This window comes from Moschus berezovskii, chromosome 12 (assembly GCF_049115385.1).
Source record: "Moschus berezovskii isolate FMDL1 chromosome 12, NW_MosBer_1.0, whole genome shotgun sequence".
NCBI lineage: Eukaryota > Metazoa > Chordata > Mammalia > Artiodactyla > Moschidae > Moschus > Moschus berezovskii.
Window position 1 is genome coordinate 1,491,610 of NC_142471.1, and position 143,479 is coordinate 1,635,088.

The following is a 143,479-nucleotide window of genomic DNA, read 5'->3' on the forward strand; positions in this document are numbered from 1 at the left end:
GCAATTTGATCTCTGTTTCCTCTGCCTTTTCTAAAACCAGCTTGAACATCTGGAATTTCATGGTTCATGTATTATTGAAGCCTGGTTATGAGAATTTTGAGCAGTACTTTACTAGTGTGTGAGATGAGTGCAATTGTGTGCTAGTTTGAGCATTCCTTGGCATTGCCTTCCTTTGGGATTGGAATGAAAACTGACCTTTTCCAGTCCTGTGGCCACTACTGAGTTTTCCAAATTTGCTGGCATATTGAGTGCAGCACTTTCACAGCATCATCTTTCAGGATTTGAAATAGCTCAACAGGAATTCCCTCACCTCCACTAGCTTTGTTCGTAGTGATGCTTCCTAAGGCCCACTTGACTGCACATTCCAATATGTCTGCTCTAGGTGAGTGATCATACCATTTTGATCAGCTTGGTAGTGAAGATCTTTCTCGTACAGTTCTTCTGTTCATTCTTGCCACTTCTTCTTAGTGTCTTCTGCTTCTGTTAGGTCCATACCATTTCTGTCCCTTATCGAGCCCATCTTTGCATGAAATGTTCCCTTGGTGTCTCTAGTTTTCTTGAAGAGATCTCTAGTCTTTCCATTCTGTTGTTTTCCTCTATTTCTTTGCACTGATCGCTGAGGAAGGCTTTCTTCTCTCTCCTTGCTATTCTTTGGAACTCTGCATTCAGATGCCTATATCTTTCCTTTTCTCCTTTGGTTTTCACTTTTCTTCTTTTCACAGCTATTTTGTAAGACCTCCTCAGACAGCCATTTTGCTTTTTTGCATTTCTTTTCCATAGGGATGGTCTTGATCCCTGTCTCCTGTACAATGTCATGAACCTTCGTCCAGAGTTCATCAGGCACTCTATCAGATCTAATCCCTTAAATCTATTTCTCACTTCCACTGTATAATAATAAGGGATTTGATTTAAGTCATACCTGAATGGTCTAGTGGTTTTCCCTACTTTCTTCAATTTAAGTCTGAATTTGGCAATAAGGAGTTCATGATCTGAGCCACAGTCAACTCCTGGTCTTATTTTTGCTAACTGTATAGAGCTTCTCCTTCTTTGGCTGCAAAGAATATAATCAATCTGATTTCGGTGTTAACCATCTGGTGATGTCCATGTGTAGAGTCTTCTCTTGTGTTGTCAGTGTAATAAAGTTCAGTTTCTTTAATGAATGACTTTCTTTTGGAAAGGAAGAGAAAAAAATGTATGACCTTTGATTTCAGCCACTTATAATACCAAATTTCCTCCTCTTCCTTTTTTTTTCTCTGTACTACCAAATCTTCAAAGAACAGTTTTCCTTTCCTTTTAAATTTCTTCCCCTCTTCTCCTTTTCCCTTTTTGAGGCAATTACCTTGGTCCAGCTCACTTTTAGTTTCTTGCCTTTTAGTCAGTGTTTGATCCACTAGAACACTGTCTTGAGTTGGTGATGTACAGGGAGGCCTGACGTGCTGTGATTCATGGGGTCGCAGAGTCGGACATGACTGAACGACTGAACTGAACTGAGTTTCTTCCTTAGGTTCTCCTTTCTCTTCTGATCTTAGATTGACTTTTTTTAAAAAAGATAGTTGGTGATCAGAATTTTTTCTACTTGTTTACTTCCATTTTTGGTTGTTCTGGATCACTGTTGCCATGCATGGGTTCAGTTGCCCTGTGGCACGTGTGGTCTTAGTTCCCCAACCAGGGATTGAACCCCAGTTCCCTGCACTGGAAGGTCGACTCAACCACGGGATCTGGTACTCATCAAGAGACTAATTACAGTATAATCATATCGTCATTCAGTCTTCACTTCAGGAAAAGTTTTATTTCCCTATTTCATTTGCATCTTCTTGTTTTCCCCTCAGTAAAATTTTATCATCTTCACAATTATCTTACCTGTTGCTTTTGACTCCTAGGTGTTTAATATTTTTATTGCAATTCTTAATGCTATTTTTTTTGCAGTGTATTTTTTACGTTCATAAAGGAACACTATTGTTTTTGTCCATTTTGGATTCAACTACCTTGTAGAATTCTCTTACTGTTTTTTCACTTGACTCCCTTAGTTTTTGAAGGAGACACAACTATCATTTGCATGTAATGATATTTCATCTTTTTCTTGCTGATAATGACACCTCATTGATTGTTGTTTCTTCCAGTGGCTGGGACCTCCAGCACACATGTATCAGTAGCAGGAATGACTAGCATCTTCATCTTACTCCTGTTTTAGATAAGAAGTGCCTCTAGTAGTTCACTCCTAAGCATAACTGAAGCTGACGGTTTGATATGTTGTTGTTTAGTCACTATGTTCAACTCTTTGAGACCCTGTGAACTGCAGCACACCAGGCTTCCCTGTCCTTTACTCTCTCCCTGAGTTTGCTCAAACTCATGTCCATTGAGTCAGTGATGTCATCTAACCATCTCATCCTCTGTTGCCCCCTTCTCTTTTTGCCCTTAATCCTTCCCAGCATCAGGGTCTTTTCCAATGAGTTGGCTCTTTGTATCAGGTGGCCAAAGTATTGGAGCTTCAGCTTTAGCATCAGTCCTTCCAATGAATATTCAGGACTGATTTCCTTTAGGACTGACTGGTTTGATCTCCTTGTAGTCCAAGGGACTCTCAAGAGTCTTCTCAAACACCACAGTTTGAAAGTATCATTTTATCAGTGCTTTACCTTCTTTATGGTCCAACTCTCACATCCATCACTACTGGAAAAACCATAGCTTTGACTATATGGACCTTTGTTGGCAAAGTGATGTCTCTGATTTTTAATAAACTGTCTAGGTTGGTGATAGCTTTTCTTCTAAGCAGCAAGCATCTTTTAATTTCATGGCTGCAATCACCATCTGCAGTGATTTTGGAACCTAAGAAAATGAAATCTGACACTATTTCCACTTTTTCCCCATCTATTTGCCATGAAGTGATAGGACAGGATGCCATGACCTTTGTTTTTTGAATGTTCAATAGATTTCCAAACTAGATCCATTGAATGACGAGTGCCTAAAGAACTATAGACAAAGGTTTGTAACATTGTACAAGAGGTGGTGACCAAAACCATCCCCAAGAAAAACAAATGCAAGAAGACAAAGTGGTTGTCTGAGGAGGCCTTACAAATAGCTGAGAAAAAAAGAGAAGCAAAAGGCAAAGGAGAAAGGGAACGATATACCCAACTGAAAGCAGAGTTCCAGAGAACAGCAAGGAGAGATAAGAAAGCCTTCTTAAGTGAATAATGCAAAGAACTAGAGGAAAACAATAGAACAGAGATCTACTTAAGAAAAGACTAGCAATCTCTTTAAGAAAATTGGAGATACCAAGGGAAAGATAGACATGATAAAAGACAAAAATGACAAGAACCTAACAGAAGTAGAAGATATTGAGAAAAGGTGGCAAGAATACACAGAAGAACTGTACAAAAAAGCTCTAATGACCCAGATAACCACAATGGTGTGATCACTCACCTAGAGCCAGACATCCTTGGAGTGTGAAGTAAAGTGGGCCTTAGGAAGCATTACCATGAACAAAGCTAGTGGAGGTGACGGAATTCCAGCTGAGTTATTTCAAATCCTAAAAGATGATGCTATTAAAGTGCTGCACTCATGCCAGCAAATTTGGAAAACTCAGTAGTGGCCACAGCACTGGAAAAGGTCAGTTTTCATTCCAATCCCAAAGAAAGGCAATGCCAAAGAATGTTCAAATTACCATAGAATTGCACTCACTTCAGATGCTAACAAGATTATGCTCAAAATCCTTTAAGCTAGGCTTCATTAGTATGTGAATCGAGAATTTCCAGATGTACAAGCTGGATTTAGAAAAGGCAGAGGAACCAGAGGTTAAACTACCAACATAAGCCGGTTTGATACAGTATTTTTAAAATTGGGTGTGCATTGTACAAAGTGGCAGTTCTATTTTTATTGTGTTAGTTTAATACTAATAATATTTTCTTAAGTCTTTTAACATTATACTGGATTTGATTTGCTGTTAAGAAATTTTCCATTATATACTGATATTTGTCTGTGTTTTGATTTTGTGGATATCTTTAACAGCAATTATGAATAAAGCTGCTATTCATAATGGCTAATTTATTCCATAAATTGAAGAAACCTATCTTTTTCTATGATTTGATACAATGAGAATTAATTACTCTTTAAAAATTTGGAAACAACCTGCCACATTTTCTTTTCTTTTGTTCTTTTTTTATTTTGCCATGCTGCCCAGCTTTCAGAACCTGTTTCCCAACCAGGGATTAAACCTGGGCCACAGCAATGAAAGCCCTGAATCCTAACCAGTAGACCTCCAGGAACTCCTCCACATTTTTCTTTTAGGTAATCCTTAGTATCTTAAAAAATGTCTTCTTCCTTTGTCTGTACATAGAGAGAGATTGTTTTCTTTGATTTTTGAATAATGGCAAAAAGTCCAAAAATTACAGAAGGACACTTACCTTATATACCATTCACTTATCCCCAGAAGCAATCACTGTTTGTGTATCCTTCCTAACATATTCTGTGAATGTGAGTATAAGTACCTGTTAGTGTGTTTATATTTTTATTTTTTACACAAATATACTATACTACACATGCAGTTCTGCACCTTGCTGTTTGCATCGTACATATTAGGGTATGGGTCCAAACTGGTCCAAGTAGAGCTGTCTCTACATGGTCTTCCATTGCCTGAATGTACCTCAGTTTACTTCATTTAACTAATGTCCTGACGCTGGACTGAAATTTACAGTCTTGCTATTGTAAATAATACTGTAATAAATGTTTTTATACACATTATTATTCTAAGTGACACACCTATTAGAATGGCTGAAATCCAAAACACTGACAACAGCAAATGCTGACGAGGATGTGGAGCAACAGGAACTCTCATTCATTGCTGGTGGGAATGCAAAATGTATAAACACTTTGGCAGGCAGTTTGACGGTTTCTTACAAAACTAAACATACTCTTATGATACGACCCAACAATTGTTCTCCTTTATGTTTACTCCAAGAAGTAGAAAACTACGTGCATACAAAAACCTGCCCACAGATGTCTACAGCAGCTTTATTTATAATTGCCAAAATTGGGAGGCAACCAAGATATCTTTTACTAGGTGACTGGATAGATAAACTGTGGTACAACCAGGCAATGGAGTATTAGTCAATAATAAATAGAAATGAACTATCAAGCCATGAAAAGACATGAATGAAACTTAAATGCATGTAATAAGTGAAAGAAGCTAATCTGAAAGGCTAGATACAACATGATTTCAGCTATATTGTATTCTGGAAAAGGCAAAACTATGAAGACAGTAGAAAGATCAGTGGTTGTTGGAAGCTACAGAGAGGGAGGGATGAATAGGCAAAGAGGAGAGGATTTTTAGGGCAATGAAAACACTCTCTATGATACTGTAACAGTGGACACATGTCACTATACATTTGTCAAACTCACAGGATGTACCACACCAAGAATGAACTCTAATGTAAACCATGGGCTTTGGATTAGAATGATGTGTCAGTGCAGAGTCATCCTTTGCAACAAATGTCCCATCTGGCGGGAATGTGGTGGTGGGGGAGGTTGCAAACGCATGTGGACAAAGGTGGTGTATGGGAAACATCTGTACTTGCCACTCAATTTTGCTGCAAACCTAAAACTGCTCTAGAAAAAGAAAGTCCCCTTTTAAAGTCACAGGGGTGATATTTCAGGGTTAAAGGATACATACATTTAAGTTTTCAATATATATAATGAGTTTTCCATAAATAGTGCAACAGTTTACATCGCCACTGCCTATATTTCCACTCACCCTCATCAATACAATGTAACTAAACTTTTTGATCTTTGCTAAATTGGTAATGGACTAGGGTAACTGCTTATCATTTTAATTTTCATGTTTCATGTTAGAACATCTTTTTTTTCCTGTATTATGTCTGAGTCACTTGAATTTCCTTTGGGAATGAGTGTCTGTTCATTTTCTTTCCATATTTTTCAATTAGGTCTGCATATAATTTTAGAGTTAGAAATCCACAAATTGGAATGGGAGTAATGGTATTGAGATCTTATATTTTGGATCAAAAAACTATAGTCATCATATACCCCACAGTCAACTTTGCATCTTTAAGCATGAGATGAAATTAGAACAGAATGAAAACAGTCATAGGGTATGGGTACTTTTTCTATATATCTGGATACAATATCAGCCTTTTAACATAAGAAAAAATACTGTACCTAAATGTGACAAAAAGCACAGAATCAAGTGCACTGTCTACAGTCCTGACGTTTCCTTAGATCATGCAAGGTTCTTTGTGTAGCCTGAAATCTGGAGAGCTGCTGAACATACTTTTAGTAAAACAAAGTTAAGCATTGTAGCATATGGGATCTGCAAGATGACTGTTTAAAGTAGCCAGTTGGATGTGGGGAAGGCCAAAAATGAGGAAACTGACAAATAGTGAGCATCTATTGCAGTATTAAAAAGCAGACACATTACTTTGCCAACAAAGGTCCGTCTAGTCAAGGCTATGATTTTTCCAGTGGTCATGTATGGATGTGAGAGTTGGACTGTAAAGAAAGCTGATAGCCGAAGAATTGATGTTTTTGAACTGTGGTGCTGGAGAAGACTTTTGAGAGTCCCTTGGACTGCAAGGAGATCCAACCAGTCCATTCTAAAGGAGATCAGTCCTGGGTGTTCATTGGAAGGACTGATGCTAAAGCTGAAACTCCAATACTTTGGCCACCTCATGCGACAAGGTGACTCACTGGAAAAGACTCTGATGCTGGGAGGGATTGGGGCGGGAGGAGTAGGGGACGACAGAGAATGAGATGGCTGGATGGCATCACTGACTTGATGGACATGAGTTTGAGTGAACTCTGGGAGTTGGTGATGGACAGGGAGGCCTGGCGTGCTGTGATTCGTGGGGTCGCGGAGAGTCGGACACGACTGAGTGACTGAACTGAACTGAACTGAACTGATGGCAGTATCAAATGAGACACTGACTTTTGTATTAATTTCCTAGAGCTACCTTAACACAATAAAAACAAACTGGATAGCTTAACACAGATTTACTGTCTCATGGTTCTGGAGGTTAGAAGTCTGAAATCAGGTTTTTGAAGAGCTATGCTCCCTCTGAAATTTGTGGAAGAGTCCCTCCTTGCCTCTTGGCAGCTTCGAGTGACTTGCTGGCCATCTCTGGCATTCCCTGGCGTGCCGCCATGTAACTGCCGTATCTGCTTTGTCATCACAGGGCAACTTCCCTGTGGGTCTCTGTCTTTGCAGGGCCATCTTCTTATAAGGATACATCACTCCTAATCCAATATGACCTCATCTTTATGTCCGCAGTAACTCCATTTCCAAGTAAGATCCCATTCTGAAGTCCTGGGGTTTAGGATTTCAACATACCTTTTATGAAGGGACACAATTTAATCCATAACAAACTTTCACTAGATTATTTTTGGAGAAGGTGAGGGAAGGTGAAAGTCAAAGATTCTAACACCTTCTACATCCACAGCACTCAGCCTACCTGAGCCATATGGGCATTGACTGTAAGCACACAATGCGGAGCAGTTACCAAAAGTGCAGATTTCAGAGGAACTTACAAAGCATTTCTGCCCCTGGTGGATCTTACCGCTTTCCTCGTTTGTGATTCACCGAACTGCATGCTCCGCCTTCAGCCATCACCCTGCCACCCTGTCCCTGACAGGATGAGCTGCAAACTGAAGAAAAAAAGAAATGAACTAAGAAAGGCGAAATGACCACCCACACCCCCCACCCCGCAATCAGATTACAGATCAGACTGTAGGCCGGGGAGACTTTTGTCCACCTCCTGGACTATTGTGCCTTGCGGGGGCCCCCTCCTGCTGTCCACCTTGCCGCTTTTTAAAAGGAAAGAACCCACAGGTGGAGCTGTCCCTGATGTAATCTCAACTGATCTCAAGTTTCGACCAAAAGACGTCCTTTTTGAATTTGACACCTGTTGGCCACCTATTAAGAGTCTATTCATCAAAGGCCAGATTTGCTACTTGGTTCAGTTACCGCTCCAACAAGAGTCCTCCGTCTCACTGTGGGTGGACTTTTTGCTTGTTTTCTCAGAATTAATGTGCAGCCTTTCCTCGTTTTCCTGAGGAATTTTGTACTATAATCCACTCACATCTAAGTGGTTTGTTTTCTTTTTTCCCAAACACATGTTAGAGCATTTCCTGCCCTTTTCAGTGGCCAAGGGATTTTATGCTAATTTCTAAGAAGGTAATGGAAAGTTACTGTTATTTTTAATTTGTTGTGGCTGCACTAGGCCTTTGTTGCTCTGGTTGGGCTTTCTCGAGTTGTGGTTGTCGGCTTCTTACCATGCTGGCTTCTCCTGTTGTGGCTCGTGGGCTCCAGAGTGCACAGGCTCAGTAGTTGCAGCACAAGTGCTCAGTAATCGTGGTGCCTCGGACTGGTTGCTCTGAGGCATGTGGATTCTTCCAAAACCAAGGCTCAAAACCACGTCCCCAGCACTTGCAGGCAGATTCTTAACCACTAGACCACCAGGGAAGCCCTATCCCAATTTTAAAATGAGAAATGCATATATATATATATATATATGAGAAATGCCTATATATATATATATATTATTGCCAATATATTGGCCAAAACATCTGTTCAGGTTTCCTGTAATATCTTACTGAAAAACCCAAACCAATATATTGGATGTGTGTGTGTGTGTGTGTGTATTTGTGTGTGTGTGTGTCTATTTAGAGTTAGCAAATCACTAGACCATTCAGGTATGACCTAAATCAAATCCCTTATGATTATACAGTGGACGTGAGAAATAGATTCAAGGGACTAGATCTGATAGATAGAGCGCCTGATGAACTCTGGACGGAGGTTCGTGACATTGTACAGAAGGCACTGATCAAGACTATCCACAAGAAAAAGAAATGCAAAAAGGCAAAATGGCTGTCTGAGGAGGCCTTACAAATAGCTGTGAAAAGAAGAGAAGCTAAAGGCAAAGGAGAAAGGGGAAGATATACCCATCTGAATGCAGAATTCCAAAGAATAGCAAGGAGAGATAAGAAAGCCTTCCTCAGTGATCAGTGCAAAGAAATAGAGGAAAACAATAGAATGGGAAAGACTAGAGATCTCTTCAAGAAAATTAGAGATACCAAGGGAACATTTCGTGCAAAGATGGGCTTAATAAAGGACAGAAATGGTATAGACCTAACAGAAGCAGAAGATATTAAGAAGAGGTGGCAAGAATACACAGAACTATACAAAAAGGATCTTCCTGAACAGTGTCAGACTTTATTTTTTGGGGCTCCAAAATCACTGCAGATGCTGACGGCAGCCATGAAATTAAAAGACACTTACTCCTTGGAAGGAAAGTTATGACCAACCTAGAGAGTATATTAAAAAGCAGAGACATTACTTTGCCAACAAAGGTCTGTCTAGTCAAGGCTATGGTTTTTCCCATGGTCATGTATGGATGTGAGAGTTGGACTGTGAAGAAAGCTGAGCGCCAAAGAATTGATGCTTTTGAACTGTGGTGCTGGAGAAGACTCTTGAGAGTCCCTTGGACTGCAAGGACATCCAACCAGTCCATTCTAAAGGAGATCAATCCTGGGTGTTCATTGGAAGGACTGATGCTAAAGCTGAAACTGCAATACTTTGGCCACCTCATGCGACGAGTTGACTCACTGGAAAAGACTCTGATGCTGGGAAAGGTTGGGGGCGTGAGGAGAAGGGGACGACAGAGAATGACATGGCTGGATGGCATCACCGACTCGATGGACATGAGTTTGAGTGAACTCCGGGAGTTGGTGATGACAGGGAGGCCTGGTGTGCTGTGATTCATGGGGTCTCAAAGAGTCCCCGTCTCCTCCTGCCCCCAACCCAATCCCTCCCAACATCAGATCCTTTTCCAGTGAGTCCATCTTCGCATGAGGTGGCCAAAGTATTGGAGTTTCAGCTTTAGCATCAGTCCTTCCAATGAACACCCAGGACTGATCTCCTTTAGAATGGACTGGTTGGATCTCCTTGCAGTCCAAGGGATTCTCAAGAGTCTTCTCCAACACCACAGTTCAAGAGCATCAATTCTTCGGGAATCAGCTTTCTTCACAGTCCAACTCTCACATCCATACATGACCACTGGGAAACCATAGCCATGACTAGACGGACCTTTGTTGGCGAAGTAATGTCTCCGCTTTTAAATATAGTATCTAGGTTGGTTATAACTTTCCTTCCAAGGACTAAGTGTCTTTTAATTTCATGGCTGCAAACAGCATATGCAGTGATTTTGGAGCTGTTTCCACTGTTTCCCCATCTATTTCCCATTAAGTGATGGGACCAGATGCCATGATCTTAGTTTTCTGAATGTTGAGCTTTAAGCCAACTTTTTCACTCTCCTCTTTGACTTTCATCAAGAGGCTTTTTAGTTCCTCTTCACTTTCTGCCATAAGGGTGGTGTCATCTGCATATCTGAGGTTATTGATATTTCTCCCAGCAATCTTGATTCCATCTTGTGCTTCTTCCAGCCCAGCGTTCCTCATGATGTACTCTGGTTATAAATAAGCAGGCTGACAATATACAGCCTTGACATACTCCTCTTCCTATCTGGAACCAGTCCGTTGTTACATGTCGTAACCTTTTTTCCCCGAATCCATAAATATTGCAACTGAGGCCATATTTCACTTTCACTGGCCTCATTCGAGTCCCAGCCTTTAAAATATTGACAGGTCAACAAAAAGCTATCCACTTTTCCTAAAACACTATTCTTAGATACGGACCAGGCCCTAGAGTACGGATGCCAGGCCGTGAAGTCCCCGCGTCCCGGTGGGTTTTGACCCTAATCTGGGCTTTCCGCACTCGGGTATCACACAGCGCGTCCTGCCTGGCCTTACCGGGAGCAGTCAGCCGGCGCACCCCGGCCACCTCCGCTCAACGCGTCTGTCCAGCTTATGAGATGACCCCCTCCTGTCAGAGCTACCCGGGTTTCACCCTCCACCAAGCCCGCGAACTAGCCCGCTGCGGTCCCAAGCCCGGCACGTGTGCTCGCTCCTGCGCTCTCCGGCGCGCCGGCGTGAGCAGAGAGGGCCCGCGCCGCCCGCCGCTTCTTCCGAGCGGTCCACTAGCGCGAAGTGCGCCCCGCGGGGCAGTGCGCAAGCGCGGCGGCCCAGGGCGCTTTCTTCCGCCGCCTCCAGCGCGGGTCCGGCGGCGCACTGGGCTCCGGGCCGCCCGGTGGGGGGCGCTGCCGACGGGCGCCGAGGCGGGCGGGGGCCCCCGGGGTGGTCCGGGCGGGACTCGGCGCCCCGGGGCGGGGCCGCGCGGGCGGGGATGGGGCGGGCGCGGGGGCGGCTAACCGGGTGGGAGCGCGGCGGCGGCGAACGGCGGGGGCGGCGGACCGAGGCGCGCGGTCGGACGCGGCGCCATGCACGGCCCCCCGGCTTGGCCGCTGCGACTGCTCCGGAGGCGCGGCTCCCCCGAGACCCGGACGCTGTCGACGTACCCGGCGTTTGCGAGGCCTGGGGACGCGGGGCCGGCGCTGCTGGCGGGTGGCCGGGCCGCGCGAGCCCCGCGGCGGTGGGTGGGCGGGGGTCCCGGCGGCCCCGCGGGCGGCGCGGGCCTGGCGCGGCTCCTGGCGCTCTGGGCGCGGCCCCCGGGGCTGTCTAGATGCTGGGCGCTCGCCGGCCCCGTCGCGTCCGGGCTCCCGCGCTCCGCGCTTCCTGGCTGCTCGACCTTGGTCGCGCGGGCCGCGGGAGAGGCTTGGCGGCGCGGGCCGGCCTTGCCTGCGGCCGCGGCGACTCCCGGTCACGACCCGCTGCTGCGGCCCGCGGCGGCCAGGCGCTCGGAGGCGCAGAAGCTCCTGAGCCTGGCGCTGCTCGAGCGCCGGAGGCTGGCAGGTAGGGCCCTCCTCTCGGCCACCGGCGACCTTAACCCGTGCGAGGGCCGGGGCCGGCGAGAGGGGCGCTGAGGGGGCGGCAGGGGGCCTGGGGCCATTGGAATCGGTGAAGAGGACAGGGTGCTTTTAGCTGGGCGTCCTCCCTGGGGGTACGGACGGAGCGCGCCTGCTGTAGCGGTGTGGATCCGCAGGTGCGCGGACAAACTAGCATATTATGCAAGTGGAGAGGTATCTCCGTATTTCAGTCGTCAAGTCTGTTTCGCTTTTATTTTGCCAGCGTTCTCAAGTGACCTGGGTTGTTTGTTTTTATCCTGTCTCTGTAAAATTAATCGTAGACTCTAGTAAACCTATTTTGTTATATGCACTTGCACTAAAAAAAACACATATACATTATTTGTTTCAGGTTAATTTCTTAAGCATTCACCATTATTTTTACTCCGTGAAGCAAAACGATGTAAACCTTTCAGGTTTGTCCCGTTTTGCCTCACTGAGTGGCAGGCAGGAAGTTATTAAGCTCTTCAGAAGAGTCAACACTGGCCATGGTCAGTGATCAGTAAACTCTAGAAGGGTTGAGAAACTCCAGATTATAACACAGCTAAATCTTAACTGAGTAATTTTTAAAAGTAAAAATGAATATTTTTAGAAACAAAATTCAGATTTTGTATAGTCTCATTTTTAGCCATAAATGGAGAAATGTTTAAATGTAAAGTCCTTGTAAGATCTAAACGGTTTTGAGGTTTCTCGAAATCTTCATTTCTTTTAATAAATATTGAGTCTTGTGTGCTAGGCCCTTGGGTTCCATTGATGAGCAGAAGGAAACCTGGTTCCTGCTCCTGCTGGGGCTTGCAGTTTAGTGGGGAGAGGCATGAATGAAAAGATCACGTGACTAGAGATGAAACTGCAGGTTTGGTGAGGGTTAGGAAAGAGAGCTTGTGATGTTCTTAGACTTTTGAAGCTGGTGAGAATCCCACGGTTTTTGTTACAAATCTGTTGCTTTAGGAAGGGTAGTCCTAGAGAGCGATTTGTGATATAGGGCAGGCTGGTGTGTAGAGGAGGGCAACAGAGTGGGAACATGTTACCTCTCACTGACTTTTACAGCTTAGTAGGTTCTTGTATTATAAAGAGAATAATCTTGTCACTTGGTTGTGCGTGTATTTTTGATGGAAACTTTTTTTCCTTGTTTCTCTTTTGAAAGAAAAACTTGAGACTAGGAGTTCTCATTGGACTATGAGCTTCCTGGGAGAAGAGCTATGCGTGCTTCATCTTTCTGTGTCTAGTCCTTAGCGTGTGTGTGGCACAGAATAGGGCACAGTGTGCCTTCAAAGAAGGAATAAGTGATGGTCCAATCAGGCCCAGATGGAAACCTGAGTTTAGAAACCCTGAGCGCTGCAGGGTGTGTCCATCATCTTCATATGTAATTAAAAATTAGTGTAGGAAATCCAGTTTTGTTTCTGAAATTTTAGATGTCAAAAAGTTTTTAGGTATCAGGCTCTGTGGCGCCCAGGCATTCTGGCCATGATAGGTGGCCCAACCCTGCCTCTCCACATGGTCATTCTCCCTGTACCTTTGTACCTGTTCCCACATGTCCTGTCTGTTAGCCTGCTCAGAAGACAGCCTTTAAGGAAGCAAGAGCTGTACCTCTCTTTATTTTAAGAAGGGGAGCTAGTTAGATTTGCTGCCTTGAATAAGTGTGAATGCATAATTTGAGGGAGTAAGTCTGGGATTGGTACACTAATTTTTTCCTACCTTTCAAACTAATAATCTGCCTGCAATGCAGGAGACCCCAGTTTGATCCCTGGGATGGGAAGATCCCCTGGAGAAGGGAAAGGCTACCCACTCCAGTATCCTGGTCTGGAGAATTCCATGGACTGTAGAATCACAAAGAGTCACAAAGAGTCAGATACGACTGAGTGACTTTCACTTTTCAAACAAACAATATAAATATATATTGTATTTATAAAAACATATTGTATTTAATATGATGAAAGCTCCTTATTAGGACATAGGGTTGCCTCAGAAGTTATTAGGACATAGGGTTGCCTCAAAAGATATTCTATATATTATGTTGCAGTCACTCTGAATGTTGACATTTGTAAGATTAAGAGAACGTTGAGGGGGGATCACCATTAATTTGTAACTTATCCTTATAGGAGCAGCCTTAGATGTTGGCCCATCTCTTTGCAATGCTGGAAATAACAAGCACGTGTGTGTGTGTGTGTGTGTGTTGTGTGTGTGTGTGTGTGCACGCGTGTGTACTTTAAATCAAGAGGCTGAAAAAAAGCTGAATTGAAGAGAAGGAATTCCAATGTTTGTTAATTTTTAGAGAAAGGAATGCAAAAATTCTTCAGAAATTTAACTATATGATTGAATACCAGTGTTTTCATCTGTATTCAGCAGTTTGCAGAACATGCTGCATGAACTGTGTGACCAGAAAGCTTTGATCTTAAGTGATTTGTATCAGAAACTTTAAAAATAGGGTCTGCCGTCCAAGACACCTGTAGGTATCTGCTGAAGACTGTCATGTCCATCTCTCTTCTGAAGGAACCATAGTCCTTGGTGTGCCTCTTGGCCCTTCCTCCCTGTGTCCCACTTTGTGTTGGAATTTGTAGATATCTTCCAACAGCTGTGGCCTACAAGGTTTCTCTGCAGTCATTTTTCACTGATAATTCGTCTTATCATCTTGGTCACAGGACTCTTAAAAGATGAAGGAGCTCACTGAGGAGTCCCTGTGGCTGATGGGATAAGAGGTAACTGGTCTGAGCTCTGCTCCCGGTCTGGCAGATAGAAGAGCCTGCTGGAGCGTCCAGTGAGTGAGAGGATAGGAGCACCATGCGTGGAGTTGGGAGCTAGGAGTGAGCCCAGGGCCTGAGGGGACTGTGGGATGACAGTGATGGAGGGTCTTGGTGTGATGGGCACCACGGAGATTGTCTTGCTTATAATTCCCAGGTGGAAAGAAAGTGAAAGTCACTCAGTTGTGTCTGACTCTTTGTGACCCCATGGACTGTCCATGGAGTTCTTTAGGCCAGAATACTGGAGTGGGTAGCCTTTCCCTTCTCCAGGGTATCTTCCCAACCCAGGGATCGAACCCAGGTCTCCCAGATTGCAGGCAGACTCTTTACCAGCTGAGCCACAAGGGAAGCCCAAGAATACTGGAGTGGGTAGCCTATCCCTTCACCAGCGGATCTTCCTGACCCAGGAATAGGACCAGGGTCTCCTGCATTGCAGGCAGATTCTTTACCAACTGAGCTATCAGGGAATATCAATATTCCCAGGTGGGTCACTGGTGAAATGTGGAAGTTACATGCCCAGCCCTCCACCCCCAAGCTATTTACTTAACACTGATAAGGACTTGTGTGGTTTGAAATGAGGACAGTTCTTAGAACCTCGTGCCCACCAGGAGCTTTTGCTACATTCGTAGTTGAATATTAAAGAGCAAGACCGTTAAGTGACCAGAATGAAGAGACTGATGAAACCAGTGGGTGTGGTAAGCAAGGAGAGGGCGAGGCATGCTTAGAACGGCTACATCCTGCAGCACAGGTCAGGACTGAACAGTGCTGACAAGGATAGTGCTGGTGGAGCAGTAAGGCTGAACCTCGGAAATTGTTCCAGAAAGGCTGCAATGTGTCTTTGCTTCAGAAATACCACATTTCAGAGAAAACCTGAACATCCTGTAGCTGTGCTGTGAAACATGCTAGTCGGAGTTGATTCACGAGTGAAATACCAGATATTGAAGGGACTTAATATGGGGAAAAATGTGAATTTTCTTTATGTTTATGTTCACTGATGACTAATACTTTGGATACATTGGATCAAATAAAATATGTTATTAAATTAGTATTACCTGTTTCTTTTTAATGTGGCAACTAGAAGATTTTATGTTTTGTAGGCAGGTCGCATGGCATATGTGCTGGACAGAAGTGCCAGTCTTGGGCAGGCCCATTGAGGTTACTGCGGCATAGATGCCAACTCTGTCACTCGCACTGTAGCCTTGCCCAGAGCTTTGTCTCCAGGTCACTCCACAGCCTCAGAGGCTTCCTCAGCGCTCCACTTCCTGCTGACTGTCGGCCCTTTCTGCCTCTTGCCTTGTCCTGCTTAGCTGCTTGCCAGCCTTCTTCACGTCAGCCTCTCACCTGCCTGGGCCCTCTACGCCTGTGTTCTCTGTGGACACTGAAAACTCCTTTCCTCCTCTGTCGCTCCTCTCAGAGAGTGGGACACAGCTGGCAGGGGCACAGGTCAGTCCTGACCACTTGCGGTGCCAACTGTGATATAGATACTGTGTGTGTGTGCTCAGTCGTGTCTGACTCTTCGCAACCCTGAGGACTCTAGCCCACCAGGCTCTTCTGTCCATGGGATTTTCCAGGCAAGAATATTGCAGTGGGTTGCCATTTCCTTTGCCAGGGGATCTTCCAACCCAGGGATCTCCCAGTGGCAGGTGAATTCTTTACCACTAGCGCCAGCTACGAAGCCCAGTATGTTAATAGATAATAGTGGATACTTATCATTGACTTAGCTTCCCTTGTGGCTCAGATGGTAAAACACCTGTCTGCAATGTGGAAGACCTGGGTTCGATCCCTGGGTCATCAATATCCCCTGGAGAAGGAAATGGCAACCCATTCCAGTATTCTTGCCTGGAAAATTCCATGGACTGAGGAGCCTAGTAGGCTACAGTCCATGGGGTTGCAAAGAGCTGGACACGACTGAGCAACTTCACTTCATCGTTGACTGGATACTGACACTGGGCTGGAGACGTCATGTGTGTGTGTCATTTCTCACATTTCCTTGAGGGAGAGGTTATTTTTATTGCCACCTTCTAGATGAATAAACTGAGGTGCAGATTTGAATGACTCGGTTGAGGTCAGACAGCTAGATGACAGAGTTTGGGCACTGATCCTGTCAGTCCCAACTTCAGAACTCCCCAAGTCTCCCCAAATCTCAGGTCCTGTGGAGTCCAGCTCTTAAAAATGCCTGCATTCCTTGTCACCATCCTATTCCCACTGCCCCTCCTCCCCTCCTCACCTTAGTTCCCCTCTTGCCTGGAGCAGGGCAGCCTCAGGTCCTTTCATTTCACTCTGCAGGAGTGAATCATTTAAAATACAAACCTGACCGCCTCACTCCCCAGCCTGTTAGACCTGCCTTGCTGCAGCGGCCTGTTCTCTTTGAGACCCTGGAGCCTCCTACGTTTTCTCTGCACCACAGTCCCTACTCAGGCGTTATCTGGCAGCCTTTCTGCTCCCTGGCTGGCCTCACCCTCCCCAGCAGAGGTCCCTGGTGTTTCCTCAGCTTGGTTGTGGGAAGATGAAGAAGACAGATTTTTGTCTCGGGATGTGGTTCTGCAGTAGATGAACTGGGTGACCTTGTGCAAGCTCCCTCTCAGTGCTTGAGTTTCCTCTCTGGAAAATGAGGATGGTGAGAGCATTGTTAGAGGAGACAGTGCATAGCAAATGCTTCAGATAGTGGTGGGTAGTTAGTACCTTAGTCCGTGAGCGACATGGGGCTTGCTGCACCTGCCTAGCTCAGTGGACAGATGAGTCCTTAAAAGCTCTGTCCTGTGTCTAGCGGTAGTAGACAGGCTGTACAGCCTTTGCCACCCCCAGACCTGCCGGTCCAGGACCTGGGTACTGGCCACAGCCCTTCTCCCAGCAGCCTGCCTTTCAGGTTTTCCTTCTTTCTTTTCAAGGAGATTGCTCTCATTCTTTGAATGCCATGACTAGGTAGACGGTGGTCATGTATAGATGTGAGAGTTGGACTCTGAAGAAAGCTGAGCGCCAAAGAATTGATGCTTTTGAACTGTGATGTTGGAAAAGACTCTTGAGAGTCCCTTGTACTGCAAGGAGATCCAACCAGTCCATTCTAAAGGAGATCAGTCCTGGGTGTTCATTGGAAGGACTGATGCTAAAGCTGAAATTCCATTACCTTGGCCACCTCATGCGACGAGTTGACTCACTGGAAAAGACTCTGATGCTGGGAAAGGTTGGGGGCAGGAGGAGAAGGGGACGACAGAGAATGAGATGGCTAGATGGCATCACCGACTCTGTGGACATGAGTTTGAGTGAACTCCGGGAGTTGGTGATGGACAGGGAGGCCTGGCGTGCTGCGATTCATGGGGTCGCGGAGAGTCGGACACGACTGAGCGACTGAACTGAACAGAAAAATGCTTGAAAATACCTGTCAAGAGACAGTAGCAGTCAGGCAGGGAAGAGCAGTAAGCAGATGCTGAACCCTGGGAGAAGAGGGAGAACGCCCAGGAGGACTGTGGTTTGCTTGGCTCATCAGGTTTGGGGAGAAACCAGAGGTGATAGTTGTGGTGCAGACCTCCGTGGCTCATGAGTGTCACAGATGGTGCTGTGCAGTAAAACCTCAACAGAAATCCAGCTAACCCAAAGCAGAGTTGTTTTTTTTTTTTACTTTGTATACATTTAACTTGTAGAAGATCCAACAAGTCCATCCTAAAGGAAATCAGTCCTGAATATTCATTAGAAGGACTGATACTGAAGCTGAAACTCCAATACTTTGGCCACCTGATATGAAGAACTGACTCACTGGAAAAGACCCTGATGCTGGGAAAGATTGAAGGCAGGAGGAGAAGGAGATGACAGAGGATGAGATGGCTGGATGGCATCACCGACTCGATGGACATGAGTTTGAGTGAACTCCGGGAGTTGGTGATGGACAGGGAGGCCTGGCGTGCTGCAGTCCATGGGGTTGCAAAGAGTCGGACACGATTGAGCAATTGAACTAAACTGAACTTGTAGAAGAAAGAGGCAAATGGCAGTTATAATTTTTTTAAAGGGGAGATCCTGAAATGATTTTAAGATTGATTATTTTGACTCTGCTGGCTCTTTGTTACTGCGTGTGGGCTTTCTGTAGTTTCAGCAAGTGGGGATACTCTCCCGTTGTGGTGCAGAGACTTCTCATCACAGTGGCTTCTTGTTGTGGAACACAGACTCTAGGCTTCAGTAGTTGTGGCACGTGGATTTAGTTGCCTTGCTGCATGTGGAATTAGTTTCCCGACCAGGGGTCAAACCCATGTCACCTGCATTGGCAGGTGGATTCTTAACCACTGGAGCACCAGGAAGTCCCTGGAATGAATTTTAATTCAGCCAGATTCCTTTCTCTTTGTAATCATTATCATTACTACGTAAGAACTAGTGTGTGTTCATGCTGTACAGGTTCTTATTTTGGAATCATAACTGAAAACTAGAGGTGGGAGGGAGAGGTGAACCTTGGTAGCACTTTGCATACGTTACACTTATGGAAGTATTTGCCAAAGGGAAGAAACAGACGAGAGAAACTACCTGCTAATGACAGATGAAACAGGTCTTCCGGGTTAATTCGTGGGTCGCCAGGACACTGGTTTCTGTGGCCGTGCCCTGCAGAACCTGAGCTACACATGCTCCCAGGACCCTTAAGCTTTCAGTCCTTCTGAGCACAGTCATCAGGAACAGAGTTTGAAACAAGATCCTGAGTCTTACAGCAGAATAAACTGGCACTTGGCCAGGTTTATATTATGCAGTCAGGCTGTGAGGAAGGGGTTTTAAGCCAGGCACGTGGGTTTCCTGGCTCCTGTAAAGGAGTCATTTCCACACGGACTTTCTGAGCTACCAGATCTTATATTTCTCTTTAGGCTGTTGTTGAACTTTGACATGCTTTTCTCCCTCCTTTGCCAAAGTTCAGTTTGTTCATCATCCAGCTGGTATTATTGAGCCTATACTATGTGCCTGTCCCTTCAGGCAGTCAGGATACAACAGTGAACAAAAGAGATAGAAATCTTTTCTCCTAATGGAGAGATACAGCAGATATGTGAAGCTTCCCCAAGGCTGGGAAATGCCGGAAAGAGAATGAAAGGTGTGTTGGGGTTTGTACTATAGATGGGGTTGCAGAGCAGGCCTCCTTTGAGGGGAGGTGTTAGAAGACCCCCAGGAGGGTAAGAGTATGGGTAGTATTCCTGACTTAACAAGCTCATATTTCTCCTAGAGCTGTTTGCCAGCTGAACTACCAGTTGGCAGAGTTTGCTCTTAACTCCTTGTATTAAGGTTTTGTAAAAGTGAAGGCTTTCACTGAAGTGTTAGCTTTAGGCAAGACACAGAGAAGCTATTTGCAGGGTGTTGGGAGCACCCATCCCCCACACCACGTCCACTTAGGGTCCTCGCCACTTACTGTTCAGTGATGGTGCTAGCGGTGGGGGTTCAGGAGGGACAGAGGGAGCCCCAGGAGGACTGAACCCAGAAGGTTCACAGTAGCATACATATGCACCCTTCCCCTGTCACCTGGTGCCACTCTGCAGAAGGAATCTGTCACTCATTTGTTACTTCCCTGGAGATGTTTTGTGCATGTGTGCATGCTAAGTCACTTCAGTCATGTCTGACTCTTTGCGACCCTGTGGACTGTAGCCCACTAGGCTCTTCTGCCCATGGGATTCTCCAGGCAAGAATACTAGAGTGGGTTGCCATGCCCTCCACCAGGGGATTTTTCTGATCCAGGGATCGAACCTGCGTCTCTTATGTCTCCTGCATTGGCAGGTGGATTCTTTGCCACTAGCCCCGCCGGGGAAGTTCTTTGACCATGGCCCACCTGTAAAGGTAAACGTGGATGGATGTGTTTATTTTTGAAAGATCATTGGGTGTGTCAGTTTAGGGCCTCCAACAAGCAGATGTCAAAACAGAATTAGATGTGCAAGAGATCTACTGGGGTGAAGACTTGTGAGAGGTAAGGCCAAAGGAAGTAGGAGTAGGTGGGCAGAGCCATGGTTGCAGGTCTGAAACCATGATCCTCATTGAAAGCTTCTACTTACTTTCTTAAACTGTGGATGCCAGTGGAGAGGTACCAGGTGTACATTCCAGACACTTAGATAACATATACAAACTGAGCCATTTGCCCGTTGGGTACGCCGCATTGGGCTGAAGAATTTCTGGGGTTGTTTTGTGCCTACATGAACTTAAGAACCAACCAGAGTTTTAGGAGACATTTAGAAGCCATTTTATCCAATTCCCAAATAAATATCATGAATCCTGTTTACAATGAAAAAAATAAAAAGAAAAAGAACCAACCAGCAAAAAAGCCCCACAAACATTTGTGTCCTCGGCTATGCTTGATAACCATGTGTCTTAGTGGATTGTCTCATGTTGCTTTCCGTAGAGTCACCTCATTGTTTTTAATGACTGTGTAATATGGATAAAATACATGTTCCATAGTTGATATAGCTTTACTTCACTAAGGAATGTTTAGAGTGTTTTGAATCTTCTGCTGGTATGAGCAGTGCCTGAATGGACACCCTTGAGTGTACCTTTGTTACACACACACATGGGAGTGTATCTATACGTTAGAGATAGAACTGGTGGATGAAAGGGAGTGTGCAGCTACATTTTGACCGGTAGGATCTCATCACCTTCCACTGCAACTGTACCAGTTTGCATAGCCACTAACAGTGTAAACGCTGCTTCCTTGAAGCTTCACTAACAGGGTGCTGTCAAACTCTGAGCTTTGCCAATCCAGTAGATGAAAAATGATACATCTTTGAGGTTAAATTTGCATTCCTTATTATGAATGTAGTTATCTGTGACACATGCTGTTCCTAATTGGATTTCCTCAATATTTTCTTTGCTGAAAAGATTCTGTGCCTTCGTCTTTTTTTAAGGAGTATGAACAGTTATGTTCTTGCATATTTTTATAATCGTGGTGATACTCTGGTACTTTATTTCCCAAAGCAGTCATATTAAGAAGGAAGGTATCCCATATATAGTCGATACCCATCCCTGCTTTCCATAGCCTACAGTCTCGTGAAATATTAGACATAATCAAGAGCTTTACCTGCATAGTTTGATCTTCAAGCTAAGATACAGTTATATGCCAAGGAGTAACTACATATAGCATGAATGTAGGAAAAGCGTCATCTGAGTTGAATCCCTAGATCAAGAGGCAGGAGGGAGACCAGAGTGGATTTTTGTGGTTAGCTCTCAGTCACTCCTGGGGAAGAAGGGAGCAGCAGACCAGGGTGAAGCCACGTCGTCTGGTCTGGATATTTGGGCAGGATCAGTGCCCTGCCTGATGTGACCCCAGAACCAGATCTGGCTCTCCTCTTTAGTCAGGGGTCCAGGAGCTAAAGGGAGGAGACTCCCAACCTCTGAGCATCACATGCTCTGAAAAGTTCATTCGGGAAAGAAGCTGATGAACTCAGCGCCCAAAGCACTGATGAACCGGAGAGTTGCTTGTGTTTTCCAGCTGCAGTTGGGTTTCTGGCGGTGTCCAGTGTCATCACCATGTCCGCCCCCTTCTTCCTGGGGAAGATCATTGACGTCATCTACACAAACCCCTCTGCAGACTACAGCTCCAGCCTGACCCGCCTCTGCCTGGTGCTCGGAGGCGTGTTCCTGTGCGGTGCCGCGGCCAATGCCGTCCGTGTCTACCTCATGCAGACGTCAGGTGCCGGGACCCTGTTCCTGGGCGGCCTGGGTGGGGCGGGTCTCGTGGACTCCCTGTGCTCTGGCCCCCCCAGGCTGGCGATCATGGTAGACAAGGGACTCTGTGCTCACCCCTCCTCTCCCGGCATTAGAGCTCAGTTGCCTGTGTGTCTCCAAGGGGCTGGGTGGTGGTGCACAGCCCCTGAGCTGCCCGCGCGGGCAGCCCCTGCACATGGCGTCGGGTGATGCTGCTCAGTGTCGCTGTGAGGCCTGCTTGTTGATAGGCAGTGACACCACCATGGTGACGGAGCCTGGGACACCCGACTCCACGTCAGTTGCTGGCCGTTTAGCTGATAAAATGCTCTGTAGATAATTAACCAGTTCTTGCCATTTGAAAGTTCAGTCCAGGAAAGGATTGTGAAAGAGAAGCAGAATTAGCTTGTGAGAAGTTACTGTGATAAAACTGCAGACTGCACTGTTGATCACTGTACTCTGTCCTCAGCCCCACGGGCTGTGGTCTCTATGGAGAGCTCTGTGCCGGCCAGCAGCACATGCGCGTGGCTGTGTCTGTCTCCACCAGGCCGTGACCTGGGCAGCTGCGGGTGTGCATCTGAGCCCCCTCTGATGCTGCTCCTTTCACCTTGCAGGCCAGCGCATCGTGAATAGGTTGAGGGCTTCGCTCTTCTCCTCAGTGCTGAAGCAGGAGGTGGCTTTCTTTGACAAGACACGCACGGGAGAGCTGATCAACCGCCTGTCCGCAGATGCAGCCCTCCTGGGGCGCTCAGTGACCGAGAACCTCTCAGACGGGCTCAGGGCTGGAGCGCAGGCCTCTGTGGGCATCGGCATGATGGTACGTCCCTCAGCTGCTCCGTCTCGGCCATGCACCCTGGCAGGGTGAGGCGCACTCCAGCGAGCTGTGCTCAGTACCGTGCAGAGGCCTTGGGGACCCGGGGCAGTTGTCTTGTTGTTGGCACCTGAACCTTCACTTGTTTTCTGGAGAACAGACTGTGGCTTTTACAAAAGCCTTGTTGCCTGGGTTCTAAGAACGTGTGAGGGTTGGAATGAGCCCAGGTAGGAAGAGCCTTGGGTGCCGAGTGCTGGACCGAGGAGGAGCACTTATCTGTCAGTCTGTCCAGCCATCTGTCCTCAGAGGCAGGAAACTGCTACTGTCAGTCATCTTTACAGGACCTGAGGGTTGTTCCCTGTCTTCCTCCTGTCAGGAGCAGGATGGGCTCCCTCTGCACAGACAGGCAGCTCTGCAGTCATTTACCCTCTCCACCCATCACATCTGTTCCTCCTTAGCTGGGGACTGGGGTGCCTCACATCTGCTGGCCTCTGTTCAGACCAGGTGTTTGAAGACACACCTTCTCCTGTGCTGCTGGCTGGGAGAAAAGCAGTGCAGGCCAAGTGCGCAATTTAAATTTTCTGAGTATTGTTGTTGTTCAGTCGCCAAGCAGTGTCTGATTCTCTGAGACCCCAGTACATGGACTGCAGTACACCAGGCTTCCCTGTCCCTCATCATCTCCCGAAGTTTGCCCAAGTTCATATCCATTGAATCAGTGATGCCATCCAACCATCTCATCCTCTGTCGCCCCCTTTTCCTCCTGCCTTCAATCTTTCCCAGCACCAGGGTCTTTTCCAGTGAGTTGGCTCTTCACATCAGGTGGCCAAAGTATTGGAGCATCAGCTTCAGCATCAGTTCTTCCAATGAATACTCAGAGTTGATTCCTTTAGGATGGACTGGTTGGATCTCCTTGCAGTCCACAGGACTCTCAAGAGTCTTCTCCAACACCACAGTTTGAAAGCATCAATTCTTCAGTGTTCTACCTTCTTTATAGTCCAGCTTTCACATCCATATATGACTACTGGGAAGACCATACATACCCTTGACTATATGGACCTTTCTATATAAAGTGATATCTATGCTTTTTAATATACTATCTAGGTTTGTCATAACTTTCCTGCCAAGAAGCAATTGTCTTCTAATTTCATGGCTGCAGTCACCATCCTCAGTGATTTTAGAGCCCAAGAAGAGGAAATATGTCACTGCTTCCACCTTTCCCCCTTCTGCTGCTGCTGCTGCTGCTAAGTCACTTCAGTCGTGTCCGACTCTGTGTGACCCCATAGGCGGAAGCCCACCAGGCTCCCCCGTCCCTGGGATTCTCCAGGCAAGAACACTGGAGTGGGTTGCCATTTCCTTCTCCAATGTGTGAAAGTGAAAAGTGAAAGTGAAGTCGCTCAGTCGTGTCCGACCCTTAGCGACCCCACGGACTGCAGCCTACCAGGCTCCTCCATCCATGGGATTTTCTAGGCAAGAGTACTGGAGTGGCTTGCCATTGCCTTCTCCGTTCCCCCTTCTATTGGCCATGAAATGATGGGACCGGATGCCATGATCTTAGGTTTTTTTTTTAACGTTGAATTTTAAGCCTGCTTTTTCACTCTCTTCTTTCACCCTCATCAAGAGGCTCCTTTAATTCCTCGCTTTCTGCCATTAAAGTGATACCATCTGCTCATCTGAAGTTGTTGATATTTCTCTAGTAACCACATTTCAAAATGAAAAATGAGGAAAGTCAATAGCAGTCTAGTGGTTAGGACTGTACCGTTTCATTGCTGAGGGCCTAAGTGCAATCCTGCAAGCTTAGGCCCTGTGGAATAGCCAAAACAATTTTTAATAAGACAGAAAGAAAGGTGAAATGAGATTAATTTTGATAATAATTTTACTTAACTCAATATAAGCAAAGTATTATCAATTCAACATGTATTTAATATAAAAATTATTAATCAGATATTTTTCATGCTGCTGCTGCTAAGTCGCTTCAGTCGTGTCCAACCCTGTGCTACCCCATCGATGGCAGCCCACCAGGCTCCACCGTCCCTGGGATTCTCCAGGCAAGAATACTCGAGTGAGTTGCCATTTCCTTCTCCAGTGCGTGAAAGTGAAGGCGCTCAGTCGTGTCCGACTAGTAGCGACCCCATGGACTGCAGTCCACCAGGCTCCTCCGTCCATGGGATTCTCCAGGCAAGAGTACTGGAGTGGGGTGCCATTGCCTTCTCCGATATTTTTCATGTTAGGATTCTAAAATATGCTGTATATTTTATACTTACAGAACATCTAAGTCTGGAGTCTTTCACTGGAAGCTATCAATATTTAGATTTTGTAAAATTTGTGGCTGAAAAAGCACACACCAAAATCTCCAGACATACTTAAAACTTTGCTAGTAATTGAATAGAAATGGAATATCAGCTTTTAAAATTTAATTTTAATTAAAGCTAAAATTTAAAATGTAGTTCCCTAGCACACTGGCCACCTCTCAGATGACCAGTAGCCATCAATGCTGTCATCTTGGTGCAGTTCTAGAATGAGGACTGTCGCTGATTTTTCCTCATAGGTGGAAAAGCTGAAGTTTCTGACTAGTGTCCCAGAGAGCATTCAGTCCAGAGCAGAAGGCTGTGTTGCCAGAGTGAGCCTGTAAGGTCTACCATACAGAATGGAAGACAGCTTTGAAATCTTGTGCACACTCAAGGGAGAAGCAAAACTCTGGGAGAAGGCCCTCCTGTACTAAATAAAGCACCGTTTCCAGATATAATAGTCTGGGGCTCAGGAAGAGTAGCAGTTGAAGGGCAAGGGCATCAGAGGGGGCCTGTCTCAGTACTTTGAGCTGCATAACAGTACCATGAGTGGGGGCTCAAACAGCAGAAGTGTATTTCCCGCAGATCTGGGCTCTGGGAGTCCAAGGTCGAGGTGCTGACAAAGTAGGTTCGTTCTGAGGCCTCTTCCCTTGGCTTGCGTGCAGCCACCCTCTCGCTGTGAGCTCTGTTCACGTGGCCTTTCGCCTGTGCTTGTGTGGAGAAAGCTCTTATAAAGACAGGATCCGGGCCCTCACCCTTGTAACTGCATTTTACCTTAATTCCTTCCTTAGAGGCTCTATTCACATCCAGCCCCATGGCGGTGTAAGGTCTGTGAGTTGTGGGGGGACACAGATGCTCAGCTTATAGCAGGGCCTCATGCGGAGGCATGCCCTGGGATCTGGCCTTTAGTTCTGGAGGGACTGACATATTCATTCTTTCTCACGGGTCCCTGGACCCGACTATGGTAAGCCTGCTTCCGAGAACCTAATGATGTCTGTAGCATACTGTCAGTTTAGCTGTTTACATGTGGGGTCTTCCTCCCACCATTGAGATGTGTGCTCCTGATTCTCCAGCACTGCTTTCCGTGGCAGCACCTGCCTCATCCTTCAGAAGGTTATCTCTAAACATGGAGCTGGAGCACAGGGAGGGAGGGTCCTGAGACCATCCCCAGGCTCAGGGACAGCAAGGGGTGTTCCTGCCCTGCCATGCAGACAGCTCGCCTGGGCTGTGTTGTCTTCAGACCCGCTCGATTGCCTCGCTGCTCCGCCTGTGTCCTGCAGGCCACTGACACCCCAGTGCTGCTTGTCTGTTCAGGGTGGCCCGTCCCCAACCTCAGGGCCTCTGTGTGCGTTCTCTTCCAAGACCACAGGGCACTCTGGACTCTCTCTCTCTGTCTCACCTGTCTTCTCTCTGACTCCCACCTCACCTCTCCCCTTAGATGGAGCTCCCCGTGGGTCAGTTGCCTCCCGGGTGCCTAGGGTAGTGTCTGCTGCCTGTAGGCCTTAGGTACTCAGTTGTTGAATGAGTAAATAAGTGAATGAATGCATTTCAGTCTGCAGCTTTCCCCCAGCGTTTTAGGAGAGTCTTACACTGATGATACTATTTTATAATTAATAATGATGCTAATACCATTTAAAATACGATCACCTAATTGCAGGGTTGGCTATAGGAAAACCCTATTGTGTTACTTCCTCTTTGGGCAATTCCAGTTGTTAGGAGACTCCTCCTTTTGTTGAGTCCAGATCTGTTTGCCTGAGATTCCGGTGCTGTGAGCCATGGAAACACTGTAACTTGGTTGTCACACCTCTGCAAGTCCTTCAACTTTGTCACATGACGTAGGGGTTTTCGGTCTTGCTGCCATCTGAGTCATTTCAGGGAGACATTGCTCTGGTTGTTCAGAACCCTTGATGCCGACTTGAATACAGAACTCCTGGTGTGGTCTGGCCAGTGTGGAGCAGAAGGGGTCTCCTTCCTCCATCCCCAGCCCGTCCCCACCACTCTATTGAGTAGTGTGGTCTGATTTCCATTGCATTGGCCCAGCGTTGCGCCGGTAGTGGTGCAGCATTGCAGGCAAAGGGGCTCCACAGCCTCAGAGGCTATCTGTCACATTCCTCCCGTGTGGCGGCCGAATATTCGTGGGGCCTCGTGAAGACCGAGAATGTCTGAAAAGTTCTACCAAACAGTAACGTTAGGCCTACCTATTAATTTAAACATACACATGTTTACAGTGGGCAATGAGAGTATCTTTCTACTCTGTGTAACACATGTGTTTTGGGGTTTTTTTGACAGTTTTTTGTCTCCCCTAAACTGGCCACTTTTGTTTTGAGTGTGGTGCCTCCGGTATCCATCATCGCTGTGCTTTATGGCCGATACCTTCGGAAACTGACCAAAGTCACTCAGGACTCCCTGGCACAAGCCACTCAGGTAAAGGCACCTCACTGGTGTGGTCTCCACTTGGATGAACTCAGAGCCAGGTTATCGGTGGGTGGACCCTAAGGAATGTGTTTAATCTTTCCAAAAAGTACGTCCTTTTCCTCGTGTTAGCCCTGCAGATTCTAGAACCCAAAGTACTCTGCCTTCTAGACTCGATTTCTACCCACCCCTCAGCACTGATCCCAGTTGACTACATCATATGAACTTATATCACTGTTTTTTATAGGATGAAAAGGCTAATCGTATTCTGAAAATAGTTGTTCTGGAAGATACGCTAGCCTTTATTAACTAATGGAAGTAGCTTTGTAGTGCTGTCCTTGTAATGCTGTCCAGTTTTGTCTTTTTTAAAAATTAAAAATAATCATTATATTTTCATTACAAAAACCATGCATATTTATGAAAGTAAAATTTTGAGAAATATAAGGAGAAAAAAATGCATAATCCCAGCTCTGAATGAATGTTATTGACATTTTGGAGTCTATCCTTTTTTATCTTATCTTTATCACTGCATAAAAATATATTTATTTATCTACCAACCTTCTCACATATTTTTCTATCTACCTATATATGTGATGTGTTTATGTATAGATACATATTTGTTTCCAAAAGCAGGATTCTTCATATACTCTGCTTTGTAGTCTGTTTTTTTACTTAGTTGCATATGACAAGCAGCTTTCTGTTGACAGTACCTTAAATGTGAGAACCACATTTTAACTTTGTCTCCCCTGAAATGTTTGTATTATTCTCCCAGCTAGCTGAAGAACGTATTGGAAACATAAGAACTGTTCGAGCTTTTGGGAAAGAAATGACTGAAATAGAGAAATACACCAGCAAAGTGGACCATGTGATGCAGTTAGCAAGGAAAGAGGCATTTGCTCGGGCTGGCTTCTTTGGAGCAGTAAGTTGATCATTTTGAAAAGAATGAAAAGTGTAGACGTCATGATCAGAAGAGATTTTTATTCTGTGGCTCTTGCCATACATAGAAAATACTTCCCTTCTCCCTCAAGACTAAGAATTACCATTCTTAAAAATATTTTTGTGAAGGAGGGGGAAAACAAGTAAATGTAATTAAAGGAAAGGTGGTGAGACCAAAACTGTGGGATCAGGCCCTGATTCTCAGAGTATAGTCCAGACCGGGCACATCAGCTTCACCTGGAAACCGGTTAGACACACAGATCCTCAGCTCCACAAAACTCTGTCCTTTAGCTCCAGGTCATTCTGGTGTAGGCAGTTTTAAACCCACTGAGGATTAGCCAAAATAACTTCAGTGTGGTCAAGAAGCAGGTATAAGAAAGTTGACCACATTGATCACAAGGAACTCAGGTAGGACACCGAGCTAGAAATTCACCATGATGGCAGAGTCACATGCCATCATGCCAATGCTTTCACAGTGGAAAGACAGTAGAGGTGATTCAGTAATGGCCGTAACTGAACAGACAGGAAGCCCTGAGGGGGCACACTTACAGAGACTATGTCCCTAATGCCATCAGAGCAGATAAGCCCGGTGTCTCATCTGGCTTCTCAGTGCAGCCTGCCCAGCCCACCATGGTAGAATACATCAATTTCTTCCACCTAGGGGAGGCATCCTTAATATCATTTTCTTTCCTTTGCAAATTGATTAGATTGAGTAAAATAGGAATCTGATGGGTACCTTAGTATCTAGGTTTCCATGTTTATGAGATTATTTCCTTCAATATTATGATATTTCAAAAATATTTTTGAGGGACTTAACCTGACTTTCAGCAGTTAAGATTCTATGCTTCCATTGCAGGAGGCAGAGGTTTGATCTCTGGTCAGAGAACTAAAATCCCGTGTGCTGTGCAGTACAGCCAAAAAAAAGAGAAAGAATTTTAAAATTCAGATTAAAATGTGTTTTGGAAAATCTTGCTTGATGTTTAGATGCATAAAGGAGATTCTGCACAGTGCGAGTGCTTTTTCCTTTAGGGGTGTTTGGCTTTCACCTGACTTCTGTGTTTTCTTCCCTTAACAGACGGGGCTCTCTGGGAACCTGATCGTGCTTTCTGTCCTGTACAAAGGAGGGCTACTGATGGGCACTGCCCACATGACAGTGGGCGAACTCTCCTCCTTCCTAATGTATGCTTTCTGGGTTGGAGTAAGCATCGGAGGTATATAATTTAAATAGGCTTGGGGAATTGATGAAAAATCAGGTTATAGTTTCTGAAATGAAAACTTAACTTTCCCATTACTCCACCACTCATCAACTAACTAACTGCAAAAACATTTCCTAGAATGTTACTCCAGCCTGACTTTGAAGGGCAGAATAGACATGAGTGTGATCCTCCCTGGGTTGGGAAGTGTCAGATTTTGTCAGGCCCCCTGCCCCCCCATAGCTCACAGAGCACAGGGTCTCGCTGGGTCTGTTCCCAGCCAGCATGCAGGGCAACTGTTCCCTTTCATTTTGCATGGATGCTGGGGAGGAAGGATGGCACGAACAGGCATGTGCAGGAACCCTTATCCGCTGATGGTGATGCTTTCATGACAGTCAGGCTGCTGTGGGGAGAAGTCAGCCATGCTCAAAACTAGTGAGCAATCCAAAATGAAGTGATAAAGTACACGAGGCACAGTTGCTTGCTTTTGTAAAGAGTCTCTCAGAGCCCAGCTTTCCTTGTGAAGGGAAGCAAGCTCCTTGGAGGCAGAACTGTGTGGAGTCTGCAAAGCCCCAACCAACCTGAAGGAAGTGATTTCCTGCTTTTTGTTTTCCTTCCTTTCTTTGAAAACCAAGATGGAAAGGTTAGATCAACAGCCTCAAGTCTGGTTAAAGGAGCTCAGGTATCCCACAGGGTCACCTCAACTTTTTGTTTTCAGGTTTCCAGAGTTTTCTCCTGGTTAAAGGAGACGCTTTTCCTTAGACATCCACAGGCAAGTAAGGGTATTTTCTGGACTGAGAGTTCCAGAGATTCATTTAAAATAGCATTTTAGTTCTACTGGCTGGTCTTGAAGAAAGATGTAATCCAAGATGTTTTTGGGTGTTGAGTGACTTGCGAGACAAGACCAGTTCAGGATGCTGGAGCTATGTTAGTATTGCTCCTTTCTTTCCATCCCTGGGGTTTGGTCTGACTGGCTGTAGGGTCGCACACCGTGTGGTCATGTTCCCCGCTCCGAACAGATCTGCTGGCCACCACCTGCCCTCTCTGCGACCTTTCTGTGCCCGTTTCACACTTAGCCATCGTCAGCTTTCCTCCTGGCCCCCGGTCTTGTGCTTTCTGCCACATTTGACTTGATCTTAGAGTTTTTTCATTTTAATGAACTTTAACTTAAAATATATTCTTTAGTGGAGTGTGCTTTTAATATACTTAAAAAGTCATCTCTGAACCCAAGGTCATGTAAGTTTTTCTCTTATGTTGTCTTCTAGGAGCTTTATAATTTTGCATTTTATGTTTAGGTCATTTTGAGTTGATTTGTGAAAGGTGTAATAAGGCCTGTGTCCCGGTTTGTTATTTGCACATGGAAGCCTAGTTGTTGCAGCACCATTTGTTGAAAAGTCTACCCTTTCTCCATTGAATTGTGTTTGCTCAACTATTGAAGGTTGATTGACTTTATTTATGTGGCTGTTTCTGCCCGATGCATCCTTAATTTAACCTGAAGGTTTTAGTCCACTCTATCTTACACAAATATCAATGTACCCTAGGATATTTGAATTGCATTTTTTCAGCACCCTTACTGAGGGAAAGTGTTACAAAGTATATGTTCTGGCAGTTGAGATGGACCAGTGGAGTTGGGGTTTTAAATCATAGTTCAAAGGTGACTTTTAAGCAGAGGTTGTTCAGTTCAGTTCAGTTGCTCAGTCATGTCCGACTCTGCGACCCCATGAATCACAGCACGCCAGGCCTCCCTGTCCATCACCAACTCCCGGAGTTCACTCAAACTCATGTCCATCGAGTCGGTGATGCCATCCAGCCATCTCATTCTCTGTCATCCCCTTCTCCTCCCGCCCCCAATCCTTCCCAGCATCAGAGTCTTTTCCAGTGAGTCAACTCGTCACATGAGGTGGCCAAAGTATTGGAGTTTCAGCTTTAGCATCAGTCCTTCCAATGAACACCCAGGATTGATCTCCTTTAGAATGAACTGGTTGGATCTCCTTGCAGTCCAAGGGACTCTCAAGAGTCTTCTCCAACACCACAGTTCAAAAGCATCAATTCTTCGGCAATCATCCTTCTTCACAGTCCAACTCTCACATCCATACATGACCACTGGAAAAACCATAGCCTTGACTAGACGGACCTTTGTTGGCGAAGTAATATCTCTGCTTTTTAATATACTATCTAGGTTGGTCATAACTTTCCTTCCAAGGAGTAAGCGGAATTTCATGGCTGCAATCAGCATCCGCAGTGATTTTGGAGCCCAAAAAAATAAAGTCAGCCACTGTTTCCACTGTTTCCCCATCTATTTCCCATGAAGTGATGGGACCAGATGCCATGATCTTTGTTTTCTGAATGTTGAGCTTTACGCCAACCTTTTCACTCTCCTCTTTCACTTTCATCAAGAGGCTTTTTAGTTCCTCTTCACTTTCTGCCATAAGGGTTGTTAGTGTATCTAAAATTGCCAAATTTCTTTTCAGTTTTTAGCCTAGTAAATGTTGTATTTGTTGAGTCTGAAAGATGGGTTGATTTTGTGGATGTGTCTTTTAAATGAATGTTGTGGTACCTTGTGTTCCTTTTTAATATGAGATAGCATTGTATTTCAGAGAAGGCAATGGCAAGCCACTCCAGTACTCTTGCCTAGAAAATCGCATAGACAGAGGAGCCTGGTGGGCTGCAGTCCATGGGGTCGCTACTAGTCGGACACGACTGAGCGACTTCACTTTCACTTTTCACTTTCACACATTGGAGAAGGAAATGGCAACCCACTCCAGTGTTCTTGCCTGGAGAATCCCAGGGACGGTGGAGCCTGGTTGGCTGCCGTCTATGGGGTCGCACAGAGTCGGACACGAATGAAGCAACTTAGCAGCAGCAGCAGCATTATATTTTATTTTTACTGCTATGCTTTTGACTAAGCAGACTTTTCTGTATCCTTGTGATTTTAATTCAGTGGTTGACTAGTATGACTATATATATTTGTAAATCCCCTGATCAGACCAAAGCCTTATGAGAGATAATGAAATTGAGGAGGAGAAGCTGAAGGAAAACAAGGGTATGAGACAGAAGGAATTCTGACGGATTCCCAGGAAGCTGCTTCAAACCCTTGTTTGAAAGTAACAGCTGCTGCTGCTAAGTTGCTTCAGTCGTGTCCGACTCTGTGCGACCCCATAGACGGCAGCCCACCAGGCTCCTCCGTCCATGGGATTTTCCAGGGAAGGGTACTGGAGTGGGTCGCCATTGCCTTCTCCTGAAAGTAACAGATTTTATGTTAAAAACAGGCTATTGCCACTGTCCCCAGAGGGCTCGGGGTAGCAGAGGGCCATTTACTGGCCGATGATGGATGTGTGCCTTTGCTTCTCATCCTCAGGTCTCAGCTCCTTCTACTCAGAGCTAATGAAGGGACTGGGTGCCGGAAGCCGCCTCTGGGAGCTCCTCGAGAGAGAACCTGAGCTTCCTTTCAATGGTGGGTCTGAACTGGGTTTGCTTTTCTTTGCTGGGATTAAACATGTGTGGTTTAGGACTGTGAGACCAGCTTCCTTCCCTACCTGGGAAGGATGATCATGAACACTGTCTTTACCACGACAGGGATGGACGGGGCCATCGGAGGGTGGGCCGTGAGGACAGATTGCTGTTGGGTGCTATTGGGGGCCCCACGGCGTCCTAGAGGTGGGGGCCTGACCACAGAATGTGCACCTACTGTTTCCCTCCCTGTAGGTGCCATGTTAGCACACACACGGCAGGAGGAAGTGCATGCACTCAGGAGTGCAGACGGGAAGGGCCTGGCCAGGCCACCAGAATCGTCTTCCTTAGGGATTTTGACATTTGGGCAGGGAGGAAAGGAAGAGGGCTCATGCATAGGAAAGCCTCTGAGTTGCTTGGGATTGGGTGGAGGATGCTGATGCTAATTGGCTTCGAACCATCTCCTTCGTGAGCTGCTTCACTGGAAGCCTGTGCTTGGGGCAGCCATGGCCTGGGCCGAGCAGCCAGGCTCAGTGGAAGAAGCAGCGATCACTGTCAGCTACTCAGTGGCCCCAGGGCAATAGTGAATGGCAGCATCCTCCACTGTGATAGACTGGCAGGAATGAGCCCAACTGGGAGAGATGGAGCCACTTCTCCCAGTCAAGAGCAAGGTCGCCCCCAGATAGAACCGACCTCTGACCCCCTCGAGCTCTGGGACTGTTGTACAGCACCTGCCTGTTCATCATCCTCTTAAAACAACTCTAGAGAAGATGAGATAAACCCTGGATGGGGGGCCTGCAGAGGCAGCCCACAGGGAGAAGGCCGTTGGACTCAGCTGGCAGCTCTTGGGCTGGAACCTCCATCAGCTGCTGCACGTATCAGTAGAACTGGGATGCGGACTTGGGCCTCTGAGGGCTGCGAGGCTCCAGCACGGTGGCCGGTGTGCTGTGGTGCTGGTGCAGAGCAGGCTCGGGAGCACGGGACTCGGCTTCCTCCTGACTCGCCTGAGAAGCGCCCAGACTCCAGAGCTCTCTGTGCTGGGCCGAGGCCGTGGCCAGGTTGGTGGGGCCCTGGGCTCAGCTGTGCAGATGTGCTTGGCGCTGAGTGATTCATGTCCCGTCTTACCTTTCAGAGGGGGCTGTTTTGAATGAGAAAAGCTTCCAGGGCGCTCTGGAGTTCAAGAACGTGCATTTTGCCTATCCAGCTCGCCCAGAGGTGCCCATATTCCAGGATTTCAGCCTTTCTATCCCATCAGGATCTGTCACAGCACTGGTTGGCCCAAGTGGTGCTGGCAAATCCACAGTGATTTCCCTCCTGCTGAGATTGTACGACCCTGGTTCTGGTGAGTGGTTCAGCGTGTTGTGGAACAGGGGCCTCTCTTGAGCCCTTCTACTCCTGAGCCCTGGGAGAGGGTCTGAGGGTGCAGAGGCCATACATTGTGTGAGTTCTGCGGGCCAGAGGGTCTGTTCCCAGGGAGGAAGGCCCTTAGACCACGGTGTCACTTTGCGGGCTGTGAGCTCACCCAGAAGGCCTGTTGGCATGTTGTATCCTTTGTGTCCGTCTCCTCGTCTCCTGTACCTGGAGAGGGGATCAGCGAGGTGCCTCTGTGGGGCACCGATGGCGGCTGTGGAGAACATGCTGCCTGCACCGTCTGAGCTTGTGCAGGCGCCAGGTCTCCTTGAAGCCCACCGGCCCTCCTGCCCAGGGCCAGCATGCAGACAGGGCACGTGGTTGTCAGCACTCCTGTGCTGCTCCACTGACGCTCTCTTGAAATAGTAGATATTTTCTCATTTTGGTGTTTATTTTTAACTGCATCATAGCATCTTTTAGAGCAAAGAACACATTCTGTTACTTACTTATATCTTTTTAAAACTGAGATATAATTGGCATTTCAGTTTCAGGTGTACAGCATAATGATTCACTGTGTGTATCTATTGTGGAATGATCACACAGTCATTAGGGTGATGTTAGTGTGTCAAGTTGACATCCCTCACCACATGTAGTTGATATCCTTCTTTATATCAGAGTTTAGAGAAGATATTCTGTATGTGTTGGTTTATTTTTGGATTAAGGAAACGTTTCTCCACAAGAAAAAAACCACTGGTATAAAATAAAATAAAAAATGGGTTTATTTATTTTTGGTGATGTGATTTGTGGGATTTTAGTTCCCCAACAAGGGATCGAACGTGGGCATTCAGCAGTGAGAGATTGCAGTCCTAACTGCTGGACCACCAGGGAATTCCCTAAAATCATGAATTTAAGAGTAGATCTTACAGTCTTTTTGGCTAGAACACCATGAGAGCTGGTTGTGTGCCAGGTAATGATCTGATGTGCAGAACCAAGTGTCTTAGTGGATTTCACTACGCTGTCTGCCTCTGGAATCACTGCCTGGACTTACCTTCTACTTGCTATAAAATTCTGAGCTTAGGAAAACCCCAGTGAGAGGGATGCAAAACATTGAGTCTCTGGTTTCTTCATCACAGTGAATCGATCAGGGAGGAAAGCAACTGTACTTTTATTCCTGCCTCGTGGAGCCTATACAGAGCAATTATGCTTTCTAAGTCAATACATCGGGTTTTTTGTAGGTGTATGAAAATTTATTTTTGGCTTGTATAATTCCATATACCTAACTGAGAAAGAATCAGATTTCTTGTGTTGGTCACTGTCATCATAATGAGGAGGCATGATTTTGTTCTCTCAGGGTGTAAGGTAATTCTGTCAGTTCAGTTCAGTCACTCAGTCGTGTCCGACTCTTTGCGACCCCATGAATCACAGCACGCCAGGCCTCCTTGTCCTTCACCAACTCCCGGAGTTCACTCAAACTCATGTCCATCGAGTCGGTGATGCCATCCAGGCATCTCACTCTCTATCGTCCCCTTCTCCTCCCGCCCCCAAACTTTCCCAGCATCAGAGTCTTTTCCAGTGAGTCAGCTTGTCGCATGAGGTGGCCAAAGTATTGGAATTTCAGCTTTAGCATCAGTCCTTCCAAGGTACACCCAGGATTGATCTCCTTTAGAATGGACTGGTTGGATCTCCTTGCAGTCCAAGGGACTCTCAAGTCTTCTCCAGCACCACAGTTCAAAAGCATCAATTCTTTGGAGATCAGCTTTCTTCACAGTCCAACTCTCACATCCATACATGACCACGAGAAAAACCATAGCCTTGACTAGACAGACCTTTGTTGGCAAAGTAATGTCTCTGCTTTTTAATATACTATCAAGATTGGTCATAACTTGCCTTCTAAGGAGTAAGCGTCTTTTAATTTCATGGCTGCAATCAGCATCCACAGTGATTGGAGCCAAAAAAAATAAAGTCTGACACTGTTTCCACTGTTTTTCCGTCTATTTCCCATGAAGTGATGGGACCAGATGCCATGATCTTTGTTTTCTGAATGTTGAGCTTTACGCCAACCTTTTCACTCTCCTCTTTCACTTTCATCAAGAGGCTTTTTAGTTCCTCTTCACTTTCTGCCATAAGGGTGGTGTCATCTGCATATCTGAGGTTATTGATATTTCTCCCAGCAATCTTGATTCCAGCTTGTGCTTCTTCCAGCCCAGCGTTCCTCATGATGTATTCTGCATATAAGTTAAATAGGCAGGGTGACAATATACAACCTTGACGCACTCCTTTTCCTATTTGGAACCAGTCTGTTGTTCCATGTACAGTTCTGACTGTTGCTTCCTGACCTGCATACAGGTTTCTCAAGAAGCAGGTCAGGTGGTCTGGTATTCCCATCTCTTTCAGAATGTTCCACAGTTTATTGTGATCCACACAGTCTTTGCTTTGGCATAGTCAATGAAGCAGAAAAAGATGTTTTTCTGGAACTCTCTTGCTTTCTCCATGATCCAGCGGATGTTGGGAATTTGATCTCTGGTGCCTCTGCCTTTTCTAAAACCTGCTTGAACATCTGGGAGTTCACGGTTCACATATTGCTGAAGCCTGGCTTGGAGAATTTTGAGCATGACTTTACTAGTGTGTGAGATGAGTGCAATTGTCTGGTAGTTTGAGCATTCTTTGGGATTCCCTTTCTTTGTGATTGGAATGAAGAATGACCTTTTCCAGTCCTGTGGCCACTGCTGAGTTTCCAAATTTGCTGGCATATTGAGTGCAGCACTTTCACAGCATCATCTTTCAAGATTTGAAATAACTCAACGGGAATTCCATCACCTCCACTAGCTTTGTTCGTAGTGATGCTTTCGAAGGCCCACTTGACTTCACATTCCAAGATGTCCGGCTCTAGGTCAGTGATCATGTTATCATGACTATCTTTGTCGTGAAGATCTTTTTTGTACAGTTCTTCTGTGTATTCTTGCCACCTCTTCTTAATATCTTCTGCTTCTGTTAGGTCCATACCATTTCTGTCCTTTATCGAGCCCATCTTTGCAGGAAATGTTCCCTTGGTATCTCTAATTTTCTTGAAGAGATCTCTTGTCTTTCCTATTCTGTTGTTTTCCTCTATTTCTTTGCATTGATCACTGAGGAAGGCTTTCTTATCTCTCCTTGCTATTCTTTGGAACTCTGCATTCACATGCTTATATCTTTCCTTTTCTCCTTTGCTTTTGACTTCTATTCTTTTCACAGCTGTTTGTAAGGCCTCCTCAGACAGCCATTTTGCTTTTTTGCATTTCTTTTCAATGGGGATGGTCTTGGTCCCTGTCTCCTGTACAATGTCATGAACCTCTGTCCAGAGTTCATCAGGCACTCTATTAGATCTAGTCCCTGAAATCTATTTCTCACTTCCACTGTATAATCATAAGGGATTTGATTTAGGTCATATCTGAATGGTCTAGTGGTTTTCCCTACTTTCTTCAATTGAAGTCTGAATTTGGCAATAAGGAGTTCATGGTCTGAGCCACAGTCAACTCCTGGTCTTGTTTTTGCTGACTGTATACAGCTTCTCCATTTTTGGCTGCAAAGAATATAATCAGTCTGAATTCGGTGTTGACCATCTGGTGATGTCCGTGTGTAGAGTCTTCTCTTGTGTTGTTGGAAGAGGGTGTTTGCTATGACCAGTGCATGTTGTCAGCTGAGGTCAAAGAATTACGTCTGATGCTGAAGCTCTGTGCCCTCATATCAGTCAGATAGCACACTCTGCTACATCTGCACTGACACAGGAAGGCAGGCCAGCTGGAGGGATGAGCTCGGCGGGCTGTCAGCCACCCGTCGCAGGGAGAGAGTAGGTGCAGATGATCCAGAAAAGTCCCTTGCAGCTGAAATTCACTGAAACCCACTGGTTTTAGGTTCTGTTTGGAGGTTTTGAGTATCTAATCTTTGAAAAACTAAGGCTGGAGTTTTGCTGCCAGATCCTATGTGTGTTTGTCAGTTACTGGCCCCATGGTACCCACTGACCTCTTTCCCTTCTTCCCTGCAAGGAACAATCAGCCTTGATGGCCATGACATCCGTCAGCTAAACCCAGTCTGGTTGAGATCTAAGATTGGGACAGTGAGTCAGGTAAGAGGAAAAGGGTCCATTTTTATTATACTTTTAAAATTGCTTTTGTCATTTGCTTTTCTTTTGGTCTTGAACCCTTCAAAAGAAAAGGAATGGACGTTTTTCAGATGTAGTAAACTAACCTCATTGGGCAGGTTGTTTAGGTTAAACATTTTAACCACTTGAAGCATTATCTTTTTCCAAAGGTGGAGACTGTCATTACTTGTAATGCAGGTAGTCTAGAAGATTGGGGAGAAAAAGATACAGCTTTTTAGCTTCTTTTGACTCTTTCTCAGTTCTCATTTTCATTATTAGCCGGTCTACTGTTTTGCCTGAAGGGTTTCGGAGATAAGCAAGCAAAAACTATGCCAAGGGCCAGGTCCCTTGCAAAGAGGTAGAGGATTTCAAGAACATTAATATGGTCTCTTTGCTGAAGCTGTTTTCACAGGACCACTTAGTGCAGGGGAATTTTGACAAGCTATTTATGTTTTATTACCAAGCTTTGTGCATGACAGACAAACCCAAGCCTTCCCCCACTCCTAGGCCTCTCCCTCCAGTGAACCTCCCCTCAGCCCCATGCCTCTGGGGATGGGTGAGGGCAGTGATGGGCTTGGCTCGGGAGTGCTAGGGTAACAGCAGTGCCATGTCCTCATTAAGGATAGAGGAAGAAGCTGGGAGTTTATTAGCTTTTTAGGACAATACCACAGAATAGTTCTCTGCAAATGCCACTTTCCCATCTGCTTTTTGTTTCAAGAAGTGACAGAAAGAGATGGATTCTTCCTTCGTCCTTGGAAGGCAGGCAGCTGGAGAACGCAGACGGGGTCGAGGTCTTCCTCGGGAAAGGGGACTTGCATTTACAGAGCATCTGCTACATGCAGGGTGAGGGCAGGATCCTGCAGTGGTGATCTTCAGATGGTAAAGTCAGTCCTGCTCATGCTAACATGTGAATTTTTTAGTCACTCTGGGGTAAATTGATGTAGAATGAGAAAATAGAACCACCCCCCCAAAAAAAAATCATTATATATTCTCTGGGAAAAGTTCTTAGATGTAAATACTGTACTAAGCTCCACTGTATTACTGGCCTTTTGAAATTTTCATTAAGTATGTTTTCTTTCCAATGTGCAGGAGCCAATATTGTTTTCTTGCTCAATTGCGGAAAACATTGCATATGGTGCAGACGACCCCGCCTCAGTGACCGCTGAGCAGATAGAGCAGGCAGCTGCTGTAGCCAATGCAGCTGCTTTCATCCAAACTTTCCCTCAGGGACTCGGCACTGTGGTCGGCGAGAAGGGCGTTCTCCTCTCAGGTGCGTTTGTCCCTCTTCGTCCCAGAAGTCTCTACTCCAGACATCTCTCCAGACAGCTCCTACCGCAGTGTTATTTGTTAATTAGGCTTTTGTCCGTAGAGTTTACGAAATTAACATTTTTGTTTTCTCAGGTCTCTTTTGTATGTGACAATTCCCCAATTCCCTTCACTTTCCACCCCAGAGGTGTTTCCAGGCTCCCACTGGATGTCCCACTGGGCAGTATCCAGCCACAGCCGCTTTTTCTCATCTGAGAATAGATGTTTTACAGTTCGGGATCCTTGAAAGTAAGACAGGTACTGGATGGCAGGATGACTTGTTCTGGGAGGCAGAGACTGAATCAGAGTCGACGTGCAGCTGGAGGGTGTTGTGTGTAGACCCAGGGCTGACAAGCTTTTCTATAAAAGGCCAGAGAGTAGATGATTTCGGTTTGTAGGCTACACGTGGTCTCTGTCACATAGTCATCTTTTTTTTTTTTTTTAAACAACTCTTTTAAAAATGTAATAACCACAGAGAGGCCCTGGTCCACACGTGACCCAGGCAGAGTCTGTCACATCCTGTTCTGGACAGTGGGGGCTCGCAGGCCTGTGGCACCACTGGGACTCCAGTGGTGGGACTCCCTGTGATGTCAGCTCAGGCAGCGAGTCAGATCGCATTATGGGGACCGAGTTATGGGAGGGAAAGAGAAACAGTTCTGTTGCTTTCAAGTGCAGAAGTGCGACCAGTGAATAGGGTTCAGTTCAGTTCAGTTGCTCAGTCGTGTCCAACTCTTTGCAGCCCCATGGACTGTAGCCCGCCAGGCCTCCCTATCTATCACCAACTCCCGGAGCTTGCCCAAACTCATGTCCATAGACTCAGTGATGCCATCCAACCATCTCATTCTCTGTCGTCCCCTTCTCCTGCCCTCAATCTTTCCCAGCATCAGGATCTTTTCAAATGAGCCAGCTCTTCCCATCAGGTGGCCAAAGTATTGGAGCTTCAGCTTTAACATCAGTCCTTTTAGTGAACACTCAGGACTGATCTCCTTTAGGATGGACTGGTTGGATCTCCTTGCAGTCCAAGGGACTCTCAAGAGTCTTCTAAACACCACAGTCCAAAAGCATCAATTCTTTAGCATTCAGCTTTCTTTATAGTCCAACTCTCACATCCATACATGATTACGAGAAAAACCATACCCTTGACTAGGCAGACCTTTGTTGGTAAAGTAATGTCTGCTTTTTAATATGCTGTCTGGGTTGGTCATAGCTTTTCTTCCAAGGAGCAAGCATCTTTTAATTTCATGGCTGCAATCACCATCTGCAGTGATTTTGGAGCCCCCCCCCCAAAAAAAATAGAGAAGTGAAATTTTGGTTAAACAGAGTTCTGTTTTGTTTTAATTACAAATATTTAGAAGTGCCTCCTTTCATCATGATCTTTGTCACTGGATCTTCACGAGCAGGGGAGGGAGGCCTCCATGTCAGAGTGAAGGCTGGAGCAGGAATCCTTTCCAACACTAAACTTTTTGCTTGAACTTAGGTTACAGATGGTTTAACACAAAAATGTTTTAAGATTGTGTATGATTTGATAAAACTATAGGCAGTAGATGAAAACCGGCTTTTGATGGATGGGGTAAGTTTCGGCCATAGAACTGTTTCTGCGTCTCTGGGACAGCGTGTCCTCAGGCGGGATGCTGGGAACTGACCGAGATGGAGGTGCAGAGCTGGGAGTGCCTGTGCTCTGCCCACCGGTGCATCGCCTGCTTCCTGAGGACAGAGTCTGTGTGTCCTTCCCTTCACCAGGATTCCCAGGCTTTGTCTTCCAGTGAAGTAACCGAAGGTTTCAGTCCACTGTGGAGGAAGGGGTGGGCTTCTAGCAGCAGACGCCCTGTGTGCTCATTGGCACCTGGGATTTTCAGAGCTGACTAAAGCCCTCGCTGGCCACCCTGCCCACCCACACCGAGCATTCGGACCCCCACCAACCAGAGAGGTTCAGATAGAAAGGGTTTTTCCTCCCTCCCTCATTGTGGGATGGGGTTGCCTGGTTGAGGACAGCTTTCCGCAGTACAATTCATTTCAGTTTGAATGATTAACTTCTTTTAGATGAAATAAGTATTTTCAGCCGGTAAAATTCATTACCTAGAATGGAGCTGAGTTTTCTCACATGATGAACTAAGTTAGAAGGAGTGAGTTGTGTCCTGCTGCGAGACTCCGTCAGCTTTCAGTTAGGCTAGTGGCCCTGGAGGAGAGGAGAGGGCCAGTGGAGCAGAATTGAGGAGGGGAGTCACCACTTTCTGTCCTTCTGCATTTCCCCTGCTCACCCCACCGGCTTTCTTTAGTAGAGTTAGAGCTGACAGACAAAGCAGGTGGGGCTGGAGTGGCTGCTCTCTCTGCCGCCCCCGGTTGCACGCATGCACAGGCTACCACACAAGCAAGCTGCTCCCTGGACTGGGAGAGAGAGCTAGTGAGAGTGGAAACACGCAGTCATGCTCCAGGCAAACAGGAGCATTACCATTCCAGATGCCTTTGCTCTTATCCAATTCCTGCACTGCTCTGGACCCCAACTCTACTGAGTTTCCTTTTCCTTTCCTACTACAAGAGACACTCTGTTGGGGGGAGGGGAAAGCAAACGTGTGTGGTGAAAAGCACAGTCATGCACAGTTCAGCAATATGTGAACTGTGAACTTCTAGATGTTCAATCTAGTTTTAGAAAAGGCAGAGGAACCAGAGATCAAATTGCCAACATCTGCTGGATCATCAAAAAGGCAAGAGAGTTCCAGAAAAATATCTGTTTCTGCTTTACTGACTATGTCAAAGCCTTTGACTGTGTGGGTCACAATAAACTTGAAAATTCTGAAAGAGATGGGAATACCAGACCACCTGACTTGCCTCTTGAGAAACCTGTATGCAGGTCAGGAAGCAACAGTTAGAACTGGACATGGAACAACAGACTGGTTCCAAATAGGAAAAGGAGTACATCAAGGCTGTCTGTTGTCACCCTGCTTATTATATGCAGAGTACATCATGAGGAATGCTGGGCTGGAAGAAGCACAAGCTGGAATCAAGGTTGCCAGGAGAAATATCAATAACCTCAGATATGCAGATGAAACCACTCTTATGGCAGAGAGTGAAGAAGAATTAAAGAGCCTCTTGATGAAAGTGAAAGAGGAGAGTGAAAAAGTTGGCTTAAAGCTCAACATTCAGAAAACGAAGATCATGGCATCTTGTCCCATCACTTCATGGGAAATAGATGGGGAAACAGTGGATGACTTTATTTTTGGGGACTCCAGAATCACTGCAGATGGTGATTGCAACCATGAAATTAAGAGACGCGTACTCCTTGGAAGGAAAGTTATGACCAACGTAGACCACATATTAAAAAGCAGAGACATTACTTTGCCAACAAAGGTCCGTCTAGTCAAGGCTATGGTTTTTCCAGTCATCATGTATGAATGTGAGAATTGGACTATAAAGAAAACTGAACGCCAAAGAATTGATGCTTTTGAAGTGTGGTGTTTAGAAGACTCTTGAGAGTCCCCTGAACTGCAAGGAGATCCAACCAGTCCATCCTAAAGGAGATCAGTCCTGGGTGTTCATTGGAAGGACTGATGTTGAAACTGAAATTCCAATACATTGGCCACCTGATTCAAAGAGCCAACTCATTAGAAAAGACTGTGATGCTGGGAAAGATTGAAGGCAGGAAGAGAAGGGGATGACAGAGGATGAGATGGTTGGATGGCATCACCGACTCAATGGACATGAGTTTGGGTAAACTCCGGAAGTTGGTGATGGACAGGGAGGCCTGGCGTGCTGTGGTTCATGGGGTCGGACACAACTGAGCGACTGAACTGAACGCACAGTGCAGACCTCGGCAGCGCACTGACCAGCTGTGAGGCCTCCTGCAGGGTGTTTGTGGCGCAATCTTTCATCTGTGAAAAGGGAATCATTATAGAGTCTATTTCACAGGCTTGTTTTTGAGATGAAATAATATGTGTAATGTACTTAGGAAATGCCTGGTGCATAGGAATTCCTCAGTGTTAGCCATGATAATAATTCTTATTATTAATCTCTAGAGTGATGAGGAAATAATATATTTCAAGCATAGGTTTCTCTTCTCTCATCTATCTCAAGTTGATACCTTCAGATTGCCACATGGCATATCAGTAAAACCTATTACCAAGAATTTTTGTTAAGACCTTCAGTTTAAAATATATATATTTTTTCATTGTCAGGTGGGCAGAAACAGCGAATTGCAATTGCCCGTGCTCTGCTTAAGGTAAGCCTGAAGCCACTTGGCTGGGGGTTTTTGGCATTGTTCTTAACTTGTAATTAGTAATGTACAATTTTTCTCCTTCTTTGTTTTTGGAGGAGGTGGGTAGGTATATTGTTGACAGCTCTGGTGAAAGAGGAGTTGGGAATTCCACTGACTGTGGTCAAATTTTACAAATATTTCTTGGGTATTAGGAGCTCAGTACAGTGCTGGAATTATCAGATGGAAAAATGTTTAACACATAGATCTTCCATCAAGTAGCATACTGAGTGTTAAAGGAGAAAGAATGTCTGTATGTGTTTAACTGAGTCACTTTGCTGTACAGCAGAGGTTTGTACAACAGTGTGAATTAACTATACTTCATTAAAAAAATAATAAAATTAAAGAAGCATACAGTCTCTAACTGGAGAAACAGTAATGATATCAAAATACTAAGACAGTACAAGCATACTTTCTTGCATCGTATTTAATAACCTGCTCAGCTGAATGGCGGGCTCCCTGGTGGCTCAGTGGTAAAGAATCCGCCTGCCAGCGCAGGAGATGCAAGAGACGCAGGTTCAGTCCCTGGGTCGGGAAGATCCCCTGGAGGAGGAAACGGCAACCCGCTCCAGTATTCTTGTCCGGAGAGTCGCGTGCACAGAGCAGCCTGGTGGACTGCAGTCCGTGCGGTCACAAAGGACACGACTGAGAATGAGCTCAACAGACGGAATGGTGCAGACTTGAAATGCTCACACAGGACTCCTAAGAGGAAATGGAAAAGCTGAGATTCATAGGCATTGCATATTTCAGGAGATGATGGCCTTCTCCTTTGTTAGATAAGTACTCTCCTCAGATTTAAAGGTGATTAAAAAAAAAAACAGCTTTATTGAAGCATGATATGCATATCATAAAACTTTTTAAATGTACTTTTTAGTAACTTTTAGTAAATTTACAGAGTTGTGCAACCATCATAATCCAGTTTTAGAACATTTCCATCACCTTGATACGCCTGAGCAGCCTTTCTGCATTCCCAGCCCCACCTGCCAGTAAGCTACTTTCACTTTGTCTAGATTTGCCTTTCTGGATATTTCAGGTAATGAAGTCAGACCATGGTCTTCTGCTTCTAGCACCCTTTCCTAGGATAACTTCTAAGGTTCCTCCATGTTGGAGCCACATCAGTACTTTACTCCTCTCCAGTCCTTGTACGGACAGACCATCACTCAGGTTAATGAACACATGGGTTATTTCTGGTTTAAGGCTGTTAGAAATAGCACTGCTCTGAATGGTGTACAAGTTTTTGTGTGGTTATGTTTTCATTTCTTGTGGATAGCTTCCTAGGCAAGGCTAGAATTCATCTGTTGTATACACTGGCTGACTCTTCTTTCTTTTCAGTTTTGTGTGTACTGCTCCCAACTAAACTCCAAGAAGACCCTGAGAGTTAGACTATCTGACTCACTTTAGAGCCCCATCTAATACTTTTAGTTGTTTCACCTGCAGAATAAAGCTGCACTAAAAATATCTGGTTCATTGATCACTGTGATAATGGTTTGAAGTCACCTCTAACTCTCCTATTTATGAGCTCATCTCAAGCACATATGAACTGTTTTTCATCCTTTGTAGACGCTTTATTGTAGTAGAATTCACACACTGTATAGTTCACCCATGCACAGCATATAGTTCAGTGTTCGTGTATTCAGAGTCGTACATCCATCACTGTAATCAATTTTAGAACCTTTTCTTATTGCCAAAATAACATTCACACATACCCACCCACCTTGTTTCCCCACTTACCCCAGCCCCAGGTGACCACACATCTGCCCCTACAGATGTGCCTGTTCTGGACATTTTCTGTAAATGGACTCATAAATGGACTCATAGACTTTTATGTCTAGCTCCTTTCATTAGGGTGTTTTCAGGGGTCATCCATGTTGTATCATGTATCAATAATTTATTTCTTTTTATTTCTGAGAGTTCTTTTTTTCTAATAAAATTATATCTTTCTTATCTTTTTAATGTTTTTCCTTCTTCAGAATCCCAAAATTCTTCTCCTAGATGAAGCAACCAGGTGAGGATATCTTAATGTGTGATTATATTAAACCAAATTTGTTCTTTATTACAAACTTACTCTTCTGTTTTTCAAGTGACATGGCTGAGAACACCTTTACACTTTAAAGGGATGGGATATCAATTAATCATAACAGTTGGGAGGCAGGGAACAGGATGAATTGAGTTGAGGGTTCTAGGTCCAATTCAGACCTTTGTGATGAATCCCTCCTCACTTATCAGCAGATGTGAAAAATCCTTTTAAACTTACATGGCAGTTCTCTGGAGATCAAGGGTCAGAGCTTCTTTTTTTGATGGTAACTTTATAAAATTTAGACAGTTGACCCAGGGAGTTGCAGTTTTGATCGCAGTAGAGGTCAGCTGCTTATGAGGGGCTCACATATGTGTGCCAGGAAGCACATGCGTGAACGGTGTGCATGGCACTGACGCCTTTGCTTTGCTGTGGGTTCCCCTCTGTAGCGCACTGGACGCTGAGAACGAGCACCTCGTCCAGCAGGCTCTAGACCGACTGATGGAAGGAAGGACGGTGTTCATCATTGCCCACCGCCTGTCCACGATTAAGAACGCCAACGTGGTAGCAGTCCTTGACCAGGGGAGAATCATCGAGTGTGGGAAACATGAAGAGCTGCTTTTGAAACCAGATGGGATGTACAGGAAATTAATGAACAAACAGAGTTTTATTTCAGCATAAAGAAGCAGTTACTGGTATGAGAGGTTTTAAAGCAAAGCTGCACTGCAAGGGGAAAAAAAAACTCAGACTGTATGAAATCTGTAAATCAGACTTCAAGTCATTTGAAATCTGCCTATTTTTTCCAAAGTTTGTAAAATAGTTTTCAGATGGATTTGTTCTGAAGACCTTTTTATTCAGAATTTTAATAATAACTTTCTAAATGGTCTAGAGCACTGAAGTTATTTTCAGGTTTTGTATTTTCTTTTATCTTAGAATATTTTGATTAATAGAGCATGACACCTCATTTTCTTTTATCTGTTATAAATTGAAGCTATTGTCATACGACAACTATTAAAAGGGAATTACAAATAAAAAGCCTAATTATTTTAGGCCAGTTCACCAGTCACTGTGTAATCTCTTGGTAGTACTCTACCTAATTTGGGTCTCATCTTCCGAGGTAGCATGATAGACAGTGAAAAATCTAACCCTGTATTTTATCCTGCTAATCTCATAAAGCAAACTATATATATGTTGTTCAATTGCTAAGTCGTGTCTGACTCTTTGTAACCCCATGAACTTCAGCATGCCAACCTTCCCTGTCTTTCACCATCTCCTGGAGTTTGCTCAAACTCACGTCCACTGAGTCAGTGATGCCATACAACCATCTCATCCTCTGTCTCCCCTACTCCTCCTGCCCTCTATCTTTCCCAGTATCAGGGTCTTTCCCAATGAGTCGGGTCTTCTCCAGTGAGTCGGCTCTTCGCATCAGGTGGCCAAAGTATTGGAGCTTCAGCTTCAGCACTAGTCCTTCCAATGAATATTCAGGACTGATTTCTTTTAGGAAATATATATATATATATATATACAGACACAGGTAATGTCACATGGCAAGGAGGGGTCATTTATATTCCCTGTCTTCTGTGTCTTCAAAGGGATGAAAGTATAGGAATATGTGTTCCTTTGGGCTAAGGCTGTGTTTGCATGTGTGCAGTTTTTCGCATTTTTGGCACTTGAGAGCCTGATGAATTTTAAAAAGGGAAGAAGCCCCATTCTTTGAATATGAGAACTTCTGTTTTCATTATTCGTGTATTTGGGAAGTGAGGCATGAACTGCCAGGTATTATCAAAAAAGATGTAATTTTACACTTAGGTTGTCTGTAGGCATGTATCTTGAAAATTATCTTTTAAGAGTTTATAATTCCTAGTCAAATTTTACAGTGTTTTTTCAGTTAAATAGTTATGAAATTTCGTTCAATGGGGCTAAATTCCAAAATTATTAATATAGCTGTAATTTCAATCTTAAAACATTTGAAGGAAGTTTATACATTCTATAAAATGTCAAGAAACCTTAAGAGCTTTTCACCTTCTGAAAAGAGGATATAATTAACCATCTTTCTTTTATTTGTTGTTACAGTTAAAGCTAAACTTCTCAAAAATTCCTCAAGCAATGTTCTGAGCATTGCTTTGGATTTGTTGTATTCATATCAGCACTATTAAGTTGCCCTTCCAAGAAAAAGTACTTTTTCTGTAATGATAATGTCAGAACCTAAGAAGTGACAACGTTGATATGACTGAAAAGGAAGTTTTCTCAGGTCCGAAGTATTGTGATTAGCTTCCTGATTATACTGGAAGAAACCACTATTTCATGATAAGCATGGAGCACCACCTTTTGTTCTACATAAGGGAATTCATTAATGGATTCAGTGAATAAATGAACTCTGCTCTTTGAATTTAAACAGTACCTCTGTGACAGTCATCTTTAACAAGCTTTCCTCATGTTCTTCATGCTTTACTACTATGGTGATGGTCTCAAAAAGCAGACAAAACACAACTACAAGGTTGGATCTGAAGGAAATCTCTTTGTGCCATAGAAGTATTTACAAAACTGAATGTGATCATTATATTTTATTTTCTAATACCAGGTATTCCCTTTTATATCATGCATTAAAATTTATGGTGAACTTTGTCTGTGTTTGTCATTTCTTATAAAACTTTTTACTACATTTAGTTTCTTCCTAGAATTTATAAAGATTCAAGACTAAAAAAACATTACATACCTAGGAAAGTGAGAGTAATTATAAGTCCCAGTCCTCTGTCCTAATCTTTTTAGAAATTTTACTTATTTTTGGCTGTGCTGGGCTTTCGTCACTGAGCATGGGCTTTCTGTAGTTGTGACTAGCTGGGGGCTACTCTCTGGTCTGGCTCTGGGGCTTCTCAAGGGCTAACCCTGTGGGCTCAGTAGTTGCGGTGCACGGGCTTAGTTGCCCCTTGGCACGTGCGGTCTTCCCAGACAAGAGATCGAAAGTGCCCCATGCATTCGCAGGCAGATTCTTATCCACTGCATCACCAGAGATGTCCCTAATCTAAGATTTTTAATGTCCTCACTTGTTATTTATAAACATTGTTTAGTTGCTGCAGCATAGTAAGGGAGCATCTCCTGCCATGTGTCAGACAAGGAACTGTGCTGTAGAACTGGGGACAGATGAATAAGGTGTAGTGTCTGCCCTCTAGAAGCTTCCAGCGTAGAAGGAGCCATCAGGTATATAAAAAAATTAATTACAAGAAAACAGTTACAACATCTCTGTGACATTTAGCTAACATAGAGTTTGGTGCCACTCTTTCTTTCCAGAGTGCACGTGTTACCACATTGGTTACTTGGACAACCCTGTAATTTAAATAAATACCTATCCCTGTTCACAGATGAGGATGGACGCACAGGCAGGTTGTGCATTGGTGCAGCCAGCCTCGATGCTGCGTACAGGAAGATGCCAGAAAAACGGGCAGGGCTGGCACAGGGACCATCACCACTGCATGGCAAACAGTTTTCATTGTGTGTGCGTGGGGAGCCACTGAAGGACATGTCACTCATGTAGGCAAATAGAGATGAGCAGAAAGAAAGCTTAAATTATGTCAAAACCTCCATGTGAAGATAAAATATCACATTAATGAACCGAGTGCTTGTTCTCCGCTCATCCAGACTCCTCTCTGTGCAATGTCTCTAAACTTGGACCTTGCTGGTTCCCATGAAATAATCACAAATTAAACCATTATAGGCTATGCCCTGTATTTGGACCTTTATAAACTAGGGCTCCACTTAGGAATGCCATTTAATCTCCATTTTTCCATAAAAGTGCCAAAGCTGCTAGAAAATAAATGAAAACAAATGTAAATGTCACAAAACATTAAGTATATTAGTGAAGAAGTTTGTGGAAAGTGGATTTAAATGCTTGTTTGGGGATGCTTTTGTATGTGTTTACATCTGAGGCATCGTTGAGCTTAGCCGGTAATCTCCATTCAGCTCACTCGGTAAACATTTACACAGCATCTTCTGTTGGGCTCTGTGCTACTGCTGGCGGGGCCTTCCTCAGGAAGCTAGTGCTGCTGGCCTACAGCTGCGACCTCTTACCTGTTTTGTATGGCCTCCGAAGCTAATGAGGGCTTTTACAGTTTTAAATGGTTTTTAAAAGTTCATAACGCTTTAAAGTTACATGAAGTTCGAATCTCAGTGTTGATAAGTTGTTTTACTGGGACGCAGCCGTGCGCACTTGGCAGCAGGCTGAGAGCTGGGGACTCTTCCTGTCTGTCCCTTGACAGTGTTTGCAGCCCCCAGAACTGGTGATAACAATACATGTTCTTCACTGCTTGAGGGATGTGTAAACCATGCTGAAACTTAAGAGTTATTTCAAACAATTCCCTTACCACTAGATAAGACTAAAGGGAAGCCTTGGAAATGATTGTGGGCGTGCATGCTCAGTCGTGTCCGCCTCTTTGTGACCCTATCAACGTAGCCCGCCAGGCTTCTCTGTCCGTGGGATTCTCCAGGCAAGAATACTGGGATGGGCTGCCATGTCCTCCTCCAGGGGATCTTTCCCACGCAGTGATCAAACCCGTGGCTCCTGTATCTCCTGCACTGCAGGCGATTTTTTACCACTGAGCCCTGGATAATATCCACAGTAATTTCGTCACTGTGCCCCTGCCTTCCCATTTGAAGAGGATCATAATTGCTGTGTTGCTGAAAATAGAATTCTGACAATCTTACCACATCTGCAGGAAATAATCCAGGCTGCTTTCCTACTGACGACTGCAGTAATGAGTTCTACATCAATCATTTTCGTCCTCACTGAAAGCTGCATTTTAGGAAGCTGAACAGATGGAGGCACATGTAGGTTAAGCATCTCACACACACACACATACTGCACTTGTGAGGGGTTATTCTTTTTATTTTAATAAAAATGGACTTACATTGGACATAAATTTGTTTTTAAATTTGATGACAATGTTTCCCTACATTTTTAAGTATTCATTACACACATCCACATGTGTTCTTTTTAACCTATAGTATTCTATAATGTTAGTATATTATAAATCTATTGTTAGATTTATCTTTCTATATTCTCTGCTGTCATAAACAATGCTGCCTATATATCTTTGTTATGATTTATTTCTTTTCAAATTTCTAAAAGTGTACACTATTTGATTTTGCAGTTTTTTTGACATCTTCAAATGCAGTGATATTTCTATTCTCTAATTCTCACAAGTGGGCACGACTAGCAACATAACAGAGATTCAAAAATGTGACAGAGACAGTAGAGAGAAAAGGTAGGGATTTGAAACAAGCCTCAATTAATTCCAGAGTCTATGCGCAAGGCAGAAGCCAAGCAGAGCAGAAGCCCAACTCAGTGAAAGCTCCCACAGTGGAAGCTGAACACAAAGAAAACCCAACACAGTGGAAATGACAGGAAGCCAAAAGTGCTGGAAACCAGGACAGCAAGAGCAAACTCGGCAGAAAGCTCACACAGCTCAGTCTCAGATTCCAGAAGAACTGTTAAGGAGGGCCGAAAGGAGCTACTCCACGTTCAAGCTCAGGAGGGCCAGCCGTGAGGAGATACCCCTCATCCAAGGTAAGGAGCAGCAGCTGTGCTTTGCTGGAGCAGTCGTGAAGAGATACCCCACGACCAAGGTAAGAGAAACCCAAGTAAGATGGTAGGTATTGCGAGAGGGCATCAGAGGGCAGACACACTGAAATCATAATCACAGAAAACTAGTCAATCTGATCACACGGACCGCAGCCTTGTCTAATTCAATGAAACTAAGCCATGACTCACTGGAAAAGACTCTGATGCTGGGAAAGGTTGGGGGCGGGAGGAGAAGGGGACGACGGAGAATGAGATGGCTGGATGGCATCACCGACTCTGTGGACATGAGTTTGAGTGAACTCCGGGAGTTGGTGGTGGACAGGGAGGCCTGGCGTGCTGTGATTCATGGGGTCGCGGAGAGTCGGACACGACTGAGCGACTGAACTGAACTGAACTGAACTGAAGCCATGCCATGTGGGGCCACCCATGATGGGCGGGTCATGGTGGAGATGTCTGAAGAATGTGGTCCACTGGAGAAGGCAATGGCAAAACACTTCAGTATTCTTGCCTTGAGAACCCCATGAACAGTATGAAAAGGCAAAATGATAGGATACTGAACGAGGAACTCCCCAGGTCAGTAGGTGCCCAGTATGCTACTGGAGGTCAGTGGAGAAATAAATCCAGAAAAAATGAAAGGATGGAGCCAAAGCAAAAACAATACCCAGTTGTGGATGTGACCGGTGATAGAAGCAAGGTCCGATGCTGTATAGAGCAATATTGCATAGGAACCTGGAATGTTAGGTCCATGAACCAAGGCAAATTGGAAGTGGTCAAACAGGAGACGGCAAGAGTGAACATCGACATTCTAGGAATCAGTGAACTAAGATGGACTGGAATGGGTGAATTTAACTCAGATGACCATTATATCTACTACCGTGGGCAGGAATCCCTTAGAAGAAATGGAGTGGCCATCATGGTCAACAAAAGAGTCTGAAGTGCAGTACTTGGATGCAATCTTAAAAACGACAGAATGATCTCTGTTCGTTTCCAAGGCAAACCATTCAATATTACAGTAATCCAAGCCTATGCCCCAACCAGTAACGCTGAAGAAGCTGAAGTTGAACAGTTCTATGAAGACCTACAAGACCTTTAGACCTAACACCCAAAAAAGATGTCCTTTTCATTATAGGGGACTGGAATGCAAAAGCTGGAAGTGAAGAAACACCTGGAGTAACAGGCAAATTTGGCCTTGGAGTAGGGAATGAAGCACGGCTAACTCTAATACAGTCTTGCCAAGAGAACGCACTGGTCACAGCAAACACCCTCTTCCAACAACACAAGAGAAAACACTACACATGGACATCACCAGATGGTCAACACCAAAATCAGATTGATTATCTTCTTTGCAGCCAAAGATGGAGAAGCTGTATACAGTTAGCAAAAACAAGACCAGGAGCTGACTGTGGCTCAGATCATGAACTCCTTATTGCCAAATTCAGACTTAAATTGAAGAATGTAGGGAAAACCACTAGACCATTCAGATATGACCTAAATCAAATCCCTTATGATTATACAGTGGAAGTGAGAAATAGATTTAAGGGACTAGATCTGATAGAGTGCCTGATGAACTCTGGATGGAGGTTCATGACATTGTACAGGAGACAGGGATCAAGACCATCCCCATGGAAAAGAAATGCAAAAAAGCAAAATGGCTGTCTGGGGAGGCCTTACAAATAGTTGTGAAAAGAAGTGAAAAGCAAAGGAGAAAAGGAAAGATATAAGCATCTGAATGCAGAGTTCCAAAGAATAGCAAGGAGAGATAAGAAAGCCTTCCTCAGTGATCAATGAAAAGAAATAGAGGAAAACAACAGAATAGGAAAGACTAGAGATCTCTTCAAGAAAATTAGAGACATCAAGGGAATATTTCCTGCAAAGATGGGCTCAATAAAGGACAGAAATGGTATGGACCTAACAGAAGCAGAAAATATTAAGAAGAGGAGACAAGAAAATACAGAAGAACTGTACAAAAAATATCTTCACGACCCAGATAATCACAATGGTGTGATCACTCACCTAGAGCCAGACATCTTGGAATGTGAAGTCAAGTGGGCCTTAGAGAGCATCACTACGAACAAAGCTAGTGGAGGTGATGGAATTCAAGTTGAGCTACTTCAAATCCTGAAAGATGATGCTGAAAGTGCTGCACTCAATATGCCTGCAAATTTGGAAAACTCAGCAGTGGCCACAGGACTGGAAAAGGTCAGTCTTCATTCCAATCCCAAAGAAAGGCAATGTCAAAGAATGCTCAAACTACCACACAATTGCACTCATCTCACACGCTAGTAAAGTCATGCTCAAAATTCTCCAAGCCAGGCTTCAGCAATACATGAACCGTGAACTTCCAGATGTTCAAGCTTGGTTTTAGAAAAGGCAGAGGAACCAGAGATCAAATTGCCAACATCCGCTGGAGCAAGAGAGTTCCAGAAAAACATCTATTTCTGCTTCATTGACTATGCCAAAGCCTTTGACTGTGTGGATCACAATGAACTGTGGAAAATTCTGGAAGAGATGGGAATACCAGACCACCTGACCTGCCTCTTGAGAAACCTATATGCAGGTCAGGAAGCAACAGTTAGAACTGGACATGGAACAACAGACTGGTTCCAAATAGGAAAAGGAGTACGTCAAGGTTGTATATTGTCACCCTGCTTATTTAACTTATATGCAGAATACATCATTAGGAACGCTGGGCTGGAAGAAGCACAAGCTGGAATCAAGATTTCCAGGAGAAATATCAATAACCTCAGATATGCAGATGAAACCACCCTTATGGCAGAAAGTGAAGAGGAACTAAAGAGCCTCTTGATGAAAGTGAAAGAGGAGAGTGAAAAAGTTGGCTTAAAGCTCAACATTAAGAAAACTAAGATCATGGCATCTGGTCCCATCACTTCATGGGAAATAGATGGGGAAACTGTGGAAACAGTGTCAGACTTTATTTTTTTGGGCTCCAAAATCACTGTGGATGCTGACTGCAGCCATGAAATTAAAAGACGCTTACTCCTTGGAAGGAAAGTTATGACCAATCTAGATAGCATATTAAAAAGCAGAGATTTTACTTTGCCAACCAAGGTCCGTATAGTCAAGACTGGTTTTTCCAGTGGTCATGTATGGATGTGAGAGTTGGACTGTGAAGAAAGCTGATCGCCGAAGAATTGATCTTTTGAACTGTGGTGTTGGAGAAGACTCTTGAGAGTCTCTTGGACTGCAAGGAGATCCAACCAGTCCATTCTAAAGGAGATCAGTCCTGGGTGTTCACTGGAAGGACTGATGTTGAAGCTGAAACTCCAATACTTTGGGCACCTCATGCAAAGAGTTGACTCACTGGAAAAGAGATGTTGGGAGGGTTTGGGGGCAGGAGGGGAAGGGGACTACAGAGAATGAGATGGCTGGATGGCATCACTGACTTGATGGACATTAGTTTGAGTGAACTCCAGGGGTTGGTGATGGACAGGGAGGCCTGGTGTGCTGTGATCCATAGGGTTGGACAGAGTCGGACATGGCTGAGCGACTGAACTGAACTGATGCTGCTGCTGTGTCGCTTCTGTCGTTTCCGCTCTGTGCAACCCCATAGACGGCAGCCCACCAGGCTCCCCCGTCCCTGGGATTCTCCAGGCAAGAACACTGGAGTGAGTTGCCATTTCCTTCTCCAATGCATGAAAGTGAAAAGTGAAAGTGAAGTCGCTCAGTCGTATCCGACTCTTAGCGACCCCATGGACTGCAGCCCACCAGGCTCCTCCGTCCTTGGGATTTTCCAGGCAAGAGCACTGGGGTGGGTGCCATCGCCTTCTCCGTCCAGAGTCTATACATTCTCTCAATTACTGTTGTTTTCATTGTTTAGTCACTAAATTGTGTCCATCTCTTTTGTGACCCCATGGATTGTAGCCCGCCAGGCTCCTCTGTCCATGGGATTTCCCAGGCTGGAGTGGGTTGCCATTTCCTTCTCCAGGGGATCTTCCCAATCCAGGGATCAAACCAGAGTCTCCTGCATTGACAGGTGGATTCTTTACCACTGGGCAACCAGGGAAGCCCTGTTAATTACCACTCAGTAGTTACCCAAATGTCCTAAGACAAAAAAAGTCCCAAGACAGATGTCTCCATAACACCTGGGAATGCAAATGTTAGAAATGCAGATTCTTAGCCCTCAGCCAAATGAGTCAGACATCGAGGTGGGGCTCAGCTGTCCAACTTAACCAGCCCTCCATGTGGTTCTTAGGCTGGAGAGGCCTTTGCACTAGAACATTCTTCCTTCTGGACTTCTAAAGTGGCTACACTAGATAAAATGTGGTGAAAAGATAAACAGGGAAACGGCAGCACTAGGGAGGGATAAACAAGTACCTGGCTGGCTGCCCCAAGGTATACGTGCTACACATCTTCTGTTCCACTCGCCTTCTCCACTGTTTCCTCCAGGAGGTGGGAGGAAATAGTGCTCTCGGCTCCCACCAAGAGTACTGTCCTAGTGTCCTCCTCCTTCACATTCTGGCCTCCTCACACTGAGGTCAGGGCACTTCCTTTCCCAGCTGCTCCCTCCTTCTGGGTGGCCTTGAGTTGGCTGTGTCTCCTGATCCACAGCCATGGTCTGGTGACCCCTTCTCTTCTTGGCCCATTTGTTCTCAGGCGCCTCAGGGCTCTATACAATCTCTAACAGTCCTTTATTAAACTCTCTACCCAGCTTGAGTGCTGTTTCCTTTAGGATCTTGTTTGACAGTCTACAAGGCCCTTCCCAGGCCCTCATTTCTCCAGATTCCTCCACTTTTAGTCACTTGTCATTGGTTGGTTTGTCTAAAGACCCTGGAACGTACCAGGCTCTTTGCTGCTTCTGGTCCTTTGCCAGAGGATCCACTGCTTCAAATACTCTTCCTTTTTTATTGCCTGGCTGAGGGCACGTCTCAGCAGAGATGTCCTTTTCTCTCAGAGGCCTTTGTAGATCTTGCTCCAAAGTCAGATACCCACTCATTCTCTGTCACACACCCTCCTCTTTTCCTTCATTGTACACATATCAACTCGTGGTTGTGTAAATAAATTTGTGTTCATTTGTTCAGGACTTGTCTTTCTCATTGGCCTGTGATCTCGAGAGTAGGGCCCATGTCTGCTGTGTTTACAGTTAGAAAACTTAGCACTTAGCATACAGGCTGGCACATGGAAGGTAGTCAGTAAGAATGAATGAATAACTGTCTATTCACCATCCTCCAACAGTCATACACCTGGACTCCATGTCAAGTCACGTAGTATGGGACGATGCAAAAGGCTGGGATTACTGAAATTATCACTCAATACGCACCTCAGCTAGCTGGGGGTCAGCATCCTGTGTTTTCATAGCCTGAGTTTCCTCAGGGCTCACCAGCTCACACGGTGGTGACAATCACTGATGACTATGACATCCTTGGAGAAGGAAATGGCAACCCACTCCAGTATTCTTGCCTAGAGGATTCTGTGGACAGAGGGGCCTAATGGGCTGCTGTCCATGGGGTCTCGTGGAGTCGGACACGACTGAAGCGCCTTAGCATGACATCCTTTGTTTACTTATATGGCAGGCAATATTCCACTTATCAGCTGTAGTGTGGAAGGACAGTGTTGAAGACCATCCAGAGGCGAGAAGACCCAAAAGAAGGCAAAAGGCTAAAAAAGAGGGACGTGTGAGCACTTTAACCAGGGCAAAGGCAATGCAGATGTGGTTTCTACTAGAGATGCTCAGGAGTACAGTGTCCCAGGTGTTACAGTGGAGGAAAATGTGAAGGATGAATCTAGGATAGCGCTCTTCTTTTTGCCCTGGACAACTAACCAATTTTATCCAACGGGCCAGAGGTGGTAGTGAAACAGGAGTCCTAAAGAAAACCTGAATTCAGCTTTTAATGAGTAGATTGTGAGGCTTGCGCAGGACATCCAGGTGAAAGCAGGCCACTAGGGCTTGCCTTGTAGCTCAGTCGGTAAAGAATGTGCCTGCAGTGCAGAAGACCTGGGTTCAATCCCTGAGTTGGGAAGATTCCCTGGGGAAGGAAATGGCAACCCACTACAGTATCTTTGCCTGGAAAATCTCATGGACTGAGGAGCCTAGTGGATTGCAGTCCACAGGGTGACAAAGAGTCGGCACGACTGAGCGACTAACCTTACTTACTTAGGGCTGTCAGAAGCCTATGGGTTTTGATCAGGACCTGCTAGAGATACAGACTTGTTATGTCACTAGCATGAAGGAGAAATAACAAATCTGGGGAATAACGTCTATAACACTGAATGTGAAACCAGTGTCAGCTTTACAGATTTCCTCCCTTATTTTGGACCAGGGAATGAACTCTTTTCATTTACCAAGAGGTTCAGGAAGGACCAGCGTGCCGGGGCTTTGCCTTTCAGCTGCTGGAGGGGCAGCCCCACCCTCCAGACCGGAGAAGAGCCCGTGCTTTTCCAGTTTCACTTCCCTGGAAACTCTGGACTTCATCGCCTCCACTGTTCCGCTCCAGGGCCTGTCGCTCAGGTTCCCTTTCAACTTCGAGGGTCCGCAGCTTCCACCACGCCCCACGGCTCGGCGTTCTCCTTTACATCATCAAAGCGCGCCCCGTTCCGGTTTCTCCTGCCGGCCCAGCCAAGCCTCGGTACTCAGCGCTGCGCCTCACTGTCACCGCAGCGCACCCTGCCTGCCTCCCAGGTTTTCCAGAGGTCTCGCCCGCGCCCAGCGGCTCGCGCAGAGCTTGGACGTCATCACAGCGCACCACGCAGCCTGGCGCTGCTTTTTGACGTCTAGTCGCGCGCCCTCCCGCCCGTCGGGTGCTGGAGCTCCGCGCGCGGGCTGCGCTTTAGCCCGGCGGCTGGAACGTGCGCTGTCTGTTGCCTCTCCTTTCGGTCATGTTCCCGGTAGTCTCCTCTCCGCGGACCCCGGGGACCGGAACTCGAAGAGGCCCCCTAGGCGCAGTCGGGCCTGGCTCCACGCCCCGGGCGACCGGCAGGAAGGGTCTGACTCTCGGGTCTTCTGTCAGCTCCCCCGTGCTCTTCTCTCCGGCCGGCCGTCGGAGCTCCCTGAGCTCGCGGTGAGTGGTCATCCTGGGTTGGGTTCGGCGACTCACAGGCTCACGGGCCTTCAGAAGCCACGGAACCAGGGACGGCGAGGGACGCCAGAGTGCTGGGAAAATAGACAGCCGTCACCTTTGCACCCTTGCGTGTGATTATTTCAGCCTCGGTTTGATTAATTCATCAATTGAGTCTTTGCTTCACACACTTTGCATGGATTTACCTTTGTGTAGAGGGGGATTACGCTCCGATAGTTGCTGATAGTCAGGGAAGCCTGGCGTGCTGCAGTCCATGGGGTGGCAAAGAGTCGGGTACGACTGAGCGACTGAACTGAACTGAGAGTGGAGAGGTGGCTCAGTGGTAGAGAGTCTCCCTGACAAGGTCGACACCTGGGTTCGACCCCTGAGTCAGGAAGATCCCCTGGAGAAGGAAATGGCAACCCACTCCAGTTGTCTTGCCTGGCAAATCCCAAGGACCGAGGAGCCTGGGGAGCGAAGAGTCCAGCACGACTTAGCAACTAAACAACAACAGAGGTGTTGAATTAGAATCTGGTGATAAGAACAAGGCAGGTAACCACCTGATTCTAATTACCTGTGATCTAGTGTAGGTCACACATAATCTCTTCATCTGCGAAATGGCAGTAATGAACCTAATCTGATCCTGCCAAAGGAGTCAAAATGAAATGCCACGATGCAGATGTAAAGTGATGGTGGCAATGAAGGCCTCAAACCCTGTAGAATCATTATATTTGCCTAACATAGTAACTCCCCGGTTAACATCTGCTTATTGATAGTTAAAGGGATTTTAGCTACAGAAGATAACCCTGCAGCTAAATTAATAGGGAAAAGACTTTCCATAAGCAACGAAATAAGAATAGTTATGTTACCAAATAAAAGTGTGGCACACCAGTGCATGTCACTTGTGAGATCGTGCTCTGCACCTTCCCTTTCATAGTTAATCTAGTAGAGAAGCACGTGTGTTTCTTGAGTGGTTCCCTTTGAATTCGTCTATCAAAAATGAATGTGCCTCTGTAAGAAAATGGTAATTCGTCTATCAAAAATGAATGTGCCTCTGTAAGAAAATGGTAATATTGAGACATATTTAAAATTTATCTATAGAAAATTGCAATATTTTAAAGGAGAAATTATTTTTAAAGAATACCTTGTATTCCTTGACTTTTGTAGTTTGTAAAGTGCTGTTCAAATGGTGATCTTGTGATTGTTTTCTACTCCTTTTGACAGAAGTCAGTGAATAAAAGTCATACTTTGTTTTCATCTTTTTATTTTAATTTCTTCTTAACTTTTGGTGATCAACTCAAAGAAAAACCTTTGTTATATTCAGTCAGAAATAATGCTGTCAACCACTCTGTATGTGGACTCATTTAATGATAAGAGAATCCTATGATAAGAGAATAACTTTTATATTGATTTATTTATACTTTTTCTGAATGTTAAGAAGGTGAGAAGGAAATATAATCTCTACTGCTGTGTCTGTTATTGAAGAAGAGGTAACAGCAGATACTCATGACCCTACTTAATTTCTTGATTTTAATGGTATATCTGGTAAAATCTTATATTTCTAGATTTGATTAGAGCTTAAAGATAATGTAACCCAATGTTTGTAAAACTTTTTTTGACCACAGAGTATGATAAACTGTACTCTATATTCTATTTTGTTTTTCAAAAATGTTGACTGAAACCCTCAAAATGACATATAACTTGAAAAATACTGATTTAGTCCAACCTTCTTATTTCACAGTTAAGGAAGGAGAATTATAAAGAGTTGAAGTGACTAGATCATGCATCTAATTACTGAAGCATGAGAATCAAAGCCAGATTCTGTTAGGTTTTTTTTTTTTTTAATGAAAAATACATTTACACAGTATACATGAGCCAGAGTTTTTCACTATTAAGCTTCATCTTTCTTCTTGTTTATCAAAGATTTTCTCTTCATTGTGAAAATATATACATAACGTTATAATGAATAATGGAAAAATTTTAAGTTATGAGTAAAATAATATGGTCTCATTTCTTTAGAGGAACACCTACACGAATTTTCCCACACCACTCCATAACTGAGTCTGTGAACTATGATGTGAAAACATTTGGATCTTCTCTCCCTGTTAAAGTCATTGAAGCCTTAACGTTGTCTGAAGGTTGGTGTCATTTTTCATTTGTCTCTATTAGCAATTCAAATGAAGCCTAGGTCTGGCATGAAGATAGAAATTTGTGCTTTCTCTGGTCAGCTGGTAAAGAATCATCTGCAGTGCAGGAGACCCCGGTTCAATTCCTGAGTTGGGAATATCTGCTGGAGAAGGGATAGGCTATCCACTCCAGTATTCGTGGGCTTCCCTTGTGGCTTTGCTGGTAAAGAATCTGACTGCAATGCAGGAGATATGGGTTCAATCCCTGGGTTGGGAAGATTCCCTGGAGAAATGAATGGCTACCCACTCCAGTATTCTGGCCTGGAGAATTCCATGCACTGTATATAGTCTACAGAGTCTCAAAGATTCAGACATGACTGAGCGACTTTCACTTTACTTCACTGGTGTACCTTCACTTCCTTGGGGACAAATAGTTGACTTACTTGGTTTTTCATTGTGTTTGAGAAATATAACAAATTTGGGAATCAGAATGAGCTCATTTTAGCACAATCAAAATAAGTATTTATGGTTGTACATACTGTGTATGCAAAACTCAGTCCAATTTCAAAAGTTGAGTGTATGAAGTTCAGCTTTTTAAAAAAATCCAGAAACTACTACCTCACATTATTGGGTTTAATAATGCAATAGAATGAAGTCTGACCTCCATTTTGGATCTGTTAGTACCCCAGAAGCTGTATGCGTAATTTTTTTTACCTTTCATGCTCACTTTTATTTTCCTTTTTCCTTCTCACATAAGAACTTTTCTACCCACCAATTTTCTTATAGCTGTAAAGTCATTTGATGTTGGTCAGGTACCATTTTATCCCCTAAAACTTTGGTGGCATCAAAATATGACAGTTCAGTTCAGCCACTCAGTCGTGTCCGACATTTTGCGACCCCATGAATCACAGCACGCAAGGCCTCCCTGTCCATCACCAACTCCCAGAGTTCACACAAACACAGGTCCATCGAGTCTGTGATGCCATCCAGTCATCTCATTCTCTGTCGTCCCCTTCTCCTCCTGCCCCCAATCCCTCCCAGCATCAGACTCTTTTCCAGTGAGTCAACTCTTCGCATGAGGTGGCCAAAGTATTGCAGTTTCAGCTTCAGCATCAGTCCTTCCAATGAACACCCAGGACTGATGTCCTTTAGAATGGACTGGTTGGATCTCCTTGCAGTCCAAGGGACTCTCAAGAGTCTTCTCCAGCACCACAGTTCAAAAGCATCAATTCTTCGGCGATCAGCTTTCTTCACAGTCCAACTCTCACATCCATACATGACCATGGGAAAAACCATAGCCTTGACTAGACGGACCTTTGTTGGCAAAGTAATGTCTCTGCTTTTTAATATACTATCAAGGTTGGTCATAACTTTCCTTCCAAGGAGTAAGCGTCTTTTAATTTCATGGCTGCAATCAGTATCCGCAGTGATTTTGGAGCCTAAAATAATAAAGTCTAACACTGTTTCCACTGTTTCCCCATCTATTTCCCAAGAAGTGATGGGACTAGATGCCATGATCTTAGTTTTCTGAATGTTGAGCTTCAAGCCAACATTTTCACTCTCCTCTTTCACTTTTATCAAGAGGCTTTTTAGTTCCTCTTCATTTTCTGCCGTAAGGGTGGTGTCATCTGCATATCTGAGGTTATTGATATTTCTCCTGGCAATCTTGATTCCAGCTTGTGCTTCTTCCAGCCCAGCATTCCTCATGATGTACTCTGCATATAAGTTAAATAAGCAGGGTGAAAATAGACAGCTTTGACGTACTCCTTTTCCTATTTGGAACCAGTCTGTTGTTCCATGTCCAGTTCTAACTGTTGCTTCCTGACCTGCATACAGGTTCCTCAAGAGGCAGGTCAGGTGGTCTGGTATTCCCGTCTCTTTCAGAATTGTCCACAGTTTATTGTGATCCACACAGTGAAAGGCTTTGGCATAGTGAATGAAGCAGAAATAGATGTTTTTCTGGAACTCTCTTGCTTTTTCCTTGATCCAGTGGATGTTGGCAATTTGATCTCTGGTTCCTCTGCCTTTTCTAAAACCAGCTTGAACATCTGGAAGTTCATGGTTCACGTAAGGCTGAAGCCTGGCTTGGAGAAGTTTGAGCATGACTTTACTAGCGTGCCACCTGACCTGTCTCTTGAGAAACCTGTATGCAGGTCAGGAAGCAACAGTCAGAACTGTACATGGAACAACAGACTGGTTCCAAATAGGAAAAGGAGTACGTCAAGGCTGTATATTGTCACCTTGCTTATTTAACTTATATGCAGAGTACATCAGGAGGAACGCTTGGCTGGAAGAAGCACAAGCTGGAATCAGGATTGCCGGGAGAAATATCAATAACCTCAGATATGCAGATGACACTACCATTATGGCAGAAAGTGAAGAGGAACTCAAAGGCCTCTTGATGAAAGTGAAAGAGGAGAGTGAAAAGTTTGGCTTGAAGCTCAACATTCAGAAAACAAAGATCATGGCATCTGGTCCCAGCACTTCATGGGAAATAGATGGGGAAACAGTGGAAACAATGTCAGACTTTATTTTTTTGGGCTCTAAAATGACTGCAGATGCTGATTGCAGCCATGAAATTAAAAGACGCTTACTCCTTAGAAGGCAAGTTATGACCAACCTTGATAGTATATTAAAAAGCAGAGACATTACTTTGCCAACAAAGGTCCGTCTAGTTAAGTCTATGGTTTTTCCCATGGTCATGTATGGATGTGAGAGTTGGACTGTGAAGAAAGCTGACCGCCGAAGAATTGATGCTTTTGAACTGTGGTGCTGGAGAAGACTCTTGAGAGTCCCTTGGACTGCAAGGAGATCCAACTAGTCCATTCTAAAGGAGATCAATCCTGGGTGTTCATTGGAAGGACTGATGCTAAAACTGAAACTCCAATACTTTGGCCACATCATGCGATGAGTTGACTCACTGGAAAAGACTCTGATGCTAGGAAAGGTTGGGGGCGGGAGGATAAAGGGACGACAGAGAATGAGATGACTGGATGGCATCACCGACTCGATGGATATGAGTTTGAGTGAACTCTGGGAGTTGGTGATGGACAGGGAGGCCTGGCGTGCTGTGATTCATGGGGTCGCGGAGAGTCGGACACGACTGAGCGACTGAACTGAACTGACTGAGATGAGTGCAATTGTGCGGTAGTTTGAGCATTCTTTGGCATTCCCTTTCTTTGGGATTGGAATGAAGACTGACCTTTTCCAGTCCTGTGGCCACTGCTGAGTTTTCCAAATTTGCTGGCATATGGAGTGCAGCACTTCCACAGCATCATCTTTCAGGATTTGAAATAGCTCAACTGGAATTCCATCACCTCCATTAGCTTTGTTCAGTTAATCAGTGTTAAATCTATAAAATATTTATTTAGCACAGCACTTGAAGCATTAGACATTGGGCAATTAAACCACATTAAAACTGGACAAGACCCTTGTCCTCCATATTCAGAATCAGATGTTCACAGCCCCTATCTGTGCAGTCCCTATCCGGTGTTTGTACATGATTCAAAAGGCAGCAGGGGCAACAGGCAAGTTACTTTGAAGGACATGGAATACTATGATCCGGAAGAACATTATATTGTTACTCCAGTGTCATGTACCACTCCACCTTTCTCCAAGGTGGTCTCGATAATTCTGAAATGGCAGGTCTGGCTGATACAGAATAAAGACGACAACACAACATTTACCCTGTGGAGATATCCTCACTCCTAGTATACATGTATGTTGATCTTGAATGCAGCTCGTCTTGAAAACTTATCATGATCATTCTGGGTTTTTAGGTTGGGTGATCCATCAATCTTGCACTCAAGTGTTAACTTCTTTTATATCATGCTTATTAACAAAGATGAACTAGAGATAGCTCACCTGGTGGCTATAGATAGCTCCCATGCAGTATTTTGGTAACATGAAAACTATTTTAAATCTATCTTTCCACTGGGAAGATAAGTTGATAGAACTCCTGGGCTTTCATTCTTTGCAATACATTCTATCCTTGGTTCTCATTGAGGCTTTAATCCAATCATTCTGTTCACAAGAATACAAAGGTTTTCTGTGTTGTAGCCAAGCTTGGCATCATCCACACCTCTGCATGCTTCAAAGAAGGCAAGAGGAAACTGACATGCAGTATAATCTGGACCTTTCTGCTCAGAAGAGTTTCCATTGTTACATTCTGTGAGATTCTGTTCTTCTAAGCCAAATGGCTTTAGAAATTTCTTAACGTCATCGGTGTACCTTTTATAGGACTCTGGATTAAACATGCCAAATCAAAAATCCAATACCATCACTAGTTTTGGAAAAAACCATTTAAGTCCTGAACTTGCAATCTGGTCATGATATTTTGGAATCTCATTGTTCAGAGTCTGAAGTATAGCCCACATTGTGAATGAAAAGAGTGCAGCCAGGAACCCATAAAAGAGTAGGTGGAAGAGCAAGATCAAACCCCAGCTCTTAGCAATGCACCCCAGGAGCTCTCTGGTGGTCAGGTTGTAGATGAAGAGCTTCCACTTGGCCAGGCTCTGTTTGAAGGACTTCTTGTCTTTCTCTGTCATGGTGTGTGCTGACCGCACGGGGAGTGGCAGCACGGAGGTAGAAGAGGGGAGAAGGGCGGAGGCTTGTCCTGGTTTGAGCAGCAGCAGAAGGCAGTATGTCCAAGGGACCCTCCTCGCTGTGTGAGCACTGAAGCCGACTGCTCTGCACCGTGCCAGGCTGGGCTGCCACTCCGGCCAAATTCATGTTATCAGTTTTGTGCACTATTAGAAAATTCTCTTGGCAGAAAATTATTATTTGTATTTATTTTTAAATGTTTGTTTATTTTTGGCTGTGCTGGCTCTTCATTGCTGCTCCCAGGCTTTCTTTAGCAGTGAGCAGAGGCTACTCTGTAGTTGAAGTGCATGGGCTTCTCATTGCAGTGGCCTCTGTTATTGCAGAGCACAAGCTCTAGGGCATGCTAGCTGCAGTAGTTGTGGGGTATGGGCTTCAGAGTGCAGCCAAAGAGGTGATCTGTGGGCTCAGTTGCCCAGCAGCATGTGGGGTCTTCCAGAACCAGGGATGGAACCTGTGTCCTTTGCATTGCAAGGCAGATTCTTAACCAGTGGACCACCAGGGATGCCCCACTGGTAGAGAATTAGAGTGGAAGTGTGGAAGGTGTGGTCAACACGAGCTTCAGAAAGATGCCATTAAGGATGAGAAGTTGGGGTGACTCTAAGAGCAAAGTTCAGAGCATCCTTTGATTTCCTGGAAAAGTGTTTTTCAAATTGCAGGTAGTGACTGAAATCACTTTAGTGGTTCATGACCAGCATTTTTTTAAAAAAAAAATTAAGTAGATTGCAGAATGTCAGAGTGTATCTGATTTTGTTTTATTTAAATTGTGTATGACTACATCATGCTCCAAAATGTATTTCATACTGTGAATGACAGTCAAAAAAGGTTAAAGTACTCCATTCCATAAAAAGGAAGATTTCTCATCAACTTGAACTAGCACATCTTACCAATAAGTCCATGGAAGCTTCAGGTACAATTATTTTCAGACAACTAAACTTCTACTAACCTCTGTCATGCATTGTTCCTGGTTTAAATATACATTTTCTTTTCTCTTCTCAAAATTTCAGCTTAAATTGCATTTAAGCCTTTGACATACTCCTGGTTCACGCCATCAGATCATGTTAATAACAAATAGTGCACAGGCTCAGAGGAGAGAGTTTCTAGAAATCAGGATGTGAAAACTAAAGACTGTGTAACCTTGAGAAGATCTCATCCTCACGTGGAAATTTCCAAGCTCTAGTCAGTTGGTGAACTGAGTCAGGGTCCTCAAGGGTTCACCAGTGGAGGGTTTGGAGCTGCCCCGGTGCTTTTAGGGAAAGAAAATACTAATCAGGTATTCCAGTTCAGCAAAAAACCCACACTCAACCTAGGTATGATTTTATATTTATATTTTAGTTTGTAACTTATTGGTGCCTTTTATTTTGCTCCTCTGCCTTGTCTTCAGATGAAGAGCAAACCTCGTATTGATTGAATTTCTAGGGTTGTTAATGCATTTATACAGGTTAAGCACCAACACTTAAAGCAGCAATAGAGTAGTCTTCTCTTAGCCACAGGCATACCTTCCAAAACCCCAGGGGTTGCCTGAAACAGAACAGCACTGAATCCTGTATATACTATGTTTTTTCATATACATACCTGCCTATGATTAAGTTTAATTTATCAATTAGGCACAGTAAGAGAATATCCAAATTGCCACGTCACTTCTCTGTGCTTTGTGGCCACGTTTTAGTAAAACAAGGTTACTTGAACACAAGGACTGCAACACCAAGACAGTGACTCTGATAACTTAGACTGCTACTGAGTGGCTAATGGATGGGTGGTGGGCACAGCGTCCGTACTCTGGACAGAATGATTCACGTCCCATCAGGACAGCGGGACACTGCAAGATGTCGTCACAAACTTAGAAGTGTTATTTCTAGAATTTTCCATTTAATATCTCAGGCCCCAGTTGACTGCAAATAACTGAAACAATAGATGAAACCGAGGAAACCTAACCCCTTTAGGTTAGCATATAATAAAGTAATCTATCATACATTAAAAGAGCTCTTACTTGAAAATCTTGTTCTTTTGCAGGAACATTATTTTTCCTTGAAATGTTTTATGTATTTAATGAGGGGGTTTATTTGTGTTGCTTTATCAAAATAAAATTATGAATTTTACTAAATATTATAAAAAGTGAGGTAAGTTTGTAACAAAAAATAAGAAATTTTAAACCTAAGACCAGAACATAGTTTTTACCTTTCAATATATTTATAAGAGTGGCTGTCAAAGTTAAATGGATCTCTTATTTTGGTTATTAATAACTCTTGAATTATTCAAGAGTATTTTTTGTTGTGAGTTAATCTTGTGTGTGTGGTGGTTACTTTTTTAGGTGAAGAGTATGGCAGTAAGGAAGATTTTGGTATGAGAAATTTTCACAGTTTTAATTCATACTGTAAGATTAATTACATACCTTGTTTTTTTCTTTAGTTGATGATCAGCTGACTGTTCACATAGATGAAGGTGGATGGGCTTGTCTGGTCTGCAAAGAGAAACTCATTATTTGGAAGATTGCTCTGTCACCTATCACTAAGGTAATGATTCTTTAAAGAGCTGGAGGGAGAGGAGAAGATTCCTAGTTGGCTCTGAATTTTTACCCTAACTTTTTAGAGTTGTTGGAAATCTGTAATTTGAATCGACTCAAGCATCATAGATTTGCATTTTTATAGTGATATGAAATACCAAGCATGCATACACATTTGTGTATTGGGAAAAAAGTTTCTCTCCTTATCATGATTTTAAACAAGATATATTTTATTTACATTTAATAAAGTTAGAGACATTGACATTTTTAATGAATGTCATGCTAGTCACTCTGTGCAGTGAAGTCTAAGGCTAAATGCCATCCACATAAACTAATGAACTGAGTTTCTGAGAGGGTAGGAACATGTTGCACTGAATCTACTGAATCATGTATAAGAAAACAGGAAAAAACTATACCAGTTGTTATAACAGTTAGCTCTTCATTGTCAGCTTCTCACACGGGGGCTTTCATTTGCACGTCCACTGCTTTTCTCTCAGCAGCCTCTTTCTGTCCACTCCGGATCGGGCACACTCTCTTGCAATACCCATGCTCACTGGGCCTTTGTTCCACTGGGACTCAGGCTCCAGCTCACCTCGACTCTTCGTGTGTGCTGGTCTCCGTACACCTGCTGTCTGGAAAACCGTGTTTGTAGTTGGGAACAGAGGTGAGGGAGAGGTCCTGCGGTGGGCATCCTGAGTTAGCAGAGGAAGCCTGGTACTGGCTGAGTCTCGGAAATATTTTCTGGGTGACTTGGAATACTTACTCTAGTCATGCCGATTTTAAATGTCAACTCAACAAATCAAGATTAGACTGGGAAAATTCCATGGGAAGTCTACACAGTTCTTTCAACCAATAGACTATTTTTTGGTCTGGGAAGAGATTTGAGTAGTTTGTGTTAAGGGTCTGGTCTAGCTGTTAAGTTTTCCTGATTCTGTATCTCTTAAAATATTTTGTTTTAAAATTAGTGAAAATGACGATGAAAGCCTGATCAAAAAGATGTGAGAAGAAAGTATTTCTAGAATAGTATTTCTAGCAGTGAATTAGAATCTAAAGTATGCAGAGAAAGTGAAGTCAGGTGCCTGTTCAAAAATTGGATTTGAAATGACAATTTTTTTGTTTGGATTTGTTTGATAGCTATCTGTTTGCAAAGAGCTTCAGCTGCCACCTAGTGATTTCCACTGGAGTGCCAACTTGGTGGCTCTCTCTTACTCTGCTACCTCAGGCGAAGCACATTCTACTCAGGTGGGTGACTTAAATGCATATTGAAGTATATTTTTTTAAGATAAGGGAGTTCTAAAGTTGGGGGGTCACCTAGTTGGGTTTTGAAACATAGCTGTAAAGCTGCAGAAATCAAGACAGAATGGTAATGGCAGAGGCAGACACACGGGGCAGTGGAACAGAACAGTGTACACATACAGACCCACACAGAGATGGTGCGCTTATCTTTGACGGGTGCAGAAGAAATTCGGTGAAGCGAGGATGGTCTTCTCAATAAATGGTGTTGGAATCATTGACCATCTTTAGGAAGAAAAAAAAATTCCTCCTAAACCTCATGTAAAGATGAACCCAAAATGGATCATAGGTCTAAATGTAAATTGTAAAACTAAAAACTTTTAGAAGAAAACAGGAAAAAAAATCATCATGACATGGGGTTAGTTGAAGAGATCTTAGAAGTCACCAAAAATGTGGCTCATAAAAGAAGAAAAATAGATAAATTGGACTTAATCAAAATTTAAAACTTGGCTCTGCCAAAGACCCTGAGAAGAAAACAAAGAGAGAGCTACAGATTGGTAGGAAGTACTATAAACGAAACATCCAATAAAGAACCTGTATCCAGAACGTAAAATGGACTCTCAGAACTTAGTAAGAAAACAAACAACCCAATTTAAAAAGTAAGGCATGGAACTGAACACTTTACCAAAGAGAATATAAGGATGTCACATAAGCAGTGAAGAGACATTCACATCATTAGCCGTTCAGTTCAGTTCAGTGTCTCAGTTGTGTCCGACTCTCTGCGACCCCATGAATCACAGCATGCCAGGCCTCCCTGTCCATCACCAACTCCCAGAGTTCACTCACACTCACGTCCATCGATTAGGGGAATGCAAATAAAACAAGTGAGATACAGTTCACTCTTACTACAATGGCTGAAAGTAAAAGTACTGACAGTGCCAACTGCTAGTAAGGATGTGGAGCAGCTGGGACCTCATACAGTGCTGATAGGCATGCAGAACGGTGCAGCCACTGATTTTCACTTTCTTAGAAAGTTAAAGTGCCCTTTTCATATGACCCAACAATTCCATTCCTGGCTGTTTATTTTAGAGAAATTAAAGCTTATGTTCATACACACACACACAACAATACACTAATGTCATCATAGCACCGTTATTTGTGATGGCCAAGGGTAGAAACAATCTGAGTATTCTTTCGCAAGTGAATGGATAAATAGACTGATTCTTCCATAGGATGAAATACTGCTTAGCAGTAAAAAGACATGAGCTATTGATCCCATGAAACAACATGGGTGAATCTCAAAGGCATTGTGCTAAACGAGATAAACCACTGTGATAAACCATTGTCAAAAGTTTCTTTTCTATATGATTTCGTTTGTTTGGCATTCTCAGAAAGACAGAACTATAGTGATGGAAATGGGGATTGCCAGCGGTGAGGGTAGGGAAGGGTGTGACCAAAGGTAGTGTTATGGAGCTTTGGTGCTGATGGACTCTCCTATATCCTGCTTGCGGTGGGACTTTCAGGAGTCTAAAAGTGAACGTTTTAGTCACTTAGTCATGTCTGACTCTTTGTGACCCATGGACTGTAGCCACCAGGCTCCTCTGTCCATGAAATTCTCCAAGCAAGAATACTGCAGTGGGTTGCCATTCCCTTCTCCAGGGGATCTTCCCAACCCAGGGATTGAACTTGGGTCTCCCACATTGCAGGTAGATCCTTTACCATCTGATCCACCATTTGTTTTAAAATTCATAGGACTGTAAAAAGCGAAACATTTTGTAAGATCTGAAGAGAAACCAGCGTATAAAAACTCCTAGAATTATAAAACAGGAGGAGAAAATGTCAGTTTTACTGTGTAATAATGTTTTAAATATGGAAGAACAGGATTGCCCCCTGATTTCTGTGCATCAGGAGTGCCTCGCCCCGGCTTCTGTATGTCAGTGCCGTCAGACTGCCGCTCGCGGCCCCTTTCTTGTGTTTGCCGAGTGCTATGCTTGTTTCAGGCTGTTACTGTCATGGCTGCCACCAGAGAGGGCTCCGTCCGCTATTGGCCAAGCCTTGCGAGTGAAGACACCTACACAGAGACGTGCATAGATCTGGGAGGTGATAAGACCTACAGTTTCCTAACAGCAGTGCAGGTACACCGACGGGTACTCTTTCATATTTATCGGAAAACTGTCATTTGGCTTGGAAAGCAGGTGTGAATGACTAAAAGTTTGTGATTTTGAGCAGATCATACAGGTGGGGTGGGGGGAGATCAAAACAGAGGCAAGGAAAGAATGTAAGGGTCTCGGCCTTGAGCACTGAGACTGAGGGAAGCCCTTCTCGTAGGACCCGGACCTGTCAGTGCAGCTTAGTAGCCAGTGGCATTCGTTTCTGTCAGAAACGTCTTTAGAGAGCGATCCAGAAACTCTTAGAGGAGGAATGGTCTGCTAATACGTATTCTCCTGGTTTACCAAAGAAATAAAATCTGATTCTTGATTTGTTGAACCTATGTAATGTGAACCTATAACTTAAAAATCAGAATTTAAAAAAAAAGATGCAATTAAAAAAATGGCTACAAAGTTTTTCTGTGTAGTATTAAGTGAATGGATTCATAAATAAAAATGATTTTTAAAAAATAGCACTGTTCTTTTTTATTCTTTTAGATTTATGTTGAGGTACAGATGATTTCCCTCAAAGTGTATCAAAGTGATTTGTGCTCATTTTCTTTTCTTAGTCTTAAATGCTTAACTGAACTAATTTCACAACATTTGTTCACAGGGAGGAAGTTTTATTTTATCCTCATCGGGGGGCCAACTAATCCGCCTGATACCTGAAAGTATAGGAAAAATTCATCAGCATATCCTGCCTCAAGGACAAGGCGTGCTTTCAGGAATTGGTCGAAAGGTTTCTTCTCTTTTGGGAATTTTATCTCCTAGTAGTGATCTCATTGTAAGTTGATAAAATAACTTTGTTTTACTAGCTTGTTTCTTAGTGAAATCAGTAAGTTGGCAGTCTCCTATGAAGTTAACATTGCCACTGTATGAACAGTGGTGTACGTGAGATGAAAACTTCGATCTTTCAGTGAAGCATTTTTATTATGATGATTAGATGAGCTCTTACTAACCCTCTTGCATCCTCTGTACATTAATTATTCTTAAGTTTTATAGATTATCTTATAAGTTCATTTTTTGAATTAAAACTATGATGTAAAGTTATAAATGTGTTTAAGGATTAGTTTTGCTTTTTAGACATAATCAAAAGTGTGCTTTCCACCCCTGAGCCTCCAGCTGTCTGTGTGGATGACTCAGATCTGCTGGGCTCTGCCTCAGACTCTGGAGTAATGAGTGAAGATGCTGGGAACTAATGTGGGGTCATCTGCTCTGCCAGGTGCCCTGTGTGTGTTATCTCCTGTAATTATTGTGATCGGTAATGTATAGAGCTTCATGTCCCATTTATGTTAAATAAATGAGGAAATGGCCTCAGTGAGGCTACCAAAATTGCCCAAAGTTCAAAACTGCTCAGTGGCAGATGCATACCCACATCTGGGTGAACTGAGAGCACATTCCCCCATCCCCGACTTTTTTTTAAACATTTTATTTTATAGAGTATAGCTGAGTAACAATGCTGTGTCTGTTTCAGGTGGATAGTAAAGGGACTCAGCCATACATCCACATGTATCTATTCTCCCCCAGACTCCCCCTGCATCCAGGCTGCCACATAACCCTGAGCAGAGTTCCCTGTGCTGTGCAGCAGTTCCCCTTGCATTAGCCTTGTTAAATACTGCAGTATCACATCCTTTATTAAACTGTGTTTTTCCCTCTGATTTCAGGTTGCTATCATTATCTGCTTCCTTAAGTGGTCTTTGAACCTAAACCTTAACATGTCTAGACAAACACTGCTCATGTTCTTTTCTCTCCTATTGACTTACAAAGCTCACTTTCCTTTTGGCCTGTTTCTAATGGCACTGTCGTCGTTTTCAGAGCCCCAGGTATAGAATCCTGGTTGTGTGTGTGTGTGTCTCCCTCTCTTTATGGAGCAGGTTATTTACCGGGTTCTCTAGATTTGAGTCATAGTGACCGGAAAAGTGGAGACAATTAGGGTTTTAGTTCAGCAGTCATGTATACGCAGTGTTTAAGTTGGGTTAGGTGTGTTCTTCAGAAGCAAGGAAGATGCAGTGATATAACCATGTGGAACTACACACACCCCTCCAGATTCCTTCTCCTGTAACACAGCTCTTGTGCTCACAAGCTATGGATCTTATCTCCTTAGCTTACTTGCTTTACAAACTGACATTCAAGACTGTGCTGTGTGTGAACCTTCATTTTGCTTCTTTCCTAGCTCTAATTCACATTCCAGTTTAGCAGGACTGTTTTGTTCTCTAAAGAGCCTCCGACTTTTCTGCCTCCCTACTCTGCTCTTCCTGGGCTTTCTGCCTGTGAAAATCCTCCTTACTCTCAAGGTCTATTTCAGGATCACTTCTTCCTTTGAACCCTAAATGAAGAATTCTGCTAGGATTACTAATCAAATAGCTATAAAATATACGATTTTTTAATTTCAGAAAAATCATTATTGACATTAGAATTTAATAATCTATAAACTTTTTTTCTCCTCTTCATACAGCTTTCAAGTGTCCTTTGGGATAGAGAGAGAGCAAGCTTTTATAGCCTGACAAGTTCAAATATCTGTAAATGGGAATTAGATGATTCTTCAGAAAAACAAGCACATAGTTGGGATATAAATAGAGTCCTGAAGGAAAACATTATTGATGCTATCTGGGTAAGTAACAGTAACATTCATCTCTGTCATTTTTATTTATATAAGATTGCTAGTTCCTTTAGTTGTATTTATTAGAACACATTTCAGTGTAATACACGAAGTTTTAGCCATCAAATAAGCAGAGATGGAGTATTCAATCTTTAGAAGTATTGGGACTCACTGGTTTACTTAATTTTTTAAATGCATATGTTATTCATTCAATAAGTTTAACTTACTGTGGATGAGGCAGTTTAGTAGGTGCTGGGGATATAAAGGTGAAAAGAAATGATTCCTATACTGAAGGAGCTTACATTGTTGATATTTTCATGTAGGGATCTGAAAGTAACTATGAAGCTATTAAAGAAGGGGTCAACATTCGGTATTTGGATTTGAAGCAAAACTGGTAAGCAATTCATTTGTCATGCAGAACATAGGTAGTTGTTTGGAAAAACAGATTGATGTTTGTTATGGAATAACAAGCACCCTTGCCATCTGTTCTTCTGGTGTGTCTAACCCTAATCTTGTATCATTCTGCTTACCGAATCACTTTGTTCTGTCCGGCAGTGCTAATTCATTTCAGCAGTGTTGGCAGTTTTCGGCCTTCCACTGAGTGTCCCATTAGCTGTCTGCCCTTGTTAGGGGTCATCTGTTCTGCTCGCGCAGCCGGAGCCTCCGAGAGCTGCTGGCCCGGCTACTGGGTGTGCTCCATGCTGTCGTCTTTGCTGACTCAGTGGAGATTCTGGGGGCTCTTCTCCAGTCCTTTTTTTGTCGCTGACGGAGCTTTAGCCTGCGTTTGTGGCTGTGTTGAGTAAAGGAAGGCTGGTGAGGTTTTGTCCCGGAGGAACATTGCACAGACCACTCAGTCTTGGTCTGTGACTGAATCGCTCAGGGTGACTTTCCTCTGAGAGCCCGTGCTCTTAGTGGTGCTGGAGATCGCAGGCTAGTCTGATGAAGCTGCTGAACCCCGCGTTACTGTTTAACATTATGGTCATAGAGAACGGAAAACCATTTATAATAGGGCTTCTGTGATAGAATTTATAATGTGGGCAAACATAGGATTTGTAATTCTTTAAAACACAGCTTACTGGAAGTTAGGATAATGTTTATGTGTTTTAGAGTAATTTAGTTTAGTAGAACAAATTCTACTTGTTTCTTGGCTTGCAGTTCTGCTGTTTAATTTTTCTCTTGCGGGCTATTGAGACTTGTCAGGATCCTTCTTTGTAATTTCTGGAAAACTTGTATGTAAACTATCAAAGAAGTAAAAATAAGTATATGCTTAATTTCCAAAAATATTTTAATTAAATGCAGTTTATCTTGCTTTAATTTATCTTTACTGGACCTCCATATAAGTTTAGAACTGGTGCCAGGACGCAGCCAACTGTGGGGACGAGGATGTGGACACTGTTTCACATGTAATTTTCAGAATGGAGACACAGGTTGAGCACAGAGAAGCATGCTGAGGACGTGCTGTGCGAAGGCAGACACAGAATGCTGTTGTGCCAGCACGGATTGGTTCTTGTGGGGCCTGTGAGATGCAGTTCTCCTCCTTCTGGGCCCCTCCCACCATCGCTCCAAACAATCCAGTCATCACTCTCTGTGTCCTCAAGTCCCTCTGATCCTTGTAGACTGGTCCATGTCTGGATAGCTGTCTTCTGTTGAAGAAGCATGTGTCTCCCTGATGCTTGTTGCTCTTCCTTGATCAGCTGTTGAAGATTTTACTGATTTGCAAACTTAATTATCTTTCTATCTTTACTGCCCAAAATAGCTTCATGTTACTTTAATCATGAAGATTTTTTTTTTTTTTGTAATGATGTCAAATGAAGCTGATCTAAGCACCACTTCCTGAGGAATTCTTTATTAGCCTTGTCTCCGGGCCTCACTGGCACCTTTCACTGCATGGCAATCCAATCTGTGGAGTAACTTCGGTTGACTCACCACAGCATGGCCATCTCTACCTCCCTACCTGGTGCAGAGGAAGGCTCTCAGGACTGAGTTCTCTGTGGCCTTGCTCACTGCCCTCTTAGCTGTCATCCAGGAGCTGTTTAGGTCACTGCCAATATGTTCCAGTTTGGACCAGTGTCCTTGAAGTTTTCGAGGGAATTCAGGTAGAAGTGATAAGAGTTGGGGAGCTGGGGAAAGGAAACAGTGGGGAAGGAAAATGAGAGCTGTATCAGGACTGCTTGATTTGAAGTGCATGTCATCTAGTCAGTAGCTTGCTTTATTATTTTTAGTTATCGGTAGAGACTGCTTGCTATCCTGTTAATATTTCTGAAACTTGAATGAAAGTTGATAAAAATGCTACTAAATGTTTTAGGAGTTGAGATTAGAGACCATTTAATTTTTTTTTTTTAAGTTGGGGGCAACAACTTTGATAGACTTAAGAGGACCACATACATTTTTAAGATGGAAAAAAGTTTGTTCACCTATACAGCAGCTTCAATATACAGTAGGAGTTCTATGACCGGTTATTAAAGGTAAAACCAAAATGTTTTTCTTCTGTACAAGAGTAAACTTTAAAAAGCAGATTACATCAAGGGTTAGCAACCTTCTCTGTAAAGGGTCCAAAACTATATTTCTAGGCTTCAGGGACCACATGGTCTTTGTTGCAGCTATTTTACTCTACCAGTGGTAGTATTAGCAGCAGCAGACGGCACACAGACAAGTGGGCATGGCCGTCTTGCAGGACAGACTCATGTACAGAAATTCGCCTGTGGTCAGTTTGACCTGAGAGCTGCACCTTGCTAATCCCTGTGTTTGATGATTTGTTGGTCTTTTTAAGTCAGATTTATTGAGTTATATTTTACATACAGTAAATATGTTGTGCCCTTTTTAGTATATAATCTGGTGAGTTTTGATGAGTGCATCGTCAGTTAACTACAACCACAATCAAGATACAGAACAGTTCTGTCATCCCAAAAGTTCCTTTGTACTCCTTTGTCAGGGGCTTTCTGGGTGGCTCAGTGGTTAAAAAAAAATCTGCCTGCCAGTGCAGGAGATGCAGGAGGCACAAGTTTGATCCCTGAGTTGGGAAGATCCCCTGGAGGAGGAAATGGCAACCCACTGCAGTATTCTTGCCTAGAAAATCCCATGAACAGAGGAACCTGATGGGCTATAGTCTGTAGGGTCACAAAGAGTCAAACAGGATTGAGTATGCATACACACACTCCTTTTTCAACCCTTCCTTCACTTCCAGCTCCTGGTGAGCATTGATGTCTTTTCTGTCCCTATATTGTAGATGGCATCATACAGTATAAAGCCTTTGGCGTCTGGTTTCTTTCACTAGCATAATGAATTTGATATTGATTCAGTGGTCTGGTCTCTTCCTTTTTACTGCGGAGTAGCTTTACCAGGATTTGTTTATTCAACAGCTGAAGGATACTGAGTTGTTTCTATTTTTAGGCAATTATGAGTAAAGTCACTGTAAACATTTGTACACAGGTTTTTGTGTAAAGATCAGTTTTTATTTCTCTTAGGTAAATATCTAGGACTGGGCTTGCTAGTTCATATGGTAAATGCATGTTTATCTCTTTAAGAAATTGCCAAACTGTTTTCCAAAGAGACAGTATATCTTTCTTTTTCATTGATTAGCGATGGGCTCCTAATTTTGGCAGCAGCATGGCACCTGGCAGACAGCCCCTGCCTGGTCTATTACTCTCTGATAACAGTAGAAGATAATGGCTACCAAATGTCAGATTCAGTGACTGTGGAAGTCACTCAGTATAACCCACCTTTTCAGGTAAGATTTCTGTTTATAAGCTAAATGACCAAGTGACAGTAACTTGCTGAGTTTTTTTCTCCCTAACCATTGCAAGGTCAGATTCTTTGAGATATTCACCTATAAGGCTTAGAAATATGTTTAACTTAATTTTTTAAAAATCTCTTTATTGGGGGACTTTCCTGGTCGTCCAGTGGCTAAGACTGTGCTCCCAATGTAGGGGGCCCGGGTTCAATCCCTGGTCAGGGAACTAGATCCCTCATCCCGCAACTAAGAGTTTGCATGCTGTAATAAAAGATCCCACATGCCCCAACTCAAACCTGGTGCAGGCAAATGTAAATACATTTTTTAAAGTAAAATCCCTGTGTTTATTTATTATTACTAGCCACGCCGTGCAGTTTGCAGGGTTTTAGTCCCCTGACTGTAGATTGAACTCAGGCCCTCAGCAGTTAAAGCAGAGTCCTAGTCCACACTGGATCACCAGGGAATTCCCAGAAATACATTTTAAATAGCTAGTGTTTAGGCCGGAGAAGGCAATGGCGAGCCACTCCAGTACTATTGCCTAGAAAATCCCATGGATGGAGGAGCCTGGTAGGCTGCAGTCCATGGGGTCGCTAAGGGTTGGACACAACTGAGCGACTTCACTTTTCACCTTCACACATTGGAGAAGGAAATGGCAACCCACTCTAGTGTTCTTGCCTAGAGAATCCCAGGGATGGGGGAGCCTGGTGGGCTTCCGTCTATGGGGTCACACAGAGTCGGACACGACTGAAGTGACTTAGCAGCAGCAGCAGTGTTTAGGCAGTGCCTTCTGTTTGCCATCTCATCCTCATCCTCTGCTCAGCCTTAGCTAAAGAGAAGTGAGAGTGGGAGCCCTTGACAGTGAGCAGCATGTTTCTCCTGCTGTTGCTCTGTGAAGGGAGTTTCGTTTCTGTGTTACTGAGTAGAAAGAAAATATTGACGATGAACTGCAGAGTGAAAAATAGGAAGAAACTTGATGGGAATTGGACTTTGGTTTTGAGTGCTGTATATTACAGAAAAATCCTCTTTTTGCTCAAATAGGGATTATATTTGTAGGTAACCGCATTATATATTCATCAAAATTCATGTGAATAGTTAAAAGGCAAGAGTTGCGGACATGAGGGGATGGGGTGGGGGCGGGGCAGGTAACGAATTGAAAGAATAGCCTTAAAGCATATGCATTACCATATGTAAAACCAGGTAGTCAGTGGGAATTTGCTCTATGACACAGAGAACGCAAGTGCTCTGAGACAGCCTAGAGGGGTGGGATTGGCTGAGGGGTGGGAACGAGGTTCAGGAGGGAGGGGGCATATGTACACCTTTGGCTGATTCATGTTGATGTATGGCAGAATCCAATACAATATTGTAAAGCACTTATCCTCCAATTAAAAATAAGTACATTTTTTAAAAAGACAAGCTGTCTAATTTTAAGCTTCTTGATGGCAATTTAACATTGTTTAGTAACTGCTGTTATTTACGAGAGGCCTCCACAAGGTTAACTTCATTTAACCTTGTGTAGCATCTAATAGATCTTACTTGCATTTTAAAACAACTCTAAATCTAACCCCATTAATTAATTTGACATTTGTAGCTTTTGAATGTTTTTAAATACTTAGGAAAATTGTGTTTGGGAAATGGTATTGAGTTATAAAATACTCTGAATGATGAATTGTTCATTGAATGTTAGGAGATGAAGAGAATGAAATTCAGCATGTGAGAGCTTATTGTATTCTTTATTTGCTTAATCTTTTGGGATCTAATATTCAAGTACATAGGCCTACATTTGTAGTCATCAATATATTATTTTTATATAAGATAATACAGCTTGTTTCCTATGAAAGTTTCTAAAAATATGTTTGGTAAAATTGTCTTCTGGAAGAGACTTTTAGAAAGGGATTCTGAGGACATTTTGTAAGCTATACAGAATTCTGTATTGTTTCTGCTGGCAAAAACAGGGACATGGAAATGTCTAATATTACTGTATCATAAAAGCAAAGGAAGGCACTGTTATTGTTTATATGCTTTTTTAAAATACTATATATGACATAACCAAGTATAATTGCTTCGTGACATTTCTCAGTGTGTTGCATATAGAGGGCTTCCCTGGTGGCTCAGAGGTTAAAGCGTCTGCCTCCAATGCGGGAGACCCGGGTTCGATCCCTGGGTCGGGAAGATCCCCTGGAGAAGGAAACGGTAACCCACTCCAGTATTCTTGCCTGGAGAATCCCATGGACAGAGAAGCCTGGTAGGCTACAGTCCACAGGGTCGCAAAGAGTCGGACACGACTGAGCGAAGGAACGGAACGGAGCATCTAATTCTATTGAACTTATTCTTAATACAATTTGCATAACTGACTACTGTAAGGAAATCTTAATTTGACCTTATATTTCAAACAGAAATAAACCTTATGTGTTCTGATTATACAAGAAAAGTACACTCAGTGTTAAAAATTTTCGCAGACAATGCAAAGGGGATAAAGAAGACAATTTGAGAATTTAAAAATCATGGGATTCCACTTTTATGTTTGTAAAATTCTTTTAATAAACAAAGTATCCTTTTGAGCTTTTGCTAATTTTATGACTTACTAAGTCTTATTTCTGTTTCTGTTTCTAATTTCATATGTGAACAAGTTAACTCAGTTTTCTTGTGCTTGATATTTGGACAGTGAAGAAAGAAACAGCATTTATCAGGAGTTGTTTTAAAAGTATCTGTAAATTCTAAAATAATGAACTAATTTTATTTTCTTTCTCATGTTTGTTAATAGGCTTTTTAGTTGAAATCTTACTACCGTGGAAACATTTTCAAACTTTGCTAGTTATTTGCAACTCAGCAAATGATTTCTCTAATTGATATTTATAAACTTATTTCTGTCATGTTTTGTAAATCATCTCAGGTAATTTTAACAAGGATAATCAGTGAATTATTTTGTCATTTTTATGAGATAGTGTACCAAAGTGTGAATTATGAAGTCATACAAAAGTATTTTTGTTTCAATTCTTATTAAATGTAATCTTTAATTTTCAGTCTGAAGACTTGACTGTATGTCGGTTGATGGTCCCAAACTTTTCAAACCAGACTGCCTGTCTGTATACTGAAAGTACCGTCTACATGTGCTCCACAGGAACTGGGAAGTTTTCTCTTCCTCAGGAGAAAATTGTTTTTAATACACAAGGTGGGTAATCAGTTTTAGAAATTGGGAGTAGAAACTCATTTGTCATTCTGAGAAGTTTTTGTTCTCTTTCCATGAGCTTTGCTTCAAGCGTGATACCTGTGATAATTCAGTACCATACCTACAGTAGCTTAGAAACGGGGAGGGTGGTAGAGCCCAGTTTTACTATAGACAGAAAATAGTAACATTTTCCCCAGAAGAGGCCAAGAAGGAAAGAACTGACGCTCAGAGAAGTAATTGCTTGTTCCTGGTCACTAAGAGTGACTTCTGAGTTGATATTCTTTAAACAAGTTTGTTCAGACCCCTGGGTGAGAAGAGTCCCTGGCACTGGACTCATGCAAGGGGGCTGTGGCAGGTGGTGGCGGGGGACGGGTTGGGAGAAGCCATCCAAGAGTAGGAAAAACAAGCAGATAGTATTTATCTGAAGGGGCAAAGGACAAAATCCAGGTGAGCAGCAGCATGGCATCTTGATTGTCTGGTCCCAGCCCCAGAGCCTTGACTGGTTGGTTGGGATGCTGTTAAGTCTGCAGGCAAGCTTAGACCTTTTCCTGGCCCTCCCGTTGGCTTACTCAGTAAGTCAGAGTAGGATTGACAAGCTGTTGCTCTGTGTCTTGCAGAAGGGATGATTTTCTTGTTTGGTTCACTGTACTCACTGCTTTTGCACAGCACCATGGAGGACTCAGCCTGCCTCTGCAGATAGTGAGGAGCCTTGACTTGATGCAGGGTTATAACTGGGTTCAGAGTAGAAGTAACACGGTTAAGGGCTGTCATCAGGATCTTCTGCTTAGGGAAATAGATTTAGGAGGGTATTGTTTGGTAATATGTATTTGTGTATTTTCCTTTCTCTTAGGAGACAGTATTTTAGGAGCTGGTTCCTGCGGGGGTATACCTATCCTTTTTTCTAGAAACAGTGGATTGGTGTCTATTACTTCAAGGGAAAATGTGTCCATATTAGCAGAAGATCTTGAAGATTCCCTAGCATCTTCAGTTGCTGGACCAGGCAATGAGGTAACATGGTTTCATATTTTTTTTTTTTTCAATATAGTTGATTTTGTTGTAGTTGTGTAGTTGCTAAGTCATGTCAGACTCTTTGTGACCCTATGAACTGTAACCCTCTAGGCTCCTCTGTTCATGGGATTTCCTAGGCAAGAATACTGAAGTGGGTTGCCATTTCCTTCTCCAGAGGATCTTCTCCACCCAGGGATCAAAACCACGTCTCCTACATTGCAGGCAGATTCTTTACCACTGAGCTACCAAGGAAGCCTGTTACAAAGGATTTAAACATTTTTCTTGGGCTGTTTCCCACAAATGTTTGAAAGTCACACAGTTTTAAAAGAGTTATGATGAAGACATTAGTTCTTTTATCTCTCTCATTTCCTTTGCCCTCTTATTCAGAAGCATCTACTTTTAAGTCTTTTAGGTGGTTTTTTTTTTTTTTTTTTGGTGTTTTCCTCCACATTTCTAAGTAATATGTATATATTGCTGTCTGTCATTCATTATTTTTCATCATCTGTAGACCTCCTGTTATTGAAGATGAGGACTTGAGGTAACTTACACTCTTCTGCCTTGCCTTTATCATTCCAATATACATTTTTTCCATTCTAATGGCAATGTGAATGTTGTTTTTACAGTCCAGAGTGAAGCAGTATGCTGATTATATTTCTTTAATGTAGTGTACAACTTCATGTGATGCTTGAAGTGGACTAAATGTGTATTTGCTTACTTTTGTCTGATATTGGGTTTAATCTCCCAACATGTTCCAGCAGCTCTATAGATGTCTTTCTCTCTAGCTTTGCCCAGTCACATGTAGAAACCCTGTGCCTGCTATCTGCCTAGAACCACCCTGTTCCTTGTCCTCAGGATCTGTCTCCACACTGCTCGAGTTTGCCTGGTCTCCTCCCCACTCTGTCACTTGCTACTCTTTCCTCTGCTTTCTTTGTGTAGCTGGAACCACAGATGTGTGGGGGTTGAGTCTCTTTTTCTTCTTGGTATTCTGGGATGATTTTTGAGGGGAGAGTGGGGTAAAACTGTCATTTTTTTCACTGTCATCTTGAAGCTCATGATGTGTGAGATTTTTATCATTCTTTTAAGCATTAATACTGTTTTGAGTAATTTCTGTTTGAAGAATATGTAAAGTATATGGACTTTTTGTGTAATTCAAAATGAAAATGATTTAGTAACAGTTTCAACAGAAAGTAACTTTTTAAAAAACTTTCATTCTTTTGTAATCAGGTAGTTTTCACAATCCTGCTATATGTTCTGAAGCTATCGTACAGTATTCCATTTCTTTTAAATTTCTCTAAGTTTTTCTTTAAGCTTGAAATCAACCATTATGATTAGAAATACACTCTGTGATGTAAGGGTGAGCCTATCCAAAGGTTGTGTTGTGATGAAATCCCCAAATAATTTTACTCACAATATAATTCCTGAATTGACTTTAATTAATCATTTGATGTTTCCATAAATATCTTAAGTATGTAAGTCATTGATGTAGAGAGTATGGCAAACAGCTTGTGTGCCTGTGTTGTTTTCCTCATAGCTTGGTCTAATTTTTTTTGCAGTAACTAAGAATATTCTTATACCTTCAACTCTAAACTATAGTTTATTATTTTACAGAGTGTGGTTTTTGATACTCCTACCAAGAATGAAACTGTTGCCCAGGAAGATAAAACCAAATTGCTCAAAGCTGCTTTTCTGCAATTCTGCAGGTATAACAAGTTTTTAGAATTATGGCTCTTTTGGTGTCCAAGGACACTTTACTGACATTTGCTACTTATTTGTTGACTCGTGGGAGTGAGTTGAAGGAATGATGCCATCACCGAGATGTTTTTCTGAGCTTCGCGCTTTGCCAGCCTCTTGTTCTGATATTAGTGGCCGAGGCAGGCTCCAGCCAGCCTGGGAGAACTTTTTGTAACGCAGCTGTTGCACTTGTTGCAACAGTGCAGCACTAGAAGTGGTTATTGTGAAGCATCTTTTATGTATGATGTGAAGGCAGTGAAATTGCATACAAAAGGTCATCCTAGCTGTTGTGAAGTGTTGGCCTGGTGGTCGATTTTTGTACTGTTGCAATCACCACAGAAATCACTGGCTTACTTAATATAGCTCCTGGTCCTGCAGTTCGGCTGTTCAGGGTGACGCTGGGGATGGTAGTTTTCCTGGTTCTGCCTGAGCTCATGCGTGGTCTGCGGTCAGTAGCCAGCTGTCTGGCTACACTTTCCCACGTTTTGGGGGCCCTGACTGGTCGGCTCCATCTGCCTCACTTGGTGTCTTCATCTAGCAGGCTGCCCTGGCCTCTCTCAAGCCTCAGGGTTCTGGGAGCAGGAGAGAGCAAGCATTGCTACATGAGTGCCCCTCAAGTCTCTATCTGATCATGTTTGCTACTATCCCAGGGGCCCTGGCGAGGTCCGGGGGAGCCCCCCGGGGAGGACGCTCCCAAGAGGGTTTGCACAGGGTGGAGCAGACAGCTGCACTCGCTCCGTCACACTTGCTGACTGGGCGCAGTCATCTCTGCTCATCCCCCCCACACATTCTGCATAGTGTGTGTCTGGTACCGTCCTTAAATGGCGTGCATTCCATTTATGCTGGAATTAACACTCAGGAAAACTGTGATCCAGCCTTTGCTCTGCCCCTAGTTAGCTGTGTGAGACTGAGCAGACTGCTTATCGTTTCTAGAATTCCGGGTCAGCAGATCTGTGTTTTGAAGAGACGTTCATCCGGTACTGCCTCCACTTCCCCCACTCTCAGCTCATGGTCCCATAAGTCCACTCCTAGTGGCGTCTGCATGGAGGCGCCCACTCACACAGGGGCACACAGCTTGAAAGGGGTGGCGCTCACGTCTGGAAAGTTCTGGGCCGTTGTAGTCACGGTCTGCTGAGTTTAGTTTCTTGTCCAGGGGAGGGCACCATTAGGTCAGTTTTTGGTTTCTGTTTTTATATAATATTCTTTTAATCTTGTTTTATTGCATAGTGTTCAATCTGACTGCCAAGATTTGGATTAATACTATGATTTTGTATAATTTTATTTCTTTAATTAGCAATTCTGTCAGTCTTGTCTCATCTCAACATTTATATGGTGATGGAGTCATTGTACTAGCTTCCTGTGCCTGCTGTACTAAATTGCCACCAACTGGGTGGCTTAAAGCAATGAAGTTTATTCTGTCACAGGTCTGGAGGCCTGGTGTCCAAGATGAAGGTACCAGCGGGGCCAGCTCCCTCTGAGACTCTGGGCAAGGACCATTGCTTGCCCCTCCCTGGCTCCTGGTGGCCACCGGCCACTGGCTCTCTGGGCCACATGTGCGCCCCTCAGTTGTCCCCACTGTCACCCGTGGCTGTCTTCCCTGTGCACCTGTCCTCATACGTCCTAGTAATGACACTAGTCATTGGATTTAGGGCCCACCAGGCCAAGATGACCTCATCATAACTCAGCTGATCATATCTTCAGAAACCTCATATCCCAATAAAGTTACATGCTGAGTTTCTGAGTGTACTTGGATTTGGGGAAAACACCATTCAACCCAGCATAGTCATTTCTAAATGTTTTACTGGAGATGATGATAAAGTACAAAAGGGGTCCCTGACCTGACAGTATAGTAACCTTAGGACTGGTGTTATTGGACTTCTAACACAACTGTGCCTTCTACTTATACTGTTTAGCATGAAGTACCATGAGGTTAACAAGTAATAATTTCTGGGATGGTATCAGCCAATAGTCTTTAAAAAATTAAGAGTTTACAGAAATGAAATGATGATACCTTTAAAGCAGCATTCCTCAGTCTTCTCAGTATTGACCTTTGAGGCCAGATAATTTTTGTTGTGGGGCTGTCCTGTGAATTGTAGAGTGTTTAGCAGCATCTCTGGCCTCTTCCCTTTTGATGCTGGTAGCATCCTTTTCTCCCAGCCTGTGACAACCAGGATTATTTCCATGGGGCCCAAATTGGTGGGTAGAACTTTAAACTATTGTTCAGTTTTTTGTGAAGGTAATATTACTATTTTTTAGTGTGGTTTCTTTGAAATTAATTTTCTTTTGATTTTCATTTTGCTGAAGTCAGTATAAATATAAAATCTTGTTCGTGAGAATTTTAAGGAACTTCGTCTTTTGAGTAAAATAGTTCATTATTGAGTGGTCTTGCCATAGTACACTTTGTATTCCGTAACCTCTAGCACAACTAGGTTTCCAGCTTCAACCTTGCCTTTAACACTTTTTGGCAGTTCCTCTGTGTTTCTCTGATAAGCTCTGTCTCCTGTTATGCCCAGAGACCATTTCAACGCTTTCTTCACCTCCTCTGTCCCCATTTCTCCTCTGCCCTTCCACCGCCCCACTCCCCAGCAGTTGACTCAGCCTCCTTTTCTACAGAGATAACAGAAGCCATTATGAGAGCTCCCTGTACTTACCACGCACAGGCTCACCTGCACCCCAGCTCCTCTTTCTCCTTCCCTCCCTGGAGAGCAGGAGGAAGCGTTCTTCCCGTTTGTTCTGAGTGCCGCTGGGTCCTGCTTCCCTTGAGACTGTGCTCTCTTCGTTCCCCTGTCCTGTGTCTCTGATATGTCATTTCTAAAACAGACCAGTCTCTGTGCCCCCGTTGAGCTCGCCTCTCTCTGGCTTGCTCCTGCTGCAGCCGAACCACCTGAGAGGTCGTCTCCAGTTGTTACTGTCTTCCACGCATCCCTCTCTCTACTCCCTGCACAGTCTTCTCCTTCCCAGCCTCCACTTGCTGAAGAAACACAAATCTACCTTGCCAGTACATGAATGACGAATGTTCAGAAGCAGTTGTGTGTCCCACAGGCAGCTGGTTCTAACACATCTGAACCTGTGCTTGCCTCCTCCGAAGATGATTCTTTCTTTCCTAGCCTGTGTTCCAGCCACGTTCAGTTGTTTAGACTCATCTTTACATGTCAGATCTAACCAGTGGCCACAGTTTCCCTCCTGTATCTCTTTCTCAAAGCTGTCTACTTTTCGCCTTCTCTGCTGCAGCTCCTGCTAGTGGAAAGTACTATCCTCTCTTGCCTGGATAAATTTCTGCAGTAACTTCCTCACTGTAGTTTTATCCCTCATGTCTGATCTCCCATCTCCATAGCGTAGTTAGAATGATCTTTTAATACTAGAACAAATCACATTTCCTTCTAAGCTCACACTCTGTCACATGTTTTCTGAGGCCTTCTGTACACTGCCCTTCCGTTGCTGGTGTTTCTGAGAGGTCTGCCCTGGACGCTTCTTCCCTCTCTCCTCTCTGGGTGGTCGCCATTCCCCAGGCCTTCACTCTTGACGCAGGTGTGCCGGGTCCTGTCTGTGCCGCTGTGTCTCCCCGCTGCAGTCACCCCAGCCTTTCTGCACCTCCTCCTCCGAGAAGGCTCCCTGCCCCACTGGTGGTTCATGTTTCTCCTCCGTGTGCTCTGTGGCCCTCTGTTAGTGTCCATGTGTGTGTGTGTCACTGCCTGTTTGTCTTACTCCTCCTGCCACTGTAGACTTCGTGAAGTCTTGGGACAGTGTTCTGATGTTTTGTTTATTGTTCTGTCTCCAGAGCATGCATATTGTAAATGTTCAGCATATATTTGTTGAATTAAGGAATGGATAATTGTCTCCCTTTTAAATAAATGTTATTAAAAGTGATAAACTTTGGGCTAACATATGGGATTTTAACTTCACAATTAACTTCCATGGTGAATTTAGTACTTTGAGTTGTAATACTTTTGTTTTCTAATTTTATTTCAGAAAAGATTTAGGTCATGCTCAAATGATGGTTGATGAGCTGTTTTGCTCTCACTCTGATTTGGACTCCGATTGTGAGCTAGACAAAGCTGTCACCCAAATCAGCATGGACCTGCTGGACGACTACCCAGCTTCCGACCCGCGCTGGGCTGAGTCTGTGCCTGAGGGTAAGAGCATCTGAAGTGTACTGTTGCAGGGAGGTCTGTTTCGAGAAGAATATTCTGGTTCTTTTGTTCAGGAATTTCTCGGTGCATATTTTTTTTATTTTCTGAAACAATTTAGTATTAATTCAGTATTTTATAAAAGGTTGTAAAAAATAAATAAATAAAAGGTTGTAACTTTCCTTATAACAGATTTTTAAAACAGCTTAGTGCAGGTAGTTCCCTTGTGGTCTAGTGGTTAGGATTCAAGAGTGTTCACTGCCGTGGCCTCATTCAGTCCCTGGTCAGGGAACTGAGATCCTGCCAGCCATGCAGCACACCCAAAATAAGGAACAGCAACAATAAAAACTACACACACACACACAGAAAGAGCTCGGAATAGATCTGCATAGTAGAACAGAAACTGAGGAAACATTGGAGCAAATCCTATATGTTGTCTGAAGTAGATTAATTAGCTCTACTTAGCTTTGTCAGCATTTTATTTCTAAAAGGAAATTGGTGGCATAGGTAAACATTTGGCACTTACTAGCCCCAAATTATGAAGACGTCAATGGCAACCCACTCCAGTACTCTTGCCTGGAAAATCCCATGGGCGGAGGAGCCTGGTAGGCTGCAGTCCATGGGGTCGTGAAGAGTCGGACACGACTGAGCAACTTCACTTTTACTTTTCACTTTCATGCATTAGAGAAGGAAATGGCAACCCACTCCAGTGTTCTTGCCTGGAGAATCCCAGGGACGGGGAAGCCTGGTGGGCTGCCGTCTGTGGGGTTGCACAGAGTTGGACACGACTGAAGCGACTTAGCAACAAGCAGCAGCAGCCCCAAATTAAATGATAATTTTAGCGCAACTCCTGAATTTGGCCAATAGAAATTATGTTTCTCTAACATCAGCAGTGATCACACCTTGGCCTGTAGAAGTGGGCACATGTTCTCCTATCTGCCATGAATCTTCTCCTGAATGTTCCTCTTACCCTCCAGGCAGCATTGGGCTACCCGGTGGTTCCCAAGGACCATGAAACTGTCTCAAGAATCCTTTCTTTCCCTAATTTCCTACCTAGCAAGTAGCAATAGGCTCCTTGGAGACTTGGGATGGACACAGCAATGCTCATCTTCTTTGACTGTTTTGAACTGTCAGGCTTAGAATGATACAAAGTGATGAAGCTAATAGTAATATATTTGTATGTTGAATAACTGTGGTATGAATTTTATCAAAGCCCCAAAGGTTCCCTATAAATTTTAAACCTCTTGGGTGATTAATAATTGCATCGAAAGGTCAGGTCTTTCTTTCTGTATAGGTTTTTCTCAACTTTTAGTAGCAGTAGTTGTTGTCAAGCCAGCGTGTCATGTGTCTGTCTTGTTATTGTTTCACCAGAAGCACCTGGGTTCAGCAACACATCCTTGATTATTCTCCACCAGCTAGAAGACAAGATGAAAGCCCACTCTTTCCTTATGGACTTCATCCACCAAGTAAGCATCCCAGTTGCTGTGAATGCGAATGGCTGGACTCCTGACTTTGCTGTGCCTTCTGTGGCTCTCTCATGACAGCGGGAGACCCTTTCTTGCTAATTCTGAGGTGTTTCATTGGGTGGGACATGACTGCTGTTGTCCGTTTTCTTTGCTGACTTAAGTAAATAATTCCAGGGCTGGTAGGGACCTGTTACTGCAAGAATCAAAGCTGCACTGAAAATAAGGTGAAAAGGAGAAAAATAGTATACTCTAGCAAAAATGTTATTTTAAGTTTTCTTATTACATTTTATGACACCGTGCTTTACCTTCAGATGTACTGTGTGCTTTTATGTAAAACTTAGGTTTTCCTGAGTTGATTTTGTATCATTAGACAGTTGAAGAATCTGAAGGTGATGACAGGTTTTTCTGATATGTAGATGTTTAATTTCGAGGTGCCATTAGCATCAAGAACTCATTTAAAGTATTCCTCTTTTTTTAAGGGATAGGGAAATTCCCATTTATATTGTGCCCAAAATTAGACAATGTTTTTGTTGCTAGACAGAGTTGTAAAATCACCCATCTTTGCCTTGTTGATCAATTGTGTCTCCCAGGCATAATCCAGAAGAGTTAGATTATTCCCATTTTTCAGTATTTTTCTCCCACATTAGAAACGCCTCTGTTAAAAAGACTGCAGTCAGCGCCAAAACAGAGCATTCTGTAGCAGTGGGCTGGCCTGAGTCTGTGCTGCCTGGCGTGGCAGCCTGGAATTGCTGCTGCAGCTGAGGAACTGAAGGTTTTTTTAATTCACTAACATTTCAGTTGCCATTTTGTTGGGTAATGGCTACCTCATTGGACTGTGTGGTTCTAGAGGATTCCAGAAATGTCTTGGTTGTTTCTAATCCTGCATACTGCTTCAATTTTAATGAATGGTTTGGTTCCTGTTTACTCTTATTGTCATGACAAGACAACTTTATTTATTCATTGAGTTCTTCCTTTTCTTAGTATTTTAGGTGGGCTACAGATCAATGGGGAAAAGACACATTTTCTCCTGATGTAATTGCTAAGTGTATCAGTTAACTATTAATACATAACAAACACCCCAGGATGTACTAAGTTGAAACAACTCTGTGGGTTTGATGGGTAGTCCTGCTGACTTCCCCGGGCCCCCTCCTTGAACCACATTTGGGGTTGGCTGAGCTGTCACATCCCCAGGTGTCTTGCCTGACTGGCAGGTGGTGCTATCCAGTCTGCTGAGGCCTCTTGGTTCCCCGCTACCTAGTCTCATCCTCATCTAGGCTGGACTGGCCTCCTATGCCAGTGCTCTCCTCTGGGGAGCACTCTGAGGAGGTGAACTTAAGGCTGAAGGCTTCAGACATCACATATTGTCATTTCCACCAAAGTATCATTGGTCAAAATAAGTCACCAAGCTAGGCCAGATGAAAGGGATTGGGAAATTAATGCTTCTTCTAGATGGGAGAAGTGTCTAGGTCATGTTGCCAAAGGGTGGGCTTGCTGGGTTGGGAGGAGTCCGTGGCCCTCACATGCTACACTAAGGAAATGCTTAGTTCTTGGAGGGTGGGAGCCGTGGAGCTGGAGCTGGTGTGGCATCTCTTGTCACAGCCTCCCTGGGCTCAGACCCTTGTGGAGTCGCACAGCTGCCGGCAGCAGTATCTGTTGCAAAGGAATGTCTGTCCAGATCTAAAATCCCACTCTGCCTATGCCTTTATATTTCCTTTAATATTTAGAGATTATTTCATTGAAAGATTTGCATTAATAATCAGGGAAAACGTACAACTACATACTTGTATATACGGAAATAGTTTTAAATATAAACTATCCTTCTCGAGGCAGAAATGGGCATCAAGTAAAGAGGCAGCTGAGGCAGAGAGAGGGTTAGAGACCCCATCCTCCCCCTGGCTTTAGGGTTCTGGAACATGAAGACTGCTGAGTTTCTAGTTCCAAAGGTCTGGAGTTGAGGGGAGTTGATTAATGTAGGTAGAAAAGAACAGTTTTATAATTCTTCGATAACCATAAGCAATGATTTGAGGAGTAAGGTAGGCAGAGACAGCAGTAGTTGACAGAATCTCTGGGGCCACTGTCATCTTAGAAAAGAAACACCTGTACTTTCTTCCAGGTGTAAATTGCACTGGCTGGTTGTGCGTGTGTGTGTAACAGCCCCAAAGACAGACAGCGGGAGATCTTTCTGGGGGAGACTGGGGCCAGCCTCTCTGTGCCCACTCTGCTTCTGGTGGAAATACGACTGCATCCTCCTGTGTTTTACTTTGAATGCTCTCTAAGAACATATGTTCGTCTTTCCACAAGGTCGGCCTCTTTAGACGTCTCAGCACTTTTCCAGTGAGAGGGATGCCGATGGCCACACGGCTGCTGCTCTGCGAGCATGCTGAGAAGCTGGCTGCCGCCATCATCCTCAAGAACCACCACTCTAGGCTTCCTGACCTCATGAACACAGCGATCCTGATGGCTTTGAACAAGAGGGACTGTGATGTCCCGTCCAGCCTGACCCCCGCAGACGTCTTCTTCAGAGAGGTGAGATGAGCCCCCTCCTCCCCTTAGCATGACTGGAGCACTGCCATTTACTGAATGGACCCCCAGCAAGGAGAGGATTGAGGACAGAAGATCTCGTTGAGTTTTGAATCAAATTCCATGTTTTCTGGGTAAATTATCACTCAGAAGCTTCACTCATTGATCACTTTCCCTGTAAATGAGAGCTTGGGAAGTTGATGACAGAGTCCTCTCTGTCATGTCTGATGTTTTCTTTGTGCTTCTCCACACCCCTCTTGATTCTGCCCTGGAGGGCGTCTCCACAGTGGGCTCCCCTGCCCCTCCATTTCTGTTGGCTTTGATGGAGCGGCAGCACCATGGGGTCAGAGCTTGGAGCATTGTCCCCACCTTCCTTCCTTGCTGCTTCTTCCTGTTTGCTGTGCCTGCTATTGGACCAGCCTCCTCTTTGGCTACCCTCTGTGTTTTTCCAGCAACTGCTCCATCCCAGTGCTTCTTGAGACCTGGAGCCAGTCGTGGCTCCCCGCCTCTTGTAGCCCGAGGCTACACCGTCCTGTCTGGGTGCCCTTACTCCTGCCCATAGCTTTGTAGATAGCCCCTTCTCTAAACTCTTCTCAGCTGCCTGCTAGGATCCAGCTCTGCATCTTTTTTTAAAAATTATTTGTTTTTGACTGTGCTGAGTCTTCATTGCTGTGTGTGGGCTTTTTCGTGTTGTGGAGCACAGGCGCTTGATGCAAGGGCTTCAGTAGTTGCCCCATGGCACCTGGAATCCTTCTGGACGAGGGATGGACCTTGTCCCTTCCATTGGCAGGCGAATTCTTAACCACTGGGCCATCTGGGAAGTCCCTGCACTTCACTTTTAAAGTCAGATTTATTTTCAGAGGAAAGGAAAAACCCCTGTAAACGTGGGAGGGAGAAGAGATGGAGGTGCTGGAAGTCAGCCCACAGCTCTGGTACCTGAGTGAGTGCTCCAAGTCTTGTGAAGGACACGGCTGCCTCCCATCTCCGTGAGTGAGCACTGACACCACGGCCCAGGGCCAGCTGTCTCAGTGGGGACCACAGGCCCTGCTCTGAGCCATCTGCAGCAGTGTCTTGGGCATGCTGATAGGCTGCTTCTGGAGTTCACAGTCCTTCCTGGAACTGTCCCTCCTACCTTTGTGGCATTATCTGAGTTTAGAAACAGTGCTAGCCTTCCCCTAACTCTGTGGAATGTGGAATTGTTTATTGCATTTGGGAAACTTCTCTGTTTGGTACCTCTAATTTTGTTTCCTTCCTCCCACAATTTAGCTATAATCTAGCAATGGGTAGCCTCTGCCAAGAGTCTGTTTTATTCTGAATATTTGATGTACTGAAAACTAAGATCATGGCTTCTGGTCCCATCACTTCATGGGAAATAGATGGGGAAACAGTGGAAACAGTGTCAGATTTTATTTTGGGGGGCTCCAAAATCACTGCAGATGCTGATTGCAGCCATGAAATTAAAAGACGCTTACTGCTTGGAAGGAAAGTTATGACCAACCTAGATAGCATATTAAAAAGCAGAGACTTTACTTTGCCAACAAAGGTCCGTCTAGTCAAGTCTGTGGTTTTTTCAGTGGTCATGTATAGATGTGAGAGTTGGACTGTGAAGAAAGCTGATTGCTGAAGAATTGATGCTTTTAAACTGTGGTGTTGGAGAAGACTCTTGAGAGTCCCTTGGACTGCAAGGAGATCCAACCAGTCCATTCTAAAGGAGATCAGTCCTGGGTGTTCACTGGAAGGACTGATGCTAAAGCTGGAACTCCAATACTTTGGCTACCTCATGTGAAGAGTTGACTCACTGGAAAAGACTGAAGCTGGGAAGGATTGGGGGCAGGAGGAGAAGGGGACCACAGAGAATGAGATGGCTGGATGGCATCACCGACTCGATGGACATGAGTTTGAGTGAACTCTGGGAGTTGGTGATGGACAGGGAGGCCTGGCGTGCTGTGATTCATGGGGTTGCAAAGAGTCGGACGCGACTGAGCAACTGAACTGAACCGAATCTGACACTGTGTTCAGATCTGTTGACTCCATAAATGTATCTAGTTTGAAGAAGACATCATTTTTATATGTTTGGGCTTGTTTTCTAGGGAATGTAAGGCAAAACACTTTTCTGTTTTGTTTTTTAATCAAGGAAGTATGCCTGAAATCTGAATTAAACCAAAGACAGTTCACCTCAGATTTCATTATCTAACCAAACTGTTATCATTTTCTGTTTCCCTTTTTGTCTTTTTTCCCCCATGTTCACCATTTTATTTGAATATTGGATTTAATAAGGAAAAAGATGCACAGAAAATATGTTATAGAAAAAAATACACAAAAAGAGGTCATTTTTTAAAGTATAATAGCCATAAAGAGAAGGGTAGTTCCAGGTCCTGTGGCATCACATGTCCCATAAGTGTTCCCCATAGCCCGCTGAGGATGGGACAAGAGAAGGCTGACTTGTCCTCCAGATACAGTGTCTTAATTGTCCTTCCCTGCCTTGGCCGTATGGCAGGGCTGGTGCGTTTGCACAGACCTTCAGCTGTGAGTGGAGGGAGAGTGGCCCGTGAGCACAGTTCAGTTCAGGTCAGGCAGAAACAGTGCTCCTGACCAGTTTCTCTTTATTGGGAAGGTGCACTTAGTAATTTAACAAGTTATCAAGTCACTTATGTTCACAGTATTCTGAAGGGACAGCACTATTTAGGTGGATTTGGATAAGATAAGCATAACAGTGGTAAATTAGCTAGAATTGGACATTTTTCTATTTAAGGCATGATGGAATTGTCACCAGAGAAAGTAAACAGAAGTAAAATAATTTAATTGCTCATCCCCTGGATTTTAAAATTTTGAGCTATGGAAAATGGAAATTAAGTTTTGGTAATCAATACTAGCATCTAGGATGTGCTATGTGTTAAGTTGCTTTAGTCATGTCTGACTCCAGGCTGTAGCCCACCAGGTTCCTCTGTCCATGGCATTCTCCAGGCAAGAACACTGGAGTGGTTTGCCATTTCCTTCTCCACTCTTTTGTCTTTATTCATACATAATTTTACATGATAAAGCAAAGGTTTTTTTTTTTTTAATTATTAATAACGGATTGAATTGAGCAAGAGCCTGATTCCTTTTTCGACTTTTAGATCAAAGTACTAAGCATACTGGTTAATTGAGTATGTGTACATTTTCCAGTTAACTGGGAAAAAAAAGGAAGAGTGTGAAACTTATCAGTTAGATGGATACATAATTGATGAGTAGTACCGTAGGATATGACAGGAGAAAAAAAATTAAAATATGATTGGTTCCTCAAAAGAACACTCCATATAGAAAATGATAATGTTTAAGATTGTTTATATCACCATTTATCTTCACTTCTCTTTACATTAACTGGTCTTTGGGTAAAGTTCTAAGGTCCTCCCACATGGCATAATCATAATAAAAAAAAAGAATTCAAGAAAAAAGAGAATTCAAGAGAACTGAAGAAGAAACACATATGTTCAATGTGTATCCATTTTTTTTCTTTTTACCTGTCCATCCACTTGGAAGTGGTAAATTACATTACAAACAGGTATTAGCATTTTAAGAGATGAACTGGTTAACTCAAGTTAGGCTCTGATTGGTGGGCAAGGTGATCTTGCAGTCCAGGTAAAAGATAATACAGACTCTGCTTGAAGGTGCACCCTCCACCTTGCCTCCAGTCTGGTAAGGGACCCCACACCTCCTGGGGCTTTAAAAAGCAAGTTCACAGCTTCAGAACAGGCCTTCCAACTGTGTTGGTACAGCTGTGTACCAACTGTGTACTATTAGTACAATGTTTGAAACCCCAGAACACGTAACATGTGATAAGGGTATTTAGCAAATGTTTTGGCATTTTATTTGCTTTTATGTTAGTTTCTGCCTTTATATCACATTTGCTTTCATTATCTTTTTCACATTAACAGTGTGCCAGAGGTTTCTTGCTTGGGCTGTTAGGATGACTTTGAGTGACATCAGAAATACTAAAGGAAGAACAAGATTTGCAAGACAGTGATTTTATTTGGGCTGCATTGTGCATGCGTTTATGTCTTGTTCCTTCAACTGGTGTGTAAGCTCCTTGAGGGCAGCAAATCTGATTTCCATTTCTTCTTATCTTTGCAAGCCCAATGCTATGCCAACTCTTAACTACCAAGTAAATATCCACTTGATAAATAAAGGGGGGTGAAAGCTTAACTGTGAGCTGAAACTGGAAGCAAATGTTTCCGTGCATAACATTTTTCCTCAGTTACCTTTATGTGTTAATAATTAATGATAAAGAAAAGAACAGTTACAAGTTATATATTTAGTTTCTATGTAGCTACTACTATTCTACAAACATTTCTGTTATGTCTAAAGAAAACACATTCCTCAAAGAAAGGAATTAGCCAGTTCATTAGCCAGTTGAATCACTATTTTAATCCATTGGTTCATTTGTTTAATTAGTTTAGGGTCTTACGTTGTAATGTGACATTATTTGTAACGTAATACTAATTAAAGGTGGCATTGAGCCTTCATAACTCTAATAAACAAATATTTCAGTTACTTGATATTTAAAAAGTCTACCTGCTAACAGTTCAGAATTTGCTTATTTATCAGACTGTTATTTGGGCTTGCTACCTTTTAAACGTTAGGTGATTTTAGCTTTCCTTGGTTTTTAGATTTGTGTTTAAATCTGACTGTCCCCCTGACTGCTAAGCAGAGGGTGTAACTTAGTGGGCAAAGCCTGCTGGGTCGCTTCCAGGCCTGCCAGCATGGTTCCTGTCACTGATGGGTGCTGTCTCTGTCCGCCACAGGTTTCCCAGGTGGATACCATCTGTGAGTGCTTACTGGAGCACGAGGAACAAGTCTTGAAGGACACGTCCATGGAATCAGTTGAATGGGCGGAGGTGGTGATCAATGTGAACAGTATTCTCAAGGTACAAACATATGAAGATTCTAGCAAATCAAAGCCCAGACCGTGGACAGAGGAGAAGGGGGTTTCCATATTCCTACTCTGCACCACCAGCGATCCATAATGGGTTAGCCATTTGTTAATTCCAAAAAGTTAGGAAAACATCAGTAATTTTATTAGTCAGTTAGCAGACATTTTGAGTGTGTGCCTTATGCATATCAAAAGTTTCTGTTTTGGTAGACTAAACCTTTTATTTTGGAGAAGGACATATATATTATTGTAAATGTATTAATTTTATTGTAATTATCTAAATAATTGTCAGACACCACTTAGCAACTGAGAAACAACAAATACGTTTCCCTTTTTTAATTACTCAAAAGCTCACTTAAAACATTCCATTTAATTTTACCTCATGGATATTATAGTGATGATTTTCCTACTTCAGATACCATAATTTTATAAAATTGAAGTTAGATTATGGAGTAAAACAAATTTCAAATCAGAAAGAAAAAGGAATCCTACAGGCCTGTGCTGAGTAATTTTTTGTAATAATAGAACTTGATGTTTCAGATAATCTCAGATATCCTGGGATCCCTCAGCTCCTGCATGTGATAACCCATTTCATTTTCTAGGACATGCTGCAAGCTGCTAGTCACTATCGACAAAATAGAAACTCCTTGTATAGAAGAGAAGAGCCAGGAGAAAAAGAACCTGAGTATATTCCATGGACAGGTGAGATTGCAAGCGCTGATCCCAATTTTCAGGTTCATTAGCAGTGGCTCAAATTACATATTTTTTCTTTTTTTTTTTGGTTGCGCTGTTTCTTTGTTGCACACAACAACACACGGGCTTTTCTTTGGTTGTAGAGGCTGCTCTCCAGTGCCATTTACTGGCTTCTCTTGTTGTGGAGCACTGGCTCTAGGCACGCAAGCTTCAGTAGTTGGAGCATGTGGGCTTCGTAGTTGCGGCACATGGGCTGTTGCTCTATGGCGTGTGGAATCTTCCTAGACCAGGGATTGAACCTGTGTCCCTGCATTAGCAGGTGAATTCTTAACCACTAGGATGTCCCAAAATATATTTCTAATGGTCTGTTATTTTTGGAAGTCATATTATTCTCCTAGTACAAGTTTGTAATTGAAATAAAAAATAAGTGACATCTCCAAAATGAGCAGTTCTTATGAAAAATCACTCTATTCCCTTGAAATAATTTGCAGCTGTCTCTATAGATTGATTTTTTTAACTGATACTTGTGCATCTCCTAGGTTTTAGTATGTATAGTTATTCATAGAAGCAGGCCCTGAAAGTAGTACTATATTTTATGTTGATTTAACATACAGAAGTAAGTGGAGTTGTATTAAAGGAATTGAGAAGGAAGAAGAGGCAGACTTTGCCGAGGCCATCTCCATAGAGAAGATGGTTTTGAGCAGTACATAGACAAGTGTCTACTGACTCCCTGTTTGATTTCTTTTTCCATCAAAGGTGACAGGATGTAATTCTTAGGCAGTTGGTCTTCCCTGTAGCCATTATGGAACCCTTACTTGTCCTATTATTTTGTGTGATTTCACAGCAACCAGCGGTCCTGCTGGCATCCGAACAGCAATAGTGCGGCAGCATAGGACTGTCCTGAAGATGGTTTATCCTCAGGCAGACAGCAACCTCCGAAATGTTCTAACAGAGCAGTTAGTAGCACTGATTGATGGCTTCCTGGATGGTTATGTTTCTCAGCTCAAGTCTGTGGACAAATCCAGTGATCAAGAAAGATATAGCAATCTGGAAATGGAATACCTACAGAAAAGATCAGATCTTTTATCTCCGCTTCGTAAGTTCATATTTAATAGTGAGGACTGTGGGTCTTTGAGTCTACAGAACGAATTGAGGAGTCAGATCATTCTGGCAACATTGTTAACCCAGTTGTAGCTCAGAACTTAAGTGACACTTCATATGTATGTCTTTCTGTGTTCATCTGTTCAGCCTTATTGTCATTACTTACCTGGTAAAAGTATCCTAGATAATGCTGAAGATGATTTACAAAAGAATAAATTATCAGCGTGTGGAGACTGCCCTCAAAGAACTTGTTTCCGTCTGAGACCTTCATAGGAATGGCTAGGCCACCGGGCAGAGCAGGCAAGGGCCGTTCGAGGGTGTGGATGGGTGATGAGACTGCAGCAGAGTTCATGGCCAGACTGTCATAGCCAAGATTCAGAAGAGGAGCTTGTCTTGCTACGTGAAAGAGGGGAGTAGCATCTTAGGTGGGCAGTGATGAAGGAAGGGCTGAATATACATCTTTAATGAGCTTATATGGATTATGAAACTATGCCAATAACTAGAAAGGTTTCCATTCATTGCTTTTAGTATGTAATAGGAATAAAGGCAAAATTTCAAGGAATATTATTTTTTATCACGTATTAAGTTTTCACTAACAGGATTTTTTTCCCATCTGTTCTCATTCCCACAGTCACACTAGGCCAGTACCCATGGGCTGCTTCATTGGCAGAAAAGTACTGTGACTTTGATATCTTGGTACAAATGTGTGAGCAGACTGACAACCAGACCAGACTACAGCGCTACATGACCCAGTTTGCTGATCAGGTAATGAACACAGGGGTGTAGGCAGTGGATCCTGTCATAAGGCTTTACCATTTTACGTCTTACTTAGGTTTTGGGGTTTTTTTTAATATGTGTAATTTTATTTATTTTTGGTTGCACTGGGTCTTCGTTGCTGCATGCAGGCTTTCTCCAGCTGCGGTGAGTGGGAGCTACTCTTGGTTGCAGCCTGTGGTGTCTCCTTGCAGTGGCTTCTGTTGTCGCAGAGCACAGACCCTAGGCACACGGGCTTCAGTAGTTGCAGGTTTTGGGCCCTAGAGCACAGGCTCAGTTGTGACGCTTGGGCTTAGTTGATTCATGGCATGTGGAATCTTCACAAATGAGGGATCGAACCCATATCCCCTGCATTGGCAGGCAGATTCTCATCCATAGTACCACCAGGGAAGTTCTTACTTGGAGTTTTTGGAAACTGATGCAGTCTTTTTGCAGTTTCAGTTCAGTTCAGTCGCTCAGTCGTGTCCGACTCTCCGCCACCCCACGAATCACAGCACGCCAGGCCTCCCTGTCCATCACCAACTCCCGGAGTTCACTCAAACTCATGTCCACAGAGTCAGTGATGCCATCCAGCCATCTCATTCTCTGTCGTCCCCTTCTCCTCCCGCCCCCAACCTTTCCCAGCATCAGAGTCTTTTCCAGTGAGTCAACTCGTCGCATGAGGTGGCCAAAGTATTGGAGTTTCAGCTTTAGCATCAGTCCTTCCAATGAACACCCAGGATTGATCTCCTTACTGGATACTAATTTGTACATTATGTTTCTTTGTAAATTGTCAGACAGTTTTTTATATATAAATATTACAGAAGGATTCTTTGACCTTTGAAAAATATGTCGAGACTTTTATTTCTATGTTTATATTTTCAAAGCACTTAGGTATAGTAGTATTGGTAGAGTTCCACAGTTTGAATGGAAGATGTTGGAAGCATAGGATGCTGCTGTTAAGAGAGCTCAGCTTCCCATTTACCTAAAACTCTTGTTTTCCTTCTTTGACATCATGTTTCCTTTTTTTTTTAATGCCTAATTTTTTTTTAAAGTTCCCATTATGACACTATCTATGTAAATTTAAGTTGTTCCTTAAAGCCAGTTTATTTAGCCAGTTGATCTTTATGTAAAAACTGATTTTTTATAAACATAACACTGTATAAAATTCAGGAAACCACCATAAAGAAAAAAGAAGATCATAATTCTTCTTTAGAAGAATTCATTCATAATTCTACCACCAGAGAGAACTCTTTTTTAAACATTTGGTTTATTGTCTTTTTAATCTATGAAGCATGTTTTATTAACTGCTTATTTCACTTAATATATAAGAGACATTTGTCTATATCATTGAATATCACACAACCACATTTTTAATGGTGTTATGGTATTTCATGGACTGGATATACCTTATTTGATCAGTACCTGATTTCTGGACCTGACTTATCTTGTTTTTCATAATAGTGCTAAAGTATGTACTTTGTGCTTATCGTAATTTTTATTCTTTTTAAGGATTCTTATTCTCTGTTGACATTTTCCATGCATTCTACTTTGTTTCTTTTTTTAAAAAAATTTGTTTACTAGTTAAAGTCCTTTTGTGCTGATTCCATAGTTTTCTGCTTCCTAAGTTGTATTTTGGACTTTGTGTGTGTTAATCATAAAGATGGAAATCAGCACTGGTTTTTCTCCCCTGGAAGGCAGATAAAAATGAAAGGCAGATCACTCAATTCATCAAGAAGAGAGGTAGGCCAGGGCTTAATTGCTGCTTCTGTTACATTCATTCATCCAATGAATTAATTTGTTTCAAATATCTAATGGGACTGGTGGTTCCTTGCAGAATTCCCCCTTTTGTGGAAACATCTCGTAAGTAATGTGTGAGCCTGCAGGACACTTGTCTTCCTTTCCAGCCCAACCTTACTCTACTGCAGTATCCAGCAAATGTCCTGGGCATTTGGAGCCTCGCTAAATTCTGATTTATCATGCCAGCCATATGAATGCATGGCACACGGTTCTACCCTGGAATCTTTCACCCTGGAAGGATGGAGTCCCAGCAGTGTCCAGTAGACCTTCCTGGTGATGAGATCTTGCTCATATGTGCTGTCCAAAATGTGAGTCTCCGGCCACAGATGGCCTTTTGAGTACTTGAAATGTGACTGATGTCTCTGAGGAACTGATTTTTACATTTTAGATTAAGTTTAAACAGCTCCATGTGAGCAGTGACTACCATATTGGACAGAACACATTTAGATTCTGGGTGACGTTGAGCAAGATCCCCATTCTGAATCTGAATGTCCTCCTTTGTCAAGTGAAGTCATTTGAGGACCCTAAAATTAGGAACTTGGTATTTAAAAACAGGATTTCCATGCTGGAGTCTAACACTTTTGGGAAAAAAACTTACTATATTTTCATCAGAAAGGTATTTTTTGAAACTGTATTGCTAAATATTCTTGGATTCTTGCTTTGTTCTTTACAGAGTTTTTCAGACTTTCTCTTCCGTTGGTATCTGGAGAAAGGGAAGCGAGGCAGATTGTTATCCCAGCCCATTTCTCAGCATGGACAGTTGGCGAGTTTTTTACAGGCTCATCAACATCTCAGCTGGTTACACGAGATTAACGGCCAAGAATTAGAAAAGGTAAGGTTTCGGCTGTATGGATCAGATTTAGGCAATTTTTTATTTAGCTAGTTTGTTTTTTTTGTAGTTAAATATTACAGATTTTTTAAAAATGTGTATCTTTCTCACATAATTTGATAAAAGTATTTTTCATTTATGTTGGTATTGCCATTACTTGTTATATCTCAGTTAAAAGAAATGAAGCCTATTGTAATTTGACTGTATTTACAATAAAATAAAGCACAAAAACTTCAACACATAAATAACAGTCATTGGCCGTTTTTTGTAATGATTATTTTCTTATAATAGAAATGTTCAAATTATCAGTAAAAACATTAAATAAATTCAAGTTTCTCCTTGACAAGGTGTTGTCGTGAATATATAAGTATTATAGAGCAAACGTTTTATACATGTTTCTTTTCCCAGTGACTAGTGTGAGTGGCTGATATTGTGTAATTACTCTCAAAGTATGCTGCTTATCTGTTTTAAGTTTTGCTAATAGTGACTTGATCTTTCATTGCTATAGCTTGAGGTGGGGAAACCAAGTTTGGGTTTTACTTAATCATTATTTTAACTTGGATTAATACCGAGGATTTTACCACAATTTTCATATTTTGTTATTGTAGGCTCATGCAACACTTCTGGGTTTGGCAAATAGGGAAACTCGTTACTTTGCAAAGAAAAAAACCCTTCTTGGCTTGAGTAAATTGGCTGCATTAGCTTCAGACTTTTCAGAAGATACACTGCAAGAAAAAATTGAAGGTAAAAGGCAGTATTTGAACAAGAAGATGTACAAGTCAGTCATGCTGTCAGTGTAATCGTAGAATGCATTCCTGTTATCAGTTAATGGGATCCTTTAGAGACAGGAGCCATCCCCTTTCTATTCAGTGTTCTTAGACAATTACTCAGTTATATAATTAGAGTTCTCTTTTTATAGAAAAGTAATTTGTGCTTTAAATAAGAATTCCTGAAGAATAAATTCAAATGATTTGGACAGAGTACTCTGATTACACCCTTAGCAAATCATATGTTAGGAACAAACTACCATGCCAAGAAACATGACATTTATTCAGTGGGTTTGCTGTAGGTGGTGGTAATTCTGAAGCTCTTGATTTCAGAATTCAAAAATTGTTGATGTCATAGTAGTGAAACTATTCTGTTTCACATTCTGTATATTGTAGACTGAGAAAATGATTGAGAATATTATTTTTGAGAAGCAAAGGGAATGGAGGTATAAATATAGAAGGAAGTTGAGGAAGAACCCTATATTATTGCGTTTGAATTGCATGTATCACATGGAGTCATGGTTGTTTTCTAAATGTATTTCTTGGCTGTCCCCTGAAAAGTCCTAAGAGCAGTATCACCCCTGAGAGTATGAATATACCTAATTCCATACTTTGGGGAGGTGTCTCAGCCGTGTGGTTCTGGGTGAAGTATATGTAAATAGAGGTATTGGCGACAGGAGTAGTCTATCTGGGATCTAGATTCGCATTCCACTGCTGTCACTTTCTTCCTCCAAGGAGTAGATGTAGTGGAAGGAATCTGGACAGAAATTAGACCGATCTTGTTTCACATGTGTTTTCCAACTGACTAGCCTCGTGACCTGGAAAAAAAGTGAAAGTTGCTCAGTTGTGTCGACTCTGCGCATGGAATTCACCAGGCCAGAGTACTGGAGTGGGTAGCTGTTCCCTTCTCCAGGGGATCTTCCCAACCCAGGGATTGAACCCAGGTCTCCCGCATTGCAGGCAGATTCTTTCCCAACTGAGCTGTGGGGGAAGCCCATAGTAGTGACCCAGGGTACACTACAAAATGCGTAGTTCTAACAGTCAGAGACACTGGGTGTTCCTTGAGAAAAATGTTTTACTTTTTGTAAAATTGAGTACTCAAATCATAGGATTAGCATTTAACTTTTATTATTGAAATTATTTTTCACTGTCTTTTATTTTTAAATGCTAATGGTGCCTGTTGTTCTAGAGAAGTGTGTATATGTTTTGCAAGGCTGGTTGGTAGTCTGCAGGGGCAACCATATTTTAACCTGGCCGTCAGAGACAGAGCATGTTAATCAAAATATTAAAAATTTTTTTTAAATTTATTTTTATTATTTTTGTCTGTGCTGGGTCTTTGTTGCTGCATGCAAGCTTCCTTGAGTTGCAATGAGTGGGAGCTACTCTCTGATTGTGGTGTCCAAGCTCCTCATTATGGAAGCTTCTCTTGTAGGGCTCGGGCTCTAGGGTATGCAGGTTCTAGCAGTCGTGGTGCATGGGCCCAGCTGCCCTGCAGCATGTGGAATCCTGGACCAAGGATCAAGCCCATGTCCCCTGCGTTAACAGGTGGACTCCCAACCCTTGGACCAGCAGGGAAGTCCCCCGTCAAAACATTTTAACATGAGGTTTTGCTTCTGGTTTTCCCCCTTACATCTGGTTATTGTTTTGCATTTGATCGCTTCTTCTTGGCTTTCGCTTTCTTAGTACAATGAGAATATTTTCAGGCCTCAGTAATTTCCTGCAGGCTATTATCACATTATGTCTAATTGAAGGAAATAGATATTTAAAAGGTAACTTTATATTGGTTATATAAAAATTTCCTTATGGAAATTTATAAAGTATAGAAAAATATCAAGAAAATAATAATATAATGCCACTACCCTAGAGATGACTACTGTTACTTTTTTCTGTATCCTTCCAGTGTGTTTTCTTAGGTATGGAAATTGCACAAAACAATTCCATTTAGTTTTTGCAAGATTGGGATCATGTGGAATGATGCTAGTATTTAAATGAGCATATCTGTGCTTTAGTCATTCCATTTTGCTGTAACTGCTGTTAGCAAACAGTTCTCAGCCCTTTTTCCCTGCAACCCAGCTTGTTCTCATGGGTGAAGCCAGGTCACGATGGTTTATGCAGACCCAGAGCCTCTGTCACCTCATCATATGGAGATTAATAACCATTGCTGGGTAATAGGATTGGTGCACAGTCCTCTGGGTGTTGTTCTCCTGGAAAGTTCTCATCATGTCCTTTACTGAACAAGATTATACGAGACACTCTCATAAGGCAGAAAGAAGTACTTTACAGAGTGACCTTAAAACAGACTGGGACACTTCAGATTTGGGGGACTTCTGTCTTTGAAATTGCCATCTTCTCTACAGTCGCTTCGATCAGGTTTGTTTTCTTAGCTCTTTTCTCCCTGATATTTCTGGTTGTGGGACAACCACATGGATAAGACCATGAGTATTTATAACATAGTTAGGAATCAAGAATAAGCAGAATTAATAACATTCTCAAATCACTGAATAGTGATGGGATTACCTTCAGAGCTGTTCCTTTTTCTTTTTAAATTTATATTTGTTGATGACAGAGCAAAAGTGAATGTTCATACTTCTCCCTGCGTTGTCTTCTAGAAATGGCTGAGCAAGAGCGCTTTCTGCTGCACCAGGAGACCCTGCCTGAACAGCTGCTAGCTGAGAAACAGCTGAGTCTCAGTGCCATGCCTGTACTGACCGCATCGCAACTCATTGGCGTGTGTGCTTTTCACATCCCTACACCGTCTTAGTCTCAGAACAACCTGTGTTTCCTTGGCCCCTTAGTACAGTTTCTCAGAGTGGACACCTTTCCATTTCCTATTTTCCTGGTCACTATCCTCAGGAGTCAGGTGTCAGAGCTGCTTAGGAGCAGGATGCCAGTTAGCAGAAAGCAGAGGATCAGCCTCTGCCCCCAGTAGCTCTCTGTCTGTTCTTCAAGATGCTTATCTAGGTGACCAGAAGAAATTACTTCCACTGTGCTTTTCTAGTACAAGACAAATATGTATGAAGAGATATAGTTCAGGTTCTTTAAAAAGAAAGATGATTTTAGGAACTGGATTTGCACAGCCTGTAAGTGCCATCCTCATCATTCCTCTGCAACTTAGCAGGTTCCTGAGGACATAGCTAGATTAGGAGCTGCAGCCCAGTATAAGGCAGTTTTATTGTGTACAGTTACACCCTTAATTCTGCTTCTCTCTTTTCCTTTCAAGAAAGTATTTCAAATGTAAGAACAATGTCTTATAGTCACCTTGAGTTTACCCTAATTATGTTACTAAGAAAGCAAGCAATTCAAAAACTTTGGTATTTTAGCCATTATTAGTATTAATAACAGATTTCCTATTGAGCTCACACTGAGCTCACACCAGCTTCTCCTCATAGAGCATATCTAATTTAAAAACCTGAGGAACTGTTGTCTATAAGACCATTGTTTTATATACTGGTAAGATGGAAAAAGTTTTACCAACTTTGATACATTATCAATTTTAATGCTGCATTCCAATTTCAAATATATTGACATTGGGGAAGAAAGGAGGTTCAGAAACAAATAAAATATTGTTGACAAGTGTTGTAACACAATGACAAGTGGATAGGTTTTTTTCTGAAATAGTTTGAATATTGTCTTCGCTGTTAAAGGATTTTATGCAGTATTTTAAAAAGAAGTGTTATTAATAGGACATTTATGATGTGTTACAGGACATTTATGATTATATAGTTAGCTGTGATCTAACCAACCAGGAATAACCATTGGTAACATACTGGTGTGTTTTGTCTTTTAAGTAAACTATAGACCAACTGCATGCTTTCTCATCAGTCTCAATGTTTAAAAAACTATTAAATGAGAACATTTCAAAAGCATTATAGCCAACTTTAAAAATGCAAAAGCAATTTACTGATATTTTAAAGCTATATATACAACAACTTATACAAGTTAATTACTAAATGAACATAGGTGCATTTTAAAAGACAGTTTGTTTGAGGTAGATGGAGTTTAACTTCCAAATGTGCCACTGTTCTTTGCTTTAAAGATACCTGTAAATGTGGTAACTTCTCTGTGAATCTCTCTAGTCTTGTTTATAGGATAACTTACAGTAATTCTCCCTTTGTTTTAACTTTCTACAGCTGTATATCTGTGAAGAAAACAGAAGAGCTAATGAGTATGATTTCAAGAAGGCTTTGGACTTGCTGGAATATATTGATGAGGTATGTAAAGTCACTTGATAATCTCAGGTAAGGATCACAATTTGTGTATAGTTTTCTGAAGAACTGAGTACATGTTGAAAATGTCTTAATTTTAAAAGACTACCTGGTTCAGCTACCTGTAACCCTTGGAGTACATAAAAGTCTTTAGAAAAGCTGTCAAAAGAGCTCACCTCCTGATAATTCTCACACATTTCCAAGTATCTTTTTCTCTGCAAAAATAAAAATTGCATTTCAAGGTCCTGACAGAGTTTTTCTCTTTTATTTAATGAGTCATTGTTAGTTTCTCAAACTGATAGGCTGCTTTGTCAATTTATTCTTCATAGTACTCACCCTAAGAGAAGTTGTTTCTCAGCCTGCTTTGAAAAAAAAGATTGTAATGATGATTTTATAGGGTAAATAGTCAGCCCTGCAACTGAGAATAGTTTGGTAGATTATAAAGACATAATATGTTGATTTTTATGGTACTTTGTTTAAAATCTTGACACTCTAATGCTTCCTGATAAAATCAAGTTATCTCTGAATAATCGGAAACAATTTCACATGAAATTATTGATAGTCTTACTCTTCTGAGTAAGACTATCAACATTAACATCTTACAGAAAGGGAAATTTGCTAGGCTCTTCTGTCCATGGAATTCTTCAGGCAAGAATAGTGGAGTGAGTAGCCGTTCCCTTCTCCCAGGGATCTTCCTGACCCAGGAATCGAACTGGGGTCTCCTGAATTTCAGGCAGTTGTTTACCAGCTGAGCTACTGGTCAGGGGAACTCTTAAAATTATAAAGTAAAGCTTAATAATATTTATATAGTATTAGGAGCTGACATAACTAAAATTAAAAATGTATTTTTTAAAATCAGGACTTAATGAGGATTTTTTTTCTTTTGCTGTGAAGGAGGAAGATGTAAATATCAATGATCTAAAACTGGAAATCCTTTGCAAAGCTCTTCAGAGAGATAAGTAAGTTCCCATAGTGTGAATCTAAGACATGATTTTGGGAAAGGACTCTTCAGGAAGATTATGATACTATACATCAAAATCATTTTGTAACCTAATTGTATTGTAACATATATTATGAAAATGTTAATAGTTTCATTAGCAATCCTAATTTTTTTTATTCAGTAATTAAGGAATTGCTTAAGGATTTAGGACCACTGGAGTAATGAGTCTCTACTTTTGATTTTAAATTTTGTACTGTCAATTTGCACAGAAATATATATGTTCCTTGTTTTTTCAGAAGTTGGCCTAGTTCTTCATAGGAAGACTTGAGGCTACTTTTTTTTTTTAATAAGAGATTACTACAGTTTGAGAATCAATATTGTCTTCTAAGTTACTGAGACCTCTTTTTCACTGTAATCTCCCTGCAGAGAAGGATTTCTATCCACTGGAATGGTGGTGTTGATTCATAAGCAAAGAGAGACTGAGAATAATCAGTTGTAGAGTTGGATTTTTCCCTGGGAAAGAATTTTTTTTTTAATTTTGCCACACTGCATCGGATACAGCATCTTAGTTCTCCAATCAGGACTCAAACTGCTCCCTGCAGTGAAAGTGCGGAATTTTAACTACTGGACCACCAGGGGAAGTCCATACTTTTTTTAAAAAAATGTTTGGCCCAGAAAAGAATGTTAAAGAGAGCATGACTTTAGTCATAAAGGCCTTCTCTACTCAATTTTCCTTAATGTGGCTTTGAGAAATTGCAGTGGAACTATTTTTACTAAAGCATTTCTTCCTGTGATCACTCATAGATAGTTTAAATTGTTGTCAGATATGGTTTTGGAGGTCATCCTCTGAAGCATCTAGCTCTGCCTGTTGGGTTCTCCTTCCCAGTTGTAAAAAGCATACTATGTCATTTGACTGGAATTCCTTGTCTTAGCTTCAAAGTATGAGGGATGTAGCCACTGATTACTACAGAGCGTGGTTCTGTGGGTTTGTATTTCAGTAGCAGATAATCTCAACCAGATAAAGAAAATTTAGGTTACATCAGACACTGGTTGCCATTTTATGAAAAACAGAATATATTATAATATATTTAAACTACGTTTAAACTATTGCCTGTGCTCTGAAAGGTCATACTTTGGGGTCATCACTAGGTTTGTTACTTACTTACAAAATTTTCTGGGGAAAAATACCTTACTACTTGGTTTGGACATTAAATACCTGCTACCTGGCTGTAGCATCTTACATCTAATATAGACACTCTGGGTATATCTAATTTGAAGCTCCTTTATTTAAGCAATTTTCAATAGTGTCACAAAATTCAAGATTCTTTACCCGCTGTTGTTGCTGTTGTTGTTAAGTCGCTAACTTGTGTCTGACTCTTTTGCAACCCCATGGACTGTAGCTCACCAAGCCCCTCTGTCCATGGGATTTCCCAGGCAAGAATCTTGGACTGGGTGGCCACTTCCTTCTCCAGAGCATCTTACTAACCCAGGGACTGAACCAAAGTATCCTGCACTGGAGGCAGATTCTTTACCTCTAAGCCACCAGGGAAGCCCACTACAAATATCAAAACAAATCCACAACAGCAAGCAAGTCATTTATTTCAGATTATGGCCCTGGTTTCATTCTCTCCTCACAGTGGTTTTGTTTTCTAGCTGGTCCAGTTCGGATGGTAACGATGATCCAATTGAAGTATCTAAAGACAGTATATTTGTGAAAATCTTACAGAAACTTTTAAAAGATGGTAAGTGGTTGATTAATATTGGAAATTACAGTGTCACTCCTTGGTTTGAAGTCTTAGAATAATGGAGATTTGCTCAGGTATCAAATACCAGAAGTCTTAGAATAATGGAGATTTGCCCAGGTATCAAATACCAGAAGGTTAAAATTAAATGGTATTGTACTTAGATTTGTTTAAAATAAAGGGAGGGAGCTGTGTCATGGTGGAGTTGCCATCTGCTTGGCCAGTAAACTTTTGTGAAGCTTGAACATCTGAAATGCAATTTTTTTGGTGTGTCCCATACTAAACTGGCCTTACCATGCTTGAGAACAAACCACAGAATATTCTCCCAATTCATTTTGGATATTAAAATTAACTTTAAGGACAAAAGGAAACAAGAAAGGAGTATGTTTTGTATATGTTTTGTACCGGAGAGAGAGAACAAACTTCTATTTCCTGATCAAGATCCAAATAAATAAAGAGGCTTTTATGGTTAACTGTTTGTTATGAAGGGAGATGAAGTAGAGCACACTTAACTTTTACTTCCTTTCATATAACTAATATATGGAGAATGTTAGACTAGAGGTGAGAAATTTTGTGCATTTTATATACGAAGGTGTGATCACTCACACTCACCTAGAGCTGGACATCCTGGAATGTGAAGTCAGGTGGGCATAGGAAGCATCACTACAAACAAAGCTAGAGGAGGCGATGGAATTCCAGTTGAGCTATTTCAAATCATAAAAGATGATGCTGTGAAAGTGCTGCACTCAATATGTCAGCAAATTTGGAAAGCTCAGCAGTGGCCACAGGACTGGAAAAGGTCAGCTTTCATTCCAATCCCAAATTGCACTCATCTCACACACTAGTAAAGTAATGCTCAAAATTCTCCAAGCCAGGCTTCAGCAATAACCAGACCACCTGACCTGCCTCTTGAGAAACCTGTATGCAGGTCAGGAAGCAACAGTGAGAACGGGACATGGAACAACAGACTGGTTCCAAACAGGAAAAGGAGTATATCAAGGCTGTATATTGTCACCCTGCTTATTTAACGTATATGCAGAGTACATCATGAGAAATGCTGGGCTGGTGAAGCACAAGCTGGAATCAAGATTGCCGGGAGAAATATCAATAACCTCAGATATGTAGATGACAACACCCTTATGGCAGAAAGTGAAGAGGAACTAAAGAGCCTCTTGATGAAAGTGAAAGCAGAGAGTGAAAAAGTTGGCTTAAAGCTCAACATTCAGAAAACGAAGATCATGGCATCTGGTCCCATCACTTCATGGGAAATAGATGGGGAAACAGTGGAAACAGTGTCAGACTTTATTTTTCTGGGCTCCAAAATCACTGTGGATACTGACTGCAGCCATGAAATTAAAAGACGCTTGCTCCTTGGAAGGAAAGTTATGACCAACCTAGACAGCATATTAAAAAGCAAAGACATTACTTTGTCAACAAAGGTCCGTCAGGAAGGCTGTGGTTTTTCCAGTCATCATGTATGGATGTAAGAGTTGGGATATAAAGAAACCTGATCGCCGAAGAATTGATGCTTTTGAACTGGTGTTGGAGAAGACTCTTGAGAGTCCCTTGGACTACAAGGAGATCCAACCAGTCTATCCTGAAGGAGGTGAGTCCTGGGTGTTCATTGGAAGGACTGATGCTGAAGCTGAAACTCCAGTACTTTGGCCGCCTGATGCGGAGAGCTGACTCATTTGAAAAGACCCTGATGCTGGGAAAGATTGAGGGCAGGAGGAGAAGGGGATGACAGAGAATGAGATGGCTGGAGGGCATCACTGACTCAATGGACATGGGTTTGGATGGACTCCGGCAGTTGGTGATGGACAGGGAGGCCTGGTGTGCTGCGGTTCATGGGGTTGCAAAGAGTCGGACACGACTGAGCGACTGAACTGAATACATGAGCACAAGTATAGCTCATTTATTATAGAATTATCAAAACAGATGATGTTAAATCTGGGCAATGTGCAAAATAGGCTAACCTAGTATTTGCCAATCTTTTAAGATACAAGGACACTCTTTAAAACCACCTGGAAAAAAGTACACACTGACAGAAACTATTGTAAACTCAGCAGCCCTTGTAAATGGATGGGAATTTTATTCATGATGCTGACATTTGCATACAGTTGGAAATGTTCCATACCTATGTCTGCAGGACACATTATTTGATCTGCATAAGACATGTGCAGCCCAGTGCCTGGTACATAGTAGTCACTCATTAAACTTTTGTTCTTAGAAAGGCTAGAATTATTTTACAGATTCACGTTTACAGCTCTTCTGTAGTAGATTCCACTCTGCGGTCCTCTGCTTGAGAATCCCTGGTTTAACTGAAATGACGAGGGCCTCAGAGGGGAACTGAGGCGCTCACCACACCAGCCAGCATGTGAGTGAGGTGAAGGAGCAGCAATCTCTTGGTGCTCACATGCTACAAGTTTGACTCTGCATAGAACTCTTGACCTCAGTGCTGACCTGGAGGTTTGTTTATGAAAAATAGACTCTTGACTACCACACATTGACAGTAGGTTTAATGACACTTTTATTTTCAAAGATGAATAAATAACACAAAGGCAGTTAAGCCATTTCATTGTCAAAAAATAAAAAATTTAAATTAAATAATGGAGATAACAAAATAAAATATCTTTTGCTTAAAAATACTTGAAATTCAGACTGTTAAAATATATCTCCTAGGCTTTCTCCTTTCTATATTTGGAATTGAAGAAGTAACTGGATATGGTTGATTTCTTTGTGCTGTTGAAGTGATTCATTTGGATCCAAATCTGATGCTTTCCATGAAGTTAGTTCTTGCAAAGGTGCCACTGAACCGAATTGTGGCTAATTAAGTATATGGTACTATTTAAAGTTCACCTTGCAGTTTTTGCTGTCTTTAGATTATATATCATAGATGGAAAATGAATAGAAACCTATAATTTTACAAAAAGGATTATTAAGTTTTGACCAAAGGACAAAAACAATTGGAAACTATTATATGTATTGTATAATGATATAATATATATTTATAATGTTATATATATATAAAACACAATACCATGCTGAAGGCATTTATCTTTGGAATCTTTTTAATAATATGACTTCCATATTATTTACATTTAAAGAGTAAATGTTTTTAAAGGGCAGATTCTGGAGGTAGATATAGATAGCTTCCATTATATTTCATAGACTTGGGCAGCCTAACAATTATTTCAGCTTGTGGGATGAATTTAGCCTGTCAATATATTTAAGTTACCCACCTGGAGCTTTTCAGTTTTTATGTTTTGTTTTTAATATTTATATGCTTCCTTAATATGCTTTTCAGTTTTAAAGTATATTATAGTGAGTGAAGTCACTCAGTCATGTCCGACTCTTTGCCACCCTATGGACCCGGCCAGGCTGCTCCATCCATGGGATTTTCCAGGCAAGAGTACTGGTGTAGGTTGCCATAGAGGGGGGAAAAAAAAAATGCATGTTATTGCATGGAATTTAACATTTTTCTCCTAATTAGTCTCTGGCATTTAATAATTGAGAAGAGCTCTTACAAAAGTCTTTGTTTTCTATGAGAGAACAGAAAGAGAAATTAAGGAAACAATTCCATTCACCATTGCAACAAAAAGAATAAAATACTTAGGAATAAATCTACCTAAAGAAACAAAAGACCTATATATAGAAAACTATAAAACACTGATGAAAGAAATAAAAGATGGTACAAATAGATGGAGAAATATACCATTTCATGGATGGGAAGAATCAATATAGTGAAAATGAGTATACTACCAGAAGCAATCTATAGGTTCAAGGCAATCCCTGTCAAGCTACCAATGGTATTTTTCAGAAAACTAGAACAAATAATTTCACAATTTGTATGGAAATAAAACCTCGAATAGCCAAAGCAGTCTTGAAAAAGAAAAATGGAACTGGAGGAATCAACCTACCTGACTTCAGGCTATACTACAAAGCTACAGTCATCAAGTCAGTATGGTACTGTCACAAAGTCAGAAATATAGATCAATGGAACAAAATAGAAAGCGCAGAGATAAATCCACACACCTATGGACAATTTATCTTTGACAAAGGAGGCAAAAATATTCAATGGAGAAAAGACAGTCTCTTTAACAAGTGGTGCTGGGAAAACTGGTCAACCACTTGTAAAAGAATGAAACTAGAGCACTCGCTAACACCATACACAAAAATAAACTCAAAATGGATTAAAGATCTAAACGTCAGACCAGAAACTATAAAACTCCAGAGGAAAACATAGGCAAAACACTCTCTGACATAAATCACAGCAGGATCCTCCATGACCCACCTCACAGAGGAATGGAAATAAAAGCAAAAATAAGCAAATGGGACCTAATTAAACTTAAAAGCTTCTGCACAACAAAGGAAACTATATGCAAGGTGAAAAGACAGCCTGCAGAATGGGAGAAAATAGTAGCAAATGAAGCAACTGACAAAGAATTAATCTCAAAAATATACAAGCAACTCCTACAGCTCAATTCCAGAAAAATAAATGACCCAATCTAAAAATGGGCCAAAGAACTAAACAGACATTTCTCCAAAGAAGACATACAGACGGCTAACAAATACATGAAAAGATGCTCAACATCACTCATTATCAGAGAAATGCAAATCAAAACCACAATGAGGTACCTACATTTCGCACTGGTCAGAATGGCAGCTATCAAAAAGTCTACCAACAATAAATGCTGGAGAGCGTGTGGAGAAAAGGGAACCCTCTTACACTGTTGGTGGGAATGCAAACTAGTACAGCCACTATGGAGAACAGTGTGGAGATTCCTTTAAAAACTGGAAATAGAACTGCCATCCGTTCAGTTCAGTTCAGTTGCTCAGTCGTGTCCAACTCTCTGCAACCCCATGAGTCACAGCACGCCAGGCCTCCCTGTCCATCACCAACTCCCGGAGTTCACTCAAACTCATGTCCACAGAGTCGGTGATGCCATCCAGCCATCTCATTCTCTGTCATCCCCGTCTCCTCCCACCCCCAATCCTTCCTAGCATCAGACTCTTTTCCAGTGAGTCAACTCGTCGCATGAGGAGGCCAAAGTATTGGAGTTTCAGCTTCAGCATCAGTCCTTCCAATGAACACCCAGGAATGGACTGGTTGGATCTCCTTGCAGTCCAAGGGAATCACAAGAGTCTTCTCCAGCACCACAGTTCAAAAGCAGCAATTCTTCGGCGATCAGCTTTCTTCACAGTCCAACTCTCACATCCATACATGACCACGGGAAAAACCATAGCCTTGACTAGATGGACCTTGGTTGGCAAAGTAATGTCTCTGCTTTTTAATATGCTATCTAGGTTGGTCATAACTTTCCTTCCAAGGAGTAAGCGTCTTTTAATTTCCTGGCAGCAATCAGCATCTGCAGTCATTTTGGAGCCCCCGAAAATAAAGTCTGACACTGTTTCCACTGTTTCCCCATCTATTTTCCCATGAAGTGATGGGACCAGATGCCATGATCTTCATTTTCTGAATGTTGAGCTTCAAGCCAAACTTTTCACTCTCCTCTTTCACTTTCATCAAGAGGCTTTTTAGTTCCCCTTCACTTTCTGCCATAAGGGTGGTGTCATCTGCATATCTGAGGTTATTGATATTTCTCCCAGCAGTCTTGATTCCAGCTTGTGCTTCTTCCAGCCCAGCGTTCCTCATGATGTACTCTGTATATAAGTTAAATAAGCAGGGTGACAATATACAACCTTGACATACTCCTTTTCCTATTTGGAACCAGTCTGTTGTTCCATGTCCAGTTCTAACTGTTGCTTCCTGACCTGCATATAGGTTTCTCAAGAGGCAGGTCAGGTAGTCAGGGATTCCCATCTCTTTCAGAATGTTCCACAGTTTATTGTGATCCACACAGTCAAAGGCTTTGGCATAGTCAATGAAGCAGAAATAGATGTTTTTCTGGAACTCTCTTGCTTTCTCCATGATCCAGCGGATGTTGGGAATTTGATCTCTGGTGCCTCTGCCTTTTCTAAAACCTGCTTGAACATCTGGAAGTTCACGGTTCACATATTGCTGAAGCCTGGCTTGGAGAATTTTGAGCATGACTTTACTAGCGTGTGAGATGAGTGCAATTGTGCGGTAGTTTGAGCATTCTTTCGCATTGCCTTTCTTTGGGATTGGAATGAAGACTGACCTTTTCCAGTCTTGTGGCCACTGCTGAGTTTTCCAAATTTGCTGGCATATTGAGTGCAGCACTTTCACAGCATCATCCTTAAGGATTTGAAATAGCTCAATTGGAATTCCATCACCTCCACTAGCTTTGTTCGTAGTGATCCTCTCTAAGGCCCACTTGACTTCACATTCCAAGATGCCTGGCTCCAGGTGAGTGATCATGACACTGTGATACGACCCAGCAATCCCTCTGCTGGGCATACACACCGAGGAAACCAGAATTGAAAGAGACACATGTACCCCAATGTTCATCGCAGCACTGTTTATAATAGCCAGGACATGGAAGCAACCTAGATGTCCATCTGCAGGGGAATGGATAAGAAAGTGTGGTACATATACACAATGGAGTATTACTCAGCCATTAAAAAGAATACATCTGAATCAGTTCTAATGAGGTGGGTGAAACTGGAGCCTATTATACAGAGTGAAGTAAGTCAGAAAGAAAAACACCAATATAGTATATTAACGCATATATATGGAATTTAGAAAGATGGTAACGATGACCCTGTATGTGAGACAGCAAAAGAGAGACAGATGTAAAGAGCAGACTTTTGGACTCTGTGGGAGAGGGCGAGGGTGGGACGATTTGAGAGATAGCCCTGAAACATTTTACCATACGTGAAATAGATCGCCAGTCCAGTTCGATGCATGAGACGGTGCCCACGGCTGGTGCACTGGGATGGCCCTGAGGGATGGGATGGGGAGGGAGGTGGGAGGAGGGTTCAGGATGGGGGACACATGTACACCCATGGATGATTCATGTCAATGTATGGCAAAACCAATACAATAATGTAAGTAATTAGCCTCCAATTAAAATAAATAAATTTTTTAAAATGTTTTATGACTTCTCTTAAAAGTCAAAAGTTTTGCTACACTAGACTGAAGTATTAACCTGGTGGCCACCTCCTAGAGCCAATGAACACTTCCCACTTAGAATGGGGTCGTAAGTTTTTAAGAGAATTGATCTTTAGGAAGTTGATATTTTCACAAGTGTAATACTGTTTCGCAGAGAAAAAGTCTTTATTGAAAGTGTGTTGATTGTAATGAATGACATAAATATTGCAGATTAAGTCTCATAACATTTATTATAAGATTTTTATTGTATCATAACTAAGTAGCAAAAATGGTGCAACGTGCTTAGATGATGCTAAAAATAAACAGTATTTGATTTTGAGAAGCTTGTGGTAATGTGACAGGTTATAAAATGTTACCTGATTAATTTAAAATGTTTCTTCCAATTTTATTTATCAAATGAGAAAATTATATATGCTGTTCTGTAACTACACATGTTTATTGGCTTTCCAGCTTCACAGAGGACTGACGAATGCGTGGTTTCCCTCCTTCTAGTCTCAGAGAGAAACTGCCAGTATGTTAGATACTACAGATAGCTTTCATGGCAGTATTCTACTAAATTATTTCCTGAATAGGAGAATGCAGAAAAAATACTTGTTTTCCTTTTTTTTTTTTTTAAGAATTTTTATGTCTTTTCAAAAATAAACCTGAGATATAAAAGGGAGTTGATCAAAATCAAGGAAAATATATATTAGCAAAGGTGACTCTGGAAATTAATTTTAAAAAAATTAAGCAAACCGATCACCCAGGAAAAACACATTAAAAACCAGTTCTCACATAAGCACCTCTGTAGTCAGGCATTGCTGGAGTGGGGAGACCACCTATCCAGGTGAAAGAGTGGGTCTTTGATCTGGGGGACAGGTGAATGTCTGAAAGGCTTTTAAGAAGATATAGTATAACTATGTCTTCCTTGATAACTCAGGATTCCTGTCTTACAGATTTTACAGCTGGTCTATAAGTAGTCTTTCACTGATACCTTCTACTTCTTTTACGGTATAGCTGCTTAGAAGGCTGTTTGCTTGGTCTTGAAATAGTTGTTTTCAAGTTAAACTTAAAACTTCCACACTGAAGGAATGGCTTAAGATATGGAGAAAAATGAAAATATTGCAGGTTGTTTTAAAACTTTAAATGGAGTGGCTGTTTTGATGGCTCTTTTGACCACTAGAGTCAAACATGTAGCCCAAATATGTAGAACAGTCATGTAGCCCCTACTAAGTGAAGAATGTCATATTGTCAGGCCTGTGAGTATGCTTGGCAGATGGAAGGAATTTAGAACAGAGTATTTTCCGATAGAGTGACGTTATATTTTAAATAGAAGCACAGGTGTTTCTATCATCCGTCATCTTAATCCATTTGAGAATTATGTGAAAATTAAAGAAATAAAAAAAGCTTTTTGTGTTTGTATTTTTAGGCATTCAGCTCAGTGAGTACCTACCCGAGGTGAAGGAGCTGCTGCAGGCCGACCAGCTGGGAAGTTTGAAGTCCAACCCTTACTTTGAGTTTGTTTTGAAAGCCAATTATGAATACTATGTCCAAGGACAAATGTGACTTTTTCTAAAAATGGTCGTTTTTCCTGAAAATTTGTATAAGTGTGTCATTATAAAAACTTTAGACCTTAAACATCTAGAAGTTTTTACAGTTTTATAACATTTCTGAGTTTTTTATACTTTATTTGTAAGCTACTACAAAACAGTTGTATGACTGTAGTTTTGGTTTTCAGTTACATGATACTGTTTTTTTCTTCCTCTTTTATATCGAAGTTTATCAGTTGTTTTCATACCTACTACCGTTCGTTTTTCTCTCACTCCATCCAGGGTCCTGGTTCCAGCTGCTTGTATGCAAAGACCACTTCTAGGCCTTAGCTTCTATCACTCTAAAAACAGCAGGATTACACTAAGTCGTCTCTGAAATTGCTGTGACGCTTAGATGTTATGTACTGGAACATGTCTGGCATATTTGTTTTGATTTTGATCAGGGCCGGGAGCAGAATATCTAGTGGGATGAGTGTCACAATTTGCTAACTTACAAAAGAGCACAGAGTGGGGCAATTCAGTGTGAGCTTGGTAACTGTTTACTTCCTTGGGGAAAATGTCAAGTGTTTCTACATAATAATAGAGTATTAATAAAAATATTTTGGTGAATAATGCATATTTATGTGGCCTTCTAGTATCCTTACCTGGGAAATCCCATGGACAGAGGAGCCTGGCGGGCTACAGTCCATAAGGTCGCAAAGCGTCCAACACAGCTTAGCAATTAAACCACCACCACCACAACCTGTTCAGTCAGTTTCATGCATTTCAGAATGATTTACACTGAATTCCAGCTTCACCTCAGTCTGTCTAGCTGATGTAAGGTGTGAAACCTTTATTGGTTTTCTTAATATGCGACTGATTTAACTGAAGAGTAGTTTTTCTCATAGCTTCTTTGTCCTGGCCAATGTCATCGTGCAGTTTTTATCTGTCTTTAAATAAAGATGGAGTTGCTGGCATATTCAGGCTTTGGCCCAGTTGAATACTCACTAAACAACTTGCTGCAGCAGCCGAAAAGGTCAGGAGTTAAGTGTGGTGAAGAGAGTCCGGTTCCTGGCTTTGCAGAGCTCAGCCCTCATGCCGGATCCACTACAGGCTGCAGATGCTGCCTCTGAGCTGCTCACAGTGGTAACCAGAGGGCAGGAAGGGGCCGCCTGGCCTCTGGCTTCTTGTCTGCATTGCCGTGGTGGGGCAGCATGAGGTCAGGGTAAGGAGTGTCCTAACGCCTCTAGGGGAGTTAGGGAGAGAGAGTTGTCAGATGGCATAAAAAGTGGTTGGATTCTTGTGTTAAAGGATGTTGGTTTTAGAGGGACTTTGTTCTTACCCATAAGATCCTGTCATGTGACACTGTGCTCTGGGGACACGGGACCGTGCCACCTCGAGTGCCACAAACCCAGTTACCACATGTGAGGAGAGGCAGTGACGGTGACCCTGGCCCACTGACCACAGTGGGTAAAGTGCTGCTCTCACAGCGTGATGGCTGATTGTCTCATTTTGACAGAGAAAAAGACTCTGCTACCTCTGTCGGTTAGGTTGGGGCTTTAAAAAAAGAAACATTTTAACAGTAATAGCATAATTAAAGCCTAAAGAGATTGAGTAATTTTTTCCTTCTAAAATTTAAAGAATTTTCACAACATAGTCTTCATCAAAAAATAACTGATTCTTTTACAAACTGAGTAGTTGATAATGATAAATTATAAAGGTATTATAAAGGTGAGCATGTTTATTAAGGAGACAGAAACGGTTCTGACTTGGAAAAGGTTTTCTTTGCTCCTGTCTTTGAATGCTACTCAGAAAGTCACAGCTTTTGGCCCCAGTCAAACAATAAGGTTGTGGGTTTGATTGTGAGGAGTGGGCCTTGTGTATTCTCCTGTTTTAGGGATTTGTGCATTCTGAGGGAGATAGATCCTGGGTGTTCATTGGAAGGACTGATGCTAAAGCTGAAACTGCAATACTTTGGCCACCTCATGCGACGAGTTGACTCACTGGAAAAGACTCTGATGCTGGGAAAGGTTGGGGGCGGGAGGAGAAGGGGACGACAGAGAATGAGATGGCTGGATGGCATCGCCGACTCTGTGGACATGAGTTTGAGTGAACTTCAGGAGTTGGTGATGGACAAGGAGGCCTGGCGTGCTGTGATTCATGGGGTCGCGGAGAGTCGGACACGACTGAACGACTGAACTGAATTGAATGTGTCAAAGGTTAAGACAGCATTTGAGAATCACAGCGAGAGACATGCTGGAGTTCTTGGTGAGGGAGAAGGCGACGGATACGCATGCCCTTTGTTTTGGCATTTTGTTTTTGAAGAAAATTTTTTAGAAATTGAATTTTGCTTCTTTTTATCTTTGGGGTCTGAATCATACTTTTCTTGAAGTGTCCATCACCCTCCAAGTACTGGGGGGCTGTCTGGGGGAATCAGGGTGTGTGGCACAGTCCTCCACATAACTCGACCTGGAGGAGAGCCACACTGTGATGACCTTCACCTCTCCCCATGCAAGGGTATATTTGATAACTACAGAAGTATCCGTGTAGATCACCTACCTTTTCCTGGACAGTTTATTCAAGGAATCCTTCTAGAGAAAACAGCTGTCTATATTCTTACGTAAACTTAACTCATTGAATACCAAAGTGTATTTTTTACATAGAATCTTAGGTAATTCTATAAGTTAAAAAATACTGTAGGAAATGTGAAACCTCTCAAAAATGTATGGAGGAAAATAAACCCCTGTAATCCCACTAGCCAGAAATAACTTCAGTTACCATTTTGAAATATATATCCTAGATTGTGCATGTATCACATTTTGTAACCTGTATATTTTGATGTGAGGTATCATGAGCAACCTAGATAGCATATTAAAAAGCAGAGACATTACTTTGCCAACCAAGGTCCGTCTAGTCAAGGCTATGGTTTTTCCAGTGGTCATGTATGGATGTGAGAGTTGGACTGTGAAGAAAGCTGAGTGCTGAAGAATTGATGCTTTTGAACTGTGGTGTTGGAAAAGACTCTTGAGAGTCCCTTAGCAAGGCAATCCATCCAGTCCATCCTGAAGGGAATCAACCCTGAATATTCATTGGAAGGACCAATGTTGAAGCTGAAGCGCCAATACTTTGGCCACCTGATGGGAAGAGCCAACTTATTAAAAAATATCCTAATGCTGGGAAAGATTGAGGGCAGGAGGAGAAGGGACGACAGAGGATGAGATGGTTGAATGGCATCACTGACTCAATGGGCATGAGTTTGGGTAAACTCCGGGAGTTGGTGATGGACAGAGAGGCCTGGTGTGCTATGGTCCGTGGGATTGCAAAGAGACACGACTGAGCGACTAAACTGACTGACTATGAGCATTTCTATGTATCTTTAGTCCAGTATTTCTCAACCTTCTTTTTCATTATCACTCCTCCTAAGGAGACTTTTTAAGACAATTTTCTTTAGTCACTCTGTTCCCTTCACCCCCACCTCCATGAAAATTTATACCACAGGTATATTGTATATCTTTTTTATGTACCACAGACTTTGGAGCCACAAATCATTGTAATATCTAAGATTCTTTTAACCTCCTAAGAACTAACTTTCCCCCCTTCAAGAATGCGTGTCTTCAGTATTCCTCAAGATACATTTTTTTTAAATGACTGCCTGACACTTTACCATATGGCTGTATTATAATTTATTTAACAGATCTCTGTCTCTCTTCTCAACAGTCTTAAAACACTTGGGTTATTGGTCTTGGGTTGGGTTGGTTTATTTATTTATTTTTTACCATGTTAAACAAATACTGGAATAAATCTCTGTACAAAAATCTTTGTGCACTCCAGATATATTTAAAATACATTGACTTTTCCTGAGTGCTTGGTGAACAGTTGTATGGTTTTTAGTGTCCTTTGCTCACCCTTACCACCTCATCCCTCTCAATGCCTCCAAACCCTTCTAGAAGAAAGATATTGTACTGTTGTGTTTTGTGTGTATTCCATGCACTTCCCTAGTTTCAACCTTCAAGTCCGTCTTAAAGAGTAGGTGGCATCCTCCGTTGAGAAGGCTGATTGCCTCTGGAAGCCACCTGCCGCAGGTCACATAGCCCATCAGAGGGACATAGATGTGTGGCTTAGGAGGACAGCGAATTTGGGGTTTTCCTTTACCCACTTGGTTGCTCCCCCCCCCTTTTTTTTTTTTTTTTTTTTTGAGATGACAGAGGATGGCCACATGTGAAGCTGTGACTTCAAAATGTCTTTGGCCCTTCATTGGAGAAGATCCCTTGAGGATCTGTTAAGTTCCAGAACATACCAAGTGTTGGACAAGTTTAGAGGGAGACAGAAGGTAGCCCAACCTCTCCTAGGGAAAGGAGAGTCTTCCAAGCCCCTGCGTGTCCCCAGCAGTATGATATCCAGGACGTGTCTGGCTCATTGACCTTGGTTTTCTTATGTTTAAAGCTAGTGTAACTAGTACCTGTCTCACATACCTCCAGATAGTTATAGGATTAACAGAACAATATGAAAACATACAAAGCATTGTAAAAGTTCATGTCTAAATAGGTCAGAAACCAACAGCACAAGACTGGGATCCTCAAATGCGAGGAGGTGAGGGACGTGGCTGAGGGGATGGGAGCACGTGGGCTGGGCTGTGCCTGCCCCTGCAAACCTAGAAGCAGGAGTTCTCCTCTGAGCATAGCTTGCATGGCTGACCTTTCCAGGGTCACTCTCAAAAGGCTATGCAGGCAGAGACCCACTTACTCAGACACAAGGCACTGGGGTGATCCCCAGAGCGTACATGTATGGAGACTGCCTTCCACCTGCTCCTCGGGCCATTCCTGAGCCAATGAGAGTTCAACCACCCTGCAGTGGCCCTCCAGGACTATTTCAACCAGCCTGACCCATGGCAGAGAGCAGACATGCCAACTGGTGTTCTTAGGGCCCACCTCCCCAGGGTTTGCTGTACCATCAGGTCTCTGCTAGCTTGTGAGTGCTTGATTCATAGCTTTTCATGTGTGTTCAAATTAACAGACCCTGAGCTTACAAAAGCCTGATTCATAACTTTTCATGTGTGTTTGAATCTAATAGATCCTGAGTTTACAAAAACTTGCACTGAGCAAGAGTTTTGAAAAATACAATCTCCTTGCCCTTTAAGATGTCACCAAGTTCTTAGGTATTCAGTAAATGACAGCATACTTCTACCTTCAAGACCAAAATTGAAGCTATTCCCCTTACACTGTAAACAGAGTGCATTTGCCACGTTATTTTTTTGTAGTGTCTCCATGTCACAGTGCCACAGCAGAAGACAAGGTGTTGAAATGTAGTTCTGTCCATTATTCATTCATTCTCTAATTTAAAAAGCTGACTATGAAGGCACGGTGGCTTTATACACACTACAGAGGCCCTGTGCTAACTGCCTAGTTTGTAATTGACTTTGGTCATTTTTAGGAAGGCCTGCAGTAGTGTGCGGCTGGGAAGGAGGGTTTCGTATGTGCTTTTATATCCCTCTTCAAGGACCCACACCTGCCCCAGTTGCCGACTTCCACCACCAAGTTCCTATTTTGGGAACACTTGAGCACACCAGAAAAATGAATGGTTCCATTCTGGCTCACACCACATCACTGATGTACCCGTTAAAGCATCTCCCTGAGTTCACTGCAGAAAACTGTTCCTCCTTGTACCTTCCACAGCAACGTTAGAACAGTTCCCTCCAGGGGAAAACACAGTGAGAAGCACCAACTTAATAACCTCCTCTGACCCCTACTCCACCTTTACCATAAGATCCAAATCCTTCTAGAAAATTAGAAAGACAGATCCCCGTGTATCAGCGGTATAAATAGAACTGCTCAGCAGGCTCTGGTGGACGGTGACTCTCCAAGGTGGATTGGGAATCAGCTGGCCTTGGCTGGGCATCACCCTCTAAATATAACGATGAGTTTGCTCAGCCTTTGCAGAAGGGAAAGGTTTCGCCCATCCTAGAGCGCGATGCCCTTGTCCTCTTTACAGGGAGGAGGGACGGGTGAGGCCTCATCTAGTAAGAGCCACTCTCAGTTTCCACCCTGGGGCTGTGACACTTCCCTTTCCGCCCCAGGACTGGGACGTCGGTGAGCCCCGCCAAGGATGCGGGAGTAGGGTGCTCAGCTCGGCCTGCCATACTCCGGAGCCGGCCAGTTAGTCTCTCAACTTCACTCCCTTCCTGATCTCCCGAGCCCACAGCGCGGCCCCGAGGCGGGCATCCCTGGGGGTCCCGGCTCAGCGCCAGAGGCTGCGGAGACGCTGCGGGGCCCGTCCCGGGAGCCCAGCGCCTCCTCCCGACTCTCCACCCTTTCCTCACGCCGCCAGCTGGCCCGACAGCTGCGCGCCCGCCCGGCCGCCGGTGACCCTCTCCGGTGGGGGTGGGGGCCGACGGGGTCAGCCCTCTGGATTGGGGAGCTCGGGGTGCGGGGAGAGACCGAGTTCGCTGGGAGTCTGGGGAGAGGGATCGCCTGCCTCCCCTGCCCGGGACTCCGGGAGTGAGTGCATCTCCAGTCCTCTTGGCCCCACCACTAGGATACAGAGTCCTCCTCGGTGGAGTCACACTTGAGGAGTTGGGGGGTAAAGAACCCGCAGAAGAAGTGAAATGTGGGCGCACCTTCCCGAGGCTCCGAGAGCACCGAATGGCCGGGGGCGGGGCGGCTGCGGACAGGTGCAGCCGGGCGCAGGCTCGCTGGCGCACCCCGCGCGCTCGGTGACCCTCGCCGCACCCCAGCCCCTCCGCCCGGCAACTGGGCCGGGTCGGGAGGGGCCGACCGGCGGGCAGACTCTCCATATACGGCCCGGCCCGTGTTACCTGGGCCCAGGCCAGACCTCTCCTTCTTTGGTCAGCGCAGGGGACCCGGGCGGGGACCCAGGCCTTGAACCAGTCGGGGGAGGGGGCTCTAGTGCCCGACACCCAAATATGGCTCGAGAAGGGGAGCGACATTCCTGCGGGGCGGCGCGAGGGGAGCGCCCGAGGGCTATATAAAACCTGAGCAGGGGGCCGAGCGGCCACCGCAGCGGACAGCGCCGAGAGAAATCTCGCTTCCTTCCCACGGTGACCGGGACCGGAGCCGGAGAGCCTTAGGTGTAGCCACCCGCCCAGGTAGGCAGGGGCGGGGTGGGGACAGGAGCACGGGTTCCACCGCGGGAGCCTGGACAGCTCCGGGAAGAGCGCGGCCCACGCACTGCATCAGCCCCAGCCCCGCGTCCTGTGAGCCGCGCCTCTGGCCCCAGAGTCACGTGTGCTTTAAAGAAGAGACAGGAAGCCGGGGTCCTTTGGAAAGATCTCCAAATTTATTCCCAGCCCTTTGGGGCAGCTCTCCTTGACGCTTCGTGCGTGCCGAGGTAGAGGAAAGGTTTTGCTTTAGTCCTCCCCAGGGCAGTTCCTTCCCAACAGAACCAAAGGACAGTAGAAGGGACAGTATTCCCCGGCTCGCCATCAGTCCCAATGGCGCTTCGGCTGTGAGTCTGAAATGCCATGGAGGTCCAAAATAGGCCATTCGTGCCCCGGTGGAGTGCCCAAGCCCTTTTCACGGCGTCTCCTTCCACCCTCACAGTGGCCCAGCAATCAGGGTTCGCGGACCTTGACCCCCATGCGACGCCAGGGAGGGGCGGAGAGGGCGGTGCCTGCAGCGAAGGCAGAGAACTCTCGGGTCCGTGTGTCCTGAGTTCCCAGGTGGAGAAACGCTGTCTGTGGTCTCCTCGCAGCAGAGCTCCCAGTGGCGAAGCTCCGCCGGCGCGGCTTTGATTGCTTCCCTCGCAGGATGGCGCCGGGCTGGGGGCTGGAGGCTGGAGGTGTCCATAGGTCCCCGGGGAGGGAGGGCGCTCGGCCAGCGGGGCCTCTTGCCTGAAACACTGAGCGTCTCTATGGCCTTCCTGTCCTTGCAGAAACCAGATACCATGTGTGACGAAGACGAGACCACCGCCCTCGTGTGTGACAATGGCTCCGGCCTGGTGAAAGCCGGCTTTGCCGGCGACGATGCCCCTAGGGCCGTGTTCCCGTCCATCGTGGGCCGCCCTCGTCACCAGGTCAGGCTGCCAGTTCCCGGAGGGAGCCGGGCCGGGTCCCCACGCGGCCTAGCGCCGCTCCACTGGGAACCTCGGTAATGAGAGCTTGGTATATCCGCTCCGCAGGGCGTCATGGTGGGCATGGGGCAGAAAGATTCCTACGTGGGCGACGAGGCGCAGAGCAAGAGGGGTATCCTGACTCTCAAGTACCCCATTGAGCACGGCATCATCACCAACTGGGACGACATGGAGAAGATCTGGCACCACACCTTCTACAACGAGCTCCGGGTGGCCCCCGAGGAGCACCCCACCCTGCTTACCGAGGCCCCCCTCAACCCCAAGGCTAACCGCGAGAAGATGACCCAGATCATGTTTGAGACCTTCAACGTTCCGGCCATGTACGTGGCCATCCAGGCCGTGCTGTCCCTCTACGCCTCCGGCCGTACCACCGGTGAGAGCCCAGGAGACCCCGCCCCCTCTTCCCGAGAGCCTCGCCCCCTCCCCGAGCGCCTAGCAGGGCCCAGCCGCTCATCCCCGACCCTACCCTCGCGCAGGTATTGTGCTCGACTCCGGCGACGGCGTCACCCACAATGTGCCCATCTATGAGGGCTACGCGCTCCCGCACGCCATCATGCGTCTGGACCTGGCTGGCCGCGATCTCACCGACTACCTGATGAAGATCCTCACCGAGCGTGGCTACTCCTTCGTGACCACAGGTGCGCGGCGCCCCGGGCTCCCCAGGCGGGCGGGCTGGCAGACTGTGCGCGGTCCCCCGGACCCCGCGCTGAGGGCTCCTCTCCCGCTCCTCTCCCCGCAGCTGAGCGCGAGATCGTGCGCGACATCAAGGAGAAGCTGTGCTACGTGGCCCTGGACTTTGAGAACGAAATGGCCACCGCCGCCTCCTCCTCCTCCCTGGAGAAGAGCTACGAGCTGCCCGACGGTCAGGTCATCACCATCGGCAACGAGCGCTTCCGCTGCCCGGAGACGCTCTTCCAGCCCTCGTTCATCGGTGAGCCCCGCGCACCCGCCACCCGGCCCGTGCCAGCCCCGCGGGCCCCCGGTCCTCCCGCCCTCTGTCTCACGCTCCCCTCCGTGGCCCCCAGGCATGGAATCTGCGGGCATCCATGAGACCACCTACAACAGCATCATGAAGTGCGACATCGACATCAGGAAGGACCTGTACGCCAACAACGTCATGTCTGGGGGCACCACCATGTACCCGGGCATCGCCGACCGCATGCAGAAGGAGATCACTGCCCTGGCCCCCAGCACCATGAAGATCAAGGTGGGTGGCGCCCTCCCCCAAACCCCGGCCTGTGAGGGGCTCCCCGCCGCGACTGCGCACCTGACAGGTCCTCACTGTCTTACAGATCATCGCCCCACCTGAGCGCAAGTATTCCGTGTGGATCGGTGGCTCCATCCTGGCTTCGCTGTCCACCTTCCAGCAGATGTGGATCACCAAGCAGGAGTACGACGAGGCCGGCCCCTCCATCGTCCACCGCAAATGCTTCTAGACGCCTCTCCGACAGCCGCGACTTCTCCCCAGGACGACGAATCTGCTCGCGGCGCAGGCGGCTGACCTCGAGCCACCGCTCGGCAGCTGCTCTCCAACCATCTGCGTTGCCGCTGCCGCAAACTGACACACTGTTTATAATGTGTACATACATTGTTTACCTCATTTTGTTATTTTTAAAACGAAGCCCTGTGGAAGGAAATGGAAAACTTGAAGCATTAAACTCAGCCGTTCTGTTTTGCTGCGTAAAGTTGTCTGTTGTGTTTATTTGCGGGGTCGGGGAGCTGTGGGGGTAGGGGAGTAAAAGGGACTCCGTCTTCCTCCGTCACTTTTCACAATACTCTAAATGAGTGCAGGCCTTACAAGGCCGTGAGTTAAGTCTTCCGCAGCTCACGGCCCTCCCCTCTGGTTCAGATCTATTCCTCAGACTGGCACCCGCGCCGTGGCCCCACTTGACCTTGGGGCGTGTCTCCTGTGCAGGGCTATCTGCCGGAGGCGCCGGGGCGGCGCTCGGGTGGCCAGGGGGCGCCTCAAGCAGGGCGCTGACCGTGGTGCTGGCCCGCGGTCCCGAGCGCTGAGCGCGCTCCCGCTCCACCCGCGACGGGCGTGGCCTTACTGAAGCCGGGTTCCCTCCTGAATCTGAGATCTAAACTGAAAGGTGTGCGTTCTGCATTTGAAGAACCAGTTCTCCTTTGTTAAGTGAAGATTACCACTTCTCGGGAAGGCCTTTGCTTCGTCTGGGTGACGAAGCGCCCCTTCCAGAGTGGGGAGGGGAAGGAGCCACGCCCAGAGGTGGGAGGAGGCGAGAAAGGACCAAGTGAACGCTCCAAAAGGACAGCGCGGCCTCATCTGGACAGGCGCGGGGGCGGCGGGCCAGCGAGGAAATGCCTTCAGGGAAGGAAGCGGAGACCGTGCTGAGCAGAGGTCAGCAACGGAGAGGAAGCAACCCTACTCCACTCCTGCAAAGTCTGAAAGGCACAACACAAAGAACAGTTTGTATTTCTATGAGAGAACAGGGCATCTACACATTTTAAAGTAGTCTAGTGTTTCGTAGTCAAAATTCCTGGGAAAAGTGTTTCCCTAATGAAATAGATTCTGACTCAAAGAAGGTAATACACTCATTCAGAAATATGTTCATAAGAATTAACAATACAGCTATATCATATGCCACCTAGCCACGTTTATTCTCTCCTTTTATGGCCCACTGAGAAGCTTCAGGAATCATTGAAACTTCCAAGGTAGTTCAGTTCAGTTCAGTTCAGTCGCTCACTGGTGTCCGACTCTCCACGACCCCATGAATCACAGCACGCCAGGCCTCCCTGTCCATCACCAACTCCCGGAGTTCACTCAAACTCATGTCCACAGAGTCGGTGATGCCATCCGGCCATCTCATTCTCTGTCGTCTTCTTCTCCTCCCGCCCCCAACCTTTCCCAGCATCAGTCTTTTCCAGTGACTCAACTCGTCGCATGAGGTGGCCAAAGTATTGGAGTTTCAGCTTCAGCATCAGTCCTTCGAATGATCTCACCCAGGACTGATCTCCTTTAGAATGGACTGGTTGGATCTCCTTGCAATCCAAGGAACTCTCAAGAGTCTTCTCCAACACCACAGTTCAAAAGCATCAATTCTTCGGCGATCAGCTTTCTTCACAGTCCAACACTCACATCCATACATGACCACGGGAAAAACCATAGCCTTGACTAGACGGACCTTTGTTGGCAAAGTAATGTCTCTGCTTTTTAATATACTATCAAGGTGGTCATAACTTTCCTTCCAAGGAGTAAGCGTCTTTTAATTTCATGGCTGCAATCAGCATCTGCAGTGATTTTGGAGCCCAAAAAAATAAAGTCTGACACTGTTTCCACTGTTTTTCCATCTATTTCCCATGAAGTGATGGGACCAGATGCCATGATCTTCGTTTTCTGAATGTTGAGCTTTAAGCAAACCTTTTCACTCTCCTCTTTCACTTTCATCAAGAGGCTTTTGAGTTCCTCTTCACTTTCTGCCATAAGGGTAGTGTCATCTGCATATCTGAGGTTATTGATATTTCTCCCAGCAATCTTGATTCCAGCCTGTGCTTCTTCCAGCCAGCGTTCCTCATGATGTACTCTGCATATAAGTTAAATAAGCAAGGTGACAATATACAGCCTTGACGTACTCCTTTTCCTATTTGGAACCAGTCTGTTGCTCCATGTCCAGTTCTAACTGTTGCTTCCTGACCTGCATATAGGTTTCTCAAGAGGCAGGTCAGGTGGTCTGGTCTTCCCATCTCTTTCAGAATTTTCCACAGTTTGTTGTGATCCACACAGTCAAAGGCTTTGGCATAGTCAATGAAGCAGAAATAGATGTTTTTCTGGAACTCTCTTCCTTTCTCCATGATCCAGCGGATGTTGGGAATTTGATCTCTGGTGCCTCTGCCTTTTCTAAAACCTGCTTGAACATCTGGAAGTTCATGGTTCACATATTGCTGAAGCCTGGCTTGGAGAATTTTGAGCATGACTTTACTAGCGTGTGAGATGAGTACCCATCATGGTCAACAAAAGAGTCCGAAATGCAGTACTTGGATGCAGTCTTAAAAATGACAGAATGACTTCTGTTCGTTTCCAAGGCAAACCATTCAATATTACAGTAATCCAGGCCTATGCCCCAACCAGTAACGCTGAAGAAGCCAAAGTTGAACAGTTCTATGAAGACCTACAAGACCTTTTGGAACTAACACCCAAAAAAGATGTCCTTTTCATTATAGGGGACTGGAATGCAAAAGTAGGAAGTCAAGAAACACCTGGAGTAACTGGCAAATTTGGCCTTGGAGCACGGAATGAAGCAGGGCAAAGGCTAATAGAGTTTTGTCAAGAGAACGCACTGGTCATGGCAAACACCCTCTTCCAACAACACAAGAGAAGACTCTACACATGGACATCACCAGATGGTCAACACAGAAATCAGATTGATTATATTCTTTGCAGCCAAAGATGGAGAAGCTCTATACAGTTAGCAAAAACAAGACCAGGAGCTGATTGTGGCTCAGATCATGAACTCTTTATTGCCAAATTCAGACTTAAATTGAAGAAAATAGGGAAAACCACTAGGCCATTCAGATATGACCTAAATCAAATCCCTTATGATTATATAGTGGAAGTGAGAAATAGATTTAAGGGACTAGATCTGATAAATAGAGTGCCTGATGAACTCTGGACGGAGGTTCGTGACATTGTACAGGAGACAGGGACCAAGACCATCCCCATGGAAAAGAAATGCAAAAAAGCAAAATGGCTGTCTGGGGAGGCCTTACAAATAGCTGTGAAAAGAAGAGAAGCCAAAAGCAAAGGAGAAAAGGAAAAATATAAGCATGTGAATGCAGAGTTCCAAAGAATAGCAAGGAGAGATAAGAAAGTCTTCCTTAGTGATCAATGCAAAGAAATAAAGGAAAACAACAGAATGGGAAAGACTAGAGATCTCTTCAAGAAAATTAGAGCTACCAAGGGAACATTTCATGCAAAGATGGGCTTGATAAAGGGCAGAAATGGTATGGACCTAATGGAAGCAGAAGAGATTAAGAAGAGGTGGTAAGAATACACAGAAGAACTGTACAAAAAAGAACTTCACGACCCAGATAATCACGATGGTGTGATCACTCACCTAGAGCCAGACATCCTGGAACGTGAGATCAAGTGGGCCTTAGAAAGCATCACTATTAACAAAGCTAGTGGAGGTGATGGAATTCCAGTTGAGCTATTTCAAATCTTGAAAGATGATGCTGTGAAAGTGCTGCACTCAATATGCCAGCAAATTTGGAAAACTCAGCAGTGGCCACAGGACTGGAAAAAGTCAGTCTTCATTCCAATAAAACAAGCATATGATACCAAATCCATTGAAAACCATCTATCTACCCGGGGTGGACAAAGGTTTAAAAATGGACTAAACTCTAGTCTTTCAGAGAAACCCAAGTTTTACTGAAAAATATCAGAATTACATGAGTCGGCTAATGGGCAGGTTAAATCCTTTTTTAAAGCCAAAACCCAGGTCTCTTAATTAGAATTTTAGTAAGGAGTGTAAGGCAGTAATGACCCCTTTCTCCTGTGATAATAATCATCAAGTGACTGACAGAAGTTTTCCTCCTGCCTCATCTTTGACAGTTTTCTTCTGAAAGCATGTACAAAATTTAGAAATTGTGTGGTTTCACTGGAAGTGTGTGAAATGACATTTCCTTTTCTGGTACTTCTTTAAAAAGGAATAAGCATCACATATTTCATTAGTGTTCTGTATCTTTCCTTCTCTCAAGTAGTTTGTGATTATAGTTATTTGGTAAATTGTGTTACCTACACTAGACCTGAGAGAAGATTTTTGGTGTGGTGTAGTAAATACTTTATATATATTCCCTCAGTGGCATAGGCTTCCCTTGTGGCTCAGAAGCAAAGAATCTGCCTGCAATTCAGGAGACAAGGGTTAGAGCCCTTGGTCAAGAAGAAGATCCCCTGGAGAAGGAAATGATAACCCACTCCAGTATTCTTGCCTGGAAAATCCTATGGACAGAGTCACCTGGTGGGCGACAGTCCATGGGCCCCAGAAAGAGTCAGACACAACTTACCACTAAACAACTATATATATAACACTATACATGTAAAATGCACATGCCCAATGTGTATAGAACACATACACATCTCTGTGCTGGGAAAGGAGAGAAATAACTATTTCCAGCAGCACTAAGTGTGTTTGCAGTAGTAAGAAGTGAGGAGTCGCTGTGTGGCAACAGTGTACTCACGCTAGAGGAAATAGTGTTATGGCTGATTTCCCACTGAGAAGCCATCTCAGAGCTCCAATTTTTGGACCTGTGAAAGAATTGAAAACAACAAAAAAACGTTCCGATGATCACTTATGATGTGTTTCCTTAGACTTGGTAAGTCTTATCAGGGATCTAACTGCAGTTATTTTCCTCTATCAAAATAAATTGCCACAATTTTTATTTACACCAAAGCTATTTTACTGGTGCTCAGTTGAAGAAACAAGAGACAAGAAAATGAGAAGAGAGGATATGTCAGGATTGAAAAGAAGGATTAGACTGAGTGGGAAAAAATAGAAGAATCTTGGAGTGGAGTACACCTAGGCTTTATAATTTAAACCATTGGGAGCTATTAATATAATTAGACCATGGAATGTCAGGGTATCCCCTAGATGCATTAATTTCTGAATTGTCCCCAGATATGACAGAACCCATACGGGGGTTCATGAAACATTTTATTGCCCATCTACTATGTGCAAGGTGTGGTTCCCACCTGCTAAGATGTGGTTCCCTCCTGGGAGTTTGCTGTCACTACCCCGCCATCACCGGGCACCGATGCCTTGACTGGGATCACCGTGAGACTTGTTGGAGGAGCTAGCGGGGAACAGAGGCTACCCTGGAGCGTGACCACTGGATGCTGTGGACTTCTGACTGCTTCGCTTCACCACCACCAGGCTGGCTTCCCTCCCACACAGCATTGTCCTCTGACAGGCTGGATGGTTCCAGATATAGATTCTTGTGGGGAAACATCCCTCATTGTACTATAGAAGGACATGGCGCATGGCCACCTCTCGTCCAGCGTACCTCTGCCCTGAGGACAGAAGGCAGAGAGGGCTCAGGCCGTAGACCAGGCCTGCCTCTGAGGGCGCTCGTGTGGCCAGCCCGCCTGCAGGCTCTTCTCCTCTTCTGTCTTGCCTCATTTGTCATAGCTATTTTCTCTCTGCCTGCTACTGTCCTTGGAAGTTATCCACTTTAGCACTGTTGACATGTCACATTTCCTTTGGGGAGTTTCCACAAGCCGATGCTCTGTGTCTGGGCTGCAGCTCAGAGAGAAGCTGAAGAGATTTGCTTTGATGGCACTCTGGTGAGGTAGCCAGCATGGTGATTCCCAGGGCTCTGGATCCACTTGCATCCTTGTCACCTACCATCTGAGCCACTCCTCCAAGCAGGCCCAGGGCAGCAACTTCTGGAATTGGCATAGGGTGGCAAAAGCAGCTGGAGGTTAGCCAACATGAATGAGCAGCAAGGGCCCCTCACTAAGGGTGGCTGTTGCTGGGTGCAGAGTCCTGAGCCTCTTGCTTGACCCTGCCTCTGCTTGTCAGTTTCTTAATGGCTTATCCTGATGAAACAGAGCAGGACCCTATGGAGTCTTCCTAGAACAGACACCGCCCTATCCACCACACGTCATCTGCCTGCCTCTTGTCTGTAGAAAAAACTTCAGCCAAAGAATAAATTTAATCAGAGAAGTGAGAAATTGCAGAAGAAAAGAAAGTAGTCAAACAGGGTGGTGTAATAATAGTCACTAAACAAAGTCAAAGACTTTAGGTCCTCCTCAAGGATTATAGGTAATATTCTGAGCCATGTTCTGTGAGCTGTCTTATAGAGACTGAAACTCCCAGCAGGTGGAAGAAGTTAACTACATGATGACCAGATTGTAGCCATGACATAAACTGCCACAATTCCAAGAAATGGGTACAGATCGAGCCTGGAACCAAAGGCGAACTATACTGAAAACAATCAAGATGACACTGATCAGACCACTGCATGACCGATTTCAAAATGACTATCAGACCCTATCATGCTGTTCCTGCATGAATTAGATTGGTGCAAAAGTAATTGCAGTTTGGCATTGTTGAAATTTGCTATCTAATATTGGAATACATCCTTAAATAAATGTGGTTATTTTATATACCATTTTAATGTGCATTTCTTGCTCTATGTTTTTTGCTAACAACTTACTACTTTCTTTTATTTTATATGTATTTTATACTATGCAAATGATGTTAGACAAAAAGAAAATTTGAGTGATTTTCTTATTTGAGTTCAAAATGGGTCATAAAGCAGGAGAGACAACTTGCAACATCAACAATGCATTGGCCCAGGAACTGCTAACAAATGTACGGTGCAGTGGTGGTTCAAGAAGTCTTGCAAAGGAGATGAGAGCCGTGAAGATGAGCACAATGGCCAGCCATTAGAAGTTGACAAACAATTGAGAGCCATCATTGAAGCTGATCCTCTCACAACTGCGTGAGAAGGTGCTGAAGAACTCACCGCTGACCATTTGACCATTTGGTCATTTGGCATTTGAAGCAAATTGGAAAGGTGAAAAAGCTCAATAAGTGGCTGCCTCATGTGCTGACTATAAATAAAAAATCATCATTGTGAAGTGTCATCTTCTCTTATCCTGCACAGCAACAATGGACCATTTCTCAATGGGATTGTGATGTGCAATGAAACGTGGCTTTTATATGACAACCGGCAATGACTAGCTCAGTGACTGGACCGAGAAGAAGCTTCAAAGCACTTCCCAAAGCCAAACCCTTTTTGCACCATGAAAGAGATCATAATCACTATTTGGATGTCTGCTGATCCACTAGAGCTGACCCATTGTGACCCTGGATCAGCAGACCAGTATCTGATCAGCTGATCTGACCCACTACAGCTTCTGAATCCTGGTGAAACCATTACACCTGAGAAGTATGCTCAGCAAATCGATGAGATGCACTGAAAACTGCAATGCCTGCAGCCAGCATTGTTCAACAGAAAGGGCCCAATTCTTTTCCACAGTAACACCCAACCATACATTCCACAACCAATGCTTCAAAAGTTGAACAAATTGGGCTACGAAGTTTTGCCTCATCTGCCATATTCACTTGACTTCTCACCAGCCAACTACTACGTCTTCAACATCCCAGAAACTTTGCAAGGAAAACACTTCCACAACCAGAAGGAGGCAGAAAATACTTTCCAAGAGTTCATCGAATCTCAAGGCTCAGATTTTTATGCTACAGGAATAAACAAACGTTTCTTGTTGGAAAAAATGTGTTGATTGTAATGGTTTTGATTAATAAAGATGTGTTTGAGCCTAGTTATAATGATTTAAAACTCAAGGTCCAAAACTGCAATTGCTTTTGTACCAACCTAATAACCTCTCTCTGCCTGTGCATCCCTGAATCTCCCCTTTCAAAGCTCTTGCCATCTGATTGGCAGGTGGGAATTGGCCTTTGGATATGAGTGTGCGTTCTCTGAAGGTCGCAGGCCTCGATAATTAACCAAGCTTTCCTTTCTACCAGCACTGGCCTCTGAAATAGTAGCTTTCGATGGTGAGCATCAGACTGCAGTTCAGTAGCACTGATGCCGAACAGTTTCTGGGGTGTTGACCACATGAGAGAAAGACTGTGAAGCGTGCAAAGGTGATGCTGTAGTTCTCAGAGGTGCCCGTGGAATCAGGACTGCCCTTCACATGACCATCACTGGGGTTTCCTAAGCATTATTCCCATGGAGAGAGTTCTGGTCACTGAACCAGAGGAGCTGGCCACGGGAGTGGTGGTCACTCTACATCATGAGCCAAGGGGGCCACAGTACCCCTGGATCCTTGTCCACCCCATCCTTCCTAGTTTCCTTTACAGGACCTGTACTAAGTTCCTGTAACAAGTTACCACAAATTAGGTGGCTTAAAACAATAGGAATTATTATGTTTTCCCCAGAGTTCTGAGTGCTAGAACCCCAAATCTAAGTCGAGGTTTCTCCTTTTGAGGTCTCTCTCCTTGGCTTCCAGAAGCCACTTCCCTCTCTCCACAGGTGTGTCCACACTTCCTCATAATATAACATTCTGAAAAAAATAAAATACCCTGTCTCCAAATACAGTCACATTCTGAGATCCTGGGGGTTAGGACTTCAGCATATGAATTTGGGGTGATGATGACACAATTCAGCCCACAATAGGGGCAACAATTTAACCCACTATAGAAGAGGTTACCATTAATTAACATTTCCTTTTATTAGTCTATGCATAACTTATGTTAATATTGTATCTGGTGCTGCATGAAGAACTTTCAAACACATTAGCTCATTTTATCTGTACGTCAAGGCTGTCTATTGTCACCCTGCTTATTTAACTTCTATGCAGAGTACATCATGAGGAATGCTGGGCTGGAAGAAGCACAGGCTGGAATCAAGATTGCTGGGAGAAATATCAATAACCTCAGATATGCAGATGACACCACCCTTATGGCAGAAAGTGAAGAGGAACTCAAAAGCCTCTTGATGAAAGTGAAAGAGGAGAGTGAAAAGCTTGGCTTGAAGCTCAACATTCAGAAAACAAAGATCATGGCATCTGGTCCCATCACTTCATGGGAAATAGATGGGGAAACAGTGGAAACAGTGTCAGACTTTATTTTTTTGGGCTCCAAAATCACTGCGGATGCTGATTGCAGCCAGGAAATTAAAAGACGCTTACTCCTTGAAAGGAAAGTTATGACCAACCTTGATAGTATATTAAAAAGCAGAGACATTACTTTGCCAACAAAGGTCCGTCCAGTCAAGGCTATGGTTTTTCCCGTGGTCATGTATGGATGTGAGAGTTGGACTGTGAAGAAAGCTGATCGCCGAAGAATTGATGCTTTTGAACTGTGGTGCTGGAGAAGACTCTTGAGAGTCCCCTGGACTGCAAGGAGATCCAACCAGTCCATTCTAAAGGAGATCAATCCTGGGTGTTCATTGGAAGGACTGATGCTGAAGCTGAAACTCCAATACTTTGGCCACCTCATGCGACGTGTTGACTCACTGGAAAAGAGTCTGATGCTGGGAATGTTTGGGGGCAGGAGGAGAAGGGGAGGACAGAGATTGAGATGGATGGATGACATCACCAACTCAATGGACATGAGTTTGAGTGAACTCCGGGAGTTGGTGATGGACAGGGAGGCCTGGTGTGCTGTGATTCATGGGGTCCCAAAGAGTCGGACATGACTGAGTGACTGAACTGAACTGAGGATAGAGATTATTATTCTGCTTTTATAAATGACAACAGTGAGGTCTCAAGACTCAGTGACTTGCCCAAGTTTATAAACAGTTTATAAATTAAGTTTATAGATTAGGAAAAGTAGCAGAGCAAAGATTTTGTAACTTCTGACTCCATTATTTTCTTTTTTTAAACTATTCATTTTCAATTTTGATGTACCCTTATATTTTACATATATTTCTTGTAAATAGCATTAGGTTGAATAGTTTTTCTAGCCTGACAATTTTGTCTTTTAATTGAGACACTTTATTCATTTATATTCCATGTGATTACTGGCATATTTAGGATTAAACCTATCATTTTATATTCAGTTCAGTTCAGTTCAGTCGCTCAGTCATGTCCGACTCTTTGCGACCCCATGAATCACAGCACGCCAGGCCTCCCTGTCCATCACCAGCTCCTGGAGTTCACTCAAACTCATGTCCATCGAGTCAGTGATGCCATCCAGCCATCTCATTCTCTGTTGTCCCCTTCTCCTCCCACCCCCAATTCTTCCCAGCATCAGACTCTTTTCCAGTGAGTCAACTTGACTCATGAGGTGGCCAAAGTATTGTAGTTTCAGCTTTAGATTCAGTCCTTCCAATGGACACCCAGGATTGATCTCCTTTAGAACGGACTGGTTGGATCTCCTTGCACCCAAGGGACTCTCAAGAGTCTTCTCCAGTACCACAGTTCAAAAGCATCAATTCTTTGGCGCTCAGCTTTCTTCACAGTCCAACTCTCACATCCATACATGACCACGGGAAAAACCATAGCCTTGACTAGATGGACCTTGGTTGGCAAAGTAATGTCTCTGCTTTTTAATATGCTATCTAGGTTGGTCATAACTTTCTTTCCAAGGAGTAAGCGTCTTTTAATTTCCTGGCTGCAATCAGCATCTGCAGTGATTTTGGAACCCCAAAAATAAAGTCTGACACTGTTTCCACTGTTTCCCCATCTATTTTCCCATGAAGTGATGGGACCAGATGCCATGATCTTCATTTTCTGAATGTTGAGCTTCAAGCCAAACTTTTCACTCTCCTCTTTCACTTTCATCAAGAGGCTTTTGAGTTCCTCTTCACTTTCTGCCATAAGGGTGGTGTCATCTGCATATCTGAGGTTATTGATATTTCTCCCAGCAATCTTGATTCCAGCTTGTGCTTCTTCCAGCCCAGCGTTCCTCATGATGTACTCTGCATATAAGTTGAATAAGCAGGGTGACAATATACAACCTTGACACACTCCTTTTCCTATTTGGAACCAGTCTGTTGTTCCATGGCCAGTTCTGACTGTTGCTTCCTGACCTGCATACAGGTTTCTCAAGAGGCAGGTCAGGTGGTTTGGTATTCCCATGTCTTGCAGAATGTTCTACAGTCTATTGTGATCCACACAGTCAAAGGCTTTGGCATAGTCAATGAAGCAGAAGTAGATGTTTTTCTGGAACTCTCTTGCTTTCTCCTTGATCCAGCGGATGTTGGCTATTTGATCTCTGGTGCCTCTGTCTTTTCTAAAACCTGCTTGAACATCTGGAAGTTCACGGTTCACATAATGCTGAAGCCTGGCTTGGAGAATTTTGAGCATGACTTTACTAGCGTGTGAGATGAGTGCAATTGTGCGGTAGTTTGAGCATTCTTTGGCATTCCCTTTCTTTGGGATTGGAATGAAGACTGACCTTTTCTAGTCCTGTGGCCACTGCTGAGTTTTCCAAATTTTCTGGCATATTGAGTGCAGCACTTTCACAGCATCATCCTTAAGGTTTTGAAATAGCTCAACTGGAATTCCATCACCTCCACTAGCTTTGTTCAGAGTGATGCTCTCTAAGGCCCACTTGACTTCACATTCCAAGATGTCTAGCTCCAGGTCAGTGATCACACCATTGTGATTATCTTCGTCGTGAAGCTCTTTTTTGTACAGTCTTCTGTGTATTCTTGCCACCTCTTCTTAATATCTTCTGCTTCTGTTAGGTCCATACCATTTCTGTCCTTTATCGAGCCCAACTTTGCATGTAAAATGTTCCCATTTTACATTAGCCCATCCTGTTAAAAATATAAAATTAATCAATATCTTTACCTTCTTTGTGAGGGTGGGAAAGTTGCTCAGTCATGTCTAACTCTTTGCAACCCCATGGACTAGCCCATGGCATTTACTAGGACAGAATCCTGGAGTGAGTAGTTCCCTTCTCCAGCAGATCTTCCCAACCCAGGGATTGAACCAAGGTGTCCCGTATTGCAGGCAGATTCTTTACCAGCTGAGCCACCAGGGAAGCCCAAGAATACTGGAGTGGGTTGCCTATCCCTTTTCCAGGGGATCTTCTCAACCCAGGAATCGAACCAGGGTCTCCTTGATTGAAGGTGGATTCTTTATCAGCTGAGCTACCAGGGAAGCCACACAGGGACCCTTTGAGGGCTGCTAATTCATCTATTTGCTTTCGTTCTGACTTGTCACATATTTTATTCTGTCTTTATAAACCCCTATGTATGATTATTTATCATACATCAGTCATGGTTTTAACCTTCTCAAAGACTGTAATTGTTTTATAGAGTTGAGGTTCCCTTGTATATCAATACTTTTTTCTACTCATTTTTTCTTCCTATGGGTCCCTCCCAAGGGAGATTATTTCCCTTATGACTGAAGCACAGTCTTTGGAATTTCCTTTTATGATAAAGTGTTGATTGCAAAATCTTACAGTTTTTGTTTGCTTGTTTACTTATGTTCTATTTCTCCCTCATTTTTAAAGGACACTTTTTTCCTAACATAGAATTTCAGGATAATGGTTGTTTCTTTGTTGTAATGAAGATGATATTTCTCTGCCCTCCAAGTGCCATCATTTTGGTGAAAAGTCAGCAGTCAGTCTAGACCTTCTTTGAAGGAATTTGCATTTCCCTTGCCCCACATTCCAGCTTAATTTTTTTCTCTTTGTCTTTGATATTCTGCAGTTTCTCTATGTTGTACCTAAAGGTAGGTTTCTTTTTACTTATCTTGAGCTTTTGAATATGTGGATTCCTGTCTTTCAACAGGTTTGGGAAATTATCTGCCTGTGTTTCTTCAAATATTGCCTCAATTCCATTTTTTCTCTCCTCTCATTCTGAAGAATTGACAGATTTGGCTTCACCAAAATTAAAATAGTTATTCATCAAATAACACCACTAAGAAAATGAACATTCAAACCACACACTGGCAAAACATGTATCTGACAAAGGGTTGTTGTCCAGGCTATATAAAAATCTAAAATTCAATAACAAAGACTAAAATGCAATAAGATGGGCAAAATATTTTTTTAACAGACACTTCACAAAAGAACGTATAAATGGATGATAAAATAAGCATACAATCATGCTCATTACAATGGCTATTGTAACAAATAGAACAAAATAGCAAGTACTGGCAAGAATATGGAGAAATTAGAATTCTCGTGCATTGCTAATGATAATGTAAAATGGTATGGCCACTATGGAAAATGTTATGGCAATTTTTAAAAAAATTTATGTTAGAATTACCATCAGACATGGCAACTCCACTTCTAAATATATACTCCAAAGAAATAAAAGCCAGGGATTCAGAGCTATTTACACACCCATATTCGCTGCAGCATTATTCCCAATAGGCAGAAGGTAGAAGTGGCCTGTGTCTGTTAACAGAGGAATAGGTAAATGAAGTGTGGTGTATATGTACGATGGAATATTAGTTACTCTTAAAAGGGAAGGGGATTCTGATCCTACAGCATGGATGAGCCTGAAGACATTACACTAAGAGAAGTAAGCCAGTCACAAAAGAACAAATACTGTACTATTCTGCTTATAGGATGTCCCTAGAGGAGTCAAACTCATAGAAAGCAGAATGGTGACTGTCAGGGACTGGGGAGAGGGGAATGGGGAATTATCACTCAATAGGAACAGAATTTCAGCTTGGGGAGATGACAGTTTCTGTGGATGGATGGTGGTGATGGTTACACAGCAATGTGAATGTACATAATTTGCAGAACTGTACACGTACAGATATTTAAAATGCTAAATTTAATGTCATATGTTTTTACCACAATTGAAAAAAATGATAAGCTTATGAAAAAGTGCTCAATGTTTTTGGTCATAGGATAGATACAAAATAAAAGAACAATCACATACTAGTATATACTCATCATTGTGGCTAAAATGAAAAAGATTGGCACTAAAATTTTGTCAAGTATGTGGAGCAACTGGAATTCATACTCTGGGAATTGTAAACTGGTACAGCCATTTTGGGGAACATTTGGTAGTTTCCTATAAAACTAAACATACACCTGCTCTAATACCTGATAGTGCTATTCCTAAGAATTTACCCAGTAAGTTTAAAAATAAAGTCACAAAAGGACTTATACTAGAATGCTAATAGCAACTTTATTCATAGTAATAAAATCTGGGAATAGACCAGGTGTCCATCAATAGACATATGGGTAAACAATCATGTAGAGCTGTATAAAGGAATGTTATTCAGCAATAAAGAGGAACAGACTATAGATGCACGTAACAACATGAATGGGTTTCAAAAACATCCTAAGTGAAAAAGAAATTTACACAGAAACATAGATACTGTTGAACATAACTTAGCGACTGCACAACAAGTATATACTGTGATAGTCCATTTATATAATATTCTAGAATAGGTAAAGCTAGTCTGTGGTATAGCAAAATATCAGAGCAATGATTGCCTCTGGGAGTGGCAAGGAAATTGAAAAGTGGCATGAGGGGAATTTTTTGAATAATGGAAATGTTCTATATCTTGATACAGGTTGGGATTACAAAGGTCAAATGCAGTGACTGTATGATTAAGATTTGTCCATTTCAATTTATGTTCATTTTAATCAAAAGGAACAATTGCAAGCAAAAAATAGAATGTCAGAAATTCTGATACTTTCTACATTAATTTTTTTTTTGTATTTTTCTTTTTAGGCTGTATATCTAAATTATATCTGAGTTACATAGGATAGTTTCCTCTAATTGATCTTTCAATCTTCTTCTCACTTAATCTATTGTTAAATCCTTTTGTTTAGTTTTAAATTTCTGATATTGAATTATTAACTTTTAGAAAAAAATTTTTAAGTTTATATATTTTTAATTAAATGACACTTGCTTTACAATATTGTGTTGGCTTCTGCCATACGTCATCATAAATCAGCCACAGAACTTTTAGAAAATTTTAAAAATTATTTTACTTCTTTTCAAATTAACTGGGTCATGTTTTTCTAGTTCTCTGCTTCCTGTGGATGTTTGTCACCTTGCCTCTGACTTCCTTCATAGAGCAAGTGTGTGACTCTAGCAGTCCTAGTGGCTGAAGTCGGAGTTTGTGTCTCTTACCCGCCGTTGTGGTTCTTACTCATACTACCCTTTCTGTGTGTACTTGACAGTGCTGTGTTCAATGTCTTCGAAGAAACCCAGAATAAAGACGGTTGTCTTCGGAAAGAACTGTATTTGCTTTAATCTGAGATGAGGTGGAACTAAATCCATAGGTTTCTTGGTCCCCCTAGATGACATGAGCTGCAAATATATGAGAGAGCTCAGCCTGATTTTACACTTTCCCAGTAATCTGCACCCCATGCCACTAGCAGGCACTCAGCACTAAGGCCATTGGCTTTTCAGATCCTTGAGTTCCATATGGGCAGGGCTTACTCCTGGCCTACTCCATCACGCTTACGCATGGTGTAGGCTTCAGGGTTCCAGCTTCATGAGTGAGGTACCAAGTTTTGCAAAACTTTTAGCCCTCAAGTGCAAAGTAAATGAGATAAGCAAATGTTCTTGGGACAAGAGCTTTTTCTAGAATCACCGGCATTGCTGGCTCCTGTCAGATTCTGGACTAATTTTTTACTCCCTTGTCAACACTTCAGTGCCTGTAAGATGTTCAAAATATTTGATCTGACTTTTTAGTTGTTTTCCACAGGAGTGTTGTTCCAAGAACTCAGCCTGTCATATTCCCTAAAAATAGAACTCAGCATCTCTCACTGCACAAGCCTGGCTTTGGCCACCCCTA

The 143,479-nt window shown here is 43.4% G+C and overlaps 3 protein-coding genes and 1 pseudogene across 5 annotated transcripts; 3 read left to right on the forward strand and 1 right to left on the reverse strand.

Annotated features, from left to right (window-relative positions):
- The first annotated feature begins 11,251 nt into the window (after positions 1-11,251).
- Positions 11,252-48,976, forward strand: ABCB10 (ATP binding cassette subfamily B member 10). Of its 3 annotated transcripts, none has more exons than XR_016038712.1 (14): positions 11,252-11,808; positions 22,026-22,226; positions 22,852-23,054; positions 27,623-27,757; positions 28,518-28,664; positions 29,757-29,892; positions 33,233-33,328; positions 34,457-34,666; positions 38,697-38,776; positions 39,881-40,061; positions 44,266-44,309; positions 45,238-45,328; positions 46,313-46,347; positions 46,806-46,889. XR_016038712.1 is itself a non-coding variant. In XM_088841820.1 (14 exons), exons 1-13 carry the CDS (start codon positions 11,337-11,339, stop codon positions 47,035-47,037), a joined length of 2,172 nt encoding a protein of 723 aa, XP_088697946.1. In that variant the 5' UTR covers positions 11,252-11,336; the 3' UTR covers positions 47,038-47,051; positions 48,430-48,976. The 3 variants fall into 3 exon arrangements, 2 of the variants coding, with proteins under 2 accessions (XP_088697946.1, XP_055281820.2); XM_088841820.1 differs by lacking the exon at positions 45,238-45,328 and adding an exon at positions 48,430-48,976 and having other exon boundaries at positions 46,806-47,051; XM_055425845.2 differs by lacking the exon at positions 45,238-45,328 and having other exon boundaries at positions 46,806-48,976.
- Positions 48,977-58,545: 9,569 nt separating this feature from the next.
- NUP133 (nucleoporin 133) lies at positions 58,546-118,821 on the forward strand. The gene is made up of 26 exons (XM_055425843.2): positions 58,546-58,947; positions 60,964-61,082; positions 68,079-68,182; positions 69,307-69,414; positions 71,406-71,540; positions 72,166-72,336; positions 74,008-74,163; positions 74,475-74,545; positions 77,731-77,878; positions 80,903-81,050; positions 81,898-82,055; positions 83,664-83,755; positions 87,756-87,919; positions 89,285-89,379; positions 91,681-91,905; positions 96,681-96,803; positions 97,411-97,510; positions 98,346-98,597; positions 99,234-99,367; positions 101,829-101,987; positions 102,593-102,728; positions 105,361-105,479; positions 106,882-106,962; positions 107,851-107,915; positions 109,550-109,638; positions 118,083-118,821. Exons 1-26 carry the CDS (start codon positions 58,766-58,768, stop codon positions 118,217-118,219), a joined length of 3,471 nt encoding a protein of 1,156 aa, XP_055281818.1. The 5' UTR covers positions 58,546-58,765; the 3' UTR covers positions 118,220-118,821.
- Positions 64,906-65,617, reverse strand: LOC148775912 (sodium/potassium-transporting ATPase subunit beta-3 pseudogene; annotated as a pseudogene).
- A 6,304-nt stretch (positions 118,822-125,125) lies between the features above and the next one.
- On the forward strand, positions 125,126-127,952 carry ACTA1 (actin alpha 1, skeletal muscle). Its single transcript, XM_055425842.2, has 7 exons — positions 125,126-125,284; positions 126,070-126,210; positions 126,316-126,640; positions 126,744-126,905; positions 127,007-127,198; positions 127,293-127,474; positions 127,560-127,952. Exons 2-7 carry the CDS (start codon positions 126,082-126,084, stop codon positions 127,701-127,703), a joined length of 1,134 nt encoding a protein of 377 aa, XP_055281817.1. The 5' UTR covers positions 125,126-125,284; positions 126,070-126,081; the 3' UTR covers positions 127,704-127,952.
- Positions 127,953-143,479: the final 15,527 nt, after the last annotated feature.

Bases quoted from the DNA above. Each gene is read 5' to 3' on its own strand.
- ABCB10 (XM_055425845.2), top strand. From the start codon at position 11,337: ATGCACGGCCCCCCGGCTTGGCCGCTGCGACTGCTCCGGAGGCGCGGC. The intron at 27,758-28,517 runs GTAAAGGCACCT...TTATTCTCCCAG, and splicing joins CCCTGGCACAAGCCACTCAG to CTAGCTGAAGAACGTATTGG. The intron at 29,893-33,232 runs GTATATAATTTA...TCTCATCCTCAG, and splicing joins GGTTGGAGTAAGCATCGGAG to GTCTCAGCTCCTTCTACTCA.
- NUP133 (XM_055425843.2), top strand. From the start codon at position 58,766: ATGTTCCCGGTAGTCTCCTCTCCGCGGACCCCGGGGACCGGAACTCGA. The intron at 72,337-74,007 runs GTAAGTTGATAA...CTCTTCATACAG, and splicing joins CTCCTAGTAGTGATCTCATT to CTTTCAAGTGTCCTTTGGGA. The intron at 81,051-81,897 runs GTGGGTAATCAG...CCTTTCTCTTAG, and splicing joins AATTGTTTTTAATACACAAG to GAGACAGTATTTTAGGAGCT.
- ACTA1 (XM_055425842.2), top strand. From the start codon at position 126,082: ATGTGTGACGAAGACGAGACCACCGCCCTCGTGTGTGACAATGGCTCC. The intron at 126,211-126,315 runs GTCAGGCTGCCA...TCCGCTCCGCAG, and splicing joins TGGGCCGCCCTCGTCACCAG to GGCGTCATGGTGGGCATGGG. The intron at 126,641-126,743 runs GTGAGAGCCCAG...ACCCTCGCGCAG, and splicing joins CGCCTCCGGCCGTACCACCG to GTATTGTGCTCGACTCCGGC.